Here is a 137,076-nt window from a genome sequence, read left to right as displayed (position 1 = left end):
CAATCAGAGGTCAGACGTTTCTTGTAGTTGTCCACCAGGTTTGCACACATCTCAGGAGGGATTTTGTCCCACTCCTCTTTGCAGATCTTCTCCAGGTCATTAAGGTTTCGAGGCTGACGTTTGGCAACTCAAACCTTCAGCTCCCTCCACAGATTTTCTATGGGATTAAGGTCTAGAGCAGTGGTTCTTAACCTGGGTTCGATCGAACCCCAGGGGTTCGGTGAGTCGATCTCAGGGGTTCGGCAGAGCCCCCGCCACGGAGGTCCGGACACACTTGAATTATTGTGTAAATTTGTGATGACACACACGGCCCGCTTGGCCATCACTGGCTGCAGATGATCATGCTACACTGCTTGGCCAATCAGCGCTGCGGGGAATTTAGTGCGTACTCAGTAGTCAACGTGTGACTGTTGTCGTACGTCGTGTGATTTCTTTAATATTTTATCCATACTAACTATGTCGGGCAAAAGAAGAAAGTGGTCGGACGAATATGTACAACATGGATTCTCATGTATCACGGAACGTGATGGGAGTGAGCGTCCTATCTGCATGATTTGCAACGCCAAGTTGAGCAACTCTAGTCTTGCACCGGCAAAACTAAAGGAACACTTCTTGAAGCTGCATGGAGACGGGGAATACAAGAACACAACACTTGCTGAATTCAGGGTGAAGAGAGCCAGATTCGATGAAAGGGCCACTCTGCCTGCTCTTGGATTTGTACCTGTTAACAAACCGATCCTGACAGCATCGTACGAAGTTGCTTACCTGATCGCAAAGCAGGGCAAGCCACACACCATTGGTGAAACACTTGTGAAACCAGCTGCATTAAAGATGGCGAATCTGATACTCGGAACAGCGGCCGAAGGTAAATTATCCCAAATTCCCCTTTCAAATGACACCGTCAGTGACAGAATAGAAGACATGAGTAAAGACATCTTGGCTCAAGTAGTCGCGGATCTGATTTCAAGCCCGGCAAAATTCAGCCTTCAACTCGACGAAACCACAGACGTTTCTGATCTAAGCCAGCTTGCTGTTTTTGTACGCTATGTGAAAGACGACATGATAAAAGAAGAGTTTTAATTTTGTAAGCCTCTTACAACAACAACGAAGGCAGCCGATGTGAAGAAGCTTGTGGATGACTTCTTCAGAGACAACAATCTTTCATGGGATATGGTTTCTGCAGTTTGTACGGACGGAGCTCCAGTCATGCTGGGAAGAAAGTCTGGTTTTGGTGCGCTAGTAAAGGCCGATGCACCACACATCATTGTGACGCATTGCATTCTGCACAGGCATGCGTTGGCAACAAAAACCTTACCTCCAAAAATGGCAGAAGTATTAAAAACTGTGGTGGAATGTGTGAACTATGTGCGAAAAAGTGCTCTGAGGCACCGCATCTTCAGTGAGCTGTGTAAATAAATGGGCTCTGAATTTGAGGTACTTCTGCTCCATTCTAATATTCGGTGGTTATCCCGGGGACAGGTGCTGAATCGTGTTTTTGCCATGCGTGTGGAATTAGCCCTGTTTTTGCAAGAGCACCAACACTGCCATGCAGATTGCTTCAAAAATCCTGAGTTCATTCTCATTTTAGCGTACATGGCTGATATATTCGCAGCTCTCAATCATCTCAATCAGCAGATGCAGGGTGGTGGAGTCAATATCATGGAAGCGGAAGAACACCTGAAGGCTTTTCAAAAAAAGCTACCGTTATGGAAACGACGAACAGAGAACAATAACTTCGCAAACTTCCCGCTTCTGGACGACTGTGCAAGTAAGATCGAAGATGTGTCTGGAATCGGAGATATTTCTGTATCCACGGAACTGAAGCAAACAATTGCCACGCACTTAGATGAGCTTGCAAAGTCTCTCGACGGATATTTCCCTACAAGAGAGTCATATCCAGCATGGGTGAGACAGCCGTTCACGTTTGCTGTTGAAACAGCAGATGTCAATGATGAATTCCTCGACGAAATCATTGAAATTCAGCAGAGCCAGGTTCAACAGCAACTCTTCAGAACAACAACGCTCTCAACGTTTTGGTGTCGACAAATGAACAAGTATCCAGTTATTGCTAAGAAAGCCCTGGATTTTTTTTATACCATTTGTTACAACATATCTTTATGAGCAATCCTTTTCGAGGATGCTGGACATAAAAACGAAGAAAAGGAACAGACTTTGCTGTGAAAATTACATGAGAGTGGCACTTGCCAAGGTGAAGCCACGCATATCTGAACTGATCTCTCAAAGGCAACAGCAGAAGTCACATTGATTTCCAGGTATGTAATTTGTTGTGAGTTTATGCATTGTGTTGGTTTTATTCTTTGAACAAGGTAATGTTCATGCACGGCTCATTTTGTGTACCAGTAAAAAACATATCTATGTCTTGAATTTGAAAAAAAATCACATTTTATTTTTCACTAAAGAGGGGTTCGGTGAATGCGCATATGAAACTGGTGGGGTTCGGTACCTCCAACAAGGTTAAGAACCACTGGTCTAGAGACTGGCTAGGCCACTCCAGGACCTTCTTGTGCTTCTTCTTGAGCCACTCCTTTGTTGCCTTGGCCGTGTGTTTTGGGTCATTGTCATGCTGGAATACCCATCCACAACTCATTTTCAATGCCCTCGCTGAGGGAAGGAGGTTCTCACCCAAGATTTGACGGTACATGGCCCCGTCCATTGTCCCTTTGATGCGGTGAAGTTGTCCTGTCCCCTTAGCAGAAAAAACACCCCCAAAGCATAATGTTTCCACCTCCATGTTTGACGGTGGGGATTGTGTTCTTGGGGTCATAGGCAGCATTCCTCCTCCTCAAAATACGGCGAGTTGAGTTGATGCCAAAGAGCTCCATTTTGGTCTCATCTGACCACAACATTTTCACCCATTTGTCCTCTAAATCATTCAGATGTTCATTGGAAAACTTCAGACAGGCATGTATATGTGCATTCTTGAGCAGGGGGACCTTTGCGGGTGCTGCAAGATTTCAGTCCTTCACGGCGTAGTGTGTTACCAATTGTTTGCTTGGTGACTATGGTCCCAGCTGCCTTGAGATCATTGACAAGATCCTCCTGTGTAGTTCTGGGCTGATTCCTCACCGTTCTCATGATCATTGCAACTCCACGAGGTGAGATCTTGCATGGAGCCCCAGGCCGAGGGAGATTGACAGTTCTTTTGTGTTTCTTCCATTCGCGAATAATCGCACCGACTGTTATCACCTTCTCACCAAGCTGCTTGGCAATGGTCTTGTAGCCCATTCTAGCCTTGTGTAGGTCTACAATCTTGTCCCTGACATCCTTGGAGAGCTCTTTGGTCTTGGCCATGGTGGAGAGTTTGGAATCTGATTGATTGCTTCTGTCGACAGGTGTCTTTTATACAGGTAACAAGCTGAGATTAGGACCACTCCCTTTAAGAGTGTGCTCCTAATCTCAGCTCGTTACCTGTATCAAAGACACCTGGGAGCTAGAAATCTTTCTGATTAAGAGGGTGTCAAATACTTATTTCCCTCATTAAAATGCAAATCAATTTATAACATTTTTGACACGTTTTTCTGGATTTTTTTGTTGTTATTCTGTCTCTCACTGTGCAAATAAACCTACCATTAAAATTATAGACTGATCATTTCTTTGTCAGTGGGCAAACGTACAAAATCAGCAGGGGATCAAATACTTTTTTCCCTCACTGTATAGTACACCCACTGTCGCCATAGAATGTCTCGTTTACATCTTTACACGTCTACCAGACTGGGCAGGAAGGTCTGTTGAGGCAAAAATAAATGTAGTCTTTAATTGGATTTTTAAACAATTATATCTTAAAGCTATTTTATATTCGATATTTATTTAATTTTATATTCTTCAGCCCCTTGGTGTTAGACTTTAAACCCTTATTATAGTAAGACTTGTTTAAAACTTATTTAAGATTTTAGATTCCTATATGTTGAATGTATGCACCATCCTGCCAAAGTAAATTCCGTGTCGGTGTGAACTTACATGGCGAATAAAACCCATTCTGATTCTGATAGTTGTGCAAGATTTGAAGTTTTCGTGACTGCAGGGATCCATACTCGGGTTCTTTCGGTAAAGTCACGTAGGTATAAAATAACATTAATTAAATCACGACGTTTCGATTGCAACACAAGCAATAATCATCAAGTGGGAAAACCACAGCAAGAAAATGTTTTGCTGAAGTGGGAGAGAGAGTTGCCGTGGTAAGAGGTTATATAGGCAAGAAGGGGGAGAGGGAGGGGTGTGGGGTAGGGGGAGGGGAAGGGCTGCGTGGACGCCAGGAAAGGGACGCGAGGCTGGGGGGGTGTGGGCGGGGCTGGGAGTGGGAGGCTGAGAGAGCTGTTAATTTGTGTAATTATGCATATAAATTATGCTAATTAGAGAGATAATCGTATTCATTTATGCGAGTGGGTGTGGTTATGATAATGCAGGTCGTTATGATAATCGGGCCCAGCCTCGAAAACGAGGGTTGGGTTATCAATCGGGATGAGACGATTAATCATATGCAGTTATGCAGGTGTGAGCGTGAATGAGGGAGTCAACTCGGCTCCGTATTATCAATAAGGATAGGATTATTCTCGCTTTAACATGTACTGAATGTATCATGTGTGTTAGTGTGCTTATGACAGGTCCCCCAAAGTTCAGATCTCAATCGCAGAACAATTCTTATGCAGAATCACGGAAAGAATCACACACAACCCTTCTGCTTTAATCAATTTTATTTTCTAGCTAAACTTTAATTTTGGATAATATGAGAACTCTCAATCTCAGAATTTCAACACAGCATTAACACGGTAACCATCACGATTGCATTGTTTCACTTTGATAACGGCACCTGTCGTTAATTCCCGGCGCGTAACGCAATAAATCGGTTGTTGAGAGAGATTAAAACATGCAGAACTATTCTACCAAAACCTTAACTCTATCATATGCAAATTCGTATACTTGAATTGTTACACAACACGGCACCCGGTCATTGATCATATGCGACCCTTAATGCAAATCCTTGTCACGTTGTTAACCAGTAGGACAATTGATTATTATGCAACGCTATTCATTGAAAAGGCACTCAAACCATGATTATTCCTAAAGGCACAAATATGCGTTCATAGATTCGTCATGTTCATTCATGGATACATAAACAAGATTATGCCATTAAAGACGACCGACTAAAATACTCCTAAGTGACCGTATTCACCTAGCTCGATGGCAATGTTTTTCGTTATCATCTAATATTTGACGCACTTATGAATCTTCTTGTATGTGTTAATGTGTGAGGGTTGCTGATCTTTTTGCATTAAGCAAACGCCTTGGTTGGCATTCCTTGTCAAAAACGTGTTTGTTCCTTGCGGAGCGGTGTGGTTGTGAGGGGGAGAGTGTGGGGGAGGGCGTGGGGCATACGAACACGGCTGCCGCAGTTTCTGTCCACCGCTGGCTGGAAGAGAGTCGGCGCGAAGCTCGCCGTCGTCGTCGCGCGATGATGGGTGTTGAGTGCGGGCCCGCTGCCCTCTCCTGGTGCTGCTCGAACGCTCTCAGCGCTGGTGGCACGAAGTGGCGCTGGTGGCGCGAAGTGGCGCTGGTGGCGCGCGCTCTGAAGTGGCGCGCGCTCTGAAGTGGCGCGCGCTCTGAAGTGGCGCGCGCTCTGAAGTGGCGCGCGCTCTGAAGTGGCGCGCGCTCTGAAGTGGCGCGCGCTCTGAAGTGGCGCGCGCTCTGAAGTGGCGCGCGCTCTGAAGTGGCGCGCGCTCTGAAGTGGCGCGCGCTCTGAAGTGGCGCGCGCTCTGAAGTGGCGCGCGCTCTGAAGTGGCGCGCGCTCTGAAGTGGCGCGCGCTCTGAAGTGGCGCGCGCTCTGAAGTGGCGCGCGCTCTGAAGTGGCGCGCGCTCTGCATCAAGGGTGGTGGCGCTGGTGGCGCGCTCTGAAGTGGCGCGCAGTGGTGGCGCTGGTGGCCCGAACAGTGGCGCGCTGTAGCACGCGCTGGCGGCGCGCGCTCCCTCTCCTTGAAGATGCGCGAACGCGCCCGTGCTGGTTCGCTGACAGCAGTTTCTCTCCACTGCTGGATGAGCTGCTGCACGCTCTTGCTTGGCGGCGCTGGCCGCGCTGCAGCTGGAAGCTGGCCCTTGATGTAGGAATAAAGTTTCAAGTGATACTTCGTTCCTTGCCCTGAACTCACTTTCGTTGATACATCACGACTCGGCGATCCTCGCTACTCAGCGAGGCTCGCGCCGCTATGAGCCAGCCGTTCGCTGCGACTGCTCGTGTCTTGTCGAACTCCTTGATCTGTTGATCCGTCTCGACTGAACTTTTTAAATGCGGCTGACCGTTATATTAACACAAATTCTCCGCTCCGTGCAGTGAAGGGAGGGGGGCGTGGTCTGTGTGTGTGTGTGTGTGCGTGTGTGTGGCGGCCTTCATAGGTGCTCGCTAACAGCACTTGCCCCTACAGTCTGTTAAGGCTATATGGGGGATCTTTGTTGTGTGTGGCATTCCGCAAGCCATCTGCGTTATACGATCCTTGGGGGGGGAGGGGGCGACCCTCCTTCCCTGACTGGTTTTATTGTTGTTGATTACTCATCTCCTGGACTTTCTGGTTTAATGGCCCTGTTACGATGGGCATCTGGTTTTCTGTGCTCGGCTTACGTGTTTCTTTATTTATAAAAAAAAACATATCTATAAGAAAATATTATTAATATCAATTTTGGAAAAGCCTTATATATCCAACACTACCCGGCTTTGCCCGGGACTTGGATTCACCACGCCCGGCCCCCTTTGTCCCCTGTTGTATATATATAGGCCTTTTTCCAAAATTGATATTAATAATGATTTTGCCGATTTTTTTTAATCACTCGCGGGGTCGCTGGGAGCACAAACAAACGGGACACCCCCTCCCCCCCCTTTTCGAGCAGCTGTCTTGTTACTCTCCAAAGATAATGACACCCTCCCCTCCCACCAACGGAAAGGGTCAGTCATAAAATCAAATAAAAAACGCACACACACGCCCTCCCCCCCGGAGGAAGGATAGCAAACAGGCGTTTCGTTTTGGTTAACTTTTTCATGCTTCTGCTAACAAATGGTAAAAATTCCAAAACTTAGCGACAAAGATGAAGCTAACATTATCGATCCTCACACTCACTCCAATTAAAAACCAGGCCACAATCAACATCAGTGGATCATTACTCATTTATTAATTCAATACTAAATGTTATTTTCACCTTTAAGAATTTTCTACACGACCTGACCGAAGCATCAAGAATAATTCTGGCAGTCAGGGTTATTCCTAAGCCAAACCGAATTCTCTAACCTCGGGATATCAGATAATAACAATAACTCGAGAAGAACATCACGGATCTCTAGGAAATGCGTGGTGATGACAATGTTAAATCACAAATCTTGGGAAACATAAACCAAAATAATAATTATGCAGTGTTAAACCGAGGGTTGTCCAGAAGAGATGAGGCGAAATAGGTCAAACTTACACAACCAAGATAGGCTGTATCCCATAGGGAAGGAGCCTCCCAACCGTCTTTGTCTTCCCACAGCACGGGATAGCAAGGAATGTAACACCCAGAGCGAGGGAAATGACTCTTCATTGCAGGGGGGGGGGGGGGCATCTGTGTTCCACGGATGAAAAGATGGCTTGGGGAGAGACACAAATGGCTTAAATTACACACACGGACACACATACACCCGCCCCTCCTCCCCCCAACAACACAGAGCGAGATCAAGGGAAGTTCCGGTCCTTTGTGAGGAGGTGAGGAGAGAGAAATTTTGGCATAAAAAGAGAGACACAAGCCTACATTGATAGCAGCTACCAGCGGCAAAAGACGGCGACCATCAGCTCGGAAGAGGACAGCAAGTCAGCTCCGGGGCATGGCCTCGAGATCAACAATGCGTGTGGGGCATTGCAGAGAGGAGGGGCGAGGTGATGCTCTGTACTGAGTTCGGCATGGACCGACAAGAGTATCGCTGAAAAGTTATTCTCAGCGTCAAGCAATCAACCTCGAGAAAGGCCGGAGAGGGCCAAGCATCGACCAAGAGAGAGCGCGCAGCAGCGCCACCAGCGCCACCAAGCAAGGGTGCCAGCTGCCAGCGGACGAGCGTTGTGCCGACTCGGCTCATCCAGCAGATGAAAGAGCCTGACCAGCCACCCGTGGGCAAGAGTGTCGGCGCCAGCGAGCGCTCCGTGGGTTCGACCCACACGCACACGAACCAAGACAAGAGTGAGGAACTGCAGCCAGCGGACGAGCTGCGGGCGCTATCTGACGACGGATCATCACGCACCGACGGCAAGCGTCGTGCCGACTTTTCCACCCAGCTGTGGACCGAAACTGTGGCCGCCCCGAGCAAGAGAGAGAATGAAGCCATTTGTATGACCCTCCCCCACACTCACACCCTCACGACGCATCACCCGGCATCTGCTTTACGCAAAGAATTGAACGAGTGGCAAAGAAGACACACAACATGCATATCGGGACAAATAAGATTGTTCCAAAAAGTTATCTTTGTGTTTCAAGAAGGGTTACCATTCCAAGGTGGTGCATTAAATATCAACTGATCGTGAAGAACATTGCTGCCCATTGAGTTACATGGATATGGTCATTTAGAAGTATTTTAGTCGTTCGTTTTTTTATAATTGCATAATCTTACCAATGAACTAATTGATAACTACTCTTGCCTTCGGGACATGTTTCTTTATTGCCCTTCATATGAATATCGCTGCATGAATTTTTAATGACTTTTCCTCTCGCCGTGTTTGCTCGTGTACTCTGAGGAATAATCTATTGTACTGTTACCCAGTTAACAAATGTGACCATTGAGGGTTAAATGTATGGATCAATGAGGGGAACATTTCCTGGAGTTTTAAAGCTTTCGTGACTGCAAGAATCCATACTCTTTGGTTCTATTGGGTAAAGTCATGTAGGTAAAAAATAAAATAACAAAAATCATGACGTTTCGACCACAACACAAGTGGCCTTCATCAGGTGAAGGGACCAACCTCTCCGGAGGACAGCGTTTTTACCTACGTGACTTTACTCAATAGAACCAAAGAGCATTTCCTGGAGTACTGTGTTGACCATTTCAAGCATAAGAATTCGCATATTAGAGTGTTAAGGTTTTGTTTAGAATCTAAAATTGCTTAACACAGAAGTGTTTAAGTGTTTATTTCCAAAGTTCATGTATAATAATCTTATTTATAAGAACTGTATCCTGTGGTGAGATTTGAATTTGGAGACCTGACATAAACACACTAATACGTAATCCGTAAATGTTAAAGCGAGAATAATTGTATTATACCAATTGATAATACGAACCTAGACAATGAAGCCGAGCTTAATCTGGCATACTTACATCACACCTGCATAACTTCATACGATTAATTGTATGATCCCGATTGATAATACTACCCTTGACAACGAGGCAGGGCTTAATTATCATAACGGCTCGCATTAGCATAATTATATACAATCGTATAAATTAATACGATTATATCTAGAATTAACATAATTTATGCGCATAGTTACATAAATTAACTAAATTTTTGGCAATTACACATTTTTACAAATTTCATTTAATTTGTATTATTTTCATCAAATTTTCAATACCCGGCATATACAACACCCCCCACTGGCGATGTTGACACACCACACCAGTTACTCGTTTGAGGCTGAGTCGACCTAGGGGAGGCCCAGGACCAGTTGTATTGGCCGCGAGCGGGAATCGAACTCGGGTCGCCGGGTTCGTAGCGCAGCGTAGCGCTAACCGCTACACTACTGCTCCCCCCACACAAAGACAAAGATCCCCCGTATAGATTGTTGGGGCAAGTGCTGTTAGCGAGCACCTATGAAGGCCAAAACGGTACCCGAGGGGGGTGGGTGGCCAGCACCACGCCCGACCGCCTTTGTCTCCCCAGTGGCGATGTTCACACATGTTGAATATATAGGCCTTTTTCCACAATTAATATCAATAATATTTGCCGATATATATTTTTTACAAGAAATAATGAATGAAAACAGGCAATCGGAGAATCGCCAGATTGCCAAGGGACGATTTACCATGACCTGCTGACATAATTTTGACAGTTCACAAACATGCCCAGGGTCAGAGGGCACAGACCGAACACTGGGCAAGCAAACAGCAGGATTGACGTAACGCAGCGCCCGGGGTCACCGAGAGTTCGCCCCTTTCGTCAGCCCGCAGACATAGCCAAAGCCAACCGCTCAACCATTTTTTTTCTTTATTGCTATTAAAGTAACGTTAAAGTTCAAAATCCAACAACAGGAATACGCTAAAATTATCGATCCACACGCATTCCAATTAAAAACCAGACCACAAGCTACATCAATAAACCATTACCCATCTATTCATTCAATACGAAATGTTATTTCCATCTTTAATAATTTCTACACAACTTGACCCAAAGCGTATGGCAATCAGAATTTTTCCTAAGTCAAAACGAATTCTCTAACCTCAGGACATAAGCAAATAATAGTGTATTGTTAACTCAAGGGTTAGAGAGAGAGAGAGAAAGAGACCCCGGCCGCCTTTGTCTTCCCGCAGCGCGGGAGAGCAGGAATAACACCAGAGACAAAAAATTTCGCAGGCCATCTGTGCCCCACGGGTGAAGGGATACCTTGGGGAGGGGACGGTGATGAATGGGGAGACGCAGGATGGCTCGATGGAATGACACACACACAAACGCACACACACACACACCGGCAACGCCCCTCCACTGCGCAGAGCGGAGATTTTTTTTCGAATATAACGGCTCAACCATCATCTAAAAAGTTCAGTTCAACAAGAAGCAGCGAGTTCACCAGGTCGTCAGCTCAGGAGCTGCAGAGCAGGGGGCGGCGACCAACTGACGATGGCGAGACTCGCAGGGTAGCGAAGTGCCACCGAGCATGAGTTCAGAGCTGAAAGTCGAAGTATCGCTCAAAGACTCTTATTTCTACATCGAGTACCGGCTCCCAGCTGCAGCGCGTCCCGCGCCACCAAACAAAAGAGTCAACGAACCAGCGGCCAAGAAGTTGTGCCGACTCGGCTCATCCAGCAGTGGAGAAAACCTGCTGTCAGAGAACCAGCGAAGAGCGCGTTCGGGCACTTCCACAGAGAGAGCGCGGGCGACACAGCTCATCACCCAGCAGCGGATAGAGCCTGACCAGCCGCCCGCGAGCGGCGCAGCTATTACAGCAGTGGAGGAAACCTGCTGTCAGAGAACCAGCGAAGAGCACGTTCGAGTTCTCCACACAGAGAGAGAGAGAGCGTGCAGCGCAGTCCTCCAGCAGCGGAGAGAGCCGACCAGCCGCCCGTAGGCAAGAGTGTCAGCGCCAGCGAGAGCCCTGTGGGTGTCGACCCACACTCACACCGACCAGCACCGGCTGGGAACCAGGACAAGAGTGAGGAACGGCGACCAGCGGACGAGCTGCGGACGCTGTATGACGACGGATCATCGCGCAACGACGGCGAGCGTCGTGCCGGCTCTTCCAGCCAGCTGTGGACAGAAACTGTGGCCGCCGTGTGAAAGAGGGAGTGCCAAGCTGTCCGTATGATACACACACCCTCACACCCCACCGCTCTGTAGGGAACAAACACATTTTTGATACATGGGATGCCCAAACCTTGGCGTCTGCTTTACGCAAGAATTAACGCAAGAAGATTATCCATGAATGAACATGACGAATCTATTGACGGATATTTGTGCCTTTGGGAATAATAACTGTTTTGATTGTCTTTTCGCATGAATACTGTCGCATAATATTAAGGACTTACGTCATATTTCCATGTGCTCGTATTACACTGCATAAGAATTAATTAACATAATTTATGCACCTAAATTAAACAATTTTCATAATTCCGGATAATTATGCAAATTTTTTATTTCATTTAATTTTATTTTTTTCATCAAATTTTCATAACCTACATATACAACACACACCACACTACTTACTTGTTTGAGGATGAGTCGACCTAGGGGAGGCCCAGGAGCGGTTAAAACAATCGTCACCGGTGGTGGCCATGAGCGGGAATAGAACTCGGGTTGCCGGGTTCGTAGCGCAGCGCGCTAACCACTACACTACAATGCGTTACGCTTCCACATGCGCGGGTCACGTGACAGATTTGACGTCACAGCTCACTTGTGCAAAAAATATATGCATTATTGAGCTCCCCCCCCCAAAAAAAAAAACACACAAAAGTGTATTTTTAGAATTGTTGCATGGTGTACAGTCTGGAAATTACCCACATGGCAATTTTCCAGTTTGTTGCGTGTCGAGAAGTACGCTAAACATTTTGAACAGACACACATAATCACAACTTTGCCTTTTATATATATGGAGATAGCCCTGTGATCCATTCGGCTCTTGAATCGGGTGCAATCGCAACAAACCAAAAAAACAAAAACATGAACAAGAAAACATCTTAAAGTGACTATGTGACTGCGCAAACAGAAAAATCCAGAAAAACACAGCAAAATCTTCCAGAAAAAGCACCGTACACCAACGCTGTGTGCAAAAATCCCAGTGGAAAGCAAGTCAAACAACAACCACAAGACAACTTCGATTAAAACCTTCAGTCTAACTCCGTACTGCAACAAACAAACATGGCCAAACTGAAAGACGTTTTCGAAATCACCAAAATAAAGCCATAAAAGCAATGTAACAGTGATCATAGGAACTGTGACCGAAATTTCACAATAAACGACATAAACAACATGTACCACCAAGCCCTGAAGCCATAGCTGGCTGCATGAGTCACTCCACAATAGCAGGAGCATCAGTAGGAGTATCACATTTCTCTCTCTCCCACTTCAGCAAAAAAAGATTATTGCTGTGGTTTTCCTGCCTGATGGTGATTGCTTGTGTTGCAATCGAAACGTCGTGATTTATTTTATTTTATACCTACGTGACTTTACCGAAATAACCAAAGAGTATCGTTGTGCAAGAGTCGGGGACTTCGCACATACCTGGGGGGAGCGTGGGGGCGGGGGTGGTGGTCACGAGTGGGGGGCCCAAACGGTCACTTCCCTAATTTCGCTTCGGTCTCGTGCCGTCCAAAGGTAAATTCTTCACTCACCTGCCCGTCTAGTGCCATCCGAAGGTCAACTTTTCACTCACCTGACTCGACAATCACCACGCCTCCTCTGCACACTCCCATCCACCACAATCGTCATCAATCAATGCGATAGGCAGAGAGCTCAAGAATATACCAACGGCATAACACGATTAAGAAAAGGTGGGGTACCAAGGACACTCTCGAGAAGACAGCTCGAGTGTGTGTCGAGTCGAGGCGAGCGTCGAGAATTTGAGCGGGGTCACTGGCTCTTGGCATTCAGGGCATCGGGCATCATGGTCAGCCAGCTCCACGTCTTCAACTCGTGTAGCCGACACGGTGTGTTGGTGCGCGTGGTGCCCGAGGGTTTTAAACGCTTGGAGGAGCAAACGACCAAATATCACGTTAAGGGCAAAGTTGGCCTGGACAGTTTTAGCACGAAGGCGAACGCGGGCGTTGGCTGCAGTCAGAAGGCCACCTACAAGGGGATGGACATCACTCCCGGCTTCGTGAAGATCGCACCCAAGGACTTCCTCCGCTGGGATGGCTCCGACCTCTTGCTCACCGTCACGCTCGAGGACGGGACGCCCATCTGCAACAACTACAAGGTCCCCGAGGACCGGTCCGTCATCATGAAAGAGGACGGCATCATCCTCTCCAAGTACGGCAGCATTTATACCGGCGAGAACGGAAGACACTACTACTGAAAACTCCATAAACGACCCCCCCTCCTGCCCCAATCCGGTCAGTGGCATCTACGGTACTCGGATTAAATTGGGGGTCAATTAAATTAATCGTTGCTTAACTGAACGGTATCATCTGTCGGTGTTATCGCCTTGCTCTGATTGTGGCATTTGGTTTGTCGGCTACATACGTGCATTACTGAACTTAACGGATTGACAGTTTACAGCCATTTGTCAATCCACTACTGGTGAAGGCCTCCCCATTTAAGGTGTTTTTGTTTTGTTACCATGCTTCCCGACGGTGGCGAGATGTTAACTACCTCGCCTGTTATGCAGGAGGTCGTGGGTTCGACCCTGACGCCTGCTGCTGTATATTTGGAGTTTGTCTCTATCTCTCCCCGTAGAGATGTTAACTACCTCGCCTGGTATACAGGAGGTCGTGGATTCGATATCGTTCCTCTGGGGGGAGAGGGGGTCCGTGGTGGTGTGGGGGGCTCTGGAGGCCGTGGGGGTCCGGGGAGGTGGGGGTCGGTGGAGGAGTGCGGGGGTCTAGGGGTGCGGGGTGTGGGGGGAGGACTTGGGGGTGGGGGTCCGAGGGCGGTGGTGGTGGGGGGGGGTCCGGGTCTCTCCAGGACGCGTCGTGGAGAGCAGTCACCCTCGGTGCACAATTTCGTGGAGAGTCGAAAGTCGCCTTGGCTGTCACTTTCCTGGAGGCGGAGGCCAATGGCGTCTGTCACGTGAGGTGACCTCGGTGATGGATTGCCTGCGTGCGGCACACCAGAGCCGCGTGCGGCACGCCAGAGCCGCGTGCGGCACACCAGAGCCGCGTGTTGCGCACAGACACCCCCCGCCCTCCTCTATAGGCGTAACAGACGACGGAGACTCATCTACTTATGAACGAGTTAGGTTCCAGTGGTGTCTGTTCGTAAGTCGAATTTGTTCGCAAGTCCAACTTTATTCCTGTTGATTCCAAAAATGTTGTACGGCGTGTACACTAAACACGGGAAATTGCTTTAAAAGTTATATACTCTGTAGATGTAGATGCCTCTGGTTCTTCACGTTCTGCAGATGTAGATGCCACTGGTTCTTCATGTTCTGCAGATGTAGATGGTGGTTCTTCACGTTCTGCAGATGTAGATGCCACTGGTTCTTCATGTTCTACAGATATAGAAGCCATTGGTTCTTCACGTTCTGCAGATGTAGATGCCACTGGTTCTTCATGTTCTTCAGATGTAGATGCCACTGGTTCTTCATGTTCTGCAGATGTAGATGCCACTGGTTCTTCATGTTTTGCAGATGTAGATGCCATTGGTTCTTCATGTTCTTTAGATGTAGATGCCACTGGTTCTTCATGTTCTTTAGATGTAGATGCCACTGGTTCTTCATGTTCTGCAGATGTAGATGCCACTGGTTCTTCATGTTCTTTAGATGTAGATGCCACTGGTTCTTCATGTTCTGCAGATGTAGATTCCACTGGTTCTTCATGTTCTTCAGATGTAGATGCTATTAGTTCTTCATGTTCTGTAGATGTAGATGCCACTGGTTCTTCATGTTCTGTAGATGTAGATGCCACTGGTTCTTCATGTGCTTCAGATGTAGATGCCACTGGTTCTTCATGTTCTGCAGATGTAGATGCCACTGGCTCTTCATGCTCTGTAGATGTGGATGCCACTGGTTTGTCATGTTCTTCAGATGTAGATGCCACTGGTTCTTCACGTTCTGTAGATGTAGATGTCACTGGTTCTTCATGTTCTTCAGATGTAAATTCCACTGGTTCTTCATGTTCTGCAGATGTAGATGCCACTGGTTCTTCGTGTTCTGTAGATGTAGATGCCACTGGTTCTTCATGTTCTGCAGATGTAGATGCCACTGGTTCTTCATGTTCTTCAGATGTAGATGCCACTGGTTCTTCATGTTCTGCAGATGTAGATGCCACTGGATCTTCATGTTCTGTAGATGTAGATGCCACTGGTTCTTCATGTTCTTCAGATGTAGATTCCACTGGTTCTTCACGTTCTGCAGATGTTGATGCCACCACCGCCATATATTGCACCGTGGTTGAGCTTACGATTCTTGAGCCAAACAGGCAACTGGACATACGGACAGGTTCATTGGTATCTCTCAAAGTTCCTAATATTCGTAAGTTGAGGAGTCCCTGTACTGTTTGTGAAAAATTACATTAGTAAGCAGCGCCCATGAGGGGCCATCCATTGAGTACGTACGCAAAAATCTGTCAAAACTTGACCCCTCCCCCCCTCCCTGTACAAACGCATACTTTTTACCCCCCCCCCCCGACATGCATACGTACGCCTGACGCACCCCCCGAATCCTATTGAACGGCCGAGATTTAATCCACGCAGAAACTATAAAGGATTAATAATAATATTAACGTGTTTAAGCAAACAGAGAGTCCATCGCCGGACAATCTAATAACTCATTCGACGGCCAATGTAGACACATTATTATCGAGGCTTCACCCCCCCCCCCCGTTTCCTATGCGTAGGTACATTGTCAGGAGACCCCCCATCTTGGGGCTGAACGATTGGGGAAAATATCAAATTGCGAGTTTTCTAACAGATATTGCGATTTGATTTGCGATAAAAAATATTTAAGTCACGCTTCAGTTCAATATTCACTGTGTAATAGATTTCAAACATGTGATGGAGCATTACCACATGATACCATCAAAATATGAACTGCTTTATATATTCTAATGTCTTAATTGAAATATAACAAGCAAACATAGAACAATTAACAATTGTTAAGTTAAATAAAGAAAGTTACAATACTAAAAAATAAAAACAATTCCAATAAGAAAGTAATAGGACTTTTCAAATCGCAGCCTTTGCGTTTTGCTATTCGCATTGTTTCTAATTGCGATTTCTATTTGAAATCAATTCATTGTTCAGCCCTACCCCATGCACAAGCGTACGCATTTGGGTTAACCCCCCCTCTCCCCTCCATACGTACGTAAATGGTGGCCCCCTACGAGAGAGGCTACGTGGTCAACTCAATGCCCGGCCGACTGATTTGCTTCACACACCCCGCCAGGGTACTCGTTTGAGGCTGAGTCGACCTAGGGGAAGCACAGGACTGGTTCAAATACTCGTCACTGTTATTGTCGTCGGTCGCGGGCGGGAATTTCGGCGTCGGTGATTTGGTGGCGCAGTGCGCTAACTACTGCACCACCGCTCCTCGTGTTGCCCACCCCAATCGGTGCCGTTCGCTGTCTATCCTTCCTTGGTGTGTAGGTGCAGCAGCATGTGGAGCAGCAGCAGCAGGTGCAGCAGCAGGTTGAGCAGCAGCATGTGCAGCAGCAGGTCGAGCAGGTGCAGCAGCAGCACGTTCAGCAGCAGGAGCAGTAGCAGCATGTGCAGCAGCAGCAGGTGGAGCAGCAGGTGGAGCAGCAGCAGGTGCAGGAGCAGGTGGAGCAGCAGAAGCATGTACAGCAGCAGCAGGTGGAGCAGCAGCAGGTGGCGCAGCAGCAGGTGGAGCAGCAGCAGGTGCAGGAGCAGCACGTTCAGCAGCAGGAGCAGTAGCAGCATGTGCAGCAGCAGCAGGTGGAGCAGCAGGTGGAGCAGCAGCAGGTGCAGGAGCAGGTGGAGCAGCAGAAGCATGTACAGCAGCAGCAGGTGGAGCAGCAGCAGGTGGAGCAGCAGCAGGTGCAGGAGCAGCTTGAGCAGGAGCAGGTGGAGCAGCAGAAGCAGGTGCAGCAGCAGCAGTGGAGCAGCAGCAGGTGGAGCAGCAGCAGGTGCAGCAGCAGGTGGAGCAGCAGCAGGTGCAGCAGCAGCTTGAGCAGCAGCAGGTGGAGCAGCAGCAGCAGGTGCAGCAGCGGAAGAGGGCAGCAGCAGTCGGGGACATCTGCGTTTCCGTGCCGTACGCTCTCAAGAAAAGTCAACCGCAGCTCCCATGGTGGCGAAATGTTAACTCCCTCGCCTGGTGTGCAGGAGGTCGTGGGTTTGATCCAGACCCTGACGCCTGCTGTATATTTGGAGTTTGCGTGTCTCTCTCTTTTCCCGTGGTCGCTTGGATTTTCCTGGGTATTTTGGTTTTTACCTCCATACAGAATCGACGTCATGCATTTGGGGTATTTGGCTGCTATACATTACCACGTGATAAGCCACTTCGTTGCGCTATCTATCATTTGTGGCCAGGTCGCTTCTGGAAAAGAGCTATTTCGCTTAGTGGGGCCCCAGGGGCCGTCCATAAATGACGTCACGCGATTTTTGACGATTTTTGACCCCCCCCGCTTCGTCACAAGGCGTCACAAAAAGTCAGACCCCCCCTCAAATATGACGTCACAAAGCTCTGCCCCCCCCCCCAAAATATATAAAACATGCTTCAAATCGCTTTAAACTATTGTTATTGTAGTGCGTATTTAATGTGGCGCTGATGACATCTTTCCAATGATTGCTCAATCTGCCGCAGTTATAAATGATACATACATCGTAGCAGTGGGCAATTGACATTTTTTCTTTTTAACCATTCTTGAATTCTCCGAACGACAAAAGTCCATTCGAAATGGCAATTTGGCTGCAACAATCCCCCAACCCCCGCCGGCTTTCGACACATTCCAGACACACATGATGCCCCAGGTCACGTGGAATGCGACTAAACCAAACTAACCGGTACAAGTGGCTTAAACAAGAAATGACATGCAAATTTTGCTCGTTCTGAAAGTCCCGCGATGTAATACTGACCGGTTGTGTGGGCGTGTGTAGGGGAGCGGTAGTGTATCGATTAGCGCCCTGGGCTACGTAATCCGGTGACCCGAGTTCGATTCCTGCTCACGACCAACACCGGTGACGAATATCTGGGCCGGTCCCGGGCCTCCCCTGGGTGTGGTGTGTAAACATCGTGACTAGGGAAACAAAGGCGGCCGGGCGTGGTACTGACCAGTGCCTGATTATTATAATAGTAAAAGTAATAGATGCTACGGGCCCCGCACTTTCAAGGGCCCCGCGCTAAATGCTTTCAAGCTATCAATTCCGGTTCAGTGATTCCGCACTTGCTCTATTACTATAGTACTATACCGCCTTCAACTTGTATGAACGACTGAGTGTTTAAAGTTAGCGATTTGTCGTATTATCTAGCTGTATAGCAAATGAAACAATACATTTACTTTACTATGCAAGTAAAAAAGTGTGTTTTAATATTTATGTTTTTTCTTTTATTTAGGGCCGCTTCATAACATATGCTACAGACCCCGCACTAGCAGAATCCGGCACTGCCTATTACTATAGTACTATACTGCCTTCAACTTTTATTAACGACTGCCTGTTTTAAGGTTAGCGATTTCTTGTATTATCTGGCTGAATAGCAAATAAAAAAAATACAATTACTTTACTATACCATTTAAAAATGTACGTGTGTTAATGTTTTTTCAGGACCCCCTTAATAACATATGCGACAGGCCCCGCACGAGCTTAATCCCGGCACTGGTGCTGGCCACCCACTCCCCCGTGTACCGTGCCGGCCTTCATAGGTGCTTGCTAACAGCACTTGCCCGAACAGTCTGTGCAGGTTATAGGGGGGATCTTTGTCTTTGCTATGACGAGCACATTCTGCTGGCACTGGAAGACCAGCATTGAAAATACGATGCAGAAACGTTGTCGCTGAACGAACACAACCTAGAGGCGCATTTTGACTTCTATATTTAGCGGGGAGGGACGGGGGTTTCGCTTTGTCCCTCACATTACGAATCGCGGGTGTATATAATTAATTAACTTAACACGTAGGCTTTCGCGACCAATATCATCCATAATAGTTTTTTTTGCGCGATCTAACCCAAAAAAACCTCTATTATACATAATTTTATATTATTGATCGGCAACTACTGAAACTAAATGAAGGTGTCCTGTTTGGTGGGGGTATTACCTCCCCGCCCCCGTGCCCGCTCCCTCTAAACTCCGCCCCATGAACGCAACGAATTTGATACACGTGGGTGGCAAATTCTCCCTTTGGTCCAATTTACAGCAAAACTTACACCATTGTCTCCATCACAAAAAACGGTGGTAAAGTGCCGAGGTTTGGTAGATTTCATTTAAATCAAACGAGAGGGCGAGCACTCAAAATGTGCGAACAGATAGATCGGTATAGCTCGCCGTGCTACATGGACCATATTCGTGGCCTTTGGCTTTAGTATCGCCCTCCTACCGGCAGATAAATGCTCCACCTGCAGACCGCTGCGGTGTTCTTGTCCCGTGCCACGCCGGGACGAGCTGCCTGTCATGAGGGGACGTACCCTCGGCTTCAGAGAGAGAGAAAACAACCCTTCGCTCTGAGACGTGTCGTTCATCATTCAGCATTGGCGCTGCGCTCATTGCTCTGAACTGGCAACTAGTTTCAGATTTCAAATTTGTTTGGATGTCACAGATTTTTTTAAGGCTCAATTTAGGATTTCATTTAATATTTTCATTAAAAAATGTAACTAAAGTGTTACGGTTTAATAACTTGAATTGTTTATAAACTTATTGGTAACCCTTCTAAGGATCAAAATGTATCATTGAAAATATTCATTAAACAGTTTTAACATGTTTAAAAAATAAAATTAAGAACATGAATATAAGTTCTGCATCATGGGACCTCCTTTGCCAGTACCAAAATATGAGAATAGGTTTTCCCCTTTTTTCTGGCAACAAAACAGGTGTTAAGATATTCATATTCTTGGATCTTTCGGTAAAGTCACTTAGAAGGGAAAATATAAAATAATAAAAATATAAAACAATAAAATTATCACGACATTTCGACTGCAACACAAGCAATCATCATCAGGTATGAAAACCACAGCAAGAAAATTTGAAAAAGTGGCGGGTTTTTGTAACGTTAGCACCACGGAGAGCGATTTGGCAGTTATTCAGATGGACGAGTCCATCTATGTTCGGAAAAGAGGAGGGGGGAGACGAAATTAATGGATGCGGTCTGAAAGCCACCGTAAGCGTGAACAATCAATTAAGAGCCGAAATGGTTTATCAAATCCTTCCAATGATTTCAGGGCCCCTTTATAATTCAGTAGGCTCACATAACATTGACTTCTCCAAGGCAGAGGTTCTTTGCAAGCCATCTGGCTACCATGAGAGATTCGTTCATGAGGCTATACACATATACAAACACAGACAATTTCAACCGAGAAGATGGATTCAGGCTTAGCAATCATTGGAAGGATTGAGCAGCAGCAGCAGGTTGAGCAGCAACAGGTGCAGCAGCAGCAGGTGCAGAAGCAGCAGGTTGAGCATGTGCAGCAGCAGCACGTCCAGCAGCAGGTGCAGCAGCATGTGCAGCAGCATGTGCAGCAGCAGCAGGTTGAGCAGCAGCAGGTGCAGTAGCAGGTGGAGCAGCAGCAGGAGCAGCAGCAGGAGCAGCAGCAGGTGAAGCAGCAGGTCGAGCAGCAGCAGGTGCAGCAGCAGGTGGAGCAGGAGCAGCAGCAGGTGCAGCAGCTGTTTGAGCAGCAGGTGCAGCAGCAGCTTGAGCAGCAGCAGCAACAGCAGCAGGTGGAGCAGCAGCAGCAGGTGCAGCAGAGGAAGAGGGCAGCAGCAGTCGGGGACATCTGCGTTTCCGTGCCATACGCTCTCCAGAAAAGTCAACCGCAGCTCCCGTGGTGGCGAAATGTTAACTCCCTCGCCTGGTGTGCAGGAGGTCGTGGGTTTGATCCAGACCCTGACGCCTGCTGTATATTTGGAGTTTGCGTGTCTCTCTCTCTCTCTCTTCCCGTGGTCGCGTGGTTTTTTCTCTGGGTATTTTGGTTTTTACCTCCATACAGAATCGACGTAATGCGTGTGGGGTATTTGGCTGCTATACATTACCACGTGATAAGCCACTTCGTTGCGCTATCTATCATTTGTGGCCAGGTCGCTTCTGGAAAAGAGCTATTTCGCTTAGTGGGGCCTTCGGGGCCGTCCATAAATGACGTCACGCCATTTTGGACGATTTTTGACCCCCCACCCCCCTTCGTCACAAGGCGTCACAAAAAGTCAGACCCCCCCTCAAATATGACGTCACAAAGCTCGGCCCCCCCCCCCCCCAAAAATATATAAAACATGCTTCAAATCCCTTTAAACTATTGTCATTGTAGTGCGTATTGATTAAAAAGTCTATTTAATTAAGTAGAACGTGTTGTCTATATTGATTTAAAGTTGCGCATTTTGATGTGACGTCACATTTCTCACCCCCCCCCCCCTCCTCGTCACACATCGTCACAAATGTCTGACCCGCCCCCCCCAGGTGCATGACGCCATTTATGGACGGCCCCTTACCTGGTAAAATTAAATTTCTAAATAGTTAGATAAGATCATAGATATGCCCTGTGTAGCCTTAACAGACTGTTGGAGCAAGTGCCGTTAACGAGCACCTATGAATGCCGGCACGGCACACAAGGGGGTGAGTGGCCAGCACTGCGCCCGGCCGCCTTTGTCTCCCCAGTGGCGATGTTTACACACCACACCAAGTACTCATTTGAGGCTGAGCGGACCTAGGGAGGCCCAGGACCGGTTCAGATAATCGTCACTGCTGTTGGCCGTGAGCGGGAATCGAACTTGGTTCGTCAGGTTTGTAGCGCAGCGTAGCGCTAACCGCTGCACCACTGCTCCCCAAGAACAACACCCGGCCATTAGCCACTAAGTGGCGGTGACATCACCACGTCGCTTGTGCCAGGCCAGGTGCACTCTGAGGCCACGTGACGTGTCGAAGGCTCGCTGACAGGAGGTCACGGGAGAGACACGGGTGCTGGCAGAGGCACCAACTGTGCCCCACCCCCACTTGTGTGCTGGTCACTGGAACACGCACACGCCAAACAGTACCTACCGGGGAGGGGTAATTGTACTGGTACGAACGAAGTTGTAAACTGAGTGTACCAGCCTGCAATAGATTAATGTGTCCATCCGTCCGTCCCCTTTCAATACTTTAACGAAGTGAAATCTCGTGCTGTTGGGTGTAAAATCAGCAATAGACAGCGCAGAGACTTGATATGTCTTATTGCACCCAACATTTGGAAGTCACATTATCTCATTTGCGAACTTCGCTGTTGGGGATGTGGCAAATTCACACACAGCCCACAGCCGAATAGCATTTGCGAGGCGAAGTTCGAAGGCACCGTGACGTTACTTTGCCAGTGTGCAGAAGAAGCAGGCACAATATCGCAGCACCTCATCGCAGCTACAAATTCTAGCTGACTTGTGTAAAATCCTGGTTGACTTTGGTATAAGCCTACAGACTCGGGTTTTATTCATTCGCAGATTCACTCCGGCGTACAATGGAAGATGAGGAAGACGACGAAATGTCGCGGGTCAGTCTTGAGGTAGCTTCTGCCAGCCCACCCTGCAGGGACCTGTTTAACCCTGACCAAGACCCCCCCTGAGGGGCTGAGGCTGTGGAGTGTGTGTGTGTGATCCCCCAGAACGCTGCCCCTCGGTAGAAAGCGGGATAAACAAGTACAGACCGATTGGGCTGCCTATGGCCAGAACCCTTCCTGAAGGGAGGGGGCTATGGGGGATCTGTGATCCCACAGAACCCCGCCCCTCGGTGGGGAATCCTATAAAAGCCGGGATCCTGAGAGGAGAGTTCAGTTCGCCTCGAGCCGAAGTCGAGGAGCCACCTGGAGACGAGACCCTGGACCCCAAGCCCCGACGGCCTTCTGAGGGCCGGGGCTCAGTGCGGTGCCAGAGGTCGAGAGGCTGGGACCCTGAGGTTCCCTCAGCCCGACGTCCTTCTCAGGGCCGGGTCTGGACGGGACAGTGGTCAGAGACCCACCGGAGCCAGCGGTGGGTCAGCCTCCCCTAGGTCCAGCTAACCGGAGGGCTATAGCAGTAGTCAGGCCAGTGGCTAGGGTACGATAGCCCCGAGGCTGTGCCTCCACAGGTTGTGGGTAGAAGGGGCCATTACCCCGTCGTGTTAAGGACCTCGTGAGTTGTTGTTAAAGATATAAAATAAACGTGTTGCTTCCGACAACGACTCCGTCTCCATACACGACTATTACACTTGTGCCAACTATGCTGCATTATATCCGCCCGGAGAGCTCCTCTGCCCTCCGCTGTTGCTGGGAGGGGAACTGCCAAGAACTTGCCCAGAAGCAGCGGTCCTTCACGAGCCTCCCTCCTCCTCCTCCACAGCTGCCGCCGTGGCGCCCGGAGCCACCCTCACCTGGTCGGTCCATCCCGTGCCCCCAAAACTTACCCCCCCATCGGAGCCCCCCCCAATACCCCACATACACAGCTGCACTTCCTGTCCCCTGAACTCACCACTGCTGCACTCTCCCCTGCTGCACTCTCCCCTGCTACACTCTCCACTGCTACAAACTCCCCTGCTGCACTCTTCCCTGCTGCACTCTCCCCTGCTGCACTCTCCCCTGCTGCACTCTCCCCTGCTGCACTCTCCCCTGCTACACTCTCCACTGCTACACACTCCACTGCTATACACTCTACTGCTGCACTCTCCACTGCTACACACTCCCCTGCGGCACACTCCCCTCCTGTACTCTCCCCTGCTGCACTCTCCCCTGCTGCACTCTCCTGTACTCTCCCCTCCTGTACTCTCCCCTGCTGCACTCTCCCCTGCTGCACTCTCCTCTCCTGTACTCTCCCCTCCTGTACTCTCCCCTGCTACACTCTCCCCTACTGCACTCTCCCCTGCTACACTCTCCCCTACTGCACTCTCCCCTGCTACACTCTCCCCTACTGCACTCTCCCCTGCTACACTCTCCCCTGCTGCACTCTCCCCTGCTGCGCTCTCCCCTGCTGCACTCTCCCCTGCTGCACTCCCCCCTGCTGCACTCTCCTCTCCTGTACTCTCCCCTCCTGTACTCTCCCCTGCTACACTCTCCCCTACTGAACTCTCCCCTGCTACACTCTCCCCTACTGCACTCTCCCCTGCTGCACTCTCCCCTGCTGAGCTCTCCCCTGCTGCACTCTCCCCTGCTGCACTCTCCCCTGCTGCACTCTCCCCTGCTGCACACTCCCCTGCTGCACTCTCCCCTACTGCACTCTCCCCTGCTGCACTCTCCCCTGCTGCACTCTCCCCTCCTAACTCTCCCCTGCTGCACATTCCACTGCTGCACTCTCCCCTGCTGCACTCTCCACTGCTACACCCTCCCCTGCTGCACTCCCCCCTCCTAACTCTCCCCTGCTGCACACTCCCCTGCTGCGCTCTCCACTAATGCGCTCTCCCCTGCTGCACTCTCCCCTGCTGCACTCTCCCCTGCTGCACACTCCCCTGCTGCACTCCCCCCTGCTGCACTCTCCCCTGCTGCACTCTCCCCTGCTGCGCTCTCCCCTGCTGCACTCTTCCCTGCTGCACTCTCCCCTGCTGCGCTCTCCCCTGCTGCACTTTTCCCTGCTGCACTCTCCCTTCCTGCACTTTCCCCTGCTGCACTCTCCCCTGCTGCACTCTCCCCTGCTGCACACTCCACTGCTGCACTCTCCCCTGCTGTACTCTCCCCTGCTGCACTCTCCACTACTGCACTCTCCCCTGCTGCACTCTCCCCTGCTGCGCTCTCCCCTGCTGCACTCTTCCCTGCTGTACTCTCCCCTGCTGCGCTCTCCCCTGCTGCACTTTTCCCTGCTGCACTCTCCCTTCCTGCACTTTCCCCTGCTGCACTCTCCCCTGCTGCACTCTCCCCTGCTGCACACTCCCCTGCTGCACTCCCCCCTGCTGCACACTCCCTTCCTGCACTCTCCCCTGCTGCACACTCCACTGCTACACACTCACCTGCTGCACACTCCCCTGCTGCACTCTTTCCCCCCACTCACTGGGTTAATGACGCCCAGGTTTCACGTTAAATAAAAGTGACCCTTTTATACGATCTCTCTTTCTAACCCCAGCAACCTGAATATCATGCACATTACAGATGCCGATCTATCAATACAATTATGTTGGGCCAGTTCAGCAACATGCCCTGTCGATTTTTTTCATTGATAATTATATTATGATTCTCCCCTAAATGCCAAAAACGGGACTTGCTCAAATATTAGCCAAGTTTTTTTGCCTATTTTCTTTTTCCCTTTAAATATTTTTTTCCCTCAACGAAACACAAAGTAGTTCTAAAGAGATGAGTTTTATTAAATCTAGATGGTTTGAAAGTGCATATAGCTTCCCAGTGGCTTCCGGTGGCTAGCGAAGAAGCCAGGGCACGACTCCTCGACTCCCACTGGAAGAAATTTGGAACAGTTTTAACACGAAGTTAGTCTAAGTTGTAGTCGGGCTTTCGCGACCAATATCATCCATAATAAAGGTGTTTGCTGGGGGTTAGATCGCGTAAACACAGTGTGCTTCAAAAAAATATTAACACTTAAGTGCGACTATCGTTTTTAATGGGGAAAAGAACCGTTAACAATAAAACACTGTAACGTGATAACAAATGAGATGTTAATAGCTTTAAAAAGTCAAAGAGTCTCCCACGTGTTCGCCGTCGTTGTGAACTCGCGCCTGGAATCTTCGCCAGGTGATTTGCAGAGCCCAGAGGCAGCGGCATATTGCTCGTGGCGTTGTTGCAGATTTTCGGAAGTGTTAACATTTTTTTGATGCACCCCTGTATATTAATGTGTCGTTAAACCCACCACCACTCGACACAGCCAATTAGTAAAGTCTATCACGTAAACAGAACATGCCAGTTCGTTACTAGTACAGCACAGGGGTCGTCCATAAATGACGTCACGCACCTGGGGGGGGGGGGGGAGTCAGACATTTGTGACGATGTGTGACGAGGGGTGGGGGGGGGGGTGTTTGAGGAATGTGACCTCACATTAAAATGCGCAACTTTAAATAAATATAGACAACACGTTCTACTTAATTAAATAGACTTTTTAATAAATGTTTTCTCCTACAACATCAGAGTGCAGCGCCACATTAAATACGCACTACAATGACAATAGTTTAAAGCGATTTGAAGCATGTTTAATATATATATTTTTTTTGGGGGGGGGGGGCAGAGCTTTGTGACGTCATATTTGAGGGGGGGGGGGGGGGTTCTGACCTTTTGTGACGTCGTGTGATGAAGGGTGGGGGGGGGGGGTAAAAACTCGTCCAAAATCGCGTGACGTCATTTATGGACGGCCCCACACCGGTGTGTTGGAGAGCAAAATCCACAACATTTATAATCTGAGTACGACGTTTCGCCAGTAAATTACAACCAGCATCATCAGGCGGACAGCAGCCAGATTCATAGAGAAATCCTCCTGTTGCCTTCCTTAAACGGAGGGATAGATGCGATGACGCCGCTTGCGAGCCCTTCACCTGTGAAGTTGGGTGGGATTCTGGAACAGATGGAGATCAGCCGCACACTTTGCGTTACTGCACCGCCCTCTCCTGGCGTGCCAAGGGTTATGGTTCGTCCTCGACAGGGCAGTGTCACAGCCCATCTGTGCATGATCCACCAAACCCTCTCTGCCGCCTTCGCAGCGCTGGACGACAGGCAGTCACGTGGCGTTTCAGCCATCACAGCCAAGCGTCTGTGGTCACGTTGGGAGACAATAACCCCATGCATTCGTTACACGTGGCGTTGAGTCTGTGTCTACTTTGCAACGTTACTCAAAATTAATTTGGAAAAAGTTCGTTGCTGATAATGCCTCCCTCCCATCCACCAAACTTGAATTATTTTCAATTTTTCAAAGTTATATTTTAATATTAAATTTTTATTTTCTACCTACGTGAATTTACCGAAAGAACCAAGAATATTAACTAAAACACTTTTAATTACGATGTAAAGCCCACTGAGCTATCAGCTCTGTTTTTTTCCTAGAAGCAACCTGTCCAAAACGTGATGATAAGCTCAAAAGAAAGCCGTCCCTTGGTGTGGACCAATCAATTTCAAGGACAATGCATATATTATCATAGTATGTTTTTTGTTTGCATTTGACTGCAGGTATTGTGGTTAATGTAGACATGAATCCTTGTAAAAAGGTTTCAGTTTTGTTGCCAGAAAAAAGGGGAAAACCCTATTATTATTATATTTTGGTACTGGCAAAGGAGGTCTAATGATGAAGGGCGTGGTTTATAAACAACGGGGCGTGGCATGTGTACTAGGGGCGTGGTTTATAACAAGGGGCAGGACTTATGAACAACGGGCGGGGCTTGTAGACTGAGGGCGGGGCTTACACACAAGAGGCGGGGCTTTATACTGGTTTGCGGGGCTTGTAAAGAAGGGGCGGGGCTTGTACGCTGGGGGTGGGGCTTATAAACAAAGTGCAAATCTTGGCGTTCTGGAGGCGGGGCTAATAAATAAAGGTGCAGGGCTTGTATACAGGAGGCGGGTCTTGAAAACAACGGGGCGTGGTCGCGCGTGTAAAGGCGGTGGGTGGGGGGGGCTATTAACGGAAGTGACGTTCGCCTTAAGCCCTCTTCACGTGATGGGATCTCGTGACGCGCGCGCTACCTTTAAAAGGGTCCCCGCGGGGAACTTTTTTGGTTCCGGCTCCGCTGTAGTGAATTGCTGCTTGGTGCTGCCGCTGCCGCCTCACCACCACCACCCCCCCGGCTCGGACTTAACGCAACGGTGCGCGTGGACGCCTCTCACGGGTCTGGTGCTCTCCACCGCTGGAGGGGAAGGCCGTGGGGAAGGGGTCCCTGGGGACTCGAGTGAGGCCGTGGTTCCTGGGCACCCTGGCGGTCGCCGCATCATCGGTGGTACTGTGGCTGCGGTGTCCGCGGGTATTTGTCGGTGTCGTCGGTGCCGTGTGGTGGTTGTCGTTTTAGAAGTTAGTTCCTGTGGCGGCATTCTTCCCCTCGGCAAAGCCCAGTGGTGGAAATTGCCCGTTCGTATGGCGGGAGCAAGTCTGTCCGTAGCACAACCAAATTTTTACTCCCCCCGCTCCCTCCCTCCGCTCCCTCCCTCCGCTTACAGAACAAAGCGGTTCTTATTTTATCGACCCCGAGAGGGAGCGATGATGGGCCGAGTCGACCAGGGTATTTATTTTTCCCCAACTCTCATCCTTCACATTTCGAGAGCCGCTCGCTCTGAGCCCTGTAGCTCCACTGCCATGGTGGTTGCCTCGTGTGGCTGTATGTTTGGTTGTTGTTGTTGTTCGTGGTGTCGTTGTTTACAATGGTGCCGTCGTCGCAGCGTCAAGAGTCGACGTTGTTGTTGTTGTTCTTCCCTTGGCGGACGTCATTACCTTCGCGGTAATCGACGTTGTTCGACGTTGTTTCGCGCCCACGGTGTTGCCGTGTTACTGTCTTGCGATGCAAGTTGTTGTTGTTGTTTATTTAGTAAACGTGTCAGGCCGATGGCGACGGTGATGGGTAATGTTGTACCGGTAAACGGGGACCCTGAAATCATCATCGTGGCTATTTGTCACGCCGCGATCGGCAGTGTCGTTGAGGCGAAAAGCGATCGATCCCGTCCCGATTTGAAGGGGTCAAGTTGAAATCCGGGTGAGGGGGTAGAGCCCCGTCATCATCATCATCACCACCACGAGGGGGTCGGGGTGGGAGAGAACGGAGCACTGTTCGTCCACCACCACCACACTGCCAGAGTGTTTAAGCGGCGGTGGTGGTGGTGGTGATGGGAGTGGTGGTAATGTACGACACTGTTTATATAACTTTTTTCGCACCGTACGTAGCCAACCGTGCTAATCGGAGGTGCGGGGAAAGGACAACAAGCTCAACTTTTTTTTTAAAAAAAACGTTCTCAAGAAATTAGTTTGCCAATCTAGATGATGATTTGAAAGTGCAATCTCTCCCAGTGGCTTCTTAATATCTGGAGGGAGAGCGTTCCAGACGGCCGCAGAAGCGCATCTGAAAGCGCCACGCGATGGGGTGACCACGACTCTCATTGTTCGATGGCCAGCCAGAAGCCGCTGCGAGGATGGACCGGGAGTTGGCGTGTGATGGCTTATTCTCAGTGATGTCTGTGTCACAGACGATGGCCATGCTCTGGTTTACTACGCTGATGGTGCTGGGGACTGCGGAGTATGCAGCCGGTGAGTACAACACTGGGTGGTGGTGTTGGTGATTATAGCGAATGGTAATGGAGGCGGTGATGATCTTGATGGTGGTGATGGAGGTGGTGTTGATTGATAGTTGCGGTGGAAGTTCTACTGATGAAGGCGATGGGCATGCAGGTGTTGATGATGGTAATGATTACATGCTCATGATTTAACACGTAGGCTTTCGGCGACCAATATTTTATTCATGATTAACGTTTTTGGGTCAGATCGCGTTATTTATAAATGTGTCGTAACCCTCCACCACCCGACACGGCCAATCAGTAAAAAAGTGTCACGTTGACAAAAGACAAAATAGTTCAATACTTTAGCCCACCTGTGTTGTGTTGAAGAGTGAATCCACAACATTAAAAAAAATTTGAGTACGGTGTTTCGCTGGTAATTACATCCAGCATCATCGGGCAATTTGCCAGAATGTTTTTTTTATTTATTGGCCGTGTCGGGTGGTGGAGGGTTACGACACATTTATAAATAACGCGATCTAACCCAAAAACGTTTATTATGAATGCTCATGATTACTTTTAAGGAGCTCGTGGTTACCGGTGATGATTTTTCCTGTTGGCGATGTTTGTAATGGTGGTTACAGTTACAGAGTGTGGTTACAGTTGTGTGTGTTTTTTAAGGGTGATTGATGGCGATGTCGGTGTTGATTGTCATGTCGGTGATGGTGTTACCGGAGAGATGTTGACCTTGATCGACCGTGTTCACTTGACTCTCCTGCCCAGCCACTGTGACTGTCAGCGCCCCCGAGGAGGTCGTCCTGACCAACGGAAGCTCCTTGAACGTGACCCTGACACTGAGGTGAGCGCCACCGCCCCCCCCCCCCAAACTTAGGTGTGCACCCCCAAATAAAGGAGGTCGACGCTGGCACCCTGTATGCGTGATGGGTGATGTGCATTGATGATGCATACCTGTCAACCCCTTATCTGTGCCCTACCTTATTGCAGTCCAATTCAGACCTTATTAATCACACCGTGTCCTTAAAAATCTCAACGTTCATCCTACAAAGTCCCATCACAAGGGAGAAATACAAACAAATGGACAAACATTTTTTTTGTCCGTATTGGAACGGCTGTGTGCCGTATGGACTTGAAAACTCAATTTCCCTGTACAAGAATGCGGGTAAACCGTGTGTGTTGATGATGTGTGTAAGCTTTGTTGTGTGATGTGTGCGTCCGTTGTCGTGTCATGTCTGTTGATGACGCGAGTGGTGTGTGATGCGTTGTCGTGTGATGCGTGTGCCGATGCTCTGCGCCTCCGAGTCACGGTCATTTTAAGTCGGCGAGATATCGTTCGCGTTTTCAAATTTCACTCCTGTTAATATCATATTTGTGTTGTTTGTGTTGTGTGAGCAGTGGAGCACTCGCGAGAAGTGTGGTTCTCACGTTCAACATCACGCAGCACTCTGAGAACGTGACCATTGTGGAGCTGCCTGACAGCGTCAGTGCGCTCGCCCACGCGCTCGCCCACGCGCTCGCCCACGCGCTCGCCCACGCGCTCGCCCACGCGCTCGCCCACGCGCTCGCCCACACGCTCGCCCACACGCATCCACGCTGACACACAAGCTCACCATGCTTGCATGCATCCATGCAAAAGATCCCCTATATAGCCTCGACAGACTGTTGAGGAAGATGCTGTTAGTGAGCACCTATGAAGGCCGGCATGGCACACGAGGGGTTGGGTGGCCAGCACCCACGCCCAGCCAAATTCGTCACTGGTGTGGGCCGTGAGCAGCACGCTAACCACTACACTACAGCTGCCCACACGGTTGTACACTGGCTGTCACACTCGCGCTCACGTACTCTTTCACTCGCACACATTGAGACAGTCTCTCAAACACTCTCCCATATATTATTTGACACAATCACCCCTTGCACACTCGCACACTTTCACTCTCACAATGCCACACTTTCTCACGCTCACTCGCACTCTCCGCCCCGTGTCTCTCCCTTCCGCAGGTGATGTTGCCCGCACACTCGCGGGTGGTGCCGTTCCTCGTGAAGGCCGTCGCCGTGGGTCAGGTCACCACTCATCTCCATGGCAACTCCTCCCAGATCGCCAGGTCCGCTTCCCTACAAGTTTCTAGGCTCGCGAGCCGCGGCGGCGGCGGGGGGTGTCATTGTGCACGCACGCTGCTGGAGTCGGGGTTGTTTGTCGTCGTGTGATCAGGCATTGGAGGTCACACCGAGGTCAGTGCTGCCCCTGCCCCCGCCCCCGGTCTATCTCCGTGCAGGGTGGACGCCGTGCGGATTCGCTTCCAGGTGATCCGCAGTGAGGCTCTGCGCCTCCTTGACGTTGTGATTGGCTGGCTCTACTTCGTGGCGTGGTCCATCTCCTTCTACCCACAGATCCTGGAGAATTACCGGCGCAAGAGGTGTGTGGGCACGGCATCGTGAGCGCGGTGTCGTAAGCGCGACGTCGTGAGCACGGTGTCGTCCGCCGGTGCGAGTTGTGTTTTTGTTTTACTTGCGCCATTGCGGGCGTCCCCGTTGCTCGTGCTGTCCGTGTGTTGTTGTTGTTGAATTCGCCCTTGCGTGTGACCCCCATGTCGCTACGAGCGGGGGAGTGTGTGGAACAGCGGTTGACACGCTGCGCTATGAATCTGGCAAACCGGACTTGTGGTGTAGACGAGATAGGAGGGAGTGGTGGTGCTGCGGTAAGCGCACCGCGCTACGAACCTCGCGACTCGAGTTTCGATTCCCTCTCTTCTTCTCCTTCCCGCTCACGGCCAACACCGGTGGCGATTATGCGAATGGGTCCTGGGCCTCCCCTAGGTCGACTCGGCCTCATGAGTACCTGGTGCGGTGTGTAAACATCCCCCCTGGGGAGACAAAAGCGGCCGGGGGTGGTGTTGGCCACCCACTCCCTCGTGTGCCATGCCGGCCTTCGTAGGTACTCTCTAACAGTCTGTTAAGGCTATAAGGGGGGATCTTTGTCTTTACGAGTTTAACTGCCGTTGCGAGTGCATGACCTTGCAAGTTGTAAGACCCCTGTTTTCCCCCGTGCGTTTGTGTGGAGCGGTAGTGTAGTGGTTAGCACACTGCACTACGAACCTGGCGACCCGAGTTCGATTCCCGTTCACGGCCAACACCAGTGACAAGTTTCTGAACCGGTCCTGGGCCTTCCCTAGGTCGACTCGGCCTCAATTTGGTACCTAGTGCAATTTGTAAAAACATTGCCACTTGGGAGACAAAGGCGGTCGGGTGTGGTGCTGGCCACCCACCCCCTCATGTGCCGTTCCGGCCTTGATAGGTGCTCTCTTCACGGCACTTGACCCGACAGTCTGTAAAGGCTATACTGGGGGATCTTTGTCTTTGCAGCGTCGTTGGACTCAACTTTGACTTCCTGGCACTGAATCTCACGGGCTTCGTGGCGTACAGCCTCTTCAACATCGGCATGCTGTGGATTCCCACTGTCAAGGTGACTCGCGCTGGCCGCTTGCGTGTGTCGTGCCGGCCTTCGTAGGTGCTCGCTCACGGCTGCTCGCCCTAGCAGTCTGTGTAGGAAGTGGTGGTAGGGGAGGGGTGGGAATGGCGGTGTCGGTTGTTTGCTTTGTATTCTTCAACGCTTTCATCGCTGTCAACCCATACAGTTTACCCCCCCCCCCCGTATTCTTGTACAGGGAAAGAGTTTTCAGGTCCATACGGCGTACAGCCGTTTCAATACGGGACCGACAAAATGTCTTTGTTTGTTTCTCCCTTGTGATGGGACTTTTTATTTGTAAGGGCACGGGGTGAGCAATAAGGTCTGAATTGGTCTGTAATAAGGTAGGCATTGATTAGGGGTTGACACACAAGTTTTCAAGCAGACGTTTTGTTTAACTCGAGGAGACCGGGATGAGTTTTAATTTGCAGGAACGAGTGACGGGGGGGGGGTGAGGGAGTTCGTGAAATGGTGGGTGATTTAAGGTGGTGGGTGGGTACATTTATTGAGATGATTAATTGGCGTAAGGGTGTTAAGGAGTCGAGTTGATTTATTGTTTTAACTAAGTGAGAACTCGAGAGATTGGGATGAGTCTCATTTGCAAGGGTGATGAGCCGGGTCACCAAGATGACGCATGCAAAACAAATAAAACACGGTACAGCAGTGAAGTGAACAACTTGTCCGATGACAAATACAAAAAAATTCAGAAACATAAATCGATGTTCAGTAACAAATGCGTACATAGACTCCAGCAGACCTGTTTTTAGGCTGACCATCATTCAAGTGCAGATGTAACTTAAAGAGACGTGTAAAGAGTGGTTTGAAAGCATAAATGCGTTTAGCTTTGTCCATCTATAACATGGATGGGGGAGGGGGCGACCACGAGAACTATCCTAAAGTTGATCCGATATGAGTGTAACATTATTACAGTTATAGCAGCGTGACTTTGTTTTAATGAAGTTTTTATTATGAAGTCACACTGCTGTTAGGGCCGTTTTCCTCGAGGGTGCTTATCCTTGTTGACCAGGACGTCGCACGTCACACACTGGAGGGGGGGGGGGGGGGGTTGCTGGTGGCACGTGCAACGCACATCGCTGCGCTGTTTATAATCGCCGACAGACGTGACGGAGGGCAGGGCAGACCAACGCCCTTTGGACAAGCGTCAGCAGGGTTCCACGCTGGACGCTCGGCGGTGGCGGGGTGGGGGGGTTGATTTTTCTCGTGTCCGTTCAGGAGGAGTACCTGGTGCAGTACCCGGACGGAGTGAACCCCGTGAGCCTCAATGACGCGGGGTTCAGTCTCCATGCCATCTTCGCGTGCCTCGTTGTCATCACGCAGTGCGTCATCTACGAGGTGAGGGTCGTTGGCGTAATACTCCTCGGGAGATTCGTGTGTGCGTGCGTGTGTGTGTTGAACTTCTTTCACGCCGTACGTAGCCAACCATGCTAATCGGAGTTGCGGGGGAAGGACAACAAACTAAAACACAAAAAGCAGTTTTAAAGAAATTATAGATGATAGATGATTTAAAAGTGCAAAGCTCCGGTGGCTTCCTAATATCGGAAGGAAGAGCTTTCCAGACGGCCACGGAAGCGCATCCGAATGCGCGCGATGCGGTGACTGCCTTTGTTCAATGTCCAGCCAAAAGCCGCTGCTGCGAGGCTGACCGGAGGTTTTGAGAAATGTTGCGAGCGACGTGCGTGGGCGAGCACCCTGGCTTGCGGCATTTGGAACCAGTCGGTGGCAACGTGTACGGCATTCCCCCGTTATTCGCCACGAGCGATACGTTCCGGAGATGCTTTTGAATGGCGAATTTCGCGGATAATGATATTGGCTGTACGGAAATGAATTGGCTTAAATAAATACCTAAATAAGCTATCGAATATCATAACACAAACATTACATTGGTGATAATGAAACATAAAGTAACTAAAAATGTATATTAAAGTGTTAAATAATAGTGTATGCATGTTGACCCTTCGCATCGTACATAATTAATTTACTTAACTTATGATGCTGCACAGTAGGATGCAGCAACGATCTCATCACCCTGTCTCGATGCAGTCGCGTAGAGTTCCAGATGCGATCTGCGTTTTTTTTAGCAAAATCGCAGATCGCAAATTCGTGAATAACGAGTGAAATACTGTACACGAGTGGTGGCCATCTGTCATCACCGGAGCCACGTGCGTTTCTTTAATCCACCACGTGAGGCTTTCTTTAATCCACCACGTGCTGCTCTATCGAGGGGACATAATGTGGAATGCGTTATCAGAGTCTCATTGAATAATGAATGTCTCCTGTCCTGCGCCGAAAACTGTCAATATACGCACACTTGTATATACACTTGGCTCTTTGCAGAACTCCTGGGGTACTTTTTGGCTCTTGGTCTGTTAAAAGTTGGCCACGCCTGCTGTATATTGTAAGTTTACATGAACAGCAGTTGCTCCAGCAGTCTTTTTTGTTTGTTTTAACAGCCGCCACCTCGTTGTTTTTCTGTCTGTGTTGTTGTTGTTTTGCCCTCGGTGGTGGCGGGTGTGGGCAGCGTGGAGGCCAGCACGTGTCGGTGCCAGCCTGGGTGCTGCAGGCCGCCGCGTGGCTCTTCGCGCTCGCCTACCTCATCTCGGCGGCCGTGCACGCCGTCTCCTGGCTGCAGTTCCTCAACGGCTTCTCCTACATCAAGCTCGTCATCACGCTCGTCAAGTACATGCCCCAGGTGCGAGCCGCCCCCACCTGGCCCGTCGCCTCCAAGGCGGCGAGATGTTAACCCCCGATTTAAAGCTTTCGTGACTGCAAGGATTCATCTTTGGTTCTTTCGGTAAAGTCACGTAGAATGAGAATAAAATAATAAAATAAAATTACACAAATTCTCACGACGTTTCGGCCACAACACAAGTGGCCTTCAGGTGAAAGGAACAAACCTGTCGTCCCGAACAAACCTCTCGTCCCGAACAAACCTGTTGTCCCGACAGGTTTGTTCCTTTCACCTGAAGAAGGCCACTTGTGTTGTGGCCGAAACGTCGTGAGAATTTTATTGTGTTATTTTATTATTTTATTCTCATTCTACGTGACTTTACCGAAAGAACCAAAGAAGATGTTAACCCCCCTCGCGTGGTATACACGAGGTCGTGGATTTGATCCCGACCCTGACGCCTGCTGTATATCTGGTGTTTGCATGTTCTCTCTGGGTCGTGTGGATTTTTCTCTGGGCCCTCTGGTCAACGTGCGTTCCGAGTATTTGCACCTCCGATTAGCACGGTTGGCTTTGTACGGTGCACAAGAAGTTCAACACATACATTTGGCTGCTATAAATTTCCACGTGAGAAGCCACTTCGTTGAGCTACCATATGTGACCAATGTAATATAAAAATAAAAAATGAATCGTAGTAATAACAGATTTATTTTTTTTGCCCGCACCGCTGCTGTCAGGAAGGGATTTTATCGATTTTACCATCGCGCTGCGGCCCCAGATGCGTCGCGTGAGCGTGTGCGCGCGTGTCGTCCCGGTCTGTGCTGGGGACCCACAGGCGTACATGAACTACCAGCGCAAGAGCACGGAGGGCTGGAGCATCGGCAACGTGCTGCTCGATCTGACGGGCGGCACGCTCAGCCTCGCGCAGATGTTCATCAGGTCCTACAACAACGGTGGGCGGAAGCACGCTGCGTGTGCTAGACTGTGTCGCGGTTGACGCGCCGCGGTATGAACCCGGCGACCCGCGTTCGATTCCTGCTCACGGCCAACAGCAGTGACGATTATGTTAACCAGTCCTGGGGCTCCCCTAGGTCAACTCGGCCTCAAGTGAGTGCCTGGTTCAGTGTATAAGCATCGCCGCTGGGGAGACATAGGCGGGCCTGGCATGGTGTTGGCCACCCACCCTCTCGTGTGCCGTGCCGGCCTTTATAGGTGCTCGCTAACAGCACTTGCCCCAACAGTCTGTTAAGGCTATAGGGGAGAGCTTTAACTTTTTGTAGACGGAGGGCAGAGGAGCTGCTCACAACAATGAGTGAAGCGCCGGACGGCTAAAAACCGCTAGTTGGCACAGCTGGTGCATCTACCGGTGATCTCAGTCGGCCAACCCATGGCACCTGGGTCTGTCCCAAGACCTCTGTCAGCGAGCCTTCGACACTTCACGTGGCCTCAAAGTGCACCTGGCCTGGCACACGTGCCGTGACGTCACCGTCGCTTAGTGGCGAATGGCGGGTAGTGGCATTGTAGACGAGATAGGAGGGGAGTGGTGGTGCAGCGGTTAGTGCATGCCACGCGCGGAACCCGGCTACCCACGTTCGATTCCCGGTTCTTCTTGTCGTATGGCTGACGTAGCGCAGAGCAACGACTACAATTTAACATTCAGGTGGTCTAGCTAGATAACCGCTTCGGGAGCAGCGGAGTATATCGCTGATATCTACTTCCCGCTCACGGCCACCAACGCCGGTAACGATTTCAATTAACCGGTCCTGGGCCTCCCCTATGTCGGCTTGGCCTCAACTGAGTACCTGGTGCGATGCGTAAACGTGGCCATTCGGGCGACAGAGGCGGCAAGGCGTGGTGCTGGCGACCCACCCGCTCGTGTGCAGTGCCGGCCTTCCTACGTGGTTGCTAACAGGACTGTCCCCTACAGCCTGTTAATCTCCATATATATAAAAGGCAAAGTTGTGATTATGTGTGTCTGTTCAAAATGTTTAGCGTACTTCCCGACATGCAACAAACTTGAAATTTGCCATGTGGATACTTTCCAGACTGTACACCATGCAAAAATTATTTAAATAGACTTTTGTGTTTTCTTTTTTTTTGTGGGGGGGGGGAGCTCAATAATGCATTTATTTTTTGCACGGCAATTGAGCTGTGACGTCAAATCTGTCACGTGACCCTCGCATGTGGAAGCGTAACGCATTGTAGTGTAGTGGTTAGCGCGCCGCGCTATGAACCCGGCGACCCGAGTTCAATTCCCGCTCACACCCACCACCGGTGACGATTATTTGAACCGGTCCTGGGCCTTCCCTAGGTCGACTCGGCCTCAAACGACTAACTGCTGTGGTGTGTGAACATCGCCACTGGGGGAGACAAAGGCGGCCGGGCATGGTGAATCCAAGTCCCGGGCGAAGCCGGGTAGTAAAGCTAGTAGGCTATACGGGGGACCTTTGTCTTCGTAGACGAGATGTGGCACAACAGGTCAGGAAGTACAGTGCAGACAAGACGCAGTACAGATGCTATAGTCGGTACACCCTAGACAGACAATTGTAGATGAGACCACAAGACAATAGATTAGACAGATGAGACAAACGAGAGACAAGATAGTACAAACAAGATTGTGCAAATGAGACGGATGGTACAGATGAGATGGGGAGCACACATGGCAAAAAAAAAAAATCTTGAATTAAATTCTGACCGGTCAGTCTTGGCGAGAGAGAACGGTTAAATGAGTCGTACACTTGTGCGTCAAATCGGTTTTCGTAAGAATCTATCGCTGGATGTGGTGCGGTGGCTCGGAGGTCGGAGCAATGCACTGGCAGTCACTGGGATCCTGGGTTCGAGTCCACTGTTTCAGCCACTGCCTGTGATGAACCTAGGTTCTCAAGCGCAGCGAGTCTTGTGCACAAAAAAACCTCTAAATGCGTGGGTCTACAAGGTGCCCTGTTCGTGGTGGCTGTACACTCTCGCTTTTGCAGGTACCCAGGTCACCCTTGCAAAAGAGGCCGTCCTAGTCCCGCAAAGTCCTCACCTGGTTAAACGAAACTGGAGTGTGAAGCTCTGGCCGAGTCCGACCTTCCAGTGGTTTTACTGCGATGTGCTGTGTTTGAATAATGCAAGCTGGAAAATAGCTTTTGAGGGCGAGTGGGGGGGGCTAAGCCCTTTTAGCTCTAGCCACCTGTCGCCGATGCGCAGATTTTGTTTAGCCATATCTTGATCAGGCTAACCCCTCCGACATCTCTCCGTCGGGTTTCCCCCCGCGCAGACGAGTGGACTCTGATCTTCGGCGACTTCACCAAGTTCGGCCTGGGCCTGTTCTCCGTGCTCTTTGACTTGCTGTTCATCGTGCAGCACTACTGCCTGTACCGGCGTCAGCCTGGCTACCGGCTCATTCACAGCGACACACCCGACGACAACAGCTACCCCAAGTGACGGCCGCTCGCTCAACTCGCTTGCTCGGCCGGCCGGTCAGCCGGCCAGCCAGCCACTTCTGCTCACCCGCCATGAGCCCTGTTACGTCGATTTTAAAGAGGGGACATGCACCAATCACAATGGGGGGGGGGGGGGGGGGTGGGGGGAGAGTGTGACATTCAACGTGAAATGGGCTAGACCGCTAAAGAGGATGTGAGGAATGGATACCATCCTGCTTGTCTACCGCACCTTCTGCTCAACCGCACCCCCCCCCCCCCCGTGCATATCGGGAAAGACTGCGATGCCCATGCTTATATTTGTATTAGTTTTGTATCAACAATTTTGGACTTTTAAGAATTAAGCAGGGCTGAGCTTTCAAAGGCTCCATTTCCCCCCCCCCACCCTCCCTCCCAACATTACAAGGCTGTCACCACCAATAGTATTTGGGGTAGCGATAGTGTTGGGGACTTGTCAGTGGTGCTGCGGCTCGCCACCAGTGGAGGGTGGCGTGAGAAGTAAACGGCGACAATGTTTGTAGGAATAATAACAATGACGGCAATTAAGAGGTAGTATTGAAATATTTGAAGATGTTGCACCTTGTGTAGTATGACGTTAATGTCGGTTTTGTTTTGCACGCCTATGTCTGTTGCTCACTACGAACACGGAGTGGCGCTGTGGTGCAGCTGTCGCCTATTACGTCGGTACCCTTACACGGGCACAATTGAGACCAAAGGGGCTAAAGGTTACCATCAGTTTTGAATAAGCTGGCTAATAATTAAGAATGTATTGACTATCGTGCGATGACCTTTGCTCCTGCGTAGCAAGGCAGGTGGGGTATTGCTGCCCCCATATTGCTCGGACCAAATGTCAACTCGAAAGTGATTTCAAAGGGTGGCTCTGATAGCTGCTTCCACGGGTTAATTCTCTAAAAAAAAATTCTGCACTTGTCTGCGAGATCTCCGAATGGATTCTCAGTCTCATGACGCGATGCCAATAGCACATTCAGGAAAAAATTGGGGGGGGGGGGGGGGGGGGGGAAGGAAATTTCAAGTAAAATCCCGATGCAATGTAGCTGTGCTCCACTCTGGAAGACGAACACGTTGATACACGGCCGAGATTTTATCGGTCCTTCGCTCAACAGTAGCGACGACTTCCACAGATGAGTTATTCTCGCGAGGTCCCCCACGCTTGGACTGTGCCTTTTTCTAATTCACCTGTTTTTGGGTGGGGGTGGGGGGAGACACACACGCACACACGGTCTGTCCACTCGCTGAGCTCTAGGCAGCTGGCTCGAGCAATCGGCCCACCCATGGGTGGAAACCAGCCGGGTCCTGGAGCCCAGGACTTCTTCCAGTGAGCAAGATGCGTCGAAAGTTTCCGTCCGTGTGTGCCTCCTACAAACCTCGTCGGGGTAGGGGTGCAGCAGTGCCTTAGTTAAGGTCAAATTTAATGCTCGGGAGGGAGTGGGGGGGGGAGGTCGCTATCTCCTGAGAGACAAAAATCTGAGAAACGTGATTGATAATTTCTCACAAATAGTTGAGGATGGAACTGCATGTCAAGTAAAACCTTGGATTGCGAGCATAATTCGTTCCGGAAACGTGTTTGCAATCCAAAGCACTCGTATATCAGTTGTGATCACGTGATGCTCGGCAGACAGCGTATACGTACTACTCGTATTGCAAGACCTCGCTCGTTTATCAAATTAATATTTATTTTAAAAAATTTACTCGTCTTGCAAAACACTCGCAGACCAAGTTACTCGCAATCCAAGGTCTTGCTGTAAATGCATTTTCAAGGAGTGCATTACGCACACGTGAAAAAACACTGGGACTTTCAATGTCCCGGGAAGATTGATAGTTCCCAAGGACAGCAACCACCTCGAGAAGGATGGCCTTGGGAAAACCCAGGACAGGCGTCAACCCTATGCAAGACTCGAGGAATTTTCACCTGTGAAGTCGCGACACATGAAGTGTCTGCGTTTTTACTGTGGGTAAAAAAATTTTGTCGCGGTCGTTTGGAATACTAAAAGTGCACCGACGTTGAATACCTTTTTTATTCGTAACACTTGCACTTAAAGTGTGGCCTTAATGCGATGACCCAGTGTGGGTGCGTGCCTTTTGGGAGGTTGGAATGTGGTCAGAACCGTCGGCCCCAAGGTCTCGGTGCAGATTGTATAGCCTGGGGAACCCCTAATGGCAGCTTGCCGAAGCAGGGTCTCAGAGGTGTTACCGACTTTGGGACGCCCTTGGTGTGTGAAGTTTGTGGTCTTGTGTTGTGCTAGTTTGCACAGCAGTGAAGTCGTCATATTGAAGGCATCTTGTTGGTGGAGGTAGACTGCTGGTTGTGAGCACCCAACTGTGAATTATTATTATTACTTGTACACCGCCGCACTTAATCTGAAGAAATAAAACAAAACCAAAATGGCCACCATTTCAAATGTGTCCATTTTATTTTCCGTTGCTGCAGAGTTTGTAACGAAACATAACAAGTCGCCTTACGAACCTCCGTTGTTGTGCTGTACTTGTTCTCGCATCTATTGCTCCCCACCTGTAACCTTCGCTGCCAAGTGTGGTAAAGTATGGTCAAATAAAAATAAACTCCACGTGTGTCAATAAATGGGCCCTTAAAAGAAAAATATATTTTGGGCAGTGGCCCAGTGTGCTATGAAGGGCCATTGCTCACACCGTCACCTACAGGGAGGGAAGAGAGTATTTGATCCCCTGCTGATTTTGTACGCTTGCCCACTGACAAAGAAATGATCAGTCTATAATTTTAATGGTAGGTTTATTTGAACAGTGAGAGACAGAATATCCAGAAAAACGCATGTCAAAAATGTTATAAATTGATTTGCATTTTAATGAGGGAAATAAGTATTTGACCCCTCTGCAAAACATGACTTAGTACTTAGTGGCAAAACCCTTGTTGGCAATCACAGAGGTCGGACGTTTCTTGTAGTTGGCCACCAGGTTTGCACACATCTCAGGAGGGATTTTGTCCCATTCCTCTTTGCAGATCTTCTCCAAGTCATTAAGGTTTCGAGGCTGACGTTTGGCAACTCGAACCTTCGGCTTCCCTCCACAGATTTTCTATGGGATTAAGGTCTGGAGACTGGCTAGGCCACTCCAGGACCTTAATGTGCTTCTTCTTGAGCCACTCCTTTGTTGCCTTGGCCGTGTGTTTTGGGTCATTGTCATGCTGGAATACCCATCCACGACCCATTTTCAATGCCCTGGCTGAGGGAAGGGGGTTCTCGCCCAAGATTTGACGGTACATGGCCCCGTCCATCATTCCTCTGATGCGGTGAAGTTGTCCTGTCCCCTTAGAAAAACACTTTCAAAGCATAATGTTTCCACCTCCATGTTTGACGGTGGGGATGGTGTTCTTGGAGTCATAGGCAGCATTGAGTTGATGCCAAAGAGCTCCATTTTGGTCTCATCTGACCACAACACTTTCACTTAGTTGTCCTCTGAATCATTCAAATGTTCATTGGCAAACTTCAGACGGGCATGTATATGTGCTTTCTTGAGCAGGGGGACCTTGCGGGCGCTGCAGGATTTCAGTCTTTCACGGCGTAGCGTGTTACCAATTGTTTTCTTGGTGACTGGTCCCAGCTGCCTTGAGATCATTGACAAGATCCTCCCGTGTAGTTCTGAGCTGATTCCTCACTGTTCTCATGATCATTGCAACTCCCCAAGGTGAGATCTTGCATGGAGCCCCAGGCTGAGGGAGATTGACAGTTCTTTTGTGTTTCTTTCATTTGCGAATAATCGCACCAACTGTTGTCACTTTCTAGATTTGAAGTTTTCGTGACTGCAAGGATTCATACTCTTTGTTTTTTTTCGGTAAAGTCACGTAGGTAAAATAAAATAAAAAAATAACTAACTTAAATCATGACGTTTCGGAGGCCACAAGCTTCCATCTTCAGGTGGAACAGTCACAATAGAATAGCTGTACCAAGTGGGGAGCTCTTGAGACGACCGGGATTATATACAGGTTTTATTTTATTTTACCTATGTGACTTTACCGAAAAAACCAGAGTATGTTGTCACCTCACCAAGCTGCTTGGCAATGGTCTTGTATCCCATTCCAGCCTTATGTATGTCTACAATCTTGTCCCTGACATTTTTGGAGAGCTCCTTGGTCTTGGCCATGGTGGAGAATTTGGAATCTGATTGATTGATTGATTGCTTCTGTGGACAGGTGTCTTTTATACAGGTAACAAGCTGAGATTAGGAGCACTCCCTTTAAGAGTGTGCTCCTAATTTCAGCTCGTTACCTGTATAAAAGACACCTGGGAGCCAGAAATCTTTCTGATTGAGGGGGTAAAATACTTATTTCCCTCATTAAAATGCAAATCAATTTATAACATTTTTGACATGCGTTTTTCTGGATTTTGTTGTTGTCATTCTGTCTCTCACTGTTCAAATAAACCTACCATTAAAAATATAGACTGATCATTTCTTTGTCAGTGGGCAAACGTACAAAATCAGCACGGGATCAAATATTGCTTTCCCTCACTGTATATATTTCATTTTAAGGCCACGAGTTATTGACGAGTTTTGTGTTGTGTGCATCACTGCCAACGCAGCGTTACAAACCTATTAACCCCTTATTAGTGCCTACCTTATTAGACCCATTCAGACCTTACTGGTCACCCCGTGCCTTTATAAATCTCAACGTTCAAACGACAAAGTCTCATCACAAGGGAGAAACACAAACAAATAGACAAAAAAATGTTGCCCGTATTGAAACGGCTGTATGCCGTATGGACCTGATCATTCGATTTCCCTGCACAAGAATACGGCTAAACCGTAAGGGGCTGACAGGTTTGGCATTGTAAACTAAGCTTTTTATTTTACCAGATAAGGCCCCCCCACCTACTGAGCTGTTACAGCTCGTTTTCAGAAGTGACCTGGCCACAAATCTTTACAGCTCATCGTGTGTAAATTTACAGCAGCCAGATACAGTACTTTAAGCGCCTGATGGAAATTCTAAACGTTGAGGGGGGAGGAAGAAAAAAGACTCGAGGACCCGGAGAAAAAAAATCTACGTGGACCTTCAAACTCCAAATTTACAGCAGGCGTCGGGATCGAACCCACAAGCCTGTTGCATAGCAGACGAGGGATTTTTAACACCTCGTCCCTATTAAACACATTTCTGCGGAGGGAGCTGGTAGTAGGAACGTTGGGTTGCTCGGTCAATGGCCAGGGTCAACGGCGGCACCGCCACGTGGTGTATTCAGCACAATATGCCCGACTGTGAGGGCGGGCACAAGCCGGCGTGAGTAGGTTAAACGTTGAGTTTTATAAGGGCACCACGGGGTGACCAGCCCCTCCCCACCCAGCCCCTCCCCACCATCCCCACCCAGCCCCTCCCCACCCTCCCCACCCAGCCCCACCCACCCCCACCCCCAGCCCCACCCCTCACCCTCCCCTCCCCACCCTCCCCACCCAGCCCCTCCCCACCCAGCCCCTCCCCACCCAGCCCCTCCCCACCCTCCCCTCCCCACCCAGCCCCTCCCCACCCAGCCCCTCCCCACCCAGCCCCTCCCCACCCTCCCCTCTCCACCCAGCCCCTCCCCACCCTCCCCTCCCCACCCAGCCCCACCCCTCACCCTCCCCACCCAGCCCCTCCCCACCCTCCCCACCCTCCCCTCTTCACCCAGCCCAGCCCCACCCCACCTATTTTTTTTTAATATCCGAATGTCCGGATACACGTGGACAGACATCCACAGACATCCACAATGAATCCCCTGCCTCCTGTGAGAATTAATCCCGGTTGGGCTTCCAGTCCACTACGTTTCCTACCAGTAACACCTCGTCCTTATTAAATAACACGGCGTGGGGGGAGGACCTCGTCCAGCAGTGTATAGATCACAGACGGCGATGAGGGGGTTGCTGAGGGAATTGCTTTGGTCTCGAGCCACCATTGTTTTTTTTCCCGCCATTTCTCTGCAGCCTCATTGGCTCCTGGGCGGCCACGCCGAAAGTTTTGGCGGCAACGCCACAGACGACTCAAGGTGTCGTGGTGTCGGCACTCTTTGAGAAGTCCTTTTAAAGTTATTTGACAATCTTCTTTGGTTCTTTCGGTAAAGTCACGTAGAATGATGAAGGCCGCTTGTGTTGTGGCCGAAACGTCGTGAGAATATTATTGTGTTATTTTATTTTATCAATTTATTGCTTTATTCTCATTCTACGTGACTTTACCGAAAGAACCAAAGAAGATGAATCCTTGCAGTCACGAAAGCTTCAAATCGAAATTATTTGACAATGTCGTATCGGTGGTTTAAGTCGCATAACCCGAAATAATTGTATCATCCGCAAGAGGTAGGAGAAGGCGCAGCCTCTGTTGGGGTATTTGCCTCAGGGTGGTCCAGATGGCTTGTGACGCCTCCCATTTAATGCTCGATAATTTGTATAGCTTCATTTTAAAGTAGGATTAATTTAAAGCAGAACTTAACGTGCAAAGGGAAGGAAAAAAATTGGGGGTCAATTAATTGGGGGGGGGGGGGTGGCACAACACGTGGACCGCCCTGTAGATTATTATTTACGAGATTGGCATTAGCGGCCGTCCATAAATGACGTCACGCGATTTTTGCCCCCCCCCCCCCCCGTCACACGACGTCACAAAAAGTCAGACCCCCCCCCTCAAATGACGTCACAAAGCTCTGCCCCCCCCCAAAGAATATATAAAACATGCTTCAAATCGCTTTAAACTATTGTCATTGTAGTGCGTATTTAATGTGGCACTGCACTCTGATGTTGTAGGAGAGAACATTTATTAAAAAGTCTATTTAATTAAGTAGAACGTGTTGTGTCTATATTTATTTAAGGTTGCGCATTTTGATGTGACGTCACATTTCTCAACCCCCCCCCCCTCGTCACACATCGTCACAAATGTCTGACACCCCCCTCCCCCCCAAGGTGCATGACGTCATTTATGGACGGCCCCTTACAAGGTTTATTAAAAGACGAATGTGATTATTCTTGCACGACAACACGATGTTCACGATCGTTTACGGTATACGCATTACTGTAGGTGACGGCGGTGATTTCTATCGGGAATGCTGAAGTACAGGATGTAAAAAAAAAATGTTTCATAGAACAGGGCAAAGTGTGGCGCGATTTTTGTTGTCACTGAATTGTTTGCAACTTTTCTCTCGAAACACCGGGCGAGGTTGGGCACTTCGCGATGAATCCCGGCCACCCGAGTTGGATTCCTGGCCACGGCCAAAGGAAGCGCCGAGTTACACCAGAACTGATCCTTGATCCGCCACCCCTTTTACCAACCAGCGCTGACCAGCGTGGTGAAGTATGGCCAAAGAAAACCCCATGAAAGAAATAAGAGTAGGTTCGTCTTCTTTGGTTCTTTCGGTAAAGTCACGTAGAATGAGAATAAAATAATAAATTAATAAAATAACACAATAAAATTCTCACGACGTTTCGGCCACAACACAAGTGGCCTTCATCAGGTGAAGGGACGAGACTGTCTGGAGGATTCATCTTCTTTGGCCGAAGCGTCGTGAGAATTTTTTTCGTGAGAATTTTATTGTGTTATTTTATCTTATTAATTTATTATTTTACTCTCCTTCTACGTGACTTTACCGAAAGAACCAAAGAAGATTAATCCTTGCAGTCACGAAAGCTTTAAATCGAAAAGGAGCAGGTGTTATGATGTTCAAACACCAACCAAATAGAAACCTTCTTTGCAAAGAATCAAGTCTGCATTGACCACGCGTACTTGTGGTGAACAAGTACCTGTGGTTGATGCAATCCTTGATTCCTTGCAAAAAGGCTTATATTTGGTTGGTTTGAACATCTTAACATTACCCCTGTTTTATTGCCATGAAGGCGAAACCCTATTGATATGTTTTCATACTTTGATACTGGCAAAAAGGTCCCATCTTGTAGCTGCAAAACCCCACGACTGACCAGAGCGTGGAGAGGCCTGCGTACAGCAGTGGTTTGACAAGCCACGTGGGGCGAGTGTACATCAGGATTTCGCTTCGCCCAATTTCAACATTTTCACGAGGCGTTGTGGCACCATTTGCAGACTGGCAAAAGAAGATGTCGCACTCGGATCGCCGTCATTTCCCTTGAGATATTTTTTTGTTTTTATTAAGCAACGATAGGATTTTTTTTATAATTTTAGGCCTAAAATCGGCAGCGGCCCCGCAAACTACACAATTACAGAGTTCTGTTATTAATGATAATAGACTGATGAGGAGCGTCCGCTGCCGACCGTATTTACACAATTGGAAAAAGATGAAAACGCCGACGACACGGACAGACGAACACAAATAGGGCAATCATGAGCGGCTTACGTAAGAATGGTACACATGAACGGTAATTAAGACAAAATATCATTATGTACAATACTCTTAAAACTCTTTGAGAGAACCATAACACAACTTGACGCGATGCCTATGCCCCCCCCCACACCCCCTCACCCTTCTGTGAGGCACCGACCAACACCAGAAGTGAAAAGCGGTGAAAATGGGGGGCCTAGCGTTGTAAAGCACTGGAGGTGGAGATGACACTTTGAGAGGGAGTCACGGGGAGAGGTCATACTAGTGGTTGGTTAGTTAGTTGGCGAGACTTCGGGCTCGTACAAGCGGCCGGTTGCCTTATGTACGTGCGTTGAACTTATTTCGCACCGTACGTACGTAGCCAAACCGTGCTAATCGGAGGTGCGGGTCTCGTTAGTTTGGGGGAAGTTGGTGCACGTTGATAGTTGCTCCTTGGTTTGAGTTGCATAGGGCGAAGTACTAATGACCGGTTGGTTCGTTGATTAGGGTAACGGCTAGCACAATTAGCGGATTGGTTGGGGTTGAACTAGTTAGGGCTTTTAGTAAGGCTCGTGGCTGGTGTGTTTTATCCCCCACACATTTGCCCCTTCTCCGCATGTTGAACACCGAGGTCTTTTTAGGTCTTGTTCCCGCTTTTAATTTCCGGTGCTCAGTGCCCCGATTGGGGAGATTTACAACATGCTCGGGCGTAGCAGAGGACGTCTTCAAGAAACCTGGCACCCACAATCGCCTCCAGCCGGTACCGCCCCGCGCGCCTACGATGCATATGTGACATACGCGTCGAACGCAGTGGCAACACTGTCAAAGGCTCCCCGGATTTGGCCCGCCGGTGTTGTTCGGCACGGTGTTTGGACGTTTCGCTTCGCGTGTTTAGTGCTGCCCCCCCCCCTTACCCTTAAAAAAAAATGCTGTCCAGCGAGTGAAATTTCCCAAATGCGGCGTCCGAGCGAGCGGGCGAGTGAGCGATCGATACGTCAAGCCACCGCGCGGTACAACTCGGAAGAAAAAAATACATTGCAGGTGAGTAACAGAGAACTGCCTGGAAAACCGACACGGTAGTAATACTGTCGTCATTACCACCAAGCGTGTTCCTCCTCCCCCCTCAGTTGGGAGAGTGACCTGTGTGGGCTGTGCAACGTGCACGATAAAATGTCAATCGCCACCTTCGGTATTCGGGGGCCTCACACCAGCCGAAGGTCACCCGGGTCTCTTAAGTGCGTTCACGAACATTTCCCAAGTCATTGTTACAGGCACGACGTATTACGTATCCCGTTGGAACAGCTTGCTGTGGTCTCCACGCTTATGACACAGCTCCGGACATTCATTGCATTACTGGCTTACTGCCCATGTGCCTGAATCGGCATAAAACACATTAGTGTCGCCCACACGATGGGACTAGCTGCAAATACGTTGCTTTATGTATTACATCAGCAGCCCGTGAGGATAAATATACCATTTTTTATTGTGAATATACTGTAATTTAAAAATAACAAATAAAAATAAACCTCCCTTTAATCGCGGCACAGGGCTGGTTCTTTACACAGGAATGGTGCCACGGTGGGCGGAATAAGAGCAGGCCCGCTCCTACCGCTACGGCTCATCCGCTAATGCCGGCTGCGGGGGGCCGTGCAGGGGACCTGGCAAGCATGTAAGGCACTTAAAAAGAGCAGCAGCCAACGTATGATGGCACCACTGCCCATCCCCGTGGTTGGTTGGTTTATGGCTTTTTTTTGTATTGCTTTTCGAATCGGGTGACTTTTGTAGCCCCGCTGACCGAAAGTCTTCTCAGCAGATTTCTCCAGTTCTGAGCTATAACTGACCCTGGGTGGTGTAAAAGGGTTCTTGAGATGTTTCTAATGAAGTGGGGGGGTGGGGGGGGGGGGGCGGGGGGAGGGGGTGGTCGGCGTTTTCTCCAGGAATTATCTTCGGCCCACTTTCCTCAAATCAAGCGTTCTAAGCGGCTTTGCAACGGCGGTGAAATTAACGTGCTTCCACCATTTGTAATCCCTCGCACCCGTTCAGCCGCGCAGGGTACATTTTCAACATGGGGCACACTCGCACACACCTCCCAAGCGCGCCCTGGGAGGTTAGAGCCACGGAAGATAACCTCCTCGCCGTGAATCGACTCAAATAAATAGCACGCGCCAGGCGTGGCTTGCGATGTTGAAGCCTTGCGCGTCATCTTGGCCATCGGGGTCCCTGGTTCCGTTGTTGCCTTTATTGCTTCGTTACTCGCACAAGGAGGAGGAAGATGAAGAATGCCCACCTGCGCTCCCTGACCGATAACAACTGGGGTCTTGGCATCGGCCCTCCAATTAGAATTGAGTGACGTCACGGATATCGCCGACGACGCACAAACTCCAGTCCGAGAATTTTTGGACGCGCCTCTAGGAAGGGGCCGACGGCGGTGACGAGACTGCGAGGATGCCACCCTGCCCCCACCACCACCAACACCACCACCTCCACCTCCTCCTCCTCCTCCAACTCGCCGCTCTCGAAGGCGCCAGCTCACTTACATATCCATGTCGTCCGTCTCTGGCGGAACGTAATTCACGATCTCTTCAAAGGCCAGCTCTGCGGTGCGATGGATCGGAAGCAGCGGGGGGGGGGGGGGGGGGAAAGGAGGACATCATGGGCTTTAGGCACCAGGAGACAATTCATTTTCCGCTCTCTTTCAATTTTTCCCCCACAGTTTAGTCCAAATGGGGCCCAAGTCAAGGGAAGAAAAAAAATCTAAACATAATTATCACAGCACAGCGCATCACGCTGCGTGTTACAAACGCGCCGTGGAAACAGACATCCTAGAAACACGGAGGTTATGTCCGAGTGTCAACCTTCATGCCAAGTAGGAGGGCGCCACTCTCTCACATGCCGTGCTGCGCAGAAATGTTTGTGGCACGGCGCTCAAATTGACACTTCACATTCCAGCGGATGAAATTTGACCAAAATGAAGTAAAAACCAAAATGTCATCAGATTTTTGCGAGCGAAATCATGGGCACGCGCAAAGCAACTCAACACGTGGCCATCAAACTCGCTACACATGAGGACCCAGTTTAACCATGGGCGGCTTTGGCGTGTAGGCGGCCGTGCGCGCGGCTGTGCGAGCCCCACGTTTGATCTCGTCGATGCTGAGCAGTCGGTTCTCGTGCGACTCGTCGAAGGGAGACGCCTCGGGCTCGTCCTCGGGGTCGTGGTATTGCGCCAGGTACGGGTGCGCCAGCGCCTGGCTGGCCGTCACGCGCCGCTCTGTGTCCAGCACCAGCATGCGCTCCAGCAACTCCACCGCTGGGGGTGTGGGCGGGGGGGGGGGGGGAAGAGGAACGAAGGGGGCGCAAGGTCAAAGGGGAAGCCGCGTTAGTCGATCTATCGGCTGAAAATGGTACAACTGCGTCTAGTGTTTGCAGCTTTAGTACCATTATATTCACGATACCGTGAATATTTAATGCCCGAGAGACAAATAAAGGTGACTCATTGCACTTCAAACCGCTAAATACAAAAAAAACGATGTATGCATGTTGAACTTCTTTCGCACCGTACGTAGTCAACCGTGCTAATCGGACGGGGGGAAATGGGCTCTTTTAAGTCGTGTGGTGGGGGAAAGTCATTGCAAAAATCTGGTGGGGAAACGGTGAAATCACCGGTACGGGAAAACCCCGGCGAACGCGGGGGGGGAGGGGGGCAGGGTCGTGTTCCTGGACGATGCTGCGTCGAGCGAATCCAAGTTCAACAAATAATCGACCTCATGGGAAAAATAGGATTGCGTTCCTGGGTCCGAAGTGATCAAATCAGTGGTTATCAACCTTGTTGAATTTTGTTTCAAGCGAGTACCCCCCCTCCACCTCCCACCTTGCCTGACCAAACATGATTCGGAGAAATAAACGTATGAATAATGAGCATCAATATTTTAACCATTTGTCCATTTCCTGAGGTATCCTAACTAGCAAAGTAACTGCAAGCGAAAAAAATAAAAATCAACGGACGCTCTACAATGCGTGACGTAATTTGTTCGCACTAGCTGGTTACCCTTGGAAACCTACAATGTTTAGGATCAATGAGTTTATATATCCTTTATATCGTACTAGGTTACCATACGGATTTAAAATTTATTGTAGTTATTTTATATCGGCATATTCACACGTGACTATTCACAATATATTCACGCGTTTATAAATCACCTCGCGTTACCGCCCCCCCCCCCGGGACATTGCCAACGTACACACAGGGGTCCGCGTACTCTCGGCTGATAATCGCTGTCATAAAGGATGCAGAGTCGCTCCACATTTCTTGTGTGTGTGTGCACACTTTCAATTTCACCTCAACACAAACCCCTCCTCTCCAGTACTCTTACCGCACCGCAGCACTCAACCACACGCCCCTAACGCTGCCACTTGGAACGCCAATGATTCGCCTCTTAGGCCTCCGTACGACTGGTGTCCTCAACGGGTGGACGGCTGGATGCGTGCAGCAATGTGCGTGAACGTTTGTGGGGGAGCGGTAGTGTCGTCGCGGTTAGCGCTGTGCCGCGTCACTAATCCACCGACCCGAGTTCGATTACTTGAAACGGTCATGGGCCTCCCCTTGAGTACCTGGTGCGGTGTATAAAAAACATCGCCACTGGAGAGACAAAGGTAGTTGGGACGTGGTGCTGGCCACCCACCCCCTCGTGTGCGTGCCATAGGTACTCGCTAGCAGCATTTGCCCCAGTAGTATGTTAAGGCTGTAGGGGAGATCTTTGTCTTTTTAACATTTGCGATGTGCACAGGTGTTGAGTATAGTTGCGTTACATTATCACACGAAAAAAAACACTAAAGATACATGGTAAATAAACCGTTCTCACAGATGATTAATTCACACAGCAGTACTTTCCAACGGGTGCAGCACTCTCACCTCCGCAAGCCTACCTAGCAACTGTCTTAGCAATCAGGAATGTATGTCGAACTTCCTACGCGCCGTACGTAGCCCACCGGAGCGACGTCAAACCGCGCATGACCGAAACATCACCGCCCCCCCCCACACCAAGTTCCGGAAAACAGACCACATCAAGTAAAACGACGTAAACCATAAACCACGCGCGTTCGAAGAACCACGCGCGTTCGGCGAGGTTTCTCTGCATATCACCAGCCATGAGGCAGAAATCGGCGAAAAACTGCCTCCACGCCAATCGGGCAGCTGCAACTGACGAAGCTGTTCATCGTGAATAGGGGAGAAAAGAAAACTCACCGTTGGGATTCGCCCCGAGAAACACGTCCCGGAAGTCACGTTTCTTCATCACGGGCAGCGACTGGATGTAATTCCTGGCCTGCGAGGAGCACGGGAGCTTCGTCAATACACCACACGATTAACTCCCGTATGGCCTAGCGGTTAGGACTCCTGGTTTTTACCCACGTGGCCAATGTTCAGGGCTTTCCAGGTCAAATTGAGACTATCCTCGGTTCTCGCCGGGTTAAACTGAACAAACTTGAAACTTGATCGGTCGAGACGACACTGACACCAGCTGGTCGCCCATTCACGTTCTGACTCCCGTGCCGGTCGAGTGACTTCGACCTGGTTTTTTCTGCCTCCCCCCCCCACCCCCCTCTTGGCAGCTCCTCGGCGTGTGCTGCTAATGGGAGCACTTTTAAAAAGTTTCGGCCATCGGGTCGGGTTTCACGAGACAACCGGTGGCGTGCGTCAAGTGCCCGTGAAGTTTACCCGCAGGGCCGATCGCAACAAGAGACAAAGATGCCCCCCCCACCGTATAACCTCAGCAGACTTTTGGGGCAAGTGCCGTTAGCGAGCGGCACTTATATAGGCCGCCACGGCACGCGAGGGGGTCGGTGGCCAGCACCACGCCCGGCCGCCTTTGTCTTCCTAGTAGACGATGTTTACACACCGCACTTGAGGCCGAGTCTACCTACGGGAGGCCCAGGACCGGTTCAAATTTTGCCCACTTATTGGTCGTGAGTAGGAATCAAACTCGGGTCAGCGGGTTCGTAGCGCAGCGTGCTAACCGCTGCACTACCGCTCCCCGCCCTCCCCCCCCACCAATACCAACACCTGCCATTCGCCACAAAGTGACGGTGAAGTCACCACGGCACCTGTGCCAGACCACGTGCACTTTGCGGCCAAGCGAAGTGTCAAAGGCTCGCTGACAGGTCTCGGAAGACCCACGTGCCATGGGTCGGCTGACATGACCAGTAGATTCACACACACATGCCCACACACACACACGCATGCACACACACAGGATTTTCCCACTCACCGAGTCCGAGGAAATCTTTTGCATGAGCTCAGGGCCAGGTGTCCCCACCAATTGCATAATCAGCTTCAGCTGGTCGATGTCTGTCACTCTGTGTCAAGGAAACGGAGCACGTGGGTGACCACAAGAACATTCACGCCCTGAAAGTGGGTAGACGACTTGAGATCTTCGTCCAGCAGCGGACCGATCGTGACCGGCGCTGACGACGAGAGCCACGTATGTACGCCGCACATGCCAGACGTTGGGAGGCAAACGGCGTGAACGGCGGCATGTGGCCTGCAATCGGACGAGGGTTGGGGAGGGATCCCCGTGGAAATTCACCAAACTCTCAAAAAACCCCCGCGGAGGTGTGAGCTGGCCAGAAGGCAGCATGGCAACTGGGTTCGTGCACAAGTCTGCACGGAGCTTTGAGCACAATGCCCCAGTGAGCATCGTGGATTTGTACACACCGATTACCTACAACTCATAGCAAAAATCACAGAAATGGCCAAAACATCTTATTGCATAAAAAAACTGTCTTGACTCGGTGAGGCTTTCCTGAATAAACGCTCGGCTGAATGCACGCGCAACGATTCTGGCGGGCATGGAGGCTATTATCATTCCACCTCCAGGCTGCTGGAGGTTTCACGGTTAGCGCAGTGGACTTGCAATCCAGGGGGGTCACGTGGTGGACGTCCTGGCATGACAGTTGAAATAATGGGCGAGCATTTTTTTAAATTATCCCCTCTTCTTTGCACCCAGAAGTATAAATGGGTCCGTAAGTTGGCAGATCACGTGCGGTGAGCTAAAGGGTGGGTACTTCCACCTCTTTCAAGATGAAGAGTAGGCCAAAAATGTGGTCCTCAAACTTTTTTGGCTACTGTGCCAAAAATGTGGTTCTCAAATTTTTTTGGCTGCTGTGCCAAAAATGTGGTTCTCAAACTTTTTTGGCCACTGTGACCCCTTTGTTGAATTTGCTTCAACCAACCCTTGCCTGACCCAACTTGGTTGAGAAATAAATGTATGAATATTGTGCACCAATATTTTAACCATTTGTCCATTTTGTGAGGTATCCTAACGAGCTAGCAACTTGCAAGCGAATAAAAATTAATTCAACGGACACTCTGCAAGAGTGGCGTCATTTGTTCGCGCTCGCTGGTTACTCTCGGTAACCCACGTTTGTTTACGATCGGTGAGTTTACAAAAGTCTTTCATGTCGTTTTAGGTTACCACAAGGATTTAAATTTCATCGGGAGTTATTCTACACTGGCCCATTCATACAGGATTAGTCACCAATGACTCTCACGTACGATATAATTTCACACATTTATAAATCACCACACGTACGTACCCCCCCCCCCGGGAACATTGCCATGTTGTACCCCCAGGGGTCCATGTATCCCCCCCCGGTTGAGAACCACTGCTCGTCATCTGGTCGAGCACCAATTGGGTCGAGGCTCAAAAGAAAGCCGTCCCTTGGTGTGGGCCAATCAGTTTCAAGGACAATGCATATATTATCATAGTATGTTTTTTGTTTGCATTTTGACTGCAGGTATTGTGGTGAATGCAGTAACATGAATCCTTGTAAAAAGGTTTCAGTTTTGTTGCCAGAAAAAAAGGGAAAAACCCTATTATTATATTTTGGTACTGGCAAAGGAGGTCTAATGATGTAGACAACTGCGGGTTGTTTTGCAAAAAAATAATAATGCCCATCGGTTGCTCCGAGACGCCGGCGTGACCTGTACTTTGTGCCCAGCGTGAATGACGAAAGCATATTTCGAGAAATGTGAATTCACCGTCTCGGCCACGCCCTACGCAGGCGCACCTGCAAGTTAGACTCGTTTGGCATGCCACACTTGCATAGCGCAACAAAAAAAAAAATCACAACTAATTTACATTCGTGCGTCACTCTATAGCCAACGACATCGAAGGGACATGCGTGTTGAGAATTCCCAGTGGGCCGGTCTAACACGTGAGTATCGGGGGGGACCTGATGGCTTCAGGGCCATGTTAAAAGTTACTCACGCGGGGGATTACATTTCTTTAAATATTTGTCGATATCATTCGAGGAGCAGAAGCGCCGAATGCAAGTCACGCGCGTGCTGGAACAATTCTTGAATAAGATGAAGCAACTTCTTTAAAAAACGATTGCATTATTGTTGGAAGACAATTACTTAAGCCCAAATGCTGCAGGGTGCTTCAATATGTAGAGACGACTTAAAATATTGTAGTCTACATGTAGTGTAATGGCGCACACGTGCAATGTGTATCTTTTCTTCAGATTATTCCGCTGGATGACGTACATGATCTCAGAGGCGGTATCGCTCTGGGGACGTTTGGATAGCAGCGACCTGCTAAGTTGGCTCTCGTCTTCCGAGAACGAATCCAACGCTGGCGACGACCGTACGAGCCACGGCTATGTTTGCGAGTGGTGGGGTGGGATCGTGTCTCTGCAAGGACGTCGGCGTGCTACGACAAGGACGTGGGCACCCCGGTTTGAAGCTTCAACTTTGGCCAACATCACTTCGCCATTACGAGCGACAATCCCAATTAACAAAGCGCCTCCGGATTAGCACGGTTGGCGACGTACGGTGCGAAAGAAGTTCAAACGTACACATACACATTGCCCTCCCCCCCCCCCCCTACTGGCAGACAATTTTCCTCTTGCAGGCCAGGTTTTGAAGCAACTCTGTGTCCTACAAGGACACCTGGGGAATGCCATTTCAGCTGTTTGATACGAGATGCGATGTAAAGTCACGGTTACATCATCGGCTGACGTGCTCACTCTCTGGTGAAGTGATGGGATTCGAGTTCCATCAGCTGCGATGGAGCGAGACAGAAATTAGTTTTCCTTCACACAGGAATCTTGGGTGACAAGGCACAGCAAATCCCGTTACATTTTTGTTCCTCCTTTAATATTTTGGGCGCAACGCGAGACAAGCACCTTTGGGAAAGTCAACTCGTCACGGACGATTCAACGTGCTGCTCCCGCAGCCCCGATTAGCGTGATGGGTTACGTACGGTGCGAAAGACCTTCAACATACTTACCCCGAAGACTGCCGATTTGGTGCTTAATTTCTTCTCGCCTATCATCAAACGTCAACCTCGGTGACGATTTCTCTTTTGACGCCAGGGTGCCTCAGAGTACTTTCTGTGCACTAAACCGAGGTTCTCCAGGAAAGAGATCAAATCTGTTCCCCGCAACGTCCCATCAGAAACGACGGCGATGCGCTTTAGAGACACGTGGCCTTCAATAAACACCGACAGATTGTCACCACGGTGCCCTTGCTCTGTGACTTGCTGGGAAACAATGGGAAGGTTTGATACGCGCGAGAAATGCCGTGTGGCCTGTGGAGAGAGGGGGCAGGGTGGCGTTTCAGAACACGTGGAATTGTCGGTTAAGCTTGGATGGGGGAGCGTTCTGCAAACGCCTGGCAGGGAGCCCCAGACCTAGCCCCTTCAGACGTCCGGCCACGCAACGTTCGCGAGAGAAGCGCCGAGTGGAAGGCGGTTGACGGTGATGCAACTGCGAATAAATGACAACGCTGAATAAAGTCACGGCTTACGTATGAACCACGAGACTTCTGTGCTGCCGGCAATCAGGAAGCTTCTGGGCCACTGAGACGAGCGAGTTCCAGTGGAGGTGACGCGCATTGAAACGCCGATGATTTCTCACAATTACATTCCCACTAGACTGTCGGCGTCATCGTAAGATGATGACACTTCCATTTGAGAATGGCACGGGGAGATGATGTCTTTAAAAGTACTTCGTAAGTAACTTCAACAGCCACTTTGGGAGATACGAGTTTTAGATTCCTTGCAGACGGTGAAATTTCAATAGAACCAAAACGTGATTGCCTCAGAGCCGGACTTAATGACAATTATGTCACAAAAACTAATTTTAAGTGACGGTGGTTCTTACATAGCCCTCGACGATCCATTGGGCCGAGACCACCGACTCACCACACTTGAGGACCCAGTTTAACCGTGTGCAGCTGAAAGTCACATTCACACCCAAGCCACAGTGATTGTCCACTCGGTGTCTCTCTGGCATGAGATCAGGCCCCGGGGGGGGCCACCCAGCCAGCCACCTGCACACACGCACACCGTTTAACATTTCCCCCCACCCCCCCCCCCCCCTTTCAAAAGAAGCAGGTTTTAGAAGGATACAGTCAGTCCCAGGGAAAAGTGCCCGTCCGGTCAGGAGTTCAGCCATGATGCAGCCCACAGACCAGATGTCCACTGAAAATGGCACGGGTCATACCAGGCACAACACACAAGGGTCACACCATGAGTCACGCCACGTGCCACATGGTCACCGCAACACACCACATGGCCGTATGGGACACACCGCACGAGCAGCACGACACACCGCCGCACAGCATATGGGTCACAACGCACCACGCGTTGCACGTGGATCGTATCACACCGCACAGGCTGAACACTGCACACAGCACACGTTATGGCTCCAAAATAGTTTTTTTGGGGGGTTAGGTCGTGTAAATATAAATGCGTCGTTAAAGCCGCCACCACTCGACACAGCCGATTAAAGTTACGAATTCAGCACACCAGTGTGCTGCAGACAATTCTCGCTGTCGCCTGATGACGCTAGTCGTGATTACCGGTGAAATGTCACGGTACTCGAATTGTAAATGTTGTGGGTTTCCTCTCCAACACACCGGGGTGTGCCGAACTGGTGAACCAATCGGCACGTTTTGTTTACGTGTCAAACCTCACTAATTGCCTGCGTCGGGTGGTGGCGGCTTTAACGACACATTTATATTCACACGACCTAACCCAAAAAAAGACCTCTCTTATGGACAAATTACTGCTACTCCTACTACTACGTGTTAAGCTGACGCTGCGGCTGTGTGAACTCGGTGCACGCCGCGTAGCTCACCGGTCTGGTTGTAGTGCATCCAGTTGAGCATGATTTCGGGCGCGCGGTACCAGCGGGTGGCCACGTAGCCAGTCATCTCCTCGTCCGTCAACCGCGCCAACCCAAAGTCCAGGATCTATACGGAGACAGCGTCACCAGGGGGCCACGTCACGTCGACGCCACCGCTCTTTATAGAGCTGGAGCACGATCAGAACGTTGAAGAGTGAAAATCCGACTAAAAAATGTTTCAATCGACCTGCTTGCTCTCCTCGCGGTCGGCTTCCTCGAGCCCCCATTTCCTTTACAGCAGGGGTGGGGAACCTTTTTTCTGCCAAGGGCCATTTGGATATTTATAACATCATCATTCGCTGGCCATACAAAATTACATTTATGTTGCTGTGAAAAAAGCGCCTAGATTTATTGAATTTCGAGTCGTGCGGTTGCCTTGGCAGGGCCAGAGAGCAAATTATTTCGCGGGCCTCACACTGCCCGCGGGCCGGAAGTTCCCCACCCCTGCTTCAGAGCAGTGTGGTTCTTAACCTTTAATGCAGCCTACACCCCCCCCTCTTTGTTTCTCAATCGTAAAAAATATATATATAATCTTAATAAATACGTAGGTTTGATGAAACCAAGTAGGATGGAACTGAAGTGCCCGTGCTTCATTTGTGTTTTCGAGGATTTACCTTAAAAAAGAAAAACCTGGTCACGACTCGCACCACCAGAAAGGGGATCTCGCACCCCCAGGAGGTGCAGCGTGCACCCCAGGTTAAGAACCACTGCTTTAGATTATCGCAGCTGTCACCCCCCCCCCCGCCATGTCTCGCCTCCCGAAGGTGGGAAACCCCCTGCAAGCTGCAGCTAGTGTCACGTGGCTGGTCATGTAGGTGACATCACCAAGACTCGCCCCATCACCTTCTGTCGGGTGGTGTGCCAGAAAACAGGTGAGACATTTTTTTTCCTCCAATTGTTTTCGAGTCATCCAATCAGTCGACAAACTGAGCTGCCAAACGATTATTTAAACAATCGGATTTTGCAGCTCTACATCAATACATTGCACCTCCACCCCACCACCACACCCCAAACCAATCAACTTTGCCACCATAGATCCAAACCAACGGAGCCTCGGCAGCTGATCACCGCACCCAACTTGTTCGCATGGTGGTTGTCACCGAATCAATGTGTTAGAGCGAGATCAAAGTTGATGTCTGTTTAGGCTTTGGGGGGACGGAGGGGGGGAGGGTCCTTTGTCTTTTGCTATTGAAGAGACTTGGTAAGTATGTGTGTATGTAGAACTTCTTTCACACCGTACGTGGCCAACCGCTCTAGCTGGAGGTGCGGCGGTGGAAGTACAACACACTAAACACAACAACAAACAGTTCTAAAGAAATTAGTTTTCTATTTAGCATAGTGCTGTAATGTATAGTATTGTAGTGTGTAGTAATGTACAGTGAGGGAAAAAAAGTATTTGATCCCCTGCTGATTTTGTACGTTTGCCCACTGACAAAGAAATGATCAGTCTATAATTTTAATGGTAGGTTTATTTGAAGTGAGAGACAGAATAATAACAACAAAATCCAGAAAAACGCATGTAAAAATTTTTATAAATTGATTTGCATTTTAATGAGGGAATAAGTATTTGACACCCTCTCAATCAGAAAGATTTCTGGCTCCCAGGTGTCTTTTATACAGGTAGCGAGCGGAGATTAGGAGCACACTCTTAAAGGGAGTGCTCCTAATCTCAGCTTGTTACCTGTATAAAAGACACCTGTCCACAGAAGCAATAAATCAGATTCCAAACTCTCCACCATAGCCAAGACCAAAGAGCTCTCCAAGGATGTCAGGGACAAGATTGTAGACCTACACAAGACTGAAATGGGCTACAAAACCATTGCCAAGCAGCTTGGTGAGAAGGTGACAACAGTTGGTGCGATTATTCGCAAATGGATGAAACACAAAAGAACTGTCAATCCCCCTCGGCCTGGGGCTCCATGCAAGATCTCACCTCATGGAGTTGCAATGATCATGAGAACGGTGAGGAATCACGGGAGGATCTTGTCAATGATCTCAAAGCAGCTGGGACCATAGTCACCAAGAAAACAATTGGTAACACACTACACCGTGAAGGACTGAAATCCTGCAGCGCCCGCAAGGTCCCCCTGCTCAAGAAAGCACATATACATGCCGTCTGAAGTTTGCCAATGAACATCTGAATGATTCAGAGGACAACTGGGTGAAAGTGCTGTGGTCAGATGAGACCAAAATGGAGCTCGTTTGCATCAATTCAACTCGCCGTGTTTGGAGGAGGAGGATTGCTGCCTATGACCCCAAGAACACCATCCCCACCGTCAAACATGGAGGTGGAAACATTATGCTTTGGGGGTGTTTTTCTGCTAAGGGGACAGGACAACTTCACCGCATCAAAGGGACGATGGACGGGGCCATGTACCGTCAAATCTTGGGTGAGAACCTCCTTCCCTCAGCCAGGGCATTGAAAATGGGTCGTGGATGGGTATTCCAGCATGACAATGACCCAAAACACACGGCCAAGGCAACAAAGGAGTGGCTCAAGAAGAAGCACATTAAGGTCCTGGAGTGGCCTAGCCAGTCTCCAGACCTTAATCCCATAGAAAATCTGTGGAGGGAGCTGAAGGTTCGAGTTGCCAAACGTCAGCCTCGAAACCTTAATGACTGCAAAGAGGAGTGGGACAAAATCCCTCCTGAGATGTGTGCAAACCTGGTGGCCAACTACAAGAAACGTCTTACCTCTGTGATTGCCAACAAGGGTTTTGCCACCAAGTACTAAGTCATGTTTTGCAGAGGGGTCAAATACTTATTTCCCTCATTAAAACGGCCAATCAATTTATAACATTTTTGACTTACGTTTTTCTGGATTTTTTTGTTGTTATCCTGTCTCTCACTGTTCAAATAAACCTCCCATTAAAATTATAGACTGATCATTTCTTTGTCGGTGGGCAAACGTACAAAATCTCGTCTTGTTTTAGGCAAAGAGATTCGCGGAAAATTTTATATGTTTGGATTATCCGAGGTTTTTTATTATCCGCAGCTGTCCTCCCAATCATAGGCGCAGATAATGGAGAGTCTACTGTGTGTATATATGAAGTGCATGACATCTGTCTTCGTCGGGGGTGCTGTTGTTGCGAGAGCCACTAACCTTGAGCTCACAGTCTTCATTCACGGCCAGGTTGCTGGGCTTCAGATCCTTGGGGGGTGGGGAGGGGTGGAATACCGCGCGGGTCACGCCATCCACTGCCAGCGCTGCTCCCGGGGACCCACAGCGAACACCGGGCAAAGTCCTCATAAGGTTCCTCCCATCCCCGGCGATGTTGCGTGTATATTTTTTACGTTTCGTACTTTTTCCCCCCTGTCCACTTCGAAGCGTGGGGCATCATTCCCACGTGGGTTCAACCCCAACCCTGACACGTGTATATTTGGAGTGTGCATGTCTCTCTCTCTCTCTCCGTGTGGTAGCGTCAATTTTTCTCAGGTCCCTCCGGTTTTTTTGCCTCCACATTGAGAATCAACGTCACGTGCTCATCGAGTTATTTGGCTGCTAAGCGACGATCAGAAGCCAATTCGTTGAGCTATCATTTATGAAAACCAGATTGCTTCTGAAAAAAAGAGTTCTCTCCCTCTAAAGCTCAATGGGGCCTTAGCCGGTAAAATAAAAAATAAGTTTACAGTTTACACAGTGGTCTACGGAGCTGAGAAAAGTTTGAAAAACACTGCTCTAGGAGAGGCTCTTTCGGGCTCCCACTTGCAGTGGCATGAGCAGGCAATTGAAAGGCCTGCACCTTTTATCCTTTACCCCCATTAATATTACACTCCTTGGATTTAGTAAACTTCCATTCCGGAACTCACCCCCGCGCACTGGAGAGACTGCCTCTGGCAGGCGACACTACAGAACGACTCGTCAAGTTCCGACAACTGAACGTTACCCACGCGTGTTTTGGCTGCACCTTCTCATAGTCCCTGCTGCGGGGTTGGCGGACGCTCATTGCTTCTCGCTGTCGCCTAATGATGCCCGTTGTAATTACTGGCGAAACGTTACACTCGATATGTAAATGTTGTGGGTTTTACTCTTCAACACACCGGATGCGCTGAACTAGTAACTAATTGGCACGTTTTTGTTTACGTGACAAACCTTACTAACTGGCAGTGTCGGGTGGTGGCGGGTTTGACGACACATTTATTTTCACGCTATCTAACCCAACAAAACCTCTATTATGGACAGATCCGTTTTGTACGCCGTGCAGGGTTTAGTGTGCTGGCACATGTAGGCAAGGGAGGCAGTGATACTCACCCTGTGAATGATTCCGGCCGAGTGTATGTACTGCAGGGAGACACAAACACGGTGCGTGGGGTTATTAGAGCCAAGACTCTAAACTCACTTCTATAAAACAGAGTTTTTTTGTGTTGTTTGTTGTCCTTCCTCCCGCACCTCCGATAAGCACGGATGGCTACGTACGATGCGAAAGAAGTTCAACACACACACACACAAGTGCAACCAGGAAGGTGGCTACTGGACATCTGTGAAAAAGCGCTTCGTGGCTCGTCGGATTTCTCCAGGATAAATCAATAAAGATTCCGAGTAGCGGCAGCAAGGAGGGGCTCTTCACGCCTTCTGACGCCGCTTTCACAGACGCTGCACCGATCCACCGTAATCTTATTTAAGTTCCCTTCCTCCAGAGCGGTGATGGCGAGCGTTGCGCGTGGTGCCGCTGGAACGGTCAGTCGATAAAATCGTTTCGAGGTAAAAAGATACCAATTATTATTTGTTTACAATCGATTACATCGGCAGAAAGCCCGACATCCACCGGAAAATCACCGCGTGACGAGGTAACAAAAAGCGATGATGATGATGGTGGTGGTGGTGATGATGATAGGGAGTCATGATATCCCCTAACCCATGGGAACATCGGGTCTGGGTCAACACACGTTTTCAGCTTCATGTGTGGGAATGATTTATGCCCAACTGTATGAATCGAAGCAAAAACAGAGTACTCAGTTCGTTTTGTTTGTGATGCTGCGCTGGCGGTGGTGCATCAGCACAAAGAAAATCAACTTTTGAGGGCATGCTATTGACAACATTTCTCGCGGTTTCATCATTTTGACAGTCGACTGTCACGGCTTACGTGCGCAGTGTGCGGGCGCGTGGCGAGTTTGTCATCTTGCCAAGTGTGCAGTGCCACCCCACTGGGCAGGACCATCACCCGGTGCAGAGCCAACACCCCCACCTTTCATGGGCACGGCCACCCCCCAACTGGGCACGGCTGCCTCCCAGGGCACGGCCACCCCCACATTGAGAAGGACGCCACTCACCCCAGGCAGGACTGCCCACCCGGACACGATCACCCCCCACTGGGCACGGCTGCCTGCCGGGGCATGGCCACCATCCCCGGGACACGGCTTCCAAATACGGCACTCACCCTGGGCAGGGATGCCCCCATGAACACAACTGCTCTCTCCTGGGCAGGGTTGATCCCCCAGGGGCAAGGTCGCGCACCTGGGCACGACCGCCCCCCCCCCCCCCCCCGCCCTGGGCAAGGACGCCGCTCACCTTCAGGCCGCGAAGGGTCTGGTAGACGAGGAACTGCACGTGGTCGTCGGTCAGCTTCTGGCACTTGACGATGTTGTTCAGGTCGGCGCCCATCAGGTGCGTCACCAGGTACCTGGGACGACAACACGAGCGTTATCGAGCGTTGTCGAGCGACTCTAGAGGGGAAACCGCCACACACAATGCGTGTATGCATGTGTGTGGTTTTGGGAAGCGACAGTGTAGCGGTTAGCGCACTGCACTATGAACCTGGCGGCTTCGGGTTCGATTCCCTGTTCACGGCCAACACTGGTGATGATTATCTGAACCAGTCCTAGGCCTCCCCTAGGTGGACTCAGCCTCAAGTGAGTACCTGGTGCGGTGTGTAGTAAACATCACCACTGGGGAGATTAAGGCGGCAGGGCGTGGTGCTGGCCACCAACCCCCTGGTGTGCCGTGCCGGCCTTCATAGGTGCTGCTCGCTAACAGCACTTGCCCCAATAGTCTTTTTAGGCTACACGGGGGATCTTTGTCTTGCATTTTTTTTGGTCTTGACATGTAACTGTTATCATTAGACCTCCTTTACCAGTACCAAAATATAATAATAGGGTTTTTCCCCTTTTTTCTGGCAACAAAACTGAAACCTTTAAAGGACAATGCATATTTTATCAGAGTGTGTTTTGTGTTTGCATTTTGACCGCAAGTATTGTGGTTAATGCACACATGATTCCTTGTAAAAAGTTTCAGTTCTGTTGCCAGAAAAAAGGGGGAAAATCCTATTATTATTATTATATTGTTCATAGATTCTTATTCTCATGATGTAGGCATTGAGTCATGCGCGGCATAAGTTATTATTCACATTTTCTGCAAACGTTACCCCTTAGGCGAACAAACTAAATAAGCTCAAACAAATCAGACAGACGGGAGACAAAATGTGGCGAATGACCCAATCGCCCAAAATGCGTCCCATCTTGTTAGATATCAGAAAAAGCGAATTAGCTTGGGCCTGGGATGGTTCTTGGATGAGCGGCATACTACCGAGCATAACAGACAGGACAAGCAGGGCCTAAGTTGTTGGCAGGAGAGGGCAGTGAAGCAAAATCCATTGCTGCACTTACTTCTATACTCCCTCATCTATGGTCTGTACCTTCACCAAGTTACACCGATCAGTTTGCCATTTTGCATGTTCTCCCCGTGGTCACGTGGATTTTTCTCCGGGTCCTCCGGTTTTTCGACCCTCCACATTTAGAATCAACGTCTGAGAGCGTTTGAGAGCATTTGGCTGCTGCTATCAATTTCCACGCGATGCCGATAAGCCACATCGCTGAGCTGTCATCTGTGGCCAGGTGGCTTCTGAAAAAGAAGCTACATGGCTCAGTGGGGCCTTAGCTGGTAAAATTAAATAACACGGCGTAACTAAGCACAGCAATCCACACAGCACGGATTGACAAAACGGCCGTTCGTTGTACACATGTGCGACGCGGGTATCCCTCGATTGTACGAAAGGGATGCGTGTTGTTCAAAAAACACACGCGCGTAGCCATTTCGTAAGTCGGAATTTGATTTTTCCATTAATTTTATCCGTAAAATTACAGACTCGTTTCGGACAGTAATTCCAACTCTACTCCATACCCTAAAGGTAAAACGCCTTTATCACTACTGACGACATCAAAAAATAGTAGCAGTAATAATAATAAGAGAACGTGAATATGAAAACGATTGAACAATTAATAATTTCAAACTAAAATAAGTGACCTTTTCAGGGAACTCGCCAAAAGATCTGCTGCATGTTCGAATGACCGCAGAGGCGATGTGAAGGCGTTACTCGTTGCACTGCAGGAGAACCATGACGATGTCATGGACGATGTCATGGACGATGTCGTGGACGATGTCGTGGACGAATGATGACACATCCTCCCGGGCGGTTTCTCGTTTGATGATCTCATGGCGGTGTGCCGGAGTGAAATTTTTCGCTCACGCGGAAATTAGATTTGTCGCCTATCGAAAAGCGTCCGTCATTTGTCAATCGCGTTAAGGCAAAATTTCCTAAATGGAACGTTCGTAAATCGAGGGATAGTTGTCCAAACTAGATGGAACCGATGCGGCTAGTCGATCCACATGAGCGATACGAAACAATAACAAAAATAACTGACTCTTGAATCAGAATATTAATTGACACTGGAGGAATTCGATGAGCTATAAACTTTTTTTTCTCACAGATATCCAGTAAGGGCACGGGTAAGAACGTTACAACAACAAACAGTACGAGAAAGGTAAACAAATCACCCAAACACAATCAAAATAAGTGTTAACTTATTTTGTCAGAAGCAACCTGGCCACAAATGATAGCTCAACAAAGTGGGCCATCATTTGGACATTCACAGCAGCAAAATCATCTAAACAATCTCAATGCACGTTTAGATATCCTGACTCATGACAACTCATCGAATCACAAGTACCTAAAACCTGACACTCTCAGCGCGTATGGATACGCATGTACGTGCGTGCAGAGAGGTGGCGCAGTGGTTAGAGCATTACGCTATGAATCCAGCGACCCCTATTTGAAGCCAGCAATGCTGACGAATATCTGAACCCGGTCCTGGGCCCTCACCGAGGCCGACTTGGCCTTAAAAGAGTTACTGGGTGGTGTGGTGTGTAAATATTGGCACTGGGGAGATGACGCATGCGGACAGGTGTGGCGCTGGCCACCCACACCTTTGACGTGTTGTGCTGGCCTCGACAGATTGCCCCGCTAACAGCACCTGCCCCAACAGTCTGTTAAAGGCTACACGGGGGATCTTTGTCTTTGTTGTTGTGACCAGAGTGGGGAGCGGTAGAGTAGTGGCGGTCCGCGCGCTGCGCTATGAACCCGGAGGCCCGAGCTCGATTTCCGACGACGGCCAACGCCGGTGACCATTATCTGAATCGGTCTTTTTAATGTTAGTATACGCGTGCACACACAAGCACGTGCGGTGCATGCGTGTGCACGCGCGCAAGCACGTGCGGTGCATGCGTGTGCGCACACGCGCGCACACGGCAAGGAACTCACATGTCGTTGAATACACCCAGAGACTTGTCAGGTGTGAAGACATCCAGCAGCCCAATTACCTGCACGGAGAGGGGGCAAGCACAGACGTGCACAGACACAGCCTCCTCTGTCACCCGCATTGGAACGACGGGAGCGTCGCGCTCTAGTGTAGACGGCAAAAACAGTTTTGGGCCATTTCGATTTAAAGCTTTCGTGACTGCAGGGATTCATCTTCTCGATTCTTTCGGTAAAGTCACGTAGAAGAGAAACAAAAAAATAATAAAAAACAAAATTCTCACGACGTTTCGGCCACGACACAAGTGGCCGTCCTCAGGTGAAGAAACAGAACTGTCGGAAAGACAACGTCGTGAGAATTTTATTTTATTATGTTTTATTATTATTTTTTATCATTTTATTATTTCCCCTTCTACGTGACTTTACCGAAAGAACCAAGAAGGTGTTTTGGGCCAGCCCATGCGCACGCGCCGGCGTCAGACCCACGCTCCTGGGTGGGTTCGTTCCCGCCCCGCACCCGCCCCCCCCCCACTCCCAGGGCTGGGATTGGCAACGGAGGTGCGTAAACTCAAATCGCGGTGAGTCAATGTGGTGGGGAGTGTTTCGGGGGCAGCAGGTGCGTGCACGTACACACGGGTAATTACGAGAAAATTGAGCACATTTTGTATTCGCAGCGACCGTTCTCGCAGCGCGGGGCGATCGCGAAGGCGCCGTATTTCACGGACGCGTGCGGTCCGCCGGCAGGGAGCAAGTGCTGCCAAGTGCGGCCCCCAATCGAGCGATTTTTGGGAGAATGTTTCCGAGCTCGTAAAAATTTGGACTACGCAAAAAGGGCCTACCCCGGCTCCAATAACGTCGGGCGACCTTTTAACGTCCACTGTGAAACAGCCAGAGCGGATTTGTACGGTTAACACATGCCAGAGTACACACCAGGACTGGCTTGCAGACCTCTGCAACAAGCGGAAACAGCACTGCCCCCCAACAGTTCGTTAAAGGCTGCAGGGGACCCCTTTATCTTTTGTGTTTGATTAGGAACCTCTGCGACGAGCGGCGAAAGCACCAGCGCCGGGCCACGTCACCACCACAAAGTGTGCGGGACTCGATGTCGATTTGCGTTAAACCCCAATTTATTGGGGGTCGCGGTCTAAACGGCCACGTTTGTTTGCATGTTCAACACGAGTACGCGTGGCGAGTGCAGAAATTATTCCTTGCAAAACGTTTCTGTTTGGTGTTTAAACATCTTAACACGACCGTTGCATTGCCAAAAAGGGTCAAACTATTCTTATACTTTCATACTTTGATGCTGGGGAAAAAAGGTCCCATGTTGCCGCTACTCACCCCGAGCTTTAAATGCTCCGATAGTGGCATTGTCTTCGTGTCGTTCCTCTTTTGGAGTTGTTCTCTGGTCTGAAACCGGTAAGACTAGGCCCTAAAGAAGGCTGTCTCTTGTGTAGGCCAATCAGTTTCAAAGACAATAACATGTATTATCAGAGCATGCTTGTTTGCACGCTTACCACAAGCACGTGCGGTTAATGCAGACATGGTTCCTTGCAAAAGGGTTCTCTTTCGTGTTTGAACACCGTAACACTTCCTGTTTAATTGCCAGAAAGGGGTTAAACCCTATTTTGTATTTTTCATACGAGCGAGTTGAAAAAGACTCGTGCGGATCCTGTGTGTTGGAACAGCTGTTTGACGCAAGTCTGAAGCTTTTATAGAAATAAAGTGATCACAAGTCAGGAACGCTGTGGCCTTTAAAGGAAAATATATATTTCGTGACGTTTCGGGGCCAATGGCTCGGAGAGAGGCCAGAGAGGTAACAGTCACAGAGTGGCCAGTCTCTCTCTGTGTGCTGTGAAGGAGTATTGTGTGTGTGTGTGTCCTTTTAAGATCAGTGTTATTGAAGAGTGTGTTGCGCTTTTTGTTCCGGTAAACTCTCGATTATCCGTGCTAATGATGGGGAGGATAGCCGCGGATAATCCAAAAAAATAACCATTTTCTGTGGATCTCTATTCCAAAAACCACTAATATAGGTAAAAATACTAATGACTCGACCGAACGATGCGCATGCTCGGTGACAATAACACTTTCCTGCTCCCGCGCAGAAGATTCGGCCCACTAAGTGGATGACAGCAGAGCCACGCCAATCAACATCAATCCAACTCCGCCACCCACTGTTGTAAAGATATGCAGCGGCTGTACTGCAGAGGCAATCACGTGGATTTCGGATTAAACGGAGCACATATTTGTTAAGCACGTGACTTGTAATAAACATGTCCAAGAATAACAATGCATAACTGTTTTTAGATTATTAATTTGGGCTTAATGGAAAATCCATGATTCATGTCAAAATCTCAGGTGCGCGGGGTTCATCCGCAAATCGGATAAACCGCACGCTGATAATCGAGTCGACCATACTTTGCACGTGTGCACCACTGCCAATGTGCAGCATCACCATAATCCGATTAATCGTGATTGGGAAACTCAATACGGCCGCTCTTGTGACATTACTACCTTGATGGTACGGACAGATGAAGCTTTTTGTAATGCCTAAGAAGCCACGGGGCGGAGATGTGCCGCCGTGGTTAGCGCGCACCGCACTACGAACTGGGAAACCAGGGATCGTCGTTGCGAGCAGAGTTTGGCTTGTCTCATATCTAAGTAAGCGATCGCCTATTATCATCGGTTCTGTCGTTTGACTATTTAGTCAGTTTTTTTTTTGTTTCAAGGCAGTCCTGGGTTTGACTAAATATTGCAAAAGGTGAACACAGTTCCAGCGTGCAAACTAAATTAGAACGCATCGGGAGTAGCATCGCGGTGACATCTGCGTATTGAATTAATGACGCACTTGACCGTAATGTTTAAGTCCGTATTGTTATTAATAAAGCCTCAAGAGGTGTGTGTGCGACAGCTCCCTCGGGCACATAGCCAGGGCCGTGTTAGCAAGCTACACTATCTTTGCGTTTCCTTTGTGTTGCATCATCAGGAACTGTCGCACAAACGCCGCGATGAACTGATTTGGAGCGTGCGTCTCTCTTCACCCGGGTCTTCCGATTTTTGTCCCTCGACATTTAGAAACGTGCGCTTAGATTATAATTTAGGTGATTTTGCTGCTAGAAATTTCCACGTGGTGATGAGCCGCATCGTTGAGCTAACTTTTTGTGGCCTAGGTTGCTTCTGTAAAAAAAAAGCAACTGTCTCAGTGGGCTTGACCTGGTAAGATAAAAAAATAGTTTAGCTTTATTTGTATACATTTTTTTTAAAGCGATTTCTTTACCTTTACTATACTTTGCACTACTATCGTATTTTTTGTGCCGTTTGTCGTTGTAACGTTCTGACCCCGTGCCCTACTGGACACCTAAAAAAAAAAAAGAGCTTCATATCCTGACGATTTCCGATTCGATGCGGTTCTACCCTAACTTAGTAAAACTGGCGAGCGCTGGCGATGATACGAGGAGGAGGGAGGCGGGGGGGGGCGGCGAGAGGGAACCTGCGACAGCACACTCACATTCTCGTGGTTCATGTGCTTGAGAAGCCGCAGCTCACGGTACGCCCGCTTGGCGTGGATCAGCGACTGGAACGGGCGCGACAGCTTCTTCACCGCAACCTTCATGGCGCGGTGCCTGTCCAAGGCCGAGCTGGGGAATTAGGGGGAGGGGGGGGTGTGTGGAGGACAGAGGGTAAGAGTGAGGCGTGAGCACCGTGACCAGGGTTTGAACTCGAGAGCTTTCTCCTTGCCTGCCAAACGCTCCGTTGCCTGTCGGGCTCTCAGTGACACCCAAACAGATTTGCATCGTTCTCACAGAATAATTGGGGTGGGGGGGGGGGGAAACACGTGGCCAAATCTAGGGCACGAGGAATCAAATCTGCTTTTGGAACACGGAGCCAGTCAATCGTCATCAGGCTGGGTACTGCTACACTGTGCTCCTCCATCGGCTCAACTGTCCGGCCACCAGATCTTCTGCTCCTACCACCCTCCACCTATCCTCATCCATGCCCATTTCACCACTTCACGCATGTGCCCCATACCCCACTGCCTCTCATCCACGTTGCACCCATCAGACACCCTCACTCACCATCACATTCCACCTTACTCTGCCTTACCTACCCCAGCAACAACATCAGCTCCATTCCCAACCCCTGTCCCTCCATCCATTTCATCACCTTCCTCACTGAACGCCGTCAGATTGGATCTTAAAGCGCCATGGAAAAGGGGCGCTAAAAAAATCCGAAATAAAATAGAGCAGAATGTGAAGCTTCGTGTTCAGCCGCTCAATATAACCGTTCGTCTTACGACCGCTTCGAAATCACGAGAAACGATATCGATGCACCACCGGGGTTGCGTATCGCGGTGGAAAAGAAATATCTATTGCGAAGTCGTATTTATTTATTTTATACCGCAACACCGTTGTACCGCCAATGCGTTCGTTTGCAGGCCGGTGGTGCGTATAACCCGCGTCGTACAGGGACAGCTGCCACTCAGCATCCCCTTCGCTGAACTGCAAAAGGGCATAGCAACGGTCGAGATGAGATGCGACGACGTTCGAGCGCTTTGAATTGAAGGGGCGCTTTTAAGCAAGCGCCGTCAAAAAATGCCAATTGTTTTTCCTTTCATTTCCCACCACTGGATATTTTCCGGGGTCACGGGTAGACTGAAGCAGGGTGTAAAACTAGTCGCCACAGCCATGCCGAGAACAATCCTGGATGTGGCGTGCTGGGCGAGGAAATAGTTTCTGCGTCACCAACGCAGGTATACCCAACTGAAAGCAAGCTCTGGTTAGGGTCAAATACTGGATGTGAAACGATGCTTCAATGTCGATAAAAAATGTTTATTCATGGATGCATTCGTTGAATCGTGGTGTAAGACTCAATTATTTATCTTTTTTTTTGTTTGGCGCAAATCATATTGCGACGTTATCAATAGAATAAATATCAACACAATTTTTTTTTACAAACACAAAAAAACCCGAGGTGATACAAATGTTGATGTTTATTCTTGAGTTGGATCGCGACAATAGAATTGCCGTGGAGGGGTTGATTGATGACGCGTGCGTAACAAATACAACGGCAGGGTCAGGAGACGGCACCGCGTTAGCCTCGCGTGGTTAAACTTTACAGCCGGACGTGCCGTACGTTTAGTCACTCATCAAGGAAAGCCTCACCAATACCGAATTACCAAATTTTAAATCACTTTAAATAACAAAAAAAACTCAACATGCCCTGTTTATTTCGGTGAAACAATCATCGTCAGGCTGGATGAAAATGTATACTTCCCGCACGACCAGATTATGCGAGGTTTATTTATGTACTTAAATGCATTTTAGGAATGGGTGCGTAAGGAGAAATACGCTCCCGGGTCAATTGCCATCCAGTCAGGCAGCTCTAATCGCAACTCCGCTGTAAACGCGATGCGTAACTTATGGGAGAAAAAAAAAACTATTGCATTTTTTTGGGCAAAAACGAAAATTTGCAGAACTTCCGCAACAAGTCGTGATATTTCTCCCGATCCTTCGTGGAAACCCAGTGTTGGTATGGCTCGCTCTCACCCGTCGCCCTCTGCCGCTCACTACCCGCTGCCCCCGCCCCCCCCCCAAGGGGAAGCCGTCATGGGCAATTGAGCTAGGAAATGATTAATCAGATAGAGAATTCATTTAATTGGTAATTGCTGGCGTAAAAAACGCTTTTCGGAGATGTAATGACCGTGATATCTGCCCCCCCCCCCGCCTCCCCCCGCCCCCCCAGCTTGATGTGTCCCCAGAGATTCTCCAGGACTGCGGCAGTGCTGAAGTTTCACACCAGCAGCTAACCTCACTTAGCATCAATCATGGTATGTGACCTACAGTAAACACTGGGCGGCACGGAATGCCTTTCGTGCACCGCGCTGTGAATCCCGAGGCCTGAGTTGGACACGGGGCCCCAGCTCACGGTGGCAAGTGAAATCTAAACGATTTAAAACTACGAACTAAACTATTTTCATTGTGCCAGGTAAGGCCCCACTGAGCTACGTAGCTCTTTTTTCAGAAGCGACCTGGCCGTAAATGATAGCTCAACGAAGTGGCTTATCACGTGGAAATTTATAGCAGCCAAATACAGTAAAACCTTGGATTGCGAGCATAATTCGTTCCGGAAACGTGTTTGTAATCCAAAGCACTCGTATATCAAAGCACTCGTATATCAGTTGTGATCACGTGACGCTCGGCAGACAAAGCGTATACGTACTACTCATATTGCAAGACCCTCGCTCGTTTATCAAGTTAATATGTATTTAAAATTTTTGCTCGTCTTGCAAAACACTTGCAGACCAAGTTACTCGCAATCCAAGGTTTTTCTGTACTCTAAATGCGTGACGTTAATTCTAAATGTGGGGAAAAACCGGACGACCGGGAGAAAAATCCACGCGACCACGGGGAGAATATGAAAACTCGAAATGTACAGCAAGTGTCAGTGTTAGGATCGAGCCCACAACTTCCTGTATACCAGCAGAGGTATTTAACATCTCGCCACCATGGCAAATCTGAACCGATCCTGGGCTTCCATCCTCAGGCCTTTACAAACCCCCGCTGAGAAGCTTGGTGAAGTATGGTCACACAACCCCCAAGACCGCCACAGAGTGGGGAGGCCTTCAATCAGCAGTGGATTGATGAAAGAGCTGTACATTGTTATTGGCGTTTTACACTTCATGCGACATGAAATTGAAAGCGTTAACAGTGCGCGGCGATGCGTTACGCCGACACAATTTACACGTCAGCGGTGATAAGCTTACAGTGGCGTGTCGTAACCGTATCATTCTGTCACCGTACACTAACAGCTCACGGCAGAACTGTCCGTGGCGCGACTCCAAATTCCTCCTCTCTGTACCCAGCGCTCACACCGTCGCAGCCAGGCGTCGTTGCTCTGTGGCAGCCGCAGCCGCCGAGAATGCTGCCATCCTGGCCGCACATTCGCAGGGGCCGTCAATCTTCCCCCGCTACTTTAAAGAGGCACTTCAAGGCACCCACACACCTCTTTCGCCTGGCATTCGCTACCGACACAGAGCTTGGCCCCGTGCCTCAAAAGTCACGGTGATTCACGTCCGTAAAATAGTGCGCGCCCCCTTTACAAGTTGCATTGTTATTTTTTTATGAACCGCTATTAAGCGTACAGCAGTGCATCAAATTCGTCGACGCGAATCTGTTCTCGGGCTCGTCTTCCACAAATAAAATCACGTGGCGCGAGAGACCGTTACTTTGCGTTCGCAAATACAATGAGAGACTGCAGGTTTTCCACTGATGGATTTATCTGGGTCGCGGATTAGGAATACAAAGTAGGGTACGATATGCCGCACTAATTCGCACCCTCTTTAAAGGGCGCGATTGCGCTCTATATTTAGCTGCACCTCACCCGTGACACTGTGACCGTGGCACTGTGACCGACAACTCGAGAAACAATAAAAACAGATGGCACCCGTTTTTTTTACGCGGAGTGAACAGTAACAGTTTTATAACCTGACCTGCACGTGCAACACGATCGTTGCTCGTGTTTTATCTGGGCCATGTTCGTCACCCTCCCTTCCCTTTCCCGCTTCCCCTCCCCCCCCTTTAACCGCACGTTTAACGAAATCGTTTTACGTAACCCACGGCGGGCACAAGCAGTCACTGCGTTCCCCACAATCTCATCATCACCACCATCATCGTCGTCATCGGCCTTGGTCAATCCACTGCTGCACGAAGGCATCTCCAAGCCGCCACCGCCACCTTTGACAATCTTGTCATTAAACCATAAATGTACACGAATACGAAGCCGATTCAATCGTAATGACAACGGGCCTGACTCGACAGCGCCAGTCACATGGCATGATCTGCGCGGGTTGCATCTCGAGACGCTGAAAATGGCAAACCACGCTTACACTGAATTTCGGCACGAGAAATACCGCGGGAACAAAATAGACAAAGCAGCGTACGGAAGGTTAGTTACCAGGGAGTCGTGAATAAAAAAACAAAATCAGCCCAAGGAGGGGACAGGCCACCGGGGAGGGAGGGGGATTCGTACAATGCGGAGATGGAGCAAAGAATATAATTTTCTACATTTCAATACATTTCACCGAATGATCCGTTACAGTTATGCAAAGTATTCGTGTGACCATGCTGTGATCATGCAACACGCTGAAACATGAGCTCACGTGTAGAAAGAGGCAAGACAGACCGGCCGTTACATCACCTCGAGAGATGGCGCGCCTACCTGCTAAGGCTTTCATTCAGCAGTGGATCGACCACGGCCGATAACCATTTCTGTAATTTCAATGCGGACTATATAGGCCCCCACGAGGCACGTTATATACGATTAAAAGGTATTGATTCCTGCGCTCGCAATACCTGCATCAAATCATTGCAACAGAAATTGAGTTTATCTATGCGGATTAGTGCCAATTGGAGAAGACGCGATGCTTCTTCCGGCTAAAAGAACAGGACGGGACAAACACGACGGAAGAATTGTGAGCACGTGTGACAGGCAAATGCAATTGGGGCTGTACATACCAGAAGCAAGAACCTATACTGGAAATTAAATCTGACAGGCCAGGGAATGGCTGTGGGAGGGGGGGTGTGGTGGCAGTGAACGTTTCTTGACCGTCCCGCATTTCACTACATCTCGGCAATTTTATTGAAGCGTCGCGTTTTTTTTATGTTGCGATTAAATTCAAGAAATGTATTCTTTTTTTTGCCCAATTCGCAGCAAATCGCCACTCCCTAAGCCCGAGTGTAAAATAAACTCGCAGTCCAAGTAACAAGTTCACAGAATTTGCGTCAGCTGTAAATAATAGATTCTTCCTCGATTCGCTGCGTGCACCGCAAGCGTAGGAAACGTTTAACTATTTCGGGGATGCATCGATTACTTGGCGGTGACCGATCGCCGTCAGCATGCAACACAGCATTCATCATGCGCAGTTGCCGAGCACAGCGACGCTCGCGAGGCTCAAAGCATCAAGCGGCCGGCAACCAACAGCGCTCTCAAAGCTGTAATTGGCAGAAGAGTGTAACGCGTATCTTGAGCGGTACAGTGCGTGGGAAGTAGCGGACAGAGAAGTATAACAATAGGTTTTACCCTTTCTGGCAATAAAACAGTTTGTGCTAACATGTTAAAACACCAAACTGAAACCTTTTGCAAGCAATCATGCCTGCATTAACCACATATATTTGTGGTGACCGAGTGTTTGTGGTATATTTTGATACTGCCAAGGGAGGTCCCATGACGTAGCTGCTCAAAACCGAGCTCTCAATGTTCTGATAGTGGCATTGTCTTTGTGCTGTTCGCCTTTTGGCATCCTCTGGTCCAACGCTGTTTGAGGCTAGGCTCTAAAGAAAGCTGTCTGGTGTGAAGCAATCAGTTTCAAAGCCAATGCATCATACACTACCAGAGCATGATTTTTGTTTGCATGTTCACCACAAGTATATGTGGTTAATGCAGACATGATTCCTTGCAAAAAAGTTTCAGCGTGGTGTTTTAATACCTGAAGATCTGTTTTATTGCCAGAAAGAGCAATACCTGTTCTTATGATTACTGTTGTTACATTGTTTTTGTAGCGTTATTTTGGTCTGGTTGTGGTGTAATAATTTTCTGCAATGTAGATTCATATGTTGTTTGTTGCGGTTGCACCTGACTTAAGAGCCGCATGGCTCACAGGGCTCTACCTAATAAATGAAACTTGAAACTTATATTTTGATACTGGCAAGGGAGGTCCCATGATGGATAGAGAAGTGTTGTGACCTGCAGCGTGGTCAGTGAGTGAGTAAACGTGTGTGAGTGAGTGTCGGTCGGTGTGAATGGGGGAGCGAATGATCGGGTGAGTGTGTGTGTGTTGTTATAGTTGCTACTAGCGAAAAGCGCTTTCCACATGTCTTTTTGAGGCTACGCGGGGATCTTTGTTTGTTGTTGTGACCAGAGCGGGGAGCAGTAGTGTAGTAGCGGCTAGCGTGCCGCGCTACCAACCCGGAGACCCAAGCTCGATTTCCGACTACGACCAACACCAGTGACGACTCAGACTCAAATAAGTACCTGGTGCGGTGTGTAAACATTGCCACGAGGGAGACAAAGTCGGCCTGGCCATCCACCCCCTCGTGTGCTGTGCCGACCTTCATAGACGCTCACTAACAACACTTGTCCCCTACGCTCTGTTAAGGCTACATGGGGGATCTTTGTCTTTGTTGTGACCAGTGGGGAGTGGTACCATAGCGGTGATGAGCCCTGCGGACACGAGTCCAATTCCCACTCACGGTCAACACCAGTGACGATTATCTGAACCGGTCTTGGGCCTCCCCTCGGTCGACTCAGCTTCAAATAAGAACCGAGTGCAGTATATTAAGCATCGCTACTGGGGAGACAAAGGCGACCGGGCGTAACGCTGCATGGCCACCCACCCCCTTCGTACACCGTTCTGGCCTTCATGGGTGCTTGCCAACATCACCTGCCCTAACAGACTGTTAAAGGCTATGTTTGTAACGCATGCACGTTGAGCTTCTTTCGCACCGACCGTACGTAGGCAACCGTGCTAATAATGGGAGGTGCGGTGGGGGCGAAGGACAACAAACTATGGGGGGGGGAGGGGGGGGAGATCTTTTGACTCTGTTGTGACCTGCAAGTAAGCAGCTTGAACAGCAACACTGTGTGCAAGAGAGGCTTCCAAGCCGTCCCCCCCCCCTCCACAGGATCTTGCGTAACGCTCACCAGCCCCCCCCCCCGCTCGCCAGCACCCCGCCCCCGAGCCCCCCACCCCGGTCTCGCTCGGTGGTTTTCTTTTTGCGCAAGCGACCGCTCTGATAACGCGGCTGGCGATTCCCTGACACGACTCTGCGGCCACCACACCACCCTCACGCACGGGGGGGGGGGGGTCCATCTACCGACCTCGACGACGTCAACTCCCAGGACAGCGCGCGTTACAGAATGCGTGCACGTTTGTGTTTGTGTGCAATGTGTGTACGTTGTGGGGAGCGGTGGTGTAGTAGCGGTTAGCGCTACGCCGCGCTACGAACATGGCCACCCCCGGGTTCGATTCCCGCTCACGGCCAACACCAGTGACGATTATCTGAACCGGTCCTGGGCCTCCCCTAGGTTGACTCGGCCTGAAATGAGCACCTGGTGCGGTGTGTAAACATCGCCACTGGGGAGACAAAGGCCTTCGTAAGGTGCTTGTTAACAGCACTTTCCCCTACAGTCTTTTAAGGCTATACGGGGGATCTTCATCTTTGTCTTTGTATGTACGTTGAACTTCTTTCGCACCGTACGTAGCACAAGCGTGCTAATCGGAGGCGCGGGGGAGGGGGGGGACAACTGAAACACAAAAGGCAAGTGTTCTCAAGAAATTAGTTATCAATCTAGATGATATAAAATTGCATAGCTCCCACTGGTTTCCTCACATCGGAAGGAGCAAGAACATTCCAGACGGCCGCGGAAGCGCATCCGATAAGCGCGCGATGCGGTGACCGTCCTGTTCGACGGCTTGCCAAAAAGTCGCTGATGCGTGGATGACCGAAGTTGGCGTGACGGTTTATGCTCCTTGACGAGATCAGCGAGCCATTCTGGGTTCATTTGTGGCAACCGCTTTGTGCGTGTAATGAGTGCGAGACTCTAAGCATGCGAAGGGCTTGAGCGGAACTTCCAATCACGGTCCAGCGTTATGAATGTTGTTCAACCACAGACGATCAATCGGTGGCGGTCACGTGCGGTGGGGTAAAGTGTGGGAACTCCCACCTCGTCCCTGATATTTGGCCAGTACGTGCACAAGGGAAGGCGAAAATACCTTCTGGAGGGAATCTCTAGAGCTCCCCTTAGATGGGGCTCTGTCGAGACTCCCCGTAGTGGAGACACTTCCACCTTTATCTTTATAAACTAAACTAAAACTATATGCTTGGTTCTTTCGGTAAAGTCACGGAGAAGGGAAATAATAAAATAATAAAAATAAAACAATAAAGTGTATTTTTATTATTCTATTATTTCCCTTCTACGTGGTGACTTTACCGAAAGAACCAAGAATATGAATCCCTGCAGTCACAAAAGCTTTAAATCGAAATTTAAACTAAAAACTATGAACAATGTTTCACTTTACCAGGTAAGGCCCACTGAGCTATGTAGCTCTTTTTCAGAAGCGACCTGGCTATTACAAATGGTAGCTCAACGAAGTGGCTTATCACGTGGAAACTTATAGCAGCCAAATACCCTAAAACGCACGTTGATTCTAAACGCGGAGGGAAAAACTGAAGGACCCAGAGAAAAATCCACACGACCACGGGGGAGAACAAGCAAACTCCAAATATACAGGCGTCAGGGTCAGGATCGAACCCACGATCTTGTGATTCCACATTGACTAACGTCCCCGTTTGCCCCATTTCAACGTTCTAATCAACGGCAACACTACTGCAGATATCTCTCAACGTGTTCGTCTGACTGCACCGCGCGTTCTCAGTGATGTCCGACGTTTCGCTCCGCCTGCTGGGAGCTGCCGCAGGAACTTAATTCCCAGCACACAGCGTTGGTGTACGGTGCTTTTTTCAGGAATATTTTGCTGGGTTTTTTTTCATGGATTTTCTGTTTGCACAGTCACACAGTCACTTTAAGATGTTTTCTTGCTCCTGTTTTTGTTTTGTTTGTTTGTTGCGGTTGCACCCGATGCAAGAGCCGAATGGCTCGCAGGGCTATACCAACAATAAATAAACCGACACTGAAGCACGTTGAAAGGGAAACGTCGGGACGTGGCGCCAAACAACGCGGCGCAAAAACCACCAACGCAAAAATGTGTCTCGGCCATTTTGCCAAGATGTGACCATCTATCAAGACTGACGGGACCTGTCCCGTGGGCCGGGGGAACGAAACCCCTCCACGCTCCGCCGTGACGCCGCCACGGCGAAAGTGCCAACGCATGGAGCTGGCCAAATCCGCTTCAGGTTCCGCGACCGGCAGTCAGGTGGCGGCGATGGTAATTGTTTTCGTTTTAAACAAATGGCGGAGAAAAAGGGAAGTTTCAAATTTACCGTCTGAATGAGCGCAAGAGAGTATAGTGTGCGTGCGGAGTGAAAGACTGCGGTGGACCGTATGGGCAGGCAGATTTTGCCTTTTGTGATGTTGTCTCACATCAGCTTTTGCTCATTCCTCCCTCTCGTAACTAAGGTTTTCCGTCCTGTTTTGCAACAATTTTTATCATACAGTGCCATGCTCTCGAGTTCAGGAGATGAACACATTAGCGTTTTAAACTCATCCAACAGTGCAACTTCCCTTTGATTGGGAAAGTTTCAGCGGCAAGGAATCATCATCAATTATCATCACTGTCACCAGCATAATCTTCATTCTGGTGGAGCAGTGGTACAGTGGTATGAAGCCGCCAAACCGGAGTAAAATTTTCGGAGTTCAACTTTTGGCCATGGCTGACCGTCAGTCAACTTGTACACCCGCCTTGATTGGCCATCAACTCGCACTGACCAACATGAAGTATTGTCAAAAAACCATCAAGACCAACACGGATTGGGAACGCCCTCATACATTAGCGGACTGACAAAGGGCCGAACGTGCCAACGAAATTCAGACTTATTTAGGGTCCAATTGCATCTCCATCTCAAAACCGCAGTCTCTTCAACTGTTGACAAATCTGTCTGTCGCCTGATGAAGCTAGTTGTAATTTACTGGCGAAACGTCATACTCAAGATTGTAAATGTTGTGGATTTGCTCTCCAACACACCGGTGTGCTGTACTGGTAACGAACTGGCATGTTTTGTTTACGTGACAAACCTCACTATCTGGCTGCGTCGGGTGGTGGCGGGTTTAACAACACATTTATATTCACGCGGTTTAACCCAAACCACCCCCCCCTATATTATGGATATTGGTCGCAAAACCATACTACGTGTTAAAACTGTTGGCAACTGTCCGCCGCTTTGCACGACACCGCGCCGAACTGCACCAATCGAGTGAAGACGGTCGGTCGTAAAGGGTTCAAATCAAGCTCTGGCCCGCACCCCGCCTCCAACCCGAACTCGACGCGGCTTTGTAGCGAGCCCGCGCGAGGGGCTCTTTCAAGCCCGCACTGTCGCGGAAACTGCCCGAGGTTGCCTTCCCACGGCCGAGCATTCAAATGCAAATGTGGGCAGTCGACGGGGAGGGGAGAGGCCAGGCGAGGAGAGGCGACTGGACATTGAGAAGGGACGCGGGATTTTTTTTTTGGGGGGGTTCGTGAATGGGGAGGTTCTGACGCTGGCGCCCCCAAGGCTCGCGCAAGCTTCTCGTACAGTTTCCTCGCGAAAAACAAAAAAAAAAACCCCAGTTGTAGCACTCGAATTGTAAATGCTGTGGGTTTACTCTCCCGTCACACCGGGTGTGGTGAACTGGTCACGAATTGGCATGTTTGTGGTTTTTACGTGATAAACCCTTACCCGATGGGCTGCGTTGGGGCGGTGGCGGTTTTAACGACACGTTCTACTTACGTGATCTAACCCCCCAAAAGATTTAAACCTCTGTTATATATAAAAAAAAAAACTGGTTTTGGCGCCGGCCGCATTCTCGGAATCGGTCACCCGCAAATCAGTGTCGGTGTGCGCGTTAGCTGGGCTGGATTGTCCCGTGAATATTCTTGGTTCTTTCGGTAAAGTCACGTAGAAGGGAAATAATACAATAATAAGAACAGAGCTGTCAGAAAGAGGCTTTTTGCGTATCCAAAGGATCTCATCTTGGCCATGAAGTGTGCAAACCATAAACCCATTGTTACACTTCACTGTAAATCTTCACTGGTCGTCAGCAGTTATTATGGACTACACCTTGCACCGACTTCTATGTTGTTAATGTCAAGAAGTGCCAGAACTAAGGTTGCGACTGGCTAATTACTGAGTAAATTGCCACTTTTGTTCACGTGACAAACTTTACGTATTCGGCTCTGTCAGGTGGAGGTGTACAATGCACTTTTACATTTTACCTTCATGCCAATCTGACCCAAAAAAAATACATTGCCAATCATAGTTAGGAAATCATTGCAGGACAAACGCAATGTTCAAACAGTGTCGTAAAAAAACAATAAACACAACAAATCAGTACAAACAATATTTGAAATCCAAACTGTGCTTGCCACTACCGTACTTCATTGTTTGTTCAGTTTATTTGAGTTATCCATACTCTGTTTGAAAAAAAGAGTATTTAATTTAGTCTTAAATGTTGAGTGCATGTGAGTATTATGGCAATGCTACTGCTGCATTGGAAGTGGGGCACGAGCAAAAAAAATAACAACTCAATGCATTCATCAATAACTGTGGCCTGAAAGGGAAAAAGGTTTTAGAATGGGCGACGTTTCGTGGTAAAGGTCCTTCTTTACAGTACATAAGAACACGCAAGGCACGATAGGGAGGACTGATCCCAATGGTCACACGCTCGCCTACGACAGTACTTATCCACAAATCATCTCTTCTACTGCCACTACTCGTAAAGTGAATGCACGGAATTGGGGGGGGGGGGGGGTGTCCAAAAGGCCTCAACTGTTTTTTTTAACACAACCGAGACACGGCACACAAAGCCCGGTGCGGCAGGTTTACTGTGCTGCAGCTGTATTGGGTTTAAAAAAAAAACTCCAGTTTGGAGTGGGTTGCGTTCACTAGGGCGACGAGCTGGTGGAACTACGGCCCCGCTCTCGCCGACTGTGGCTACCCAAGTGAGGTGGGGTCTGGGACGACCGGGGGGGGGGGGTCGAACCTGGCCACCCGGGTTCGATTCTCGGCTCACGGCTAACACCGGTGACGATTGTCTGAACCGGAACTGGGCCTCCCCTCGGTCAGCTCAGCCTCAAATGACTACCAGGTGCGATGTGTAAATTATCGCCAGTAAGGAAGGCAAAGGCGACCGGGTGTGGCGTTGGCCACCCTCTTGTGCCGTGCCGGCCTTCACCGGTGCTCACTAACAGCACTTGCCCCAACAGTCTGCTGAGGCTATACGGGGGATCTTTGTCTTTGGAGTGGTGGGTAGAAACGCGGTGTGGGTCAAGCGAACTGGAATTCCTATCCCCCCCCCCCACCACTCGGACCCACCACCACCCCCACACCCACCACCGCCACAATCCACAGAGTTCTGCCGAAGTTGGAGGACATCTGTTGTTCTATCTGCGATGGAGCACCCAGTTCCTCCACCACCCCCCTCCCCACCACCCCCATTGTACTTGCCAATAAACAACGTTAAAGCAGGCTGATTGATGATCACAAGCGGCACTCGCTAATTCACTCCCAAACCACTCGCTCAGTCGCCTCCGCATCGCTCTCCCATCGCTACCGGCACCTGGTTGCCCGTTGCCACCAAGTGCGCTGCTTGGCATCCCTGCACCCACGTTGAGAACTCACTCACACTAGGTCTACCAACGCCGACCAATCTGCATCTCTCATCCGTGCAGTGTCCAACAACCATACTTCACAGGTCACAACACGGGCACGCCTAACGTATACTTTAGTTCCCTCGGAAAGCTGCACGAGTGGGCCCTCTCCCCCACCAAGTGCTTATAACCGTACTCAATTCGAGGAACGAATCAATAACGCTTATGTATCCATTGCGTACTCCAACAGTGGTAAAGTCTTGCTTGGGTTAGATCGCGTAAATGGGCTGTCGTTGTGTCGTCCGCTCCACCTCCACACGACGCAGACAATCGTGAAGGTTCGCGTTGGGTTCGGAGGTTTGTGTGCGACACGTTCACGCCATCGAACACCGAAAATAAACAAAAACGTCATCGTGAGTAATATCGGTCGCGAGGAGCCGACGACGTGTTAGGGGGCCGTCCATAAATGACGGCGTCACAAAAAGTCAGACCCCCCCCCACCCCCTCAAATGACGTCACAAAGCTCTGCCCCCCCCTAAAAAAAATAAAAATCGCTTTAAACTATCTTCATTGTAGTAGTGCGTATTTAATGTGGCGCTGCACTCTGATGTTGTAGGAGAAAACATTTATTAACAAGTCTATTTAATTAAGCAGAACGTGTTGTGTCTATATTTATTTAAAGTTGCCCATTTTGATGTGACGTCACATTTCTCACCCCGCCCCCCCCTCGTCACAGATCGTCACAAATGTCTGACACCCCCCCTCCCCTCCAGGTGCGTGACGTCATTTACGGACGGCCCCCTACATCTTCGACAGTGATGTTTCTTACAGTCCGCCCTGCATTGTCTCCTAGCCATGCCCAACTTCCGCAGTCGCGAAAACTTTTTTTTTGCACGACCCATCGGCCCACAGACCTCGTCTTGTCGTGACGGACCCCCCACCCACCCCCCTGCGGGATGGGGGGGACTGGGGGGAGCGAGGAGGCACTGGGGAGGGAGAGGAGATCACGAGAGGGAGAGAGGGGAGGGAGAGAGGGGGGAGAGGGGATCTCGAGAGGTAGAGAGGGGGAGAGGGGAGAGAGGGGATCACGAGAGGGAGAGAGGGGAGAGAGGGGGGAGAGGGGATCACGAGAGGGAGAGAGGGGGGAGAGAGGGGGGAGAGGGGATCACGAGAGGGAGAGAGGGGGTAGAGGGGGGAGGGGATCACGAGAGGGAGAGAGGGGGTAGAGGGGGGAGGGGATCACGAGAGGGAGAGAGAGGGGGGGAGAGAGGGGGTAGAGGGGGGAGGGGATCACGAGAGGGAGAGAGGGGGTAGAGGGGAGAGGGGATCACGAGAGGGAGAGAGGAGAGGAGAGAGGGGGGAGAGGGGATCACGAGAGGGAGAGAGGGGGTAGAGGGGGGAGGGGATCACGAGAGGGAGAGAGGGGATCACGAGAGGGAGAGGAGAGAGAGGGAGAGAGGGGGTAGAGGGGGGAGGGGATCACGAGAGGGAGAGAGAGAGGGGATCACGAGAGGGGAGAGAGGGGGGGGGAAGAGGATCTCGAGATGGATCACTAGGCAGGGAGAAGGGAGAGTGAGAGGGCTCCCGAGAGCGAGAGAGTGGGAAAGGGGTCACTGGGGAGGGGTCACTGGGGAGGGGTCACTGGGGAGGGGTCACTGGGGAGGGGCCACATGGGGAGGGGTCACTGGGGAGGGGTCACTGGGGAGGGGTCACGGGAGAGAGGAGAGGGGGAGCTCTCGAGAGGGATCCATGGGGAGGGGTCCTGAGAGCGATAGAGAGGGATAGAGAGGGATCACTGATGGGGAGGGGGTCACGAGAGTGAGAGAGTGGGAGAGAGGAATCCCGAGGGGGGTCAGTGGGGATGGAGGGATGAGAGGGGGGTCAGTGGGGGTGGAGGGATGAGAGGGGGTCAGTGGGGGTGGAGGGATGAGAGGGGGATCAGTGGGGGTGGAGGGATGAGAGGGGGGTCAGTGGGGTGGAGGGATGAGAGGGGATCAGTGGGGGTGGAGGGATGAGAGGGGGGTCAGTGGGGATGGAGGGATGAGAGGGGGATCAGTGGGGATGGAGGGATGAGAGGGGGTCAGTGGGGATGGAGGGATGAGAGGGGGGTCAGTGGGGATGGAGGGATGAGAGGGGGGTCAGTGGGGATGGAGGGATGAGAGGGGATCAGTGGGAATGGAGGGATGAGAGGGGGTCAGTGGGGGTGGAGGGATGAGAGGGGGGTCAGTGGGGGTGGAGGGATGAGAGGGGGGTCAGTGGGGGTGGAGGGATGAGAGGGGGTCAGTGGGGATGGAGGGATGAGAGGGGGTCAGTGGGGGTGGAGGGATGAGAGGGGATCAGTGGGAATGGAGGGATGAGAGGGGTCTGCTGGTGTATCCCAACTCCCCCCAAGCACCCCCATGGGTCACGATTTGGCCGCAAGGACACGGGAAGGCTACAGGGTTGCGATTATGTAACGCGAGACGGAGTGAAACGCAGTGCTCTCGCCTTGCATGCTGCAGTGGTGGCGCTGATGATGATGATGATATGAATATATTATTAACCGTCTCGGGGTCAACTCGTTTATGACATGACGATACAATGTTATCACGTCGATGATGTTCAAACGACCGCTGCCGATGGTGGTGCGAGGTGGATTATCTCCGTTTCGTCAGTGACAAAGTGATTGATGACGACGAGGAATAAATCGTGTTACACTATAATTATTACGATGACGCGTGATTTGTTAAGTCACTGATGATGTTCGTGTTGACAATCGATGGGAGGAGCAAGTTCATAAACTGGTTGAGGACACTTTCCCTCCTTTCACCCTGGGACGACTGCCCCAAACCTTCCAGAGGAGACATTCACAATCGATCACGATTGATTCGTCTTCAAGTACCACCAACTTTATACACAGACGCAATGACTTTGATCTCAAAATTTTGATTTAAAGCTTTCGTAACTGCAGTAATTCATATTCTTAGTTTTTTCGGTAAAGTCACGTTGAAGAGAAACAACAAAATAACAAAATATATATAAAACAATAAAAAATTCTCACGACGTTTCGACCATAACTCAAACGGTCATCATCAGGTGTGTCGGTTCATCGGCAGTGCGCGTGACCCTGATGATGACCGTTTGAGTTATGGTCGAAACGTCGTGAGAATTTTTTATTGTTTTATATATATTTTGTTATTTTGTTGTTTCTCTTCAACGTGACTTTACCGAAAAAACTAAGAATATGACTTTGATCTCGTTACAATTGTTGTCGACTTGGGGAGCCGACCGCGTTCACCGATGCCGTGTGTTTGTTATACGCCAAAAAACCCCCATCAACAATCGCCATCTATAATCTTGGTTCTTTCGGTAAAGTCACGTAGAAGGGAAACAATAAAATTATATATTTTTTATGATATTTTGCAGTCACGAAAGCTTTAAATCAACATTTAATCGCCATCCAAACCAGGGTCACGCGCACTGCCGATGAACCTCGTGAGAAGGCGAAACCAAGCGCGTAGGTCTTTGCAATCGTTAAAGCAAACAAAATAAAACACAACGCTGTAAGCGGCATCGCCTCCGTGTAACACATTAGCTACTGCGTTGTTTACATCCGTACGCCGCTGGGGTTGAACAACAGCAGCAGCAACAACAACGTTAATCAAACGCCCATTAGTAGCTTGTAGTGACCTAAAGTCCACAGGGGTACATCGTGACAATCGTCTCTACGTCTGCTCCTTAACACCACAAACACCTCCACCACCACCTCACACACACACACGAGGCGCACTTGGGGACAACCCAAACATTTCCCTCTCTAAATCTTCCGCACTTAACTGAGGCCTGCACAACTTTGCCGGAGTACAACAACAACCACACACACCACACACACACGAGAAACAATTAAACAAATTCGCCTTCCTCACACTTCCTTCCAAAGTTGCCCGCTGCGCTGAACCTGCTGCTCGTTGGTTATTGTTGTTGTTGTTGCCGTGCAACAGATTCCCAAACCCCACAACTACCACAGAGGCCTACTCCGGGCTCTCTCCCTCCACGAGCCCCCCTCGCTTGCCTGGCCTGGCTACCCCGCCCGCAGCCGCGGGTAACGGCGTTGCCTCACCACACGGAGCCGTAGGCGCCCGAGCCCACGGGCGTGAGTCCGCTGTATCGTTCGGGCACCTCCCAGACCGTCTTGTTGAGCTCCTGGCGGTAGAAGGAGGGCTTCGCCGTGGCGGACATGGCCTGTGTTAGTAGAAGCTTTGTAGGTGATGTGTTGTTGGTGTTGTTCTACCGCTGGGATGATGCTCCTGCTGCTGATGCTGCTGCTACTGCTGCTGCGGTGTGGGCTGAGTGAGCAGCGGGCGAAGTTGGAAGTGTCACGGCGCCCTGGCTGGGTCGCCGCAAGCAGGAAGCGACTTTGCACGCACACAAAGATACAGACAAAGATCCCCCGTGTAGCCTTCAACAGACTGTAGGGACAAGTGCTTGTTAGCGAGTAACACCTGTGAAGGCTGGAACGGTACACAAGGGGGTGGGTGGCCAGCAACCACGCCCGACCGCCTTTGTCTCCCCAGTGGCGATGTTTACTACACACCGCACCAGGTACTCATTTCAGGCTGAGTCGACCTAGGGGAGGCCCAGGACCGGTTCAGATAATCGACACACACGTAGATACACTCCCCAGACACACACACACCCAGACACACACACACGTAGACACACACACGTAGACACACACACACGTAGACACACACACGCACACAGTGAGAAACACACACAGACACAGTGAGATGCACAGATACACTCAGACATTGGGTTACACTGATACACACACAGACACAGTGAGATGCACAGATACACACAGACATTGGGTTACACTGATACACACACAGACACAGTGAGATGCACAGATACACACAGACATTGGGTGACACTGATGCACACACAGACACAGTGAGATGCACAGATACACACAGACATTGGGTTACACTGATACACACACAGACACAGTGAGATGCACAGATACACACAGACATTGGGTGACACTGATACACACACACAGACACAGTGAGATGCACAGATACACACGGACATTGGGTGACACTGATACACACACAGACACAGTGAGATGCACAGATACACACGGACATTGGGTGACACTGATACACACACAGACACAGTGAGATGCACAGATACACACAGACATTGGGTTACACTGATACACACACAGACACAGTGAGATGCACAGATACACACAGACATTGGGTGACACTGATACACACACACAGACACAGTGAGATGCACAGATACACACAGACATTGGGTGACACTGATACACACACAGACACAGTGAGATGCACAGATACACACAGACATTGGGTGACACTGATACACACACACAGACACAGTGAGATGCACAGATACACACAGACATTGGGTGACACTGATACACACACACAGACACAGTGAGATGCACAGATACACACAGACATTGGGTGACACTGATACACACACAGTGAGATGCACAGATACACACAGACATTGGGTGACACTGATACACACACACAGACACAGTGAGATGCACAGATACACACAGACATTGGGTGACACTGATACACACACACAGACACAGTGAGATGCACAGATACACCAGACATTGGGTGACACTGATACACACACACAGACACAGTGAGATGCACAGATACACACAGACATTGGGTGACACTGATACACACACAGACACAGTGAGATGCACAGATACACACGGACATTGGGTGACACTGATACACACACACAGTGAGATGCACAGATACACACAGACATTGGGTGACACTGACACACACACACAGACACAGTGAGATGCACAGATACACACAGACATTAGGTTACACAGAGACAACAACAGCCGCCATTCACCATGAAGTGGCGGTAACGTCACCACGGCGCTTGTGCCAGGCTAGGTGCACTCTAAGGCCACGTGAAGTGTCGAAGGCTCGCTGACAGGAGGTCACGGAACAGACCAAGGTGCCGTGGGTCGACTGACTGAGATCACTTGCAGATGCACCACCTGTGCCCCCTACTGTGCCAACTTTCCGCGTTTTAGCCGCCCGGCGCTCCGCTCGTTGTTGTGAGCGTCGCTCCTCTTGCCCCCCGCTTCTGCTGGAGAACAGCTGCCTCCAAATGCCCGGTAGCGGCGTCCATCACGAGCCTCCTCCTCTTACTCCGCAGAGGCCCATCTTGACACCGCTGGTTACCGGTTTCCGACAAATCCATCAGCTCCGCGTCTCCCTGTACCAACATGGTCCCATTTAATCTCGACGCCGTGGTTGGAACGGTTTGGCTCCATTTATTTAAAACTTGTCAACCCCTTATCAGTGCCAGCCTCACTACAGAACAATCCGGACCATATTGGTCACCCAGTGCCCCTTATAAATCGCAACATTTATTATACAGGGAAACTGAATTTTCAGGTCCATACGGCGTACAGCCGTTTCAAAACGGTGGAGGGGGGGGGGGAATGTGTTTTTGTTAATTTGTTTGTGTTTCTCCCTTGTGATGGGACTTTGTAGGATTAACGTTGACATTCCTAAGGGCACATGGGGGTAGCCAATAAGGTCTGAGTTGGGTCTGTAACGAGGTAGGGCACTGATAAGGAGTTTCCTGGCAGATTTCAGCCAATTTGTGTTTTGGGAGTTTGCCAAATTTTACGCAGAGCCAAGCCGAGAAGGACGTTGATCGGTCGGCGCAGGAATATTGTCAAGAACACATTCTAATTTCTCACATTAACATAACATCATGCTCATTTCTCACATTAACATCACGAGCCCCGGCCACTTCTTTATGACCCTTGAGCTACACCCATTTCAAACCTTTTAAAACAGTCTGCCTCAGTAGCAGACCATGCTTTCCCACCTGATGACGGACGCTTGTGTGTTGCGCCCGAAACGTCGTGATTTATTTTATTTTACACCTACGTGACTTTACCGAAACAACCAAAGAGTAAGAACACACCTGTGCAAGGTAATCACCGCGGTGAATGGCGTTCATCGACACAATAATAGCCTACGCTGCATCTCGCGGATGCAAGTCAATATCTGGACACCCGATCACAAATGCCAATTCCTGGCACCTGTGCAGCAGGTCAAGGCAGGACAGGCGGGCGACACGAGACACTGTTGTCACTGGCGCTCCCCACCGTTCAGAGACAAAGATCCCACCGCAGAGTCTCGAACGGACCTGGTGGGGCAAATGCCGAGTCGACCTAGGGGTGGCCCAGGTACCGGTTCGGATAATCGTCACTGGTGTTGGGTTGGCCGCGAGCGGGAATCGAACTGGGGTGGCCGGGTTCGTAGCGCAGCGTCGCGCTCACCGCTGCACCACCGATCCCCACCCACCCACCCACTTTGGTCACAACAAAGACAAAGACCCCCCGTGTAGCCTGTAACAGACTGTTGGGGCAAGTGCTGTTAGCGAGCTGCACCTATGAAGGCCGGCACGGCACACGAGGGGGTGGGTTGCCAGCACCACGCCGGGCCGCCCTTGTCTCCCCAGGGGCTGATGTGTATACGCACCGCACAAGGCACTCATTTGAGGCTGAGTCGACCTCGAGGAAGGCCACAGAAAACGGTTCAAACGTTCAGCCACTGTTGTTGGATCGCGAGCGGGAATTGAACCCGGTTCGCCGGGTACGCAGCGTGCGAATCACTGGAACTATCGCGCCAACATCACACGCACGCATCATTACAGGTGTCCTTCTGCGTGTTATGTGTAAACAGCGTCTCTAAATAACTTGGTTGGCATTTCTTGCGTGGAAAATTGTAAACTCTGCGGTGTGTGACCGCAGTCTGTGTAGCAGAACAGACAACGTTGGCATATAACGACCCCAATGCCCGGATTCGCCAATACACTAAGATTCATACATTCGCAAAGAGACTATTATGTTCACACAGAGAGAGATATAGAAATCACACAGAGAACCATACACTCATGTAAGAGAATCGGAGATTCCTACAATGACCCACTGACTCACCCAGAGAATATCCAAAGGAAACGTTATATAACGACCCCAATGCCCGGATTCACCAATACACTAAGATCCATAAATTCACAAATAGACTCTTAGGCTCATAGAGAGAGAGATACATATATAGAATCACACAGAGAAACATACACTCACATAGAGACCCAGACTCACGGAGGTCCATAGAGTCACACTGAGACCCATAGTTTCACATAAGAGACCCGTAGTCTCCCACAGTGACCCACAGACTCACCCAGAGAATATCCAAAGAAGACGTTATCACAGCCATACACTCTGGTACTCATACAGGCGATAATCTGGGGCGGGGGGGGGGGCTGGGGGGGGGGCTCAGCCCCCCCTGAAATTTTGGGAAAGTCGGTAATCGGGATAACCGGATATCCGGCTGCTGCAAAATTCTGCAGGCTGCCACCTTGTGTGCTGCCCTGCAGGCTGCCACCTTGTGTGCTGCCCTGCTGGATGCCACCTTGTGTGCTGCCCTGCAGGCTGCCACCTCGTGCTGCCCTGCAGGCTGCCACCTTGTGTGCTGCCCTGTAGGCTGCCACCTTGTGTGCTGCCCTGCAGGCTGCCACCTTGTGTTGCTGCCCTGCAGGCTGCCACCTTGTGTGCTGCCCTGCAGGCTGCCACCTTGTGCTACCCTGCAGGCTGTCACCTCGTGCGCTGCCCTGCAGGCTGCACCTTGTGTGCTGCCCTGCAGGCTGCACCTTGTGTGCTGCCCTGCAGGCTGCCACCTTGTGTGCTGCCCTGCAGGCTGCCACCTTGTGCTGCCCTGCAGGCTGCCACCTTGTGCTACCCTGCAGGCTGTCACCTCGTGCTGCTCTACTGGCTGCCACCTTGTGCTGCCCTGCAGGCTGCTTGAGCGGCAACCTTTCGAACTTATCAAACTTATTATTAGCCACATCAGAAGCTCCGACCTATTAATTAACTCCGCGTTCAAATCCAATAATATTGTGTTTATACATTTGTGGCGCCCATTGGAAAACATTACACTGAGATATCTCAGACTATTGAAGTCAGCGCCCCCCCCAAAGTCAAAATCCTGGCTCCGCCCCTGATTACGTGTTATCAGCGCGAGTTATTAAAATCATAAATACCGAATTGAACGACGCACGCGGCTTATATATCTGCGCACGTAGCGCTCTCTGCTGGGAGCATTTATCAACATTTGTTCGGCTTAACCTCTTTCCGGTATAAAAAAAAAACATAGGAGGTATCTTCAGTTTCAAGGACAATGCATATATTATCATAGTATGTTTTTTGTTTGCATTTTGACTGCAGGTATTGTGGTTAATGCAGACATGAATCCTTGTAAAAAGGTTTCAGTTTTGTTGCCAGAAAAAAGGGGAAAAACCCTATTATTACATAGGAGGTATTCTTGGTTATTTCGGTAAAGTCACGTAGAAGGGAAATAATAAAATAATACAAATAAAACAATCGTTTGCAACACAACAAATCATCATGTGCAACACAAGCAATCATCATCATGATGATTTGCTTGTGTTGCAAACGAAACGTCGTGAGAATTTTTTTTTATTATTATTGTATTATTTCCCTTCTACGTGGTGACTTTACCGAAAGAACCAAGAATATTAATCCCTGCAGTCACGAAAGCTTTAAATCGAAACATAGGAAGTGTTAAAACAAACACCAAATAGAAACTGTTTTTGCAAGGAATCAAGTCTGCATTAACCACACGTACCTGTGGTGAACATCGCAAACAAACATGATGATAATAATAATAAATGGCGTTGTCTTTCAAACTGATTGTTCTACACCAGAGACACTTTAGGGCCTCGTCTCACCAGTGTCGGACCAGAGAATACCAAAAGGCGAACGGCACAAAGACAATCTTGATTTGAAGCTTTCGTGACTGCACGTCACTTTACCAAAAGAACCAAAAAGTACGGTACAAAGACAATGCCGCACGCATCAGAGCATTTATAGCTCGGGGTGAGCAGCTGCATCATGGGGTACATTTGTTTTGCCAGTATCAAAGTCCAAAAAGGGCCCCACGATATAAAATCTGTTCACATTGGAAAGCAGAAGTCACCTTAAATAGCGCCTCCCCCACTCGTTCTCAGCTAAAGTGACACACCACAAACACCACCAACACCACCACCACCTCGCAATTCGCCACGAAGCGACCGTGACATCACCACGGCGCCCGTGCCAGGCTAGGTGCACTTCGAGGCCACGTGAAATGTCGAAGGCTCGCTGACGGGAGGAGGACTCGGGACAGGCGCGGCATGCCATGGGTCGGCTGACTGAGATGACCGGTAGATGCACCACCGGCTGTACCCCCTACTGTGCCTACTTGCTGCATCTTCTCCGTCCGGCGCTCCGCCACCACCAACTAAAATCACTACAACACGCCACCACAATCACCACAACCATCACACCCAGGCCAGGACTAGACACACAGTAATTGCCACCAGATGGCGTTGCTCTCATTGGTGCTGCTGCTACTGCTGCTACTGGTGCTGTCGATGTTACTACGATTGCTTCCACTACTGCCAATACTGCTGATACTGCTGCTGCTGTTACTGCTGCTGATGCTAATGCGCTTTCTGCGGTTGATGCGACTGGTGCTGTCGATGTTACTACGATTGCTTCTGCTACTGCCAACAACAGCTGTTACTGCTGCTGCTGATGCTACTGCTGCTACCGCTGTTGCTACTGTTGATGTTAATGCTGCTGCTGTTGCTACTGCTGGTGCTAATATTCATTTTACCGATACTGCTGCTATTTTTCTGCCACTACTTCTCTTGTTGATGCTAATATTGCTTCTATAATTTCCTTTGCCGGTGTAGGTATTACTGCTGATACTGCTGTTGCTGCTGTATGTATGTTGAACTTCCTTCGCACCGTACGTAGCCAACCGTGCGCTGCGGTGGTGCGATGTTAACTCCCTCGCCTGGTATGAAGGAGGTTGTGGGTTCGATCCCGACCCCTGGCGCCTGTTGTAGTTTGCATGGTCTCCCCCGTGGTCGTATGGATTTTTCTCAGGGGGTTTCCCTCCACATTTAGAAACGCGCGTTTAGAGTATTTGGCGGCTACAAATGTCCAAATGATAAGCCACTTCGTTGAGCTCCCATTTGTGGCGAGGTCGCTTCTGAAAAAGAGCTACATAGCCTTACCTGGTCAAATAAAAATTGTAATCGGAGGTGCGGATGCTGTTTGCTCGGAATAGCCAGTGAATCCAGCAGTCCCACGTTCTCACCCAAGCCACGTGACCTTCTCTGAACTCCGTAGTCTCAATTCGCCTAGCACACTCGCGGTCCATCAGCCCTCCCGAATCAGCGGGTATCCTCACCCACCCCCAACAACAACAATTTCCTACCCACCAAAGAGACCACAAAACTGAACCAGACGGAGTGTTTGTTACAGCTCTGGCTGCTTGGGGGAGAGGCTGGATGCTGGGGTGGCTGGGTGGTGTTGTGGCTGGGTGGCTGGGTGGTGTTGTGGCTGGGTGGCTGGGTGGTGTTGTGGCTGGGTGGAGGGTTGGCTGAGTGGTGTGGTGGCTGGGTGGAGAGTTGGCTGGGTGGAGGGGTGGTTGGGTAGCGAGGTAGGTGGTGGGTGAGTTGGGATGATGGAGCATTCCGGAAATGCGGGTGTCAGTGGTGAGCGGTGGGCAACAAAAAGCGTAAAGTGGACAAAACTTGAATGTCAATATTTACAATCCTCTAACCCTCACCACACGAACCCACCAAAGAGACCACGAATCCTGAATTATATTCCCGACTGCCGCCGAAATCAGTGGCTAGTGATATGCGAGCCGTACCTGGGCCCTCCCCTAGGTCGACTCAGCGTTAACGTAGTGACGACCTGCTGCGGTTTGTAAACAGCGGCACTTGGGAGACAGCGGCTGCCGTGCGTGGTGCTGGCCAGACCCGCCCCGCCTCGTGTGCCGTGTCGGCGCTCGCTAACATAACTGGTGCTCCAACAGTTTATGTAGCCTACACGGGAATGCTTATTTGTTTTCTTAATAGACAGACTCGGCATTTCCTCTTGCTGCCCGCTGAGTGGAGCACATTGGGCGTTTGAGATTTACTGCTCGGGGAATTCCGCGTCTATCGCAATCACAGCTCTGAGAATTCCCCGTGCGTGTATAGATCAACTTTTTTTTTGTCATGGGGGAATGTGGGTGGGAGGTTTGATTAAACCAAACTTCACCACACTGGTCTATGCAGTCGTGGTGAAGTGGGGGGAATGGCCCAGGACTGGTTGAGATATCACTGGACATCTGTGCAAAAGAGCTTCATAGCTCATCGGATTCCTCCAGTATAAATACATATTCTGACTTGCCACTGATTGTATAGTTAACAGCCTATTTGCTAGGAAGAAGGTTCATTACCCGAACCGTCGCCTATTTTATATTTTTGTTTTGTGGCCGTGATTGGGAATTAAACCTACGAGGCGGGTTTCGTAGTGCGGTGAACAAAAACTTCGCCACTGCTCCCCGGAATAACTCGCTTAAAAAAAACACTCCCTAACAGTAAAATATTCATAAAATAAGTGGCCAAACTTCCAAAGGCATGACCCTCCTAAAACAGCTTCCTGAGACTCCTCAGCGAGGCACTCCTGGATATAATTACTTTCATGTATTATTCATAATTGAAAGGAAAAAAACGGTTCTATGGTTTTAAATATTCGCCACCGTCTTCGCACGTGAACACGAATTGAACTCGGGTCGCCGGGCTCCATAGCGCGGTGCGCTAACCACTGCGCCACCACTCCCCGCATTTCAAAGCTGCACGCAAGGAGGGCAGTGGGGGGGCAGTGGGGGGCAGTGGGTGGGGGCAGTGGCGCCCCCATGCAAATGTAGAGACAAGCCGTTGCATGTCTCACACACACACGCCGTATGTGAGCATCTTCATGAATGTAAGACTATTAATATGTAATAAGTGACTGTTAATGTTGAATTCGCTTTGCATAGAGCACTGTCAATGTTACACCATGCATACATTTGGAAGATTCATAAAAAAAGAGTCGTGCAAGAAAGAAGGGAGTTTGAGTTTACTGTTTGATTTGTTACACGGATGATGGACCGGTTTAGCCAGTTACCCAGCTATATATTTTTTTTTAACACACGGGATATCCGTGGTGTTACCGGGAGCACATCAGCAGCAATAACACAGAGGCAAACCATTGAAACATTTCCGAGATTACCAATCGATTATATAATTACAATACCCCCCCCTCCGCCTCAAATCACTGCACCGGGAGCAAGTGAGGGCTTTACCATTCTCGCGAATTGCCCGATGATGCTGGATGTAATTACCAGCGAAACGGCGTACTCAAACTGTAAATGTTGTGGATTCACTCTTCAACACACCGGTGGGCTAAAGTAGTGAACTAATTGTCTTTTGTCAACGTGACACTTTTTTTGCTGATTGGCCGTGTCGGGTGGTCGAGGGTTACGACACATTTATAAATAACGCGATCTAACAGAAAAAAAAACCTTTATTATGAATAATATTGGTCGCGAAAGCCTACGTGTACAAAAACACTCCAGTGCTAAAATGTGAGAGCAAGAGGTTGCCGGAAGAAGGTTCGGTACAGGTCTAAGTAAGCGCTGTGATTTGGTCTAAACTAAGACTACAATTTTTATTTATTTATTTTACCAAGTAAGGCCTACCGAGCTACGTCGCTCTTTTTCAAAAGCGACCTGGCCATCACAAATTATATCGCAACGAAGTGGCTTATCGCGTGGAAATGTATAGCAGCCAAATTCTTGTCTAAACGCGCGATGTTCATTATAAATGTGGAGGGCAAAAACCGGGAGGAGAAAAATCCACGCGACCACGGGAGGGGAGAGAGACACGCAAACTCCAAATATACAGCAGCAGGCGTCAGGGTCGGGATCGAACCCACGACCTCCTGCATACCGGGCGAGGTAGTTAACATCTCCTAGCCACCGCGGTGATGATGCTGAGACAGACACGCAAACTCCAAATATACAGCAGCAGGCGTCAGGGTCGGGATCGAACCCACGCCTCCTGCATACCGGGCGAGGTAGTTAACATCTCCTAGCCACCGTGGAATTCTAATAGGGACGTAAATGTGGGGAGTGCAGGGAGGGGAACCAAGCTGTCGATGAGCGGCGAAGGGGATTGCAGAGTCGTGGAGGCAAGCTACGGGGAAATGCGTGTTGTTTGTTTACTACCAAACAAACTTTCAGCAACAGCTAGAACTTTAATCGGCACGGTCGCGAATGAGCTGACGGATGGTGGGGCGGTGGTGGTGGGGTGGCGGTGGTAGTGGTGGGGTGGCGGTGGTAGTGGTGGGGGGGCGGTGGTGGTGGGGTGGCGGTGGTAGTGGTGGGGGGGGCGGTGGTGGGGGGGGTTGTGGTGGGGGGGCGGTGGTGGGGGGGGTTGCGGTGGGGGGGTGGTGGTGGGGGGGGGGGTGGCTGGGTGGTGGTGGGAGTGTGGTGGTGGGGGGCGGTGGTAGGGGGGTTGCGGTGGCTGGGTGGTGGTGGGGGGCTGGCTGGGTGGTGGTGGGGTGGCTGGGTGGCGGTTCGTCATTGCTCAAAAACAGAGCCCCTAGCAATAGCCTCTGCCATGCCTGGGCCCAAGTGCGTGTGACCAGCGAGCGTCGATTAACGCCGCCATCGGGCACGCGAGGAGGACAGCCTCTGCCACGTGCGTGCGGCCGCCTTCGTCTGCCTGAATATCGGCGTTTGTGCCCATCGCTCCAGGCAGGTTATGTATATAAAGCCGAGTCGACCCATGGAAGGTATAGGTAGGCAGTCCCTAACACCGGCTTTTTGTTGTTGTTTAGATGTTGTTCGACAGCGACGCTGGCTGCTGCTGCTGCTGGGTTTCGTTGAGCGCTAACCACTGCACCACCACTCTCCAACACAAACACACAAAGGTCGCCCCCGTAGAAGATGGAGATGTTGTGGTAAGGCCGGGCCGTCACGGCACACGAGGCTAGTGGACAAAGATTCCCCCGGTATTGCCTGGACGGACTGTTGGGGCAAGTGCTGTTAGCAAGCTCCTCTTAAGGCCGGAGCGGTTACACGAGTGGCACCAGGTACTCATTTGAGGCCGAGTCGACCTAGGGGAGGCCCAGGTCCCGGTTCAGATAACCGTCACTGGTGTTGGCCGTGAGCGGGAATCGAACCGGGGCCGTTAACACACCGCACCAGGTTACTTAATTTGAGATGGAGTCGCCCTTGGGTGGACACACACACACAGACTACCACCACCCTCCCACACACACACACAGACTACCACCACCCTCCCACACACACACACACAGACTACCACCACCCTCCCACACACACACACACTGCTCCCACCACCCTCCCACACACACACACTGCTCCCACCACCCTCCCACACACACACACAGACTACCACCACCCTCCCACACACACAGACTACCACCACCCTCCCACACAACACACAGACTACCACCACCCTCCCACACACACACAGACTACCACCACCCTCCCACACACACACACAGACTACCACCACCCTCCCACACACACACACACAGACTACCACCACCCTCCCACACACACACACAGACTACCACCACCCTCCCACACACACACACAGACTACCACCACCCTCCCACACACACACACAGACTACCACCACCCTCCCACACACACACACAGACTCCCACCACCCTCCCACACACACACACAGACTACCACCACCCTCCCACACACACACAGACTACCACCACCCTCCCACACACACACTACCACCACCCTCCCACACACACACACACAGACTACCACCACCATCCCACACACACACACAGACTATCACCACCCTCCCACACACACACAGACTACCACCACCCTCCCACACACACACACAGACTACCACCACCATCCCACACACACAGACTACCACCACCCTCCCACACACATAGACTACCATCACCCTCACACACACACAGACTAGCACCACCCTCCCACACACACACTGCTCCCACCACCCTCCCACACACACACACAGACTACCACCACCCTCCCACACACACACACTACCACCACCCTCCCACACACACACACAGACTACCACCACCCTCCCACACACACACAGACTACCACCACCCTCCCACACACACACACAGACTACCACCACCCTCCCACACACACAGACTACCATCACCCTCCCACACACACACAGACTACCACCACCCTCCCACACACACACACAGACTACCACCACCCTCCCACACACACAGACTACCACCACCCTCACACACAGACTACCACCACCCTCCCACACACACACACAGACTACCACCACCCTCCCACACACACACAGACTACCACCACCCTCCCACACACACACTACCACCACCCTCCCACACACACACACACAGACTACCACCACCATCCCACACACACACACAGACTATCACCACCCTCCCACACACACACAGACTACCACCACCCTCCCACACACACACACAGACTACCACCACCATCCCACACACACAGACTACCACCACCCTCCCACACACATAGACTACCATCACCCTCACACACACACAGACTAGCACCACCCTCCCACACACACACTGCTCCCACCACCCTCCCACACACACACACAGACTACCACCACCCTCCCACACACACACACTACCACCACCCTCCCACACACACACACAGACTACCACCACCCTCCCACACACACACACAGACTACCACCACCCTCCCACACACACACACAGACTACCACCACCCTCCCACACACACAGACTACCATCACCCTCCCACACACACACAGACTACCACCACCCTCCCACACACACACACAGACTACCACCACCCTCCCACACACACAGACTACCACCACCCTCACACACAGACTACCACCACCCTCCCACACACACACACAGACTACCACCACCCTCCCACACACACACAGACTACCACCACCCTCCCACACACACACACACAGACTACCACCACCCTCCCACACACACACACAGACTACCACCACCCTCCCACACACACAGACTACCATCACCCTCCCACACACACACAGACTACCACCACCCTCCCACACACACACACAGACTACCACCACCCTCCCACACACACAGACTACCACCACCCTCACACACACACACAGACTACCACCACCCTCCCACACACACACACTGCTCCCACCACCCTCCCACACACACACACAGACTACCACCACCCTCACACACACACACACACAGACTACCACCACCCTCCCACACACACAGACTACCACCACCCTCCCACACACACACACAGACTACCACCACCCTCCCACACACACACAGACTACCACCACCCTCACACACACACACACAGACTACCACCACCCTCCCACACACACACGGACTACCACCACCCTCCCACACACACACACACAGACTACCACCACCCACAACAACACAACAACAACCGCCATTCGCCACTAAGTGGCGGTGACGTCACCACGACGCTTGTGCCAGGCTATGTGCACCCTGAGGCCACGTGAAGTGTCGAACGCCCGCTGGCAGGAGGTCACGGGGCAGACCCAGGTGCCACGGGTCGACTGACTGAGATGACTGGCTGATGCACCACCTGTGCCCCCTACTGTGCCAACCTGCTGTGCTTTAGCCACCCGGCGCTCCGCTCGCTGTTGTGAGCGTCGCTCCTCCGCCCTCCGTTGTTGTTGGAGGGCGACTGCCTCCAACTGCCCAGTAGCATCCTTCACGAGCCTCCTCCACAGAGGCCGATCTTGACACCGCTGGTACCAGTCATCGGCAAGTCCACTCAGCTCCACGTCCTCCTGTACCACATCACTCCATCTCTTCTCTAGCCCGTGCCGCGCCCGCTTAGCCCCCTCAATCCGGCCAAACAAAAGCTGTTTCGGCATGCGGTGGCTGGGCATGCGGGCTACATGACCCAGCCATCGCAGCCTTGCCTGCCGGAGGAGCTCACCGATGGGACCCTGCCCAGATCTTTCAAGGATTTGTGAGCTCCTCACACAATCCAGTCTGGTTAAACCCAGGATGGATCGTAGGCAGGTCAGCCTAAATGTTTCTAACCGGCGAAGATGTTCCATTAGGGGGGTCCACGTTTCGCAAGCGTAGAGAAGGGAGGGAATGACCGTGGCCGAGAAGACCTGAAGCTTAGTGCGGAGCGACAGACCAGGTAGCTTCCACACAGCGTTACGCAACCGATGAAAAGATATTGCCGCTCGACTGATTCGGAGTGAGACCTCTGCTGTTAAACTGGAGCCAGTCATAAGCACACTGCCCAGGTATGGGAAACTCTCCACTCTCTCCACAACTGCCCCATCACCGATTGGGAGTTGTGGGGGTGGAGTGTCCGATGGTACAAAATACCCAGGCAGGTGCTTAGTTTTGGTGGGGCTGATGGTAAGGCCCCACCTCTTAGTGGCACGCTCCAGTCTCAGCAGCAGCGTCTCCAACTCCTCCTCTGACTGAGCAGCTATTACCAAGTCATCAGCATACATAACGTGGTTGAGCAATAGGGAGCCATCCCTTGACCGCACCCGGGCATCGATTAGCCTCCCATTATATCTGTACCATATGGAGATTCCCCCGGTACAGCTATTGAAGGCTTCACGAACTACGTGGTCAAAATAGATGTTAAATAATGTGGGAGCCAGAGGACATCCCTGTCGCACCCCAAGGTGTACAGGGAATGGCTCTGACTCCCGGCCATGTAGTTTTACCCGGGCCCGCTCACCATCATGAAGGTCCTTAATGATCGTGAGCAGAGGGTCAGGTACTCCAAAAGCACGAAGAACGACCCAGAGCCCAGGCCTACTGATGGTATCATAGGCCTTGACCAGGTCAATAAAGCAGAGATGTAGGTCTTGTTGGAATTCCCTACACCTCTGCTGTAGCAGACGGACAGAAAATATGGCATCTGTGCAGGACCGCCCTTTCCTGAAACCGCATTGGGGCTCCGCAAGCCTCTCCTCAGCGTGCCTGGCAAGGCGATGCTGAATAATCCTTGCCAGGACCTTTCCCGGCACACTGAGGAGTGAGATGCCCCTGTAGTTGTTACAGTCTGTGCGGTCCCCCTTCTTAAAAAGGGGGACCACCAGGGCATCCTTCCAATCCTGCGGAACCCGTCCAGTGGTCCAGACTGTTGTTATGATGTCATATAGGGCAGTCTGTGCACAAACGCCACCCTCCCTCAGCATTTCGCTTGGGAGATCATCTCTGCCCGCTGCCTTTCCTGGTCTCAGACTCCGGATCGCCTTCAATACTTCCTCAGCAGATGGCACCTCAGCCAGCCACTCACAGGGGGTGACTTCATCCAATATTTGAGGCACCGCAGCCTCAGCAGGGTCATCCTCACTTTGTGCCACGATGTTTTCCTGGCTGTGGGATTTTCCCTCCCCCAGGACCTCACAGAAATGCTCAGCAAATCTGCGAACCTGTTCCTGGGGGTCGGAAATTGGATCACCGTTTTTTCCCCTAATGATGGTAATAGGTGTGGCGCTGCAGGTTACTTTTTTGATGGAGTTAAATAGCGATTTGTGATCACGGGCCACTGAGGCAGACTCCATCTCCTCAGCAACCCGCGACCACCACCCATCCTTGCAGCGCCTCACGGCTCTCCGAACCTCCGAGCGAAGGCTGCGGTAAGCCTCCTCATTCTCTGACGCGGGATTCTGTAGCCGATGACAGTGGGCCTGTCGCTTTTTCTCAACCATCCTGAACAACTCCTCTGTCATCCAGGGTGTCTGGGGAGGTCTGGACCGCGTACCCAAAGCAGCCATTGCAGCTGCATGAGTCACAGTCCTAAACCTCGCCCATTTACCCTCGACATCAGGAGGAGTCGGGGACGATGCCAATCCCAGCCGCAAGCGATGATGAAATTCTCGCTTGCAACTTTCATCAGATAACTGAGACCAGGCCACTTTAGGTTGGAATGGGGTCCTGGGTGTACACCCACCACCGGAGTGGAAGAATGGCAGGCGCATCTTACAGATGACTAGTCGATGGTCAGAGGGCAGATCAGCTCCACAGTAGGTCCTGGTGTCAAGGGCATGGGCTCGCATTCGCTGGTCCGTCACTATGTAGTCCAGCAGATGTTCTTGCTTGGACCCGGCATGCATCCATGATGTTGTGTGGATGCGCCGATGCCGGAACAGCGTGTTGGTAATTACAAGCCCATGGGCTGCACAAAAATCTAGCAGCCTCCTACCGTTGTTATTGAGCTGATCTGGCCCATGCCCTCCAATCACTCCAGACCAGGTGCCAGTATCATGACCAACTCGGGCATTGAAGTCACCCAGCATGATGACTCTATCCCGAGGGGCCACTTTAGCCAGCACCTGTGACAGGAGGTCATAGAAGGCATCTGACTCATCGGCTTTGCCTGCATCCCTCCACGGATGTTCATCTTCGGTGGGGGCATAAGTAACCACGACCACCATTCCTCGCCTCCGGTTGATGGGAAGGCGAGCCCAAAGTAGCCTGGGGCTTACAGCTTCCCACACCTCACCGCCACGCTCCCACGCCCCCTTCATTCTTTTGTTCAAAAGAAGACCCACACCCTGTTGTTTGGCAGTCTGCTGCCCCGAGTAGAGGACTGTCCACCCCTCATGGTGGCAGGAGCCAGAGCCGGTCCACCGGACCTCCTGAATGCCGCATAGATCCAGGCGGTACCGGTCCAGCTCCCGACAGAGGAGTGGCAGCCTCTCCTCTGCAGTGAGCGTTCGAACATTCCACGTGGCCACCCGTAGTGGCTTTTCGTTGTTTCTGGAGTAGCCCCGAGGGTAGGTATTCAATCTCCTGGCTCCGCCAATTGGGGTTTGGCCAGGAGACGTCATAGACGCCTGGCCCCCCGGGGCCTCCGGCACAAGCTTAGTTGTTACATATTTCACTTTAATTCGTGGTTTTGTGGTAATTAATTGAAGGTGGAGGGGTTACCAGCCCCTCGCACCCGTCCAGAGCCCCCGTTTAGCCCCTGTGGTGGACACATATGCCATGGGCGGAGGAGCCAATCAAAATTGGAACTCCCCCCACAGCACTGTCCACGACAGAGTTGCCCGTCCGGCACCGCGAGGAGGTAGGGGGTTGTTTTGCCGGACTCCACCCACCCACACACACACACAGACTACCACCACCCTCCCACACACACACAGACTACCACCACCCTCCCACACACACACACAGACTACCACCACCCTCCCACACACACACACAGACTACCACCACCCTCCCACACACACACACAGACTACCACCACCCTCCCACACACACACACAGACTACCACCACCCTCCCACACACACACAGACTACCACCACCCTCCCACACACACACAGACTACCACCACCCTCCCACACACACACTACCACCACCCTCCCACACACACACACAGACTACCACCACCCTCCCACACACACACACACACAGACTACCACCACCCTCCCACACACACAGACTACCACCACCCTCACACACACACACACTACCACCACCCTCCCACACACACACAGACTACCACCACCCTCCCACACACACACACACAGACTACCACCACCCTCACACACACACACAGACTACCACCACCCTCCCACACACACACACACTGCTCCCACCACCCTCCCACACACACACACAGACTACCACCACCCTCACACACACACACACAGACTACCACCACCCTCCCACACACACACACACAGACTACCACCACCCTCCCACACACACACACAGACTGCCACCACCCTCCCACACACACACACACAGACTACCACCACCCTCCCACACACACACAGACTACCACCACCCTCCCACACACACACACACAGACTACCACCACCCTCCCACACACACACACAGACTACCACCACCCTCCCACACACACACACACAGACTACCACCACCCTCCCACACACACACACAGACTACCACCACCCTCCCACACACACACACACAGACTACCACCACCCTCCCACACACACACAGACTACCACCACCCTCCCACACACACACACACAGACTACCACCACCCTCCCACACACACACACAGACTACCACCACCCTCCCACACACACACACAGACTACCACCACCCTCCCACACACACACACAGACTACCACCACCCTCCCACACACACACACACAGACTACCACCACCCTCCCACACACACACACAGACTACCACCACCCTCCCACACACACACACAGACTACCACCACCCTCCCACACACACACACAGACTACCACCACCCTCCCACACACACACAGACTACCACCACCCTCCCACACACACACACACAGACTACCACCACCCACACACACACACAGACTACCACCACCCTCCCACACACACACAGACTACCACCACCCTCCCACACACACACACAGACTACCACCACCCTCCCACACACACACACAGACTACCACCACCCTCCCACACACACACACAGACTACCACCACCCTCACACACACACACACAGACTACCACCACCCTCCCACACACACACAGACTACCACCACCCTCCCACACACACACACACAGACTACCACCACCCTCCCACACACACACACAGACTACCACCACCCTCCCACACACACACAGACTACCACCACCCTCCCACACACACACAGACTACCACCACCCTCTCATCGAGCCCACCCACTACCGGCCCCGCCTTGTCGGCAATGCAGCCTGGCAGGCGTGGATGGTTGCTACCCACTCACCCCTGGTGTGTGTGTGATAACAACCACACACACACTCACTCACCACGTGTGTGTGTGATAATAACCATACACACACTCACTCACCACGTGTGTGTGTGTGATAACAACCACACACACACACACTCACTCACCACGTATGTGTGTGTGATAACAACCACACACACACACTCACCACGTGTGTGTGTGTGATAACCACACACACTCACTCACCACGTGTGTGTGATAACAACCACACACACCCACTCACCCCTGGTGTGTCTGTGATAACAACCACACTTACCACGTGTGTGTGATAATAAAAACCACACACACCCACTCACTCACCACGTGTGTGTGTGTGTGATAACAACCACACTCACTCACTCACCACGTGTGTGTGTGTGTGATAACAACCACACACACTCACCACGTGTGTGTGTGATAACAACCACACACACTCACTCACTACATGTGTGTGTGTGTGTGTGATAACAACCACACACACTCACTCACCACGTGTGTGTGTGTGTGTGATAACAACCACACACTCACTCACCACGTGTGTGTGTGTGTGTGATAACAACCACACTCACTCACTCACCACGTGTGTGTGTGTGTGATAACAACCACACACACTCACTCACCACGTGTGTGTGTGTGATAACAACCACACACACTCACTCACCACGTGTGTGTGATAACAACCACACTCACTCACTCACCACGTGTGTGTCTGTGATAACAACCACACTCACTTACCACGTGTGTGTGTGATAACAACCACACACACTCACTCACCACGTGTGTGTGTGTGTGATAAGAACCACACACACTCACTCACCACGTATGTGTCTGTGATAACAACCACACTCACTTACCACGTGTGTGTGTGATAACAACCACACACACTCACTCACCACGTGTGTGTGTGTGTGTGTGATAACAACCACACACACTCACTCACCACGTGTGTGTATGTGTGTGTGATAACAACCACACTCACCCACCACGTGTGTGTGTGTGATAACAACCACACTCACTCACCACGTGTGTGTGTGTGATAACCACACACACTCACTCACCACGTGTGTGTGTGTGTGATAACAACCACACACACTCACCACGTGTGTGTATGTGTGTGTGATAACAACCACACTCACTCACTCACCCACCACGTGTGTGTGTGATAACAACCACACTCACTCACCCACCACGTGTGTGTGTGTGTGATAACAACCACACTCACTAACTCACCACGTGTGTGTCTGTGATAACAACCACACTCACTCACCACGTGTGTGTGTGTGTGATAACAACCACACACACTCACTCACCACGTGTGTGTGTGTGATAACAACCACACACACTCACTCACCACGTGTCTGTGATAACAACCACACTCACTCACTCACCACATGTGTGTGTGTGTGTGATAACAACCACACACACTCACTCACCACGTGTGTGTATGATAATAACCACACTCACTCACCACGTGTGTGTGTGTGTGTGATAACAACCACACACTCACTCACCACGTGTGTGATAACAACCACACACACTCACTCACCACGTGTGTGTCTGATAACAACCACACTCACTCACCACGTGTGTGTGTGTGATAACAACCACACACACTCACTCACCACGTGTGTGTGATAACAACCACACACACTCACTCACCACGTGTGTGTGTCTGATAACCACACTCACTCACCACGTGTGTGTGATAACAACCACACACACTCACGTGTGTGTGTGTGATAACAACCACACTCACTCACTCACCACGTGTGTGTGTGATAACAACCACACTCACTCACTCACCACGTGTGTGTGTGTGATAACAACCACACACACTCACTCACCACGTGTGTGTGATAACAACCACACACTCACTCACCACGTGTGTGTGTGTGATAACAACCACACACACTCACTCACCACGTGTGTGTGATAACAACCACACACACTCACTCACCACGTGTGTGTGTGTGTGATAACAACCACACGCACTCATTCACCACGTGTGTGTGTGTGGTAAAAACTACACTCACTCACTCACCACGTGTGTGTGATAACAACCACACACACTCACTCACCACGTGTGTGATAACAACCACACACACAATCACCACTGGTGTGTGTGTGTGTGTTCATACCAATTAACAGCAATACGTACAGGTGCATCTCGACACACCTGGGCCAGACGGCGAGACCGCCAGTGCACAGGTGAGTGAGTGGCTGAGTCATTGATCCCGTGGCGTGTTAGTCGATGAGTGTGGTGTGAGTGTGTTGTGGGTTTTGGGGAGCGGTGGCGCTGCGGTTAGCGCTCCGCGCTACGAACCCGGCATTCGAGCCGCGTTCGATTCCCGCTCACGACCAACACCCGTGACGATTATCTGAACCGGTTCTGGGATTCCCCTAGATCGACTCAGCCTGAAATGAGTACCTGGTGCGGTATGTAAACAGCGCCACTCGGGAGACAAAGGCGTCCGGGCGTGGTGCTGGCCCACCCACCCCCTCGTGTGCCGTGCCGGCCTTCATAGGGGCGCGCTAACAGCACTTGCCCCTACAGTCTGTTAAGGCTACACGGGGGGATTTTTTTCTTTGTGGTGTGGGGGGGCGGGGAGCGGTGGCGCAGCGATTAGCGCACTGCGCTACGAACCCGGCAAGAGAGCCGCGTTCGGTTCCCGCTCACGGCCAACATCAGTGACGACCGTCTGAACCGATTCAGCGCGCTGCGCTCTGGAGCCAAGTTCGACCTCCGACTACGGCCAACACCGAGTGGCTGTTACCTGAAGCGGTCCGTGGGTTTACCCCGAGGTCGGCTCGGCCTCAAACGCGTTACATAAACAGGCGTGGTTCTGGCACTCGCTTCACAACAGGCAGGTGAGGCTACATACATGGGGGATCTTTGTGTAGTGTGTGTGTGGTGTAGTGTGTGTGTGGTGTAGTGTGTGTAGTGTAGTGTGTAGTGTAGTGTGTGTGTGGTGTGTGTAGTGTAGTGTGTGTAGTGTAGTGTGTGTAGTGTAGTGTGTGTGTAGTGTGTGTGTGTGGTGTGTGTGTGCAGGGTATGTGTGTAGTGTGTGTGTAGTGTGTGTGTGGTGTGTGTAGTGTGTGTGGTGTAGCGTAGTGTGTGTGTGTGCAGTGTGTGTGGTGTGTGTGTGTAGTGTGTGTGTGGTGTGTGTGTAGTGTAGTGTGTGTGTAGTGTGTGTAGTGTAGTGTGTGTGCAGTACGTGTGTAGTGTGTGTGTGCAGGGTGTGTGTGTGCAGGGTGTGTGTGTGCAGGGTGTGTGTGTGCAGGGTGTGTGTGTGCAGGGTGTGTGTGTGCAGGGTGTGTGTGTGCAGGGTGTGTGTGTGCAGGGCGTGTGTGTGCAGGGCGTGTGTAGTGTGTGTGTGCAGGGTGTGTGTGTGTGTGTGCAGGGGGCTTGTGTTATGTGTGCGCATACTTAGTAAGTAGGAGTGTGTGTGTGTGTGGGGGGGGGGTGATGTAGTGGTTGGTGCTACGCGGCGCTAGGAACTTGGATACCCGAGTTCGAATCCCGCTCACGGCCAACGCTGGTGACGATTATCCGAAACGGTCGTGGGCCTCCGCTAGGTCGACTCAGCCTCAAATGAGTACCCGCTGCGGTGCGCAAACATCGCCACTGGGGGAGACAAAGGAGGCCGGGCGTGGTGCTGGCCACCCACCCCCTCGTGTGCCGTGCCGGCCTTCATAGGTGCTCGCTACCAGCACTTGCCCCTAGAGTCTGTTACAGGCTACACGGGGGGGGGGGTCTTTGTGGGGGAGCGGTGGCGCAGTGGTTAGCGCACTGTGTGTGTGTGCGGGGGGAGCGGTGGCGCAGTGGTTAGGGCACTGCGCTAGGACGGAGCTGGGCAGTGACATCTGAACCTGCGCCTGGGTCTCGCTTCCGTCTCCCCAGCCTCATAATGAGTGCATGGCGTTCGACCAACGAATGTCACCACGAAGCAATATGAATAGCTGTAGTTGTATTGTTACTCGAGACACATTGAAGAGGAATACATGTACATGTACGTTTTAGTATATTGAATTGTATCATGGTATTGATTTTATATTCTCGAATTATTAATAAGGTTTTTACGTGTTGTTCCATCATTCACTGTAATCGATTAAGTATTCAATATAATCTATCATTTACTATGATCGATTTAGCAATTATAATCAATAATTCACTATAATCGATTACTATAATCGACCATTCACCGTAATCGATCTAATTCGGCGTCGTTCAAACCCTGAGAAAACATTTTCCAACCCAGCTGTCGAGGGATGGATGATGACCCAGCAAACAGCATGAACAGTGGGATGTTTTACGTTTTTCATGGTTCCTTCGGTTTGCTTGTTGTAGACTTTACTCAAAGTAACCCTGGAGAAACAAACAATGGAATGGTTTTAAGTCTGTTGAACGGGTGGCCTCGTCATGGGGCATCTCCTGGAACACGATGGAAATGATCAATGTTCACAACAGGCTGACTACCACAATGTACAGGCCTAATGCGTGTATACACACGGCGCTTATAAATAACGTCAACGCTCGTATGGCACCTATCGTTTTTAATGGAAGAATAACGGATAATAAAACACTGTAACGTGATAACAAATGTGATGTTCATAGCTTTACAAAGTCACAGAGCCTCCCACGTGCTCGCCGTCGTTGTGAACGCGCGACTGGAACCTTCTCCAGGGGGTCTCCAGAGCCTGGAGGAGGCACGTGTCTCGTGGCGTTGTTTTCCTGAAGCACCCCTTGTATATAATCACATCAAAGTTCATGTCAGTATCCCTAAGACCAATTAAAAAAAATATATCTATCCAACTTTCCATTTGAGTGTTTTCATGTTCGGACACCCCCTGAAATGCCCGGTACGATGTGCAAACATCGGCGCTGGGGAGCGGTGGTGCAGCGGTTAGGGGGCCGTCCATAAATGACGTCACGCACCTAAGGGGAGGGGTCAGACATTTGTGATGATGTGTGACGAGGGGGGGGGGGGGAGAAATGTGACGTCACATCAAAAAGCGCAAATTTAAATAAATATAGAATTTTGACTTAAAGCTTTCGTGACTGCAGGGATTCATATTCTTGGTTCTTTCGCTAAAGTCACCACGTAGAAGGGAAACAATAAAATAATAAAAAATATATATTTATTGTTTGGCGCGGTGTGTAAAATCATCGCCACTGGGGGAGACAAAGGCGGCCGGGCGTGGTGCTGACCACCCACCTCGTGTACCGTGCCGGCCTTCATATTTTTTTTATTATTTTATTGTTTCCCTTCTACGTGACTTTACCGAAAGAACCAAGAATACAATATAGAATTGTTATAACAACACTCCTGCAACATCAGAGTGCAGCGCCACATTAAATACGCACTACAATGACAATAGTTTAAAGCGATTTGAAGCATGTTTTATTTTAAAAATGTAAATATGGTTTTTGGAGGGGGGTGGGGGGGGAAGAGCTTTGTGACGTCATTTGAGGGGGGGTCTGAATTTTCGTGACGCCGTGTGACGGGGGGGGGGGGTCAAAAATCGTCCAAAATCGCGTGACGTCATTTATGGACGGCCCCTTAGCGCTCCGAACCCGGCAGAGACCCGAGTTCGTTTCACCGCTCACGGCCACCAGCACCAGTCGTGACGATTATCCGAACAGGTCCTGGGCCTCCCGCTAGGTCGACTCAGCCTCAAATGAGTACCTGGTGCGGTGTGCAGTAAACATCGCCACTGGGGGAGACAAAGGCGGCCGGGCGTGGTTCTGGCCACCCACCCCCTCGTGTGCCGTACCGGCCTCCATAGGTGCTGCTCGCTAACAGCACTTGCACCTACAGTCTGTTAAGGCTACACGGGGGGGTCTTTGTCTTTGTAGGTGTGTGTGTCTAGGTGTGTCTCTGGAGTGGCGAGCGGTGGCGCAGTGGTTAGCGCTACGCTGCACTACGAACCCGGCACGCGAGATCGAACCACGCTCACGGCCACCAACACCGGTGACGATTATCTGAACCGGTCCTGGGCCTCCACTAGGTCGACTCGGCCTCAAATGAGTACCTGGTGCGATGTGTAAACATCACCACTGGGGAGACAAAGGCGGCCGGGCGTGGTGCTGGCCACCCACCCCCTCGTACGCCGTGCCGGCCTTCATAGGTGCTGCTCGCCGACAGCACTTGCCCCAACAGTCTGTTGAGGCTACACGGGGGATCTTTGTCTTGTGTGTGTGCACTTTTACCTCCACATTGGGGAGCGGTGGCGCAGTGGTTAGCGGACTCCGCTCAGTACATAGTGAGCGGGTCTGATTCCCCACATCAAGTGGGGAGAGAGATCTGTGCTCAAATACATCGACGTATCACCGCCATCATTCAAATCACCACCCCCATCATCACCACCACCTCCCCCATCACCACCACCACCCCCATCATCACCACCACCACCACACCATCACCATCACCACCACCATCACCACCACACCATCACCACCACTACCACACCATCGCCACCACCACCCCCATCATCACCACCACCACACCACCACCACCACCCCCATCATCATCACCACCACCACCACACCATCACCACCACCACCACCACCACACCATCACCATCACCACCACCACCACACCATCGCCACCACCACCCCCATCATCACCACCACCACACCACCACCACCCCCATCATCACCACCAGCACCACCACCACCCCCATCATCAACCCAAACAACCACCACCATCATAATTGTATATTGAACGTCTTTTGCACTGTACGTAGCCCACCGTGATAATCATTCAAATCACCACGCCACCCCTGTGTGGTGGTAGTACCCCTGTGTGGTGGTGATAGTACCCCTGTGTGGTGGTACCCCTGTGTGGTGATAGTACCCCTGTGTGGTGGTACCCCTGTGTGGTGGTGATAGTACCCCTGTGTGGTGATAGTACCCCTGTGTGGTGGTGGTACCCCTGTGTGGTGGTGGTAGTACCCCTGTGTGGTGGTAGTACCCCTGTGTGGTGGTGATACCCCTGTGTGGTGGTGGTACCCCTGTGAGGTGGTGGTACCCCTGTGTGGTGATAGCACCCCTGTGTGGTGGTAGTACCCCTGTGTGGTGGTGATAGTAACCCTGTGAGGTACGCATGGCACGTGGTTTCGGTTGTGACATCACGGTTGTGACATCACGGTTGTGACATCACGGTTGTGACATCACGGTTGTGACATCACGGTTGTGACATCACGGTTGTGACATCACGGTTGTGACATCACGGTTGTGACATCACGGTTGTGACATCACGGTTGTGACATCACGGTTGTGACATCACGGTTGTGACATCACGGTTGTGACATCACGGTTGTGACATCACGGTTGTGACATCACGGTTGTGACATCACGGTTGTGACATCACGGTTGTGACATCACGGTTGTGACATCACGGTTGTGACATCACGGTTGTGACATCACGGTTGTGACATCACGGTTGTGACAATCACGTGAGCAGAGGAGGAAGTAAAGTCCACGAGAGATGTCACCCGTGGGTACCGCCCAAGGTGGCAGCACAACCTCAGCGGTTGCAGTTTCCTTCACGGCTGCCCCCTTGTGCCTCTGGCTGCCCTCCTTGTGCCTCTGGCTGCCCTCCTTGTGCCTCTGGCTGCCCCCTTGTGCCTCTGGCTGCCCCCTTGTGCCTCTGGCTGCCTCCTTGTGCCTCTGGCTGCCCTCCTTGTGCCTCTGGCTGCCCTCCTTGTGCCCCTTGTTGCCCTCCTTGTGCCTCTGGCTGCCCTCCTTGGGGCTCTTTGGCTGCCCCCTTGGGGCTCTTTGGCTGCCCCCCCCCCCCCCTCTTTGCGGGCAGCCGTTTAAAAAGAATACCCCTTAAATGTTAAAACGTAATTGACCTTTGATTTAAAGCTTTCGTGACGGCAGGGATTCATATTCTTGGTTCTTTGGGTAAAGTCACCACCACGTAGAAGGGAAGCAATAAAATAATAAAATATAAAACAATAAAATCTCACGACATTTCGACTGCAACACAAGCAGCAATCATCATCGGGTGTGAAAACCACAGCAAGAAAATTTGAAAAAAGTGGCGGGTTTTTTTTACGTTAAATAATAAAAATATAAAAAATAAAATTCTCACGACGTTTCGACTGCAACACAAGCAATCATCATCATCAGGTGTGAAAACCACAGCAAGAAAATTTGCTGTGGTTTTCACACCTGATGATGATTGCTTGTGTTGCAGTCAAAACGTCGTGAGAATTTTCTTGTTTTATATTTAATTTTCTTGTTGTGGTTTTCACACCTAATGATGATTGCTTGTGTTGCTGTCGAAACGTCGTGAGAATTTTATTGTTTTATATTTACATTTTCTTGTTGTGGCTTTCACACCTGGTGATGATTGCTTGTGTTGCAGTCGAAACGTCGTGAGAATTTTATTGTTTTAAATTTAAATTTTCTTGTTGTGGTTTTCACACCTGATGATGATTGCTTGTGTTGCAGTCGAAACATCGTGAGAATTGTATTGTTTTATATTATTATTTTATTGTTTCCCTTCTACGTGACTTTACCGAAAGAACCAAGAATACATCATTGACCGTAAAGAAAATGTATTAAACATTGCAGGGGAATGGGGGTGTGGGTGCCACAATGGAATGTCTTGGTGACAACAAGATGTACCTTAGAGTCAAACTGTATTGTTAAAGATTAACTAAGGAAGTAAAACAAACTAAGTAGACGCATATTCTTAGTTTTTTCGGTAAAGTCACGTTGAAGAGAAACAACAAAATAACAAAATATATATAAAACAATAAAAAATTCTCACGACGTTTCGACCATAACTCAAACGGTCATCATCAGGTGTGTCGGTTTGCATAAATTTATTTTGAAAACGGCATATTTATTTATTTATATATAAAAAATATAACGTTTGCGTCACGCGCAGCAATTGGCAGTTTGCCCAGGACTAGTCCATCTATTTTTTGAAAAGAGGAGGGGGGAGACGAAATTTGTTTTTTATGTATGCTGTCTGAAAGCCACTGTAAGCGTGAACAATCAATCAAGAACTGAAATGATTTATCAAATCTTTCCAATGATTGCTAAGATAGAATCCATCTTCTCGGTTGAAATTGTCTCTGTGCTTGTATATGTGGATAGCCTCATGAACGAATCTCTCATGGAAGCCAGATGGCTTACAAAGAACCTCCGTCTTGGAAAAGTCAATGGCATGTGAGCCTACTGAATTAGAACAATGATCTGCTACGGCCGAGGTGTTGGTCCTACCGTGTTTAAGGTCTGCTTTATGTTCACGAATGCGGTCCGAGATATGGCGTTTGGTTTCTCCAATGTAACTACTACCACAGAGGCAACTTAAAGAATTACTCGACGATGGTAGTTATACAAAAATAAAAAGAGATCCCACCAACAGCCTCGTCACACAAACCAACAAAATAATTTCTGATTCAACCGCATTAATTGATCAATCTAAACAGTTTTCGTTGAAACCTTTTGCTGCCAGGCCACCAAGATTATACGACTTACCAAAAATACATAAAGTTGATACACCTCTTCGTCCCATAGTCTCTACTATCAGCTCCCCCACCTACAAACTAGCTCGTTTTTTGTCTGAAATCCTGCGTCCTTTCACTGGAAAGACCACCTCTGCGGTACAAAATTCTACTCACCTGGTATCAACAATCAAGGGTATTTCCCTGTCCCCAGACGACCTGCTTGTCAGTTTTGATGTAGTTTCCTTATTCACCAAGGTTCCTGTACCTGACACCATTGCAATCATTGAAGACTTGGTTCATCAAGGACTAAACACTGAGGTACCCCCCCTGGTGAGACACTGTTTAACCAATACATACTTCACTTGGAATGGAACTTTCTACAAACAAACTGAGGGCACCCCAATGGGCTCCCCCCTTTCTCCAGTTATAGCTAACATTTTCATGGAGAAATTTGAGACTGACGCCATCCAGACTGCCACTCTGCGCCCAACCTTATGGAAGAGGTACGTGGATGACACTTTTGTCATCTGGCCACATGGCCGGCCTGCTCTAGACCAATTCTTCGACCACATCAATTCCATACACCCAGCCATCAGATTTACCATGGAAGTCGAAATAGATGGCAAGATACCTTTTTTGGATGTCCTAATTAAAAAGAGACCTGATGGTTCAATGAGCCACTCTGTCTACAGGAAAGCTACCCATACGGATGCTTATCTGAAACCGGATTCCCACCACCATCCATCACAGAAGAATTCTCTCATCAAGACTCTGTATCATAGAGCCCAATGCATATCCGACCAGGAACACATAAGCAGTGAACTCAAGCACGTACACCAAGCTCTTAGGGCTAATGGTTACTCCGACTATACAATCCGCAAAGCTATCACTCAAACCATGAAGAAGAACCCTCTTGAGGAGCCTTTCAAAACCATCACTTTACCCTACATTGCTGGGATCACAAAAAAGATCTCCAAAATCTTGAATAAACACAAGATCCAGGTCCGTTTCAACACATTACATAAAATCCGTGATCTGGTTCCGTCTGTAAAAGATGTGATTCCGGACATACAATACCCTGGTGTCTACAAACTAAGTTGCCTCTGTGGTAGTAGTTACATTGGAGAAACCAAACGCCATATCTCGGACCGCATTCGTGAACATAAAGCAGACCTTAAACACGGTAGGACCAACACCTCGGCCGTAGCAGATCATTGTTCTAATTCAGTAGGCTCACATGCCATTGACTTTTCCAAGACGGAGGTTCTTTGTAAGCCATCTGGCTTCCATGAGAGATTCGTTCATGAGGCTATCCACATATACAAGCACAGAGACAATTTCAACCGAGAAGATGGATTCTATCTTAGCAATCATTGGAAAGATTTGATAAATCATTTCAGTTCTTGATTGATTGTTCACGCTTACAGTGGCTTTCAGACAGCATACATAAAAACAAATTTCGTCTCCCCCCTCCTCTTTTCAAAAAATAGATGGACTAGTCCTGGGCAAACTGCCAATTGCTGCGCGTGACGCAAACGTTATATTTTTTTATAAATAAATAAATAAATATGCCGTTTTCAAAATAAATTTATGCAAACCGACACACCTGATGATGACCGTTTGAGTTATGGTCGAAACGTCGTGAGAATTTTTTATTGTTTTATATATATTTTGTTATTTTGTTGTTTCTCTTCAACGTGACTTTACCGAAAAAACTAAGAATATGAATTACTGCAGTCACGAAAGCTTTAAATCAAAATTTAAGTAGACGCAGTTTATTCCATCACCTATTGTGTTTTAAGTTAATAAATGCGTGTGTTGTCATCTACCGTGTACCCTGCGTTCGTGTGGCTCTGCGCGTGCGATGCGCCTCTCCAACTAATTTTGGTCAACGACTTAGAAAATCCATGAAAACTAAATGCCTCTTCGACTTTCCCCTTCTTAGAAAAGTTTTTGCCGACCCCGCCGATCGAGTGCAGCGCCTCGGTGCTCGGGAGTTCATTCAAGCTTCCGAAAAGGCCCGGCAGGAGATTTTTTTTTCCCGTGCGTTCGAGAAAGATCCCGGTTGCAGAACGTCGTAAAACGGGGAATCGCGGTTGAAAACGTCGTAAAACGGGGAATCGGGGGTGGGGATGGGGGTCCAAAAAGTTCAAGGCCACATTTTTAGTTTTTTTCCTTTGCTCGGTGGCTAAACCCGCGAACAAAGGAACTCGCCAACCTCTCTCCCCTCTCATCCACTCCATTTGGCAGTGGTAACACTCAGCTCGTCATCGCAGCAGCAGCAGCGGCAGCGGATTTTGGTTGGCCATCGAACAATCGCAGTCCACCGGCCGTCTGGAACGCTCTTGCTCTTTCCTGGTATTAGGACCCCACTGGAGCTACGCACTTTTAAATAATCGGGATTGAAAACTAATTTCTTTAGAACTGCTTTTTGTGTTCGCCTTCGTTGTCCTTCGATTAGCACGGGCGGCTACGTACGACGCAAAAGAAGATCATCGTACATACATACAACACGCAGAGGCTGCAAACGGCCTCGCGGCTTCGCGGTCCATTGACCTGGAAACTCGCTGCACGCTGCACGATGTTCGAGACTTTACAGACACTCAACCAGTTTCAGCAGAAAAATGCAAGAGAGAAATGTTTAATAGGGCTTACAATGTATGCATATTGTGCACTCTTGATAAGCTAGGCCAGGGGAAGAAATTACTGGAGGAACTAATAAATGATTCCCCTCCCACCCCCCACGAGATCTGAGGAGGAGGTGGAAGAACTTCGCTCCATCTGTTGGTCTCTGTGTGTGTCTGTGAGTTTCTGTGCATGTCTGTGGGTCCCTGTGCGTGTCTGTGGGTCTATGTGTGTGTCCTGTGGGTCTCCGTGCGTGTCTGTGGGTCTCTATGTGTCTGTGGGTATGCGTGTGTCTGTTGGTCTCTATGCGTGTCTGTGGGTATGCGTGTCTGTGGGTATGCGTGTGTTTGTGAGTCTCTATGTGTCTGTGGGTCTATGTGTGTGTCTGTGGGTATGCGTGTGTCTGTGAGTCTCTATGTGTCTGTGGGTCTATGTGTGTGTCTGTGGGTCTATGTGTGTGTATGTGGGTATGTGTGTGTCTGTGGGTATCTGTGTGTGTCTGTGAGTCTCTGTGCATGTCTGTGGGTCCCTGTGCGTGTCTGTGGGTCTCTGTGTGTCTGTGGGTCTCTGTGCATGTCTGTGGGTATGCGTGTGTCTGTGAGTCTCTATGTGTCTGTAGGTCTATGTGTGTGTCTGTGGGTATGTGTGTGTCTGTGGGTCTACGTGTGTGTCTGTGGGCCTCTATGTGTGTCTGTGGGTCTATGTGTGTGTCTGTGGATCTATGTGTGTGTCTGTGAGTCGATATGTGTCTGTGGGTCTCTGTGTGTGTCTGTGGGTATGTGTGTGTCTGTGGGTCTCTATGTGTCTGTAGGTCTATGTGTGTGTCTGTGGGTATGTGTGTGTCTGTGGGTCTATGTGTGTGTCTGTGGATCTATGTGTGTGTCTGTGAGTCGATATGTGTCTGTGGGTCTCTGTGTGTGTCTGTGGGTCTCTGTGTGTGTCTGTGGGTCTATGTGTGTGTCTGTGAGTATCTGTGCGTGTCTGTGAGTCTCTGTGCATGTCTGTGGGTCCCTGTGCGTGTCTGTGGGTCTCTGTGCATGTCTGTGGGTCCCTGTGCGTGTCTGTGGATATCTCTGTTAATGTAAAAGGTTTCAGTTTGGTGCTTTAACATTTTAACACCTGTTTTGTTGCCAGATAAAAGGGGGCACCTATTCTCATTTTGATTTAAAGCTTTCGTGACTGCAGGGATTCATATTCTTGGTTCTTTTGGTAAAGTCACCACGTAGAAGGGAAACAATATTGTTTTATATTTTATGTTTTTTATTATTTTATTGTTTCCCTTCTACGTGACTTTACCGAAAGAACCAAGAATACCTATTCTCATATTTTGGTATTGGCAAAGGAGGTCTATTTGTGAGTCAAATAAATCAAGATGAATCCTTGATTCCTTCCGGAATGCAGTCAGAGAGTTCAGATTTCCACCCCCACCACGGCTTTCCGGGGGTGTTCCAGCCCACATCCACTGCTAAACCTAGGCCATTAGAGGTGCGCGTTTAGAGCTGTACTGAAAAAGCGAAATTGGGTTAAAAAAACGCCAAAGAACCACAACGCAGAGTTAAACATGCGAAGGTGCGATCAATTGGGTGGCAGCATCGGTGGTTCTCCACGTGGCCGTGGTTCTCCACGTGGCCGTGCCACACGGCTGTAGGGGGGTTTATTGGGCAATATTAGGCCACAAGATAACTTTGTACAAAAAATTTAGCGTTTTATTTCATTTAAAGATACTACCATCCTCAACCTGAATAATACTCATCCCATACTCCCTAACCCTGTCACAACTGGACGACCAGTTGGCTCCTTCGTGCAATGAACCTGATCAACTGAGTTCAAGGAGTTCAATTCCTGGCCAGGGCTAACATGAGTAGTGTTAGCCACAGCTATAGGATGGTGATTAGTCAAAGCGATTTCGTGCTCACATCAGCATTGAGGCATCGGTGTTCATCTCCCGGGCACAGCCCTGCAGAGCCAGCGGAGGACAATTCCACGTTCCTGTGGCGAGAGCGAGGCCTCCTCCGGTAGGACAACCACTATTGATCCTCCCCGCAGATTGGTGCTCATTTTTTTTATCAACCCTAGAGGGAGGGATGATGGTGGAGTGAGTTGGTGGGTGGGTGGATGAGTGGTTGGGTGAGATGGTGGATGAGTGGGTGGGTGAGTGATTGGGTGAGTGATTGGGTGAATGAGTGAGTGAGTGGGTGGGTGGATGAGTGGGTGGATGAGTGGGTGGGTGGGTGATTGGGTGAGTGATTGGGTGAGCGAGTGAGTGAGTGGGTGGGTGAGTGGGTGGATGAGTGGGTGGATGAGTGGGTGAGTGATTGGGTGAGTGAGTGAGTGGGTGGGTGGGTGAGTGAGTGGGTGAGTGATTGGGTGGGTGAGTGGGTGGGTGAGTGGGTGGGTGAGTGGGTGGATGAGTGGGTGGGTGAGTGATTGGGTGAGTGAGTGAGTGAGTGGGTGGATGAGTGGGTGTGTGGTGGAGTAGGTGAGTGATTGGGTGAGTGAGTGAGTGGGTAAGTGGGTGGGTGGGTGGGTGAGTGAGTGGGTGGGTGGGTGGGTGGCTGGGTGGGTGGGTGAGTGGGTGGGTGGGTGAGTGGGTGGGTGGGTGGGTGAGTGGGTGGGTGAGTTGGTGGGTGAGTTGGTGGGTGAGTTGGTGGGTGAGTGGTTGGGTGAGTGGGTGGATGAGTGAGTGGGTAAGTGGGTGGGTGGATGAGTGGGTGGGTGAGTGGGTGAGTGGGTGGATGAGTGGGTGGGTGAGTGGGTGGATGAGTGGGTGGGTGAGTGGGTGGGTGAGTGAGTCGAGTCAAGTTTATTTTTATTTACACACATGTGGCGCCTTTCCGGCACATAATCTGCCACTCACAGCTCCATCATCCCATCATCAACACGAACACTTCAACGTAAACACAATTGGGAAATCCTAAACAACGTGCAAAAAATATATATTATTTACATATCTTCAGTTGTTTCAAATATATACCGTAAGGTTTCAGAATACGTGGCGGGTTGAGAGTACGCGGACCCCTCCCCCCCCCCGACTCAGACTTTGTGACTCGTACTTTGGCTACACGCACGGGGCGGGAAGCGAGGGGTCAAATCGCACCCACCCACCCAGCCATCACGCGGACGAGGCTTTGACGGCACAAGGAACGATTCCACCCGGCTCGTATATTTCGTATTTGTCATATTATACAGATGGTTACTGAATCATTTACTGAACAGTACTGTACTTCATGAGACATGCACATTTATATACATTGTATATGCACTCTTACATGTTATATATTACACTCGTGTAGTAATATAGTAGCACATAGTAGTGTATATATGCATTGTATATACACTCATATAGTAATATAGTTTATTTCTTTCTCAGTCTGCTTGTCCTGGTGAGGGTCGTAGCGGCAGCAGCGTGTTGAGTAGGACAGTCCAGAACTCCCTTTCCCTGGCGACAAACTCTAGCACTACTATACACTAAACTACTATACACTACACTACTATACACTACACTACTATACACTAAACTACTATACACTACACTACTATACACTAAACTACTATACACTAAACTACTATACACTGCACTATACACTACACTACTATACACTAAACTACTATACACTACACTATACACTACACTATACACTAAACTACTATACACTACACTATACACTACACTATACACTACACTACTATACACTACACTATACACTACACTACTATACACTACACTACTATAAACTACACTATACACTAAACTACTATACACTACACTATACACTACACTACTATACACTACACTACTATACACTACACTACTATACACTAAACTACTATACACTACTATACACTACACTACTATAAACTACACTATACACTAAACTACTATACACTACACTATACACTACACTATACACTACACTACTATACACTAAACTACTATACACTATACACTACACTACTATACACTACACTACTATACACTACACTACTATACACTAAACTACTATACACTACACTATACACTACACTACTATACACTACACTACTATACACTACACTACTATACACTACACTATACACTACACTACTGTACACTACACTGCTATACACTACACTACTATACACTACACTATACACTAAACTACTATACACTACGCTATACACTACACTACTATACACTACACTACTATACACTAAACTACTATACACTACACTATACACTACACTACTATACACTACACTATACACTACACTACTATACACTACACTATACACTAAACTACTATACACTACACTATACACTATACTACTATACACTACACTACTATACACTACACTACTATACACTACACTACTATACACTAAACTACTATACACTACACTATACACTACTATACACTAGACTACTATACATTACACTACTATACACTACACTATACACTACACTATACACTACACTACTATCGACTACACTACTATACACTACACTACTATACACTACTCTACATTGCTATACATTAATACACAACTATACACTAATACACGACTATACACTAATACACTACTATACACTAATACACTACTATACACTACTACACTACTATACATTGCTATACACTAATACACAACTATACACTAATACACGACTATACACTTATACACTAAACTACTATACACTTATACACTACTATACACTAATACACTACTATACACTTAACTACTGTACACTACACTACTATACACTACTACACTACTATACACAACTATACACAACTATACACTACTATACACTAATACACTACTATACACTAATACACTACTATACACTAATACACTACTATACACTACACTACTATACACTAAACTACTGTACACTACACTACTATACACTACTACACTACTATACACTACTATACACTTATACACTACTATACACTAATACACTACTATACACTAAACTACTTTACACTACACTACAATACACTACACTACTATACACTACCACACTACTATACATTGCTATACACTAATACACAACTATACACTCATACACGACTATACACTAATACACTACTATACACTAAACTACGTTACACTACTATACACTACTATACACTTATACACTACTATACACTAATACACTACTATACACTAAACTACTTTACACTACACTACAATACACTACACTACTATACACTACCACACTACTATACATTGCTATACACTAATACACAACTATACACTCATACACGACTATACACTAATGCACTACTACTATACACTACACTGCTACACACTACACTGTACACTACTATGCACAGACTCCAGCTCTTCTTGGGGGAATTCCCAGGCGTTCCCAGGCCAGCCGAGCGACATCGCCCTGCCAGCAGCAGCGTGTCCTCGGCCGGCCCTGGGGTCTTCGCCCATTGTGACGTTGCTGCCCGGTAGACTTCCAGGGGGAGTCTACCGGGGTGGTGGTGGTGGTGGGGGGGGGCACCCATACCAGGTGAGCCCGAGCCACCTCAACTGGCTCCTCTCGATCCGGAGGAGCAGCGGCTCGACCCTGAGGCTCTCCCGGATTACCGAGCTCCTCGCCCGACCACGGAGGGTGAGCCCGGCAACCCTGCGGAGAAACCTCATTACCGCCCCTCGTACCCGCGATCTCATCCTTTCCGTCATTACATTCATGACCATAGGTGAGGGTGGGAATGTAGATTGACCTGTAGACCGTGATCTTTGTTCGAGAACTCCCGCCTCACTACCACGGAACGGTGCAGCGCCCGGCAAACACTGTGGATCTCCCGCTTACCATCGCTCGCGAACGAGACCCCGAGGTACTTAAACTCCTCCACGAAGGGCAGCTGTTTTCTCACTCACCTGGAGAGAACAATCCGCCATCTCCTGGGAGTGAACCATGACTTCAAATTTGGAGGTGCCGATCGTCATTCCAGACGCTTCAGACTCGGCATCAAACCGTTCAAGCGCACCCTGGAGATCACAGACTGACGAGCCAAAGAGGACAACGTCATCTGCAAAAAGCAGCGACGCCACCTCCATGCCCCCGTACCGGATAACCTCCATACCTCGGCTGCGCCTTCATATCCTGTCCATGAAAATCACAAACAGGAGTGGAGACAATACGCACCCTTGGTGGAGTCCAACAGCCACAGTGAACGACTTTGATTGAACACCAAGAAGACAGACACAGCTCTCACTCCGGGAACAGAGGGACTGGATAGCGGGTGCAAGCGGCACCGGAGCATCGTACTCCTGAGGCACCTCCCACAAGACATTCCGGGGAACACGGTCACGTGCATTGTCCAAGTCTATAAAGCAGAGGTAGACTGGAGAAGCGTACTCCCATGACCCCTCAAATATCTGTGAGAGGGAAAAGAGCTGGTCCATTTTTTTTATTTAAAGCTTTCGTGACTGCAGTAATTCATATTCTTAGCTCTTTCGGTAAAGTCACGTTGAAGGGAAACAATAAAATAATAAAATATATCATTATTTTTATAGCTGGTCCATTGTTCCACGACCATGATGGCATACCGAATCGTTCCTCCTGAATCTGCGGCTCGACCACCGGGCGTGGCCTCTTCTCCAGCACTCCGGATGTAGGTTTTACCCGGGATGCGGAGGAGTGCGATTCCTTTGTAGTTGGGGCACACCCTCTGATCCGCTTTTAACAAGAATGGGAGCCAAGAACCCAGTTTGCCAGTCCAGAGGTGCTGTGCCCACCTGCCATGCAACATTGAAGAGGCGTGTTAACCACGACACTCCTGCACTGCCCAGCGCTTTCAACAACTCTGGGTGAATCTCGTCCACCCCGGCAGCTTTGCCGCTCCGAAGGACCTCGACCGCCGCAGCGAATTCAGCAGCCGTGATGGATCTGACTCCCCCTCCCCCCCCACCCAGCTGTTTCTGGGGCTGCCCCCTGAGAGGAAGGCATGTCCACCGGGTTGAGGAGCTCCCCAAAGTGTCCCTTCCACCTCTCGACTAGCTCCTGAGTCTCGAGGTCAACGTTACGCCACCCATACTGAGAACAGGCTGGGCCACGTCCCGTCGACCCCTGCCTAAGGCGTCGTCGGATGGTTTGCCGGAACATCTTTGAGGCTGCCCGGTAGTCCCTCTCCCAACTCCTCCCATGCCCCTGGGGCTTTCTCTTCAGCCGCTGCTGCAGCTGCCGCCCTCTTGGCAAGCCGGAACCTCTCAATCGAGTCGGGAGACCTTTTTCCGAGAGGATCCTTCTTAAACTTGACAGTAATGTAGTAATATAGCAGTACATCGTTGTGCATATGCACATTGTATATACACTCGTTTAGACAAGCCGCAACTCGCGCTTACGCTGGGGGGGGGGGGGGGGGGTACAAGGAACCTAACCCCCCACCACGTACTCTGAGAACTGACTCTCTATAGATTAAAAAAACACAAAAATAAAAGCAGGCAGTGACTGTGAGTTAGTCGAACAGTGGCTCGCGGGTCCGGGGATTCAGCCGGGTAAAGATCACTCGGCAGCATCACCCCCTCCCCCCACCCCGTGTGGTAGTCCAGACGCCCCCTCCCCCCCGACCGTGGCCTCACAGCGCCTGTCGCCTGTCGTGTGAGCCCCCCACTCTGCCACCGCAGGAACGGGGGGGGACGATTCCGGAGCGCGCTGCGACGACCTGGCACAAGGGCCGGGTGGGGCCGGGTGGGGCCGGGCGGGGGGGGGGGGCTTCCACAACTTCATTTTCGCATTTTACCCCACCCACGTGGGGAAAGCGGCGGCGCTCCTTCGTCGCAAAATGCCACGGAGCGATGGCACGCGCGGGAGCGGGGTGGGGGGGTGGGGGGGTGGGGAGGGGGGGTGGGGGGGGGGGCGTCGTTCGGTCAGCCGGGTGTCTCGCATCCTCGCGTTGGCATGAGTCGGAGGTCTGTGACCCCCCCCCAATCCACCTCACCCCCCCCCCCCCCCCCCCCCCCCCACTGCTGCCGCCCTCTCTCAGAGAGAAAGAGAGATGCTAACAGCCTCCCCTTTGTGCCACCGCCGAACAAACAGGGATGTGATTGTGTCCTCCTCCCTAGGCTGATTCAGACCCTGGGGGCACGGGGGGGTGGTGGTGGTGGTGAGCGTGGGGGCGGCGTGAATGGACGGGAGGGACGTGGGCCAGGCCAACTGGAGCCGTACCCTCGCTCTGCTACCAAGCGTGCGAGACGCTGCTCACCCTGACCTCCTTCCCTCCATCCCTCCATCATCATCATCGTCGTCATCGTCGTCATGATCATCGTCGTCATGATCATTGTCGGTGTCATCGTCACCATCATCGCCAGCCCCCTGATGGTCGTCGGAGTCATCGGCAATGATCAATTCAAGGTCAAGGTTCGGTTGTTTGGCGATGATGATGCTGAGGCTGCAGACGCTGCTGCTGCTGCTGTTTTGGCAGAGGCGCGGAGGCACACATTACAAAGCTCAACACGTTCGGCAATAGCGCTGGTGGCCCTGAGAGTAAAACGACAGTGATCGTCGACATTGTAATGATTTTGGTTTACCCACGGCAGCCTCACTGAGTCTCAAGAGCTGCCATTCAGGAGGGAGCTGCGAGCGTTTTGCAGTGGGCAGGGAGTGAGTGAGGCGCTGTACGTACGTGTATTGAACTTCTTTTGCACCGAAAGTAGCCAACGGTGCTAATCGGAGTATGGGTGAGTGTGTGTGGGTGAGTGAGTGACTATGTGAGTGGGTGAGTGACTATGTTGAGCCTACGCACGTACGTACGTTGAACTTCTTTTGCACCGTACGTCGCCAACCGTTGCTAATCGGAGGTGCTCTTGGGTGTAATCCGGAGTGCCAACTGAGTAACGTGGAGGCAATGTGCAAGCATCGAGATGTTTGGGCAATATCCCTGAACATTGCGTGCTTGTTTAGCGATCTGGGAAGTAAACAATTGGAGAACCCGGAGGAAACAAATGCAGAATAAGGGGCAGAACACGCAGATTCCAAAGACAAAGTTCCCCCGGATAGACTTTAACAGACTGTTGGGGCAAGTGCTGTTTGCGAGCAGCGCCTATGAAGGCCGGCACGGCACACGATGGGGGTGGGTGGTCAGCACCACGCCCGGCCGCCTTTGTCTCCCGATTAGCGAGTTTGACAAACTGCACCAGGTGCTTGAGGCTGAGTCGACCTAAGGGGAGGCCCAGGGCCGGTTCAGATAATCGTCGCTGGTGTTGGTGGCTGTGAGCGGGAATCGAACTCTGACCGCCGGGCTCAAAGCGCAGCGCGCTAAAAGCTACACCACCATACAAACTCCGCTCATTCACTCGCACGAGAGAACGGAGGCAGAACATACTCCTTGGTTCTTTCGGTAAAGTCACATAGGGAAAAAATAAAAAAGAGGTAAAAATTTAAATAAATAAATACAAGTACATTAAATCACGACGTTACGATTGCGACACAAGCAATCATCATCAGGTGTCAAAATCACAGCTAGAATTTTTTTTTACTAAAAAAAAATCACAGCTTAAAAAATAATTTTACTAAAAAAAATTCTAGCTGTGATTTTCACACATGACGATGATTCCTTGTGTTGCAATCGAAACGTCGTGATTTAATTTACATAGATTTTTTTTAATTTTTATCTCTTATTTTTATTTTATTTTTTTACCTACATGACTTTACCGAAAGAACCAACGAGTATGGATCCTTGCAGTCACGAAAACTTCAAATCTGGAACGGAGGCAGAACATACCAACTCCACACAAATGGCCAGGTGGGTCACCAGTTGTAAAGACCCGTGGCTAAGCAGTGATGACCGTGCCCGTCACACTAGGATCGTCTTTAGCTGCGCATGGACCGCTGATAAACCCTCACGATTATCATCAACGTCAGGCATGATCTATCCATTGGCCGGATGAAGGGGATCCCTGAGCTGTCCACGATCTCTGCCAACAATCCGTTTGGCTCCCGCACACGAGATGAGTCCATCGCTTCGTCTCCGCCACACACGTAAAGTCCCCTCTTTTTTCCTCTGTTTGGCCGCCACCCGCATATCTGTCAACCCCTTATCAGTGCCCTACCCTATTACAGACCTAATTCAGACCTTATTGGTCACCCCGTGCCCTTATGCATTTCATCGTTCATCCTACAAAGTCCCGTCACAAGGGAGAAACACAAACAAATGAACAATCACCACTACTACACTCACCACTAGTATGCTCACCACTACTACACTCACCACTATACCTGTCAACCCCTTATCAGTGCCTACCTCATTGCAGACCCAATTCAGACCTTTTTGGTCACCCCGTGCCCTTATAAATCTCAACGTTCATCCTACAAAGTCCCACCACAGGGCAGAAACATCAACAAATAGACAAAAACGTAACTTTTTTGTTGTTGCCCGTATTGAAACGGCTGTACGCCGTATGGACCTGAAAACACAATTTCCCTGTACAAGAATACGGGTGGGCAAACTGTGATGGGTTGACACGGGGTGCATCCGGTCGTCCGCCCTGACCACTTCACCGTCGCCCTCTCTCACGATGCTGTCCTGGCCAAGCCACCACAAACGCCACGGCGGCGTTTCCAAGTGCAGGGCCAAATTCTCACGTTGTCCCACGCGATACGGCGCACACTCAGTAGTTTTGGTCGGGTTTATACCCGGCCTTGATCCAAGCTGCTTTGCAGTAGTGTGCAAGCGCCCAGCTGTGGATTGATAGTCGATCTTCACATTCTTATTCTCTCGTACGGCCGATGATGTAAGATGCAGAGCAACAATTTCACATTCAGGTGGTCAACCCAAGATGACCTGCCTCAGGAGCAGTAGCGGAGTGGTGCATCACTGTGATGTCTCCTTTTGTATTTGTGGATCAGGGCATTGTGTCGTTATACGTTGTTACGGTCTGTTCTGGGGTAGTGATAGGGGTTAGGGGTCGTCTCTTGCGTATGGCTGATGGTGCAGATACAGAGCAACAACTACAATTTCACATTCAGGTGGTCAAGCCAAGATGACCTGTGTGAGGAACAGTAGCGGAGTAAATTTTGATTTAAAGCTTTCGTAACTGCAGGGATTCATATTCTTGGTTCTTTCGGTAAAGTCACCACCATGTAGAAGGGAAACAATAAAATACTAAAAATATAAAACAATAAAATTCTCACGACGTTTCGTCTGCAACACAAGCAATCATCATCAGGTGTTGATGATGATTCGACTGCAACACAAGCAATCATCATCAACACCTGATGATGATTGCTTGTGTTGCAGTCGAAACGTCGTGAGAATTTTATTGTTTTATATTTTTATTATTTTATTGTTTCCCTTCTATGTGACTTTACCGAAAGAACCAAGAAATAGCGGAGTAGTGCATCACCATCATCATCATCACTGCGATGTCTCCTTTATATTCGTGGATCGTGGCATTGCATCGTTACACGTTGTGTACAGTCTGTTCTGGATGACAACAGCCGCCACACTATGGGAGAGTTTGTTTAATGTTTATTTTCCATTTGTGCACCATCAGGTATTACCCGCATCTGCTGCTGCAATGGTTTGTGCAAGTATGACGCGGTTTAGAAGTGGGACCATCCACGAGCCGCAACGTGGGAGATCAAACCCAGGGAGACTTCTGCGTTGGCTTTCACAACCCAAGGGAGTTTGCGAGTTCTTTTGAACTCCATTCGGCTCTCCCAAGCTTCACCGGTGGGCGGTGTGGGGTCTAACTCGCATTGTTCAAGCAGCTGTAAGGATAAGGCAGTGACCGCCGGTGATGATGCTGCTGACGGCGACGACAGCGATGAGCCGTCGAGCTGTCGAGAGCGGCACGTGGCCACAAAGCAAAATGGGCGCCGCACGTGTCGCACACCACCCCCCCCCACGCCCCCCCCCCCCTTTGTGCGGTCACAGTTGCGAGTTTTTCTGTGCGCACGCGCCGCGTGTTGCTCGTGCGCGGCTCGCTTTGATTGTTATTGTTACAATTCCACTGATCAAGGTGGCTCGTTAATCCGCACGCGTGCCGCTCACCTCGGGCGCCAAGGTGGCCACGATCAGCGGCGGCGGCGGCGGCTCCGTCCCGACAAAGGCGGCTTTGTGGAAGGAGGCGTTGGTGGGACAACTCCCCATCTCGGGCCCTGTTTCCCCCAACAATCCATCGCCTAACCCCCCCCCCCCCCCGCACCGAAACTCGCTGGGACACAATCACATCCTTGGCTTTGGTTGTAAAGAGTGGGGAAAGTCGTGACGGGGGATGGTGGCGTGTGGGGAGCGGTGGCGCAACGGTTAGCGCACTCCACGACGAACCCGGCCACCCGAGTTAGATTCCCGCTCACGGTCACCAACACCAGTGACGATTATCTTGAACCGCGATGGTCCTCGGAGGCTTCTCGTCGGTCGACTCGGCCTCAAATGAGTACCTCGATTGCGGTGTGTAGTAAAAGATCGCCACTGGGGGAGACAAAGGCGGCCGGGCGTGGTGCTGGCCACCCAACCCCCTCTGCCACTCGCTTGCAGCACTTGCCCCGACAGTCTGTTGAAGGCTACACGGGGGATCTTTGTATTCGGTAGGCGAGGTTGGTGATGTTGAGGAATCGGACCACACCGTTGGGGTGGATCCCTTCGAGGTACCAGTCCAATAAACGGTCACCGTATTTTATTTGGTTGATAAAGTCGACACAAATGCTGGGCTCCCTCGCTATGTGTGTACAATGGCGGAGCCAGGATTTTCAGGTATGGGGGGGGGGGCAGCCCCCCTCCAGCAATGAAAAATGATAGAGGAGTTGTTAGTAAGTAAGGAGTTGTTAGTGAGTAAGGAGTTGTTAGTAAGTAAGGAGTTGTTAGTGAGTAAGGAGTTGTTAGTGAGTAAGGAGTTGTTAGTGAGTAAGGAGTTGTTAGTAAGTAAGGAGTTGTTAGTGAGTAAGGAGTTGTTAGTGAGTAAGGAGTTGTTAGTGAGTAAGGAGTTATTAGTAAGCAAGGAGTTGTTAGTGAGTAAGGAGTTGTTGGTAAGTAAGGAGTTGTTAGTTAGTAGGTAAGGAGTTGTTAGTAAGCAAGGAGTTGTTAGCAAGAGTTGTTAGTAAGCAAGGAGTTGTTAGTAAGTAAGGACTTGTTAGTGAGTAGGGCGTTGTTAGTGAGTAAGGAGTTGTTAGAAAGTAAGGAGTTGTGATTGAGTAAGGAGTTGTTAGTGAGTAAGGACTTGTCAGTAAGTAAGGACTTGTTAATAAGTAAGGAGTTGTTAGTGAGTAAGGAGTTGTTAGTAAGTAAGGAGTTGTTAGTGAGTGAGGAGTTGTTAGTGAGTAAGGAGTTGTTAGTGAGTAAGGAGTTGTTAGTTAGTGAGGACTTCTTCTTTGGTTCTTTCGGTAAAGTCACGTAGAATGAGAAAGAACCAAAGAAAGAACCAAAGAAGATGAATCATTGCAGTCACGAAAGCTTTAAATAGTAAGGACTTGTTAGTGAGTAAAGAGTTGTTAGTGAGTAAGGACTTGTTAGTGAGTAAGGAGTTGTTAGTGAGTAAGGAGTTGTTAGTGAGTAAGGAGTTGTTAGTGAGTAAGGAGTTGTTAGTAAGTAAGGAGTTGTTAGTAAGGAGTTGTTAGTAAGTAAGGAGTTGTTAGTGAGTAAGGAGTTGTTAGTGAGTAAGGACTTGTCAGTAAGTAAGGAGTTGTTAGTAAGTAAGGAGTTGTTAGTGAGTAAGGAGTTGTTAGTAAGTAAGGAGTTGTTACCAAGTAAGGAGTTGTTAGTGAGTAAGGAGTTGTTAGTGAGTAAGGAGTTGTTAGTGAGTAAGGAGTTGTTAGTGAGTAAGGACTTGTTAGTGAGTAAGGAGTTGTTAGTGAGTAAGGAGTTGTTAGTGAGTAAGGAGTTGTTAGTGAGTAAGGACTTGTTAGTGAGTAAGGAGTTGTTAGTGAGTAAGGAGTTGTTAGTGAGTAAGGACTTGTTAGCGAGTAAGGAGTTGTTAGTAAGTAAGGACGTGTTAGTAAGTAAGGAGTTAGTAAGTAAGGACTTGTTAGTAAGTAAGGAGTTGTTAGTAAGGAGTTGTTAGTGAGTAAAGACTTCTTAGTGAGTAAGGAGTTGTTGGTAAGTAAGGAGTTGTTAGTAAGGAGTTGTTAGTGAGTAAGGAGTTGTTAGTGAGTAAGGACTTGTTAGTAAGTAAGGAGTTGTTAGTAAGGAGATGTTAGTGAGTAAGGACTTGTTAGTAAGTAAGGAGTTGTTAGTAAGGAGTTGTTAGTGAGTAAGGACTTGTTAGTGAGTAAGGAGTTGTTAGTAAGTAAGGAGTTGTTAGTAAGGAGTTGTTAGTGAGTAAGGAGTTGTTAGTGAGTACGGACTTGTTAGTAAGTAAGGAGTTGTTAGTGAGTAAGGAGTTGTTAGTAAGAGTTGTTAGTAAGAGTTGTTATTAAATAAGGAGTTGTTAGTAAGTAAGGGCTTGTTATTGAGTAAGAAGTTGTTAGTGAGTAAAGACTTGTTAGTGAGTAAGGCGTTGTTAGTGAGTAAGGACTTGTTAGTGCGTAAGGAGTTGTTAGTGAGTAAGGAGTTGTTAGTAAGTAAGGAGTTGTTAATGAGTAAGGAGTTGTTAGTGAGTAAGGAGTTGTTAGTGAGTAAGGGCTTGTTAGTGAGTAAGGAGTTGTTAGTGAGTAAGGAGTTGTTAGTAAGTAAGGACGTGTTCGTAAGTAAGGAGTTAGTAATAAGGACTTGTTAGTAAGGAGTTGTTAGTAAGGACTTGGTAAGAGTTGTTAGTATGTAAGGAGTTGTTAGTGAGTAAGGACTTGTTAGTGAGTAAGGAGTTGTTAGTCAGTAAGGAGTTGTTAGTGAGTAAGGACTTCTTAGTGAGTAAAGAGTTGTTAGTTAGTAAGGAGTTGTAAGTGAGTAAGGAGTTGTTAGTGAGTAAGTACTTGTTAGTGAGTAAGGAGTTGTTAGTACGGAGTTGTTACTAAGTAAGGAGTTGTTAGTGAGTAAGGACTTGTTAGTGAGTAAGGAGTTGTTAGTAAGTAATGACTTGTTAGTGAGTAAGGAGTTGTTAGTGAGTAAGGAGTTGTTAGTAAGTAAGGACTTGTTAGTGATTAAGGAGTTGTTAGTAAGAGTTGTTAGTAAGTAATGACTTGTTAGTGAGTAAGGAGTTGTTAGTGAGTAAGGAGTTGTTAGTAAGAGTTGTTAGTAAGTAAGGAGTTGTTAGTGAGTAAGGAGTTGTTAGTAAGTAAGGAGTTGTTAGTAAGGAGTTGTTAGTAAGTAAGGAGTTGTTAGTAAGGAGTTGTTAGTAAGTAAGGACTTGTCCCTTGCTCTTTATTCGATGCGTGTGCTGCGATGACGCAGACATCGATCGAGGGTGGAATTCGAACCGCGTTGTGTGATCGGCATCGCGCTCGCTGAAGGTGTCGATGCCTTCAGGGAAGTCGTGGACTCTGTAGACGCAACTGCGCACAATTCTGTGAGTCACTTATAACTGCTTTGCCGTTACTTATTGCCAATTATTGACCCAGACTAGTGACCTATCATCTCATAGAGGCCATGGCACGTAATAATATGTTACACAGTGGCAGTGGGGGTCGCAAAATCCCGATTTATCACTAATAAACCCCAATGATTCGATCGAAATTAGGGATTTCGATCGGATCATTGGGGGGCACGTGCCCCCCCCCCCCACCTGCCACTGGCTCCGCCAGTGTGTGTGCGTGCTATACATACGGTTTACCCCGCATTCTTGTACAGGGGAATTGTGTCTTCAGGTCCATACGGCGTACAGACGTTTCATGATTGGACTTTTCAGGAAGGAACTCATCTTCTACACCACAACCCCCACCACCACCACTCATCATCCCACCTTTGGTCCAGCGACCACGTGCGTGCTGAAGCAAGCCAGCAGCAACCGGGCTACGGAGCAGGCGCGATGTGTCGCCGACTGCTGTGCGGGCTTCCAGCAGGGGGCGATGTTGTTAACGTGGTTCGCGTCTGCCTGCGCAACACAGGGGAATAATTCCCCTAAAACTTCCTCAAGCCAGAGCGCGCGGGTTATAGCGATTAAGAATGTACATCGGAGGGTGATTGCATTGCCTGTGTAAAATAAGTGGAGTCGTGTTTTGTTGCGCGCACGTTGAGAAAAAGGGTTCCCTGTGGTCAGAATTGCGCAATGGATTTTTTTTGGGGGGTCCACTTTGAAAATGGGTCCTCTGGATGGCAAGCGCCATGGCTTATTTGGGTGCATTTTGAAAAGAGTCAAATTTGGCCAGAGTTGCATCAGAGACGTTTGGGTGCACGTTGAGAAGCGTCTCTCAGGCTGCGATAACTCTAGGGGCTTTTGGGGTGCCCTGTGAGAATACGACGATTGAATACTGAGAAAAGTTCGTCCTATAGATATCCATTCGAGCTTTGTGTGGGTGCACATTGAGAAAGGCGGCTGTGATCAAAACTGGACCAATATTTGTTTGGTGCACTTTGAGAAGTGGACATTTGTCCAAGATGTGTACCACGGCTTTTTGGGTGCACCTTGAGAAAGTTCCACGTGGCCATAGTTTCACCGCAGCTTTTTCGATGGACTTTGAAATGGGTGCCCCTGTAGTCCAGAGTTACACCAATGCTTTTTTTGTGTTAGTCCACGTTGAAAATGTGCCCTCCGCTCCGGATTCAGCGTTACCTTTTTTCGGCGCACTTTTAAGAAAGGTCTCCGTGAACAGAGTTGCTCCAAGAAATCTGGGAAAGTTAAGGTTCTCTTTTGCGAGAATGTACCAGCAAATCTTTGGGTGCCCTTTAAGAAAGCGAGTCTCTCTTTTTGCGAGAATGTTGCAGGGACTCTGTGGGTGCCCTTTGAGAAAGTGAGGCTCGCTTTTGCGAGAAAGTAACAGGGACTCTGTGGGTGCCCTTTGAGCAAGTGAGGCCCGCTTTTGCGAGAAAGTAACAGGGACTGTGTGGGTGCCCTTTGAGAAAGTGAGGCTCGCTTTTGCGAGAAAGTAACAGGGACTCTGTGGGTGCCCTTTGAGAAAGTGAGGCCCGCTTTTGCGAGAAAGTAACAGGGACTGTGTGGGTGCCCTTTGAGAAAGTGAGGCTCGCTTTTGTGAGAAAGTATCGGTGACTCTGTGGGTGCCCTTTGAGAAAGTATCGGTGACTCTGTGGGTGCCCTTTGAGAAAGTGAGGCCCGCTTTTGCGAGAAAGTAACAGGGACTGTGTGGGTGCCCTTTGAGAAAGTGAGGCTCGCTTTTGCGAAAAAGTAACAGGGACTTTGTGGGTGCCCTTTGAGAAAGTATCGGTGACTCTGTGGGTGCCCTTTGAGAAAGTGAGGCTCGCTTTTGCGAGAAAGTATCAGGGACTTTGTGGGTGCCCTTTGAGAAAGTGAGGCTCGCTTTTGCGAGAAAGTATCGGTGACTCTGTGGGTGCCCTTTGAGAAAGTGAGGCTCGCTTTTGCGGGACTGTATCAGGGACTCTGTGGGTGCCCTTTGAGAAAGTGAGGCTCGCTTTTGCGAGAAAGTAACAGGGACTTTGTGGGTGCCCTTTGAGAAAGTGAGGCTCGCTTTTGCGAGAAAGTATCGGTGACTCTGTGGGTGCCCTTTGAGAAAGTGAGGCTCGCTTTTGCGGGACTGTATCAGGGACTCTGTGGGTGCCCTTTGAGAAAGTGAGACTCGCTTTTGCGAGAAAGTAACAGGGACTTTGTGGGTGCCCTTTGAGAAAGTGAGGTCCGCTTTTGCGAGAAAGTAACAGGGACTTTGTGGGTGCCCTTTGAGAAAGTGAGACTCGCTTTTGCGAGAAAGTAACAGGGATTTTGTGGGTGCCCTTTGAGAAAGTGAGGTCCGCTTTTGCGAGAAAGTAACAGGGACTGTGTGGGTGCCCTTTGAGAAACCCCCCCCCCCCCCGCCCTGGGTCGAAATACAGCGCATGGCTTGTTGTTGTTGGTATGTTGTTGTTGTTGGTATGGGTTGTTGTTGTTGGTATAGCTTGTTGTTGTTGGTATGTTGTTGTTGGTATGGCTTGTTGTTGTTGGTATGTTGTTGTTGTTGTTATGGCTTGTTGTTGTTGGTATGGGTTGTTGTTGTTGGTATGGGTTGTTGTTGTTGGTATGTCTTGTTGTTGTTGTTGGTATGGGTGCAACTTTGAGAGAGGACGTTCGTGGGGTGCACGATGGGAAAAATATTTTGGGTCGCTCGCGAGAGGGGAATGCGGGCGGACCGGAGGGGCGGCCCGCGTCTCCATGGCGACCGGGGCCTTGCCCTGACATGGCCGCTCCCCCAGCCCCGCCTCCACGCCTTGAATCTCCCCCCCCCGCCCACCTCGCCACTCGGGGATCGGAGAGAGGGGTCGGGGCTCAAAGAAGCCCTCGAGGGCGGTGGGAACTGGGTGCCCGGTGAAGAACGTGCATCGGCATCGAAGCCGCCACATCATCATCATCAACAATATCAACATCATCATCAACATCATCATCACCATCATCAACATCATCATCACCAATATCATCATCAACATCGTCAGCAGCAGCAGCATCTTCACCAACAGCAGCGTCACTGTCAGATTCATCATCTGCACCACTTTCACCAACTTCATCAACATCCTCCTACGCCATCGCCATCAACATCATCATCATCGTCCGCAACATCTGCGGTACTTTCAAAAAGTTCGTAAACACCGCTGCTATCAACATCACCACCACAACCACCACCATCAAACATCACCGCCTGTTTCATCCTCATCACCACCATCAACATCACCGCCTGATTCATCATCACCACCATCAACATCACCGCCTGTTTCATCCTCATCACCACCATCAACATCACCGCCTGTTTCATCATCACCACCATCAACATCACCGCCTGTTTCATCATCACCACCATCAACATCACCGCCTGTTTCATCATCACCACCATCAACATCACCGCC

At 49.9% G+C, this 137,076-nt stretch overlaps 2 protein-coding genes across 5 annotated transcripts; one reads left to right on the top strand and one right to left on the bottom strand.

Annotated features, from left to right (window-relative positions):
- The first annotated feature begins 28,068 nt into the window (after positions 1-28,068).
- On the top strand, positions 28,069-39,319 carry CTNS (cystinosin, lysosomal cystine transporter). Of its 4 annotated transcripts, none has more exons than XM_032969732.2 (11): positions 28,069-28,198; positions 29,564-29,624; positions 30,374-30,449; positions 31,004-31,088; positions 31,607-31,710; positions 31,882-32,022; positions 32,969-33,068; positions 34,305-34,424; positions 35,611-35,781; positions 36,593-36,710; positions 39,020-39,319. In XM_032969732.2, exons 2-11 carry the CDS (start codon positions 29,567-29,569, stop codon positions 39,184-39,186), a joined length of 1,140 nt encoding a protein of 379 aa, XP_032825623.2. In that variant the 5' UTR covers positions 28,069-28,198; positions 29,564-29,566; the 3' UTR covers positions 39,187-39,319. The 4 variants fall into 4 exon arrangements, with proteins under 4 accessions (XP_032825623.2, XP_032825622.2, XP_032825620.2 ...); XM_032969731.2 differs by having other exon boundaries at positions 28,069-28,326; XM_032969729.2 differs by having other exon boundaries at positions 28,069-28,329.
- Positions 39,320-47,251: 7,932 nt separating this feature from the next.
- On the bottom strand, positions 47,252-87,875 carry LOC116951238 (mitogen-activated protein kinase 14-like). The gene is made up of 12 exons (XM_032969733.2): positions 87,564-87,875; positions 70,673-70,802; positions 67,174-67,232; positions 64,149-64,260; positions 62,892-62,921; positions 61,743-61,790; positions 58,592-58,706; positions 57,862-57,933; positions 53,716-53,795; positions 52,695-52,773; positions 50,586-50,759; positions 47,252-50,047 (listed from the first exon to the last, which is right to left on the bottom strand). Exons 1-12 carry the CDS (start codon positions 87,680-87,682, stop codon positions 49,986-49,988), a joined length of 1,080 nt encoding a protein of 359 aa, XP_032825624.1. The 5' UTR covers positions 87,683-87,875; the 3' UTR covers positions 47,252-49,985.
- Between the last annotated feature and the right edge of the window lie 49,201 nt (positions 87,876-137,076).

The sequence above is a fragment of the Petromyzon marinus genome, chromosome 42 (genome assembly GCF_048934315.1).
Source record: "Petromyzon marinus isolate PM22_M1 ecotype Great Lakes invasive population chromosome 42, UKy_Petmar_22M1.pri1.0, whole genome shotgun sequence".
Classification (NCBI taxonomy): Eukaryota; Metazoa; Chordata; class Hyperoartia; order Petromyzontiformes; family Petromyzontidae; genus Petromyzon; species Petromyzon marinus.
Note: the sequence above shows the minus strand (reverse complement) of the source record. Positions and strands in the feature narration are given on the sequence as shown.

Coding starts and splice junctions, on each gene's coding strand:
- CTNS (XM_032969732.2), top strand. CDS start 29,567: ATGGCCATGCTCTGGTTTACTACGCTGATGGTGCTGGGGACTGCGGAG. Junction 30,450..31,003: donor AACGTGACCCTGACACTGAG/GTGAGCGCCACC, acceptor TTGTGTGAGCAG/TGGAGCACTCGCGAGAAGTG. Junction 31,711..31,881: donor AACTCCTCCCAGATCGCCAG/GTCCGCTTCCCT, acceptor ATCTCCGTGCAG/GGTGGACGCCGTGCGGATTC.
- LOC116951238 (XM_032969733.2), bottom strand. CDS start 87,682: ATGTCCGCCACGGCGAAGCCCTCCTTCTACCGCCAGGAGCTCAACAAG. Junction 70,803..87,563: donor GGCGCCTACGGCTCCGTGTG/GTGAGGCAACGC, acceptor CTAATTCCCCAG/CTCGGCCTTGGACAGGCACC. Junction 62,922..64,148: donor AGACCCTTCGCGGCCTGAAG/GTGAGCGGCGTC, acceptor GTCTCCCTGCAG/TACATACACTCGGCCGGAAT.